Source organism: Phoenix dactylifera, unplaced genomic scaffold, assembly GCF_009389715.1.
Source record: "Phoenix dactylifera cultivar Barhee BC4 unplaced genomic scaffold, palm_55x_up_171113_PBpolish2nd_filt_p 000117F, whole genome shotgun sequence".
NCBI lineage: Eukaryota > Viridiplantae > Streptophyta > Magnoliopsida > Arecales > Arecaceae > Phoenix > Phoenix dactylifera.
Window position 1 is genome coordinate 798,841 of NW_024067686.1, and position 144,179 is coordinate 943,019.

The 144,179-nt window shown below is 43.4% G+C and overlaps 5 protein-coding genes across 7 annotated transcripts; 2 read left to right on the forward strand and 3 right to left on the reverse strand.

The window, feature by feature from the left end:
• Nucleotides 1–13,347: 13,347 nt before the first annotated feature.
• On the forward strand, nucleotides 13,348–14,208 carry LOC120104817. The gene has a single exon (XM_039116621.1). It carries the CDS (start codon nucleotides 13,348–13,350, stop codon nucleotides 14,206–14,208), a length of 861 nt encoding a protein of 286 aa, XP_038972549.1.
• A 3,149-nt stretch (nucleotides 14,209–17,357) lies between these two features.
• On the reverse strand, nucleotides 17,358–27,467 carry LOC120104821 (WD repeat-containing protein LWD1-like). Of its 3 annotated transcripts, none has more exons than XM_039116650.1 (2): nucleotides 26,038–27,467; nucleotides 17,358–17,735 (listed from the first exon to the last, which is right to left on the reverse strand). In XM_039116650.1, the coding sequence occupies exon 1, from the start codon at nucleotides 27,210–27,212 to the stop codon at nucleotides 26,067–26,069; it is 1,146 nt and encodes a 381-aa protein (XP_038972578.1). In that variant the 5' UTR covers nucleotides 27,213–27,467; the 3' UTR covers nucleotides 17,358–17,735; nucleotides 26,038–26,066. The 3 variants fall into 3 exon arrangements, with proteins under 3 accessions (XP_038972578.1, XP_038972576.1, XP_038972577.1); XM_039116648.1 differs by having other exon boundaries at nucleotides 17,720–17,743; XM_039116649.1 differs by lacking the exon at nucleotides 17,358–17,735 and adding an exon at nucleotides 17,816–18,609.
• Nucleotides 27,468–50,488: 23,021 nt separating this feature from the next.
• LOC103697415 (rust resistance kinase Lr10-like) lies at nucleotides 50,489–53,311 on the reverse strand. Its single transcript, XM_026801236.2, has 3 exons — nucleotides 52,235–53,311; nucleotides 52,011–52,040; nucleotides 50,489–51,892 (listed from the first exon to the last, which is right to left on the reverse strand). The coding sequence occupies exons 1-3, from the start codon at nucleotides 52,995–52,997 to the stop codon at nucleotides 50,742–50,744; spliced, it is 1,944 nt and encodes a 647-aa protein (XP_026657037.2). The 5' UTR covers nucleotides 52,998–53,311; the 3' UTR covers nucleotides 50,489–50,741.
• A 12-nt stretch (nucleotides 53,312–53,323) lies between these two features.
• LOC103697545 (rust resistance kinase Lr10-like) lies at nucleotides 53,324–91,825 on the forward strand. The gene is made up of 6 exons (XM_039116651.1): nucleotides 53,324–54,362; nucleotides 54,445–54,537; nucleotides 85,624–85,656; nucleotides 85,773–85,790; nucleotides 85,876–86,196; nucleotides 90,764–91,825. The coding sequence occupies exons 1-6, from the start codon at nucleotides 53,702–53,704 to the stop codon at nucleotides 91,618–91,620; spliced, it is 1,983 nt and encodes a 660-aa protein (XP_038972579.1). The 5' UTR covers nucleotides 53,324–53,701; the 3' UTR covers nucleotides 91,621–91,825.
• Nucleotides 91,826–134,495: 42,670 nt separating this feature from the next.
• On the reverse strand, nucleotides 134,496–136,347 carry LOC120104822 (WD repeat-containing protein LWD1-like). Its single transcript, XM_039116652.1, has 2 exons — nucleotides 134,932–136,347; nucleotides 134,496–134,843 (listed from the first exon to the last, which is right to left on the reverse strand). The coding sequence occupies exon 1, from the start codon at nucleotides 136,104–136,106 to the stop codon at nucleotides 134,961–134,963; it is 1,146 nt and encodes a 381-aa protein (XP_038972580.1). The 5' UTR covers nucleotides 136,107–136,347; the 3' UTR covers nucleotides 134,496–134,843; nucleotides 134,932–134,960.
• Between the last annotated feature and the right edge of the window lie 7,832 nt (nucleotides 136,348–144,179).

Genomic DNA, 144,179 nt, shown 5'->3' on the forward strand with positions numbered 1-144,179 from the left:
GCGTCGACCTTTCGATATTTGGGCTTGGCCGAGCCCTCACTCGGAGGGGTCTGTATAGGTTAAAATGGAGATCATTAACGGGGAGAGCGCACACGGGGTCGATGGGCCCCTGGCCCATGGTCGACTCGGGAGAGCATCCCGACCTTGGTCGAGGGGAATTCCGAGCTTGATCGAGGTCTTGTCGGTGATATAAGTAAATAGATGTACTGGAGCATGTGCCAAGCGGGGTGTACCTCTTGTCTCGTTGGGGTTGGGTGCCTTATGTTGAAGCAAGCCACTTCGTTTCTTGGCCAGCTTTCGGAGGCGTTCTTTGGCCTGGGGTCCGCTTTGGGAACACCGGCAAACCGGGAGATGTTGTCGTCGTTGGAGATTTGCGTAGGTGTTGTTTCGTTGTCGTTGTCGAGTATCCCGGAGGGCCGCAAAGGCACTACCCCCGACTTTCCGAGGTCAAGGGAGCTCGGGCTTACTGTTGACCTGGTGATGCTTTCCGAGGTCGAGGGAGCTTGGGACTCTACGGTCGACACACGGGGCATCCCGATCTTGATCGAGGTATCGAGCACGAGGTCGAGGGAGCTTGGGCTCGCTGTCGACCTGGTGACGCTTCCCGAGGTCAAGAAAGTTTGGGACTCTACGGTCGACACACGGGGCATTCCAACCTTAGTCAAGGGATCGTGCGCAAGGTCGACGGGTCTGGGAACGCACTGTCGACCTGCGATGCTTTCCGAGGTCGAGGGAGTTTGGGACTCTACGGTCGACACACGGGGCATCCCGACCTTAGTCGAGGGATCGTGCGCAAGGTCGACGGGTCTGGGAACGCATGGTCGACCTGCAATGCTTTTCGAGGTCGAGGGAGTTTGGGACTCTACGGTCAACACACGGGGCATCCCGACCTTAGTCGAGGGATCGTGCGCAAGGTCGAGGGGTCTGGGAACGCACTATCGACCTGCGACGCTTTCCGAGATCGAGAAAGTTTGGGACTCTATAGTCGACATATGGGGCATCCCGACTTTAGTCGAGGGATCGTGCGTAAGGTCGAGGGGTCTGGGAACGCACTGTCGACCTGCGACGCTTACCGAGGTCGAGGGAGTTTGGGACTCTACGGTCGACATACGGGGCATCCCGACCTTAGTCGAGGGATCGTGCGCAAGGTCGAGGGGTCTGGAAACGCACTGTCGACCTGCGACGCTTCCCGAGGTCGAGGAAGTTTGGGACTCTACGGTCGACACACGGGGCATCCTGACCTTAGTCGAGGAATCGTGCGCAAGGTCGAGGAGTTTGGGAACGCACTGTCGACCTGCGACGCTTCCCGAGGTCGAGGGAGTTTGGGACTCTACGGTCGACATACGGGGCATCCCGACCTTAGTCGAGGGATCGTGCGCAAGGTCGAGGGGTCTAGGAACGCACTGTTGACCTGCAACGCTTCCCGAGGTCGAGGAAGTTTGGGACTCTACGGTCGACACATGGGGCATCCTGACCTTAGTCGAGGGATCGTGCGCAAGGTCGAGGGGTTTGGGAACGCATTGTCGACCTGCGACGCTTTTCGAGGTCAAGGGAGTTTGGGACTCTGCGGTCGACACTCGGGGTATCCCGACCTTGGTCGAGGTTTTTGAGGGAGATCAGGACCGAGCTCGGGACCGGCGTGGCGAAGCATTTCAGGCTTGGCCGAGGCATCCGAGTTTGGTCGAGCGTCCTGGGATTCATGAGCATCCAAATATCAAGAAGAGTATGAAATAATTAATGGAGAACCGTAAACGATTTATCATAAGTGGAGGGTGAGAGTTGTATTTCCATTTGCCGGACGACCCCGAGCACCCACTCATGCTAACAAAGAAGACCCCGGGGCAGCCATGGGTCCTACATATGGACGGCTCCTCGACCTCGGGGGGTAGCGGAGCCGGTCTTATCCTTACAAGCCCATATGGGGTGGTGGCAGAGCAGGCCCTACGCCTTGAGTTCCCGGCTTCGAACAATGAGGCGGAGTATGAGGCGCTCATTGCCGGGCTCAAATTGGCGAAGGAGCTAAAAGCCGGGAACCTGAAGGTCTTCTGTGACTTCCAATTGGTCGTGAGCCAGGTTTTGGGAGATTTTGAAGCAAAGAAGCCGTCAATGCAGAAATATCTCCAAAAGGTGCGAGACCTCACATCCGCCCTAGGCTCCTTCAATATTCACCATATCCCCAGAACAGAAAACCTCAGAGCCGATCAAGTGTCGAAGCTGGCGACCTCCCGCATGAGCGAGCTCCCCAAGGCGACGGCGCTTGAATATCTCCAAACACCCAGCACAGAAGAGCCTGAGCCGGCCATGTGCATAAACACCGAGCCGAGTTGGATGGACGAGCTCGTCAATTATCTACAAAGTGAAGTCCTCCCCAATGATGAGCTCGAGGCTCGCCGAATCAGGCGTCTTGCCTCCCGTTTATATTGTATGAAGGCAAACTCTACTGAAAATCCTTCACCTCTCCTCTCCTCAGATGCCTCGAATACGGAATCGAGGCGCCGTCCCGTCGGATCTCGGAGCCCCATCATGAGCCCACTACACGAAGCGACCTCGAAGGACGAAAGGGCGTCGCCCCCTCTCCCCTCATTAAAAGCACCCCGAAGCGCGCGGAGCGCCAGCATAATTTAAGTCTCCCTAGCCCCCACCACTGCAATAAAAGCAATTACTTCCCACGTCCCAGCTCGCGAGCAGCTCGAACTCGGAAGTCGGGGGGTAGTGTTGAGGAAAATACAAGTCCCCCCAAAACACGTGATTGGAAGCACCCGACCTCGGACGACCGACCTGGCGCCCGACCCCGGACGACCGACCTGGCGCCCGACCCCGGACGACCGACCTGGCGCCCGACCCCGGATGACCAACCTGATGCCCGACCAGGCGTCCAACCCAGGAGCTCTTGACCTTGGAACGTCCGACCTATAAAGCGCCCGATCTTAGAAGGCATCCGATCCCGAAAGTCGGACCTCACCGACTGCCCGCTGTGGTCACATCCTCCTACGGCCCGATTTGGGACCACGCCTTGAGCGGCTTACTCAATAATTAATGCGCATGGTCTCTGCAGACCTCCGGCTTACTCAATAATTAATGTGCATGGTCTCTGCAGACCTCCGGCTTACTCAACAATCAATGCGCATGGACTCTGCAGACCCCCGGCTTACTCAACAATTAATGCGCATGGCTCCTGCTGTCTACGGATCTTCAGTCCTCCACGGCAAGTCAGCTCGGCTGCGTCCAGTCAGTCGTGACAACTCCCTGATTCCGACCTCATCCTCTACGGCAAGGCATTAATTTACATGATCGTGCACCAATTCATGCGACGTGCTCAGTCGTACGGCAATCTGGTCCCGTCGCATCATAGGTAACCCAACGCCCCTCTATAAAAGGAGAACCCCTCTACCTTGAAGGGGGCTGGACGCTGAGACTCTGGACATATTTCTCCTACTTATATCTCTCCCCTCTGACTTAGCCATCGGAGGGCCGGCGTCGGAAACCCCGGCCACCGGCTTCTTGCAGGCCCCACGAGGACGCTGCCCGCCGACGGAACGCCACTCACCGACCCTCGCCGGAGCTCCACCTTCTCAACCGACGGCCACCCCCGGGTCCAATTTTCAGCAACGGCCACCGACTTCTTGCAGGCCCCACGGAGGATGCCGCCCGCCGACGGAACGCCACTCACCGACGCTTGCCGGAGCTCCACCTTCTCAACCGACGGCCACTCTCGGGTCCAATTTCCAGCAACACTTTGAAATGCATCAAATCAAATATTGCAGAGGCGTAATAAATGTGGAGCAAGATAGAACGGCTTCTGCTTACTTCTCTTCATATGCTAGTTCGAATTACATTTAAAATAAATAGAAGAAGAGACTCCCAACATCCCAACCTCTCACAGTATGCGCTTTGCAGTCTAGCTGCATTGCCTAGAATGATCTTTAGTTGTTTGGTTAGCTAAGCTCATGCTTCGCCTAGGAATATATCGAGGGAAAAGGGGTTGAAACATGATCAGAACCTGATAAATACTAGATCTAGATTACTATTCCATGCTTTGAAACCTATTTAGTCCAGATTGGTTATGGTTGGTTCACGACTAACTTACCAACTATTGCAAGATCGGACAAGGATAGAGATGCAGGTGGCCAAGGGTTAGATGCCTGCAATTAGTCCAATGGTAGATGTAGTCAAAAAAGGCTGTAAACCAGTTGTCTTTGCAGTCTGGGAGGAGTAATTATCATAATACTATACAGTAATATAATAATATTATATATGATTATAATATAATATAATAATTGTGATATAAAGTTATCAAATATAATTATTTTAATAAAACTAATATAATAATAGTTCTTCTAATATAGTTATTATCAATATTATTTAATTATTAAAATTAAAAAGTATCACAGTTGTAATTATTGAATAAAAAAGTATCCCATATTATTGTTTTATATTTGATATTATATAACATTATACTATACGATATTGTATTATACTATATGATATACTATATTATGCTACATTATATTCTATTATATTGTTTTGCATTGTATTGTATTATATTATGCTATAGTCATATCATTAATAATTTATTGGAGGTAATCTTACAATGTCAATTGCAGGACGATCATACCCTTTGTTGCTGCCCTTTCTGTCTCGACTGGGCATGCCAAGAAGCTCGTTGGCCGAGTCTCGTTCAGGTGTACCAAGGAAAGAGTGATAATAAGTCAAATGACAGGATAAATAGACTTTCTGCCCATCCAAATAATAAATTATAATACAATCGATATAAATTCTCAGAATTGTTATGTGAGCCTAGAAGCAATACAAACAAAAGATTAAATGATGATATAATCTCTTGCCCATCCAAATAATAAAGGGATGTTGCTGATGTCCACGCTAGACCTTTGATCTCACTTTGTTGCCCAGCTCTACTAGAAATTGAAATGTTATTTGTGAAATTAGTTTTACATAGCTTAATTCATGAAACAAGCTTGCATTCATGTTTAAATTTCATTTTTTGTCACACAAGTCATCATGTAAATCCGATCTTATATTTTTTTCTTTTGGTAAGACTATCTTTTTGTATGCATTCTCCTTTTTAGACTTGAAGCGGTCCTAGAGGGATGTTTTAGAATGTATACACCAAAGCATAGAACTAATATGACGGATGTCGTGCTAGCAAATAGCTCCCAAGGCTTAAATAACAAGACCCAATCGCTGGATGTTTTTGAAGTTGGACGGCTTCTTAAATCCATTGTAGAAAAAAAAGCTCAGTCTTGTTGGCTATGCTTTCAAAAGCTCTAATATCAAATCAACCAACGTGATCGGCAGCAATGATAAGTTCCTTGGCTCGGGGACAAGGTGGAACAGGATAGATTAGATGCCATCTATCCCATATTACTGCACTTTATTCCACTAAAAAATATATTTTTTTGTGCTCCAAAATAAAAGAAGTTAGCAAAGGGGCAAAGGGAGGACCTCCGAAAGAAATTCTATGCCAAGTTTCATACAGCCTCAAAGTGGATCTTAAAAGAAGGTAGATTTAGAATGATCTTAGGGTGGTAATTATCTTCTAGTTGGTTGTTGTTGACTCTACCAATTTCCGAAGAGTCAGAGAATAAATATAGAATTCATCCATTGTCATGTTTTACTTATACAAAACAAGGAGGCACAAGGACGGAGATAAGCTTTATAGCCCACCTTGCTATGTTATAGGATCTGCCTAGTCATCCACTTCCATTTTGCCCTCTGCTTATTCATCTCTTCATAACATTGTTTCAGACCTTTTTTTCTATAGGAATCTAAATCAGTTTTGTGTTTGTTGCTTTATGTTTTCTTTTCTTTTCAATTCATTCTTCGTACTCTACATTATTATTTTTGCTTTAATGTTAGTAAAGTGGGCAGCTAGACCTCCCTTACCATCAAACTGAAAAAGTGTCAACCAACTGCACGAACAGTTACTAGCCAGATTCTACAATCATTAAGTTCTTTCTATTCTGCTATTAGAAGCTAGCCCATCGCCAAAATATCTCAATTCCAGTAGGAGGATTCATTCATTAGGTTGTAGAACCAAGAAGGCATAAGGAAACTATTCAAAATTAAATCACTCTTCTTGTGAAACATCCTATTAAATAACTCATTATTTTTTAGCTTCTCTTATTTTTTTCTGCTATTTAATATAAAAAACAATGACAAGTATGTTCAGGCATGAATACTTTGTGCAAATTATAAAGAGTCTTCACTTGGGAATGTTTCTATGCGGAAAGAAATAGTCTTGATGTAAGAGATCCAATGCAAAATATTTAAGTACATCACAAAGAATATTTTTTCTCTACCAAACAACGAAATAAGAAATTTTTACATGGTTAGATAATAGAGACTAATAGGTCCAAAAGCAAAATGTAAAACAAACTAATATACTATCTTTATATTTTTGGTAAATTTATTTTATATAGGGAACTATAATTCAAGCATCGATATGTCAAGAAGATGCTGCACAGTTCTATGGCTTCCTAATTGCAGGAAATATATATTTTCTTAAAAAATTCAATATTGCTTTGAACGAAAGAAGTTTCAGAGTTGTGATCCATCAATATATTATATACATTAATAGATAGACAATCATCCAACAAGTTGATAGTGGCACTAGCTCTATACCCTTTCAAAAATTCAATTTCATTGATTTCGATGACCTCCAACTTAGAAATTATAATGACCTTTCTTTGATAGGTATACATAAATTTTAGCCAACATTACTCATTAATATATATATAAACTACAATTTTGCTATATTGATGCATTTACTTTGTAGATGTGATTGGTCATATTGTGATTATTGGATCTTTTGATCAAATACATATCAGGCAATAGTTGGTTTGGAAAAGAAATTTGGAGATAGAAAATTTAAAGTAACATATATTGACTCAATTGCCTTTTCAGTTATCATTATACAAAGATGTCTTTATTCCCCTCTCTTTCCTTATATATATATATATATATATATATTTTTTTTTTTTTGTTTTTTTTTTGTTTTTGTTTTTGTTTTTTTTTTTGTTTTTTTTGTTTTTTTTGCTTTGCTTCCTTATGTTTGAATGGCATGATATTGTCAAATAACCATAACCATTTTATTTAATTTTTAACAATCAAAAAATATTTGTTACCTTCTGGGACAAATTTGCTGAAGAGTTTAATGAAAACGTTATTCATGAAAGGGAAAAAAAAGGCTTAGCTATTATTATTTTTACATGTATGACTGTGAGAATATATAGAAATAATTTTTTGTCTACAATATTTTTCATTGTGAAAATCAATATTGTAATCCTTAAAGTAGTTTCCATGTTCTATATCTATAAAAAAAATGCTTATCAACATCTTTGGCATCAACATATTACATGGATATGCAAATATCAGAAATATTAGAGTACCAAAACATGTTATGACATAGTTCTCTGAAATAATGTATTCAACAAAAAAATCGGATTTATCTACTATGATCTAAATATACCTATAAATTCATGTAGAGGATCAAAGAAACATTGCTCCTATTAGATTAATGGAGCCAAAGCAACAAATTATTATTAGCCCTCGGCAAAAAGTATCGCAAACAAAAAAATAATTGAAGAATTACTAAAATTGGATCCACATAACTTTCAGGTGCAGTGTAAAATATAATTATATCTGATAATTTGCTTACACAAGAATCTTGAATTATTTAATTATTTTTAGGGGATGAAATTTATGTGCAAGGCAACTTTAAAATTAATTGACACCTCGTATAGTTGGTGGTATAAAGCATGTTATAATTGCAGGGCTGCAAGAAAGATTTATGGTGACACTTTTTGGCGCAACCAATATGGTAAAAATGATCAGCCTCTGGTTCTATGGTAAAGTCACAATACATTTTTTTTCTATCTTATTTTGTTTGCTGAAAATAGATACATTATTTTTTTTATTAAACAAAAATAACTATTGTATATATATTGTTTGAAGGCATAAGTTAAACACTATCGTTGAAGATAAAACTGATGCAGCAATCTTTATAATATTTGGAAAATTAGCTCAATAACTACTTGGTGTCCCAGCACTTAACCTTGTGATGGATACAAAATGCGATAGATTTACTTTTCTAGCTGTTATTAAAAAAATCCTCAAATGGCTTCATCCAGATTATGTTTGGTTCACAAAGTTTTAATATCAAGGTCTATAATTTCAAGGTAACCAATATTTTTTCAGAAAGTGAATCTCAACTTGGTGATCTGCATGAAAGTTCTGGCCCGAATCCTCTTCATTTGAAATTCAAGAACAATTTGTAATTTAACTCTCGAATAACAGATTCATATGGAACTTTTTAAGAAAACTACTCCTTCCAAAAAAATTACCAAGTACAAGCTAGTAACATACTTTAGTTATTGCTCTTCTCCTTTTTTTTTCCAAGAAAAAAAAATATTGGATATAATTTCACATTACCATTGCAGAGAACTATTAGCAGCATTACCTGCAAAAAGTTTGCAATGGAGGTAATTTAACTTTAAGCATTCCCTTGCCATTCATTTGCTTCTTTTTCTTTGATCATTTCTAATCCTATTTCAGTGCTGCACCTTCACGATTGAATAATACCTTGATAGAATATTTTTTGCTCTTTTTTTCCAGCTTAAGTGAACAGCTGACAGATGATGAACATTAAAACTAATGCAAATTTATTAGTTAAAAAATATGATTTTTTTTATTATAAAAAAATATGTTGATAAGGTATTGAAAATTTTTTTCCTATTCAAGTTACATAGTAGTAATGCAATCAAATAGAGGTCCTGTTGTCAGAATATACTAAACCGGATGTCTATAATTTCAAGGTAACTAATATTTTTTCAGAAAGTGAATCTCAACTTGGTGATCTACATGAAACTTCTAGACCCCCGTTGTCAGAATATACTAAACCAGATTTCTATAATTTCAAGGTAACCAATATTTTTTCAGAATGTAAATCTCAACTTGGTGATCTACATGAAAGTTCTGGCCCCGAATCTTTTTCGTTTGAAATTCAAGAAGAATCTGTTATTTAAACTTCCGAATAACAAATTCATACTGAACTTGTTAAGAAAACGACTCCTTCTAAAAAAATTACCAAGTACAAACCAGTAGCATACTTTAATTATTGCTCTTCTCTTTTTTTTGTTTGTTTCTTCCAAGAAAACGATATTGGATATAATTCCACATTACCATTGTTGAGAACTATCAGCAGCATTACCTGCAAAAAGTTTGCGATGGAGATAATTTAACTTTAAGCATTCCTTTGCCATGCATTTGCTTCTTTTTCTCCGATAATTTTTAATCCTATTTCAACGCTGAACCTTCACGGTTGAGTAATATATACCTTGATAGAATCTTTTCTGCTCTTTTTTCCAGTTTAGGTGACAGATGATGAACATTAAAACTAATGCAAATTTATTAGTTAAAAAAATTATTTTTTTATTATAAAAAAATATATGTTGATAAGGTATTGAAATTTTTTTTCTTATTCAAGTTACATCCTAGTAATGCAATCAAATGGTGGTCCAGTTGTCGGAATATACTAAACTGGTGAAGACTGGGTTTGATCTGGATATCTTGTTGCAGGCGGCATTGGTGGACGTGTACGCCAAATGTGGTGAGATAGAGGGACACCGTGAGCTCGGCGGCAATGATCACAGCATATGAGCGCCCTCGCTGCAGCTTTTCCGTCAGATGAAAGCGCAGGGTGTTTGTAAACTGGAGATCGATACATTGCCATGGAATTCGCTCGTGGACATGCACGCAAGTGCGGGGATATGGACTCTGCGGTGCAGATGTTCCAAGATAACTGTGCGAGCACGAAAGATGCCAGCTCATGGAATGTGATGATCTCTGAATATGGCCTGCGTGGTCAAACTCTACCAACAGATGCATGCTGAATGAATTGAGCCGGATGATATTGCATTCACATCGCTTCTATCCGGCTGTAGCCATGCAGGTCTTGTGCAGGAAGGTAGGAAATTTTTCGACAGCATGAAGGACGGACTCTAGATCACGATGTACTAGCAGCTATTATTTGGCTATCAGTACACGCAAAGTGAGCCCAGATAATAATAAACCCGACTCTCTTATATAAAGGGACAGCCCAGGAGATCTCAAGTATACATGCCATATTATCTATAAAGAACAAACTCTGCTAAACTCTCTCGCTTCCATATTGTTGCCTCTCTATTCTGACTTAGGTATCGGAGGGTTCCTGTCAGAAATCTTTCGGCAAACGAACTTCTTGCAGGTCATCCCCAGAAGAGACCAGTGACCTCAATTTGGCCAGTCTGCTCAGCTCGACTCTAACCGACCCTATGGTCGCCCGAGCTGTGCTCCGACTTCGGTCCGGATCCTGTGGCAATAGGTATCATGTGCTGATGTCGAATGTATATGCTGCATCGACTAGATGGCATGAAGTGGGAGAGGTGAGAGAAGCCATGAAAAATACAGGGTTGAAGAAACCAGCAGCTTTTAGTGAGATTACGTGATGGGTTGCCCATCAGAATTACCAAGAACCTACGGATATGCAATGCCCGCCATGTCCATGTGATTTAAGTTTCTACAGTTTGGAACCTTATAGAAGAGGGCCTGTTCTTTACATTTATTCTGGCCACCAGCCGGCTTCCAGTGGTCATTAGGATCATAGTTCACCATCTTGTATACGATTACATTCATCAAGAGGACCTCACATTTTTTTTTATTGAACATTTTATGATCGATTTTAATTTTGTGCACAGGAGGGAGTCCCACCCGGGGGCCGGGGAAGTGCCCACCTCTCCTTGCCGCTTTCTTCTAATTATTTGGGGCGAAATATTTGGGTTACACTTCTTTAGACTTGAATCCATGGCCAATGATGGATGCATGTAATAAGATTTTCAAATCGTCAGTCTCCTCAGCAAATCATTTAGCACGCATCAAATGCTTTGGAGTAGTGCATTTTTTTCCCCCCCACACTCACAAGAAAATGTTCACCAAAACAGGGTGAGAAGCCGGCGAGGCCCCTAACGTCAGCTCGGTCGTGGGCGGATGTGGCGAAGGGCACGAAGGGGACGACGAGGCTGCCTCTTTGGACGAATCATCAAATCCCGGAAGAGGATCTGGAGGCCCTAAAACTGCGCTTCACGGATGTGGTGGAGATATCGCCGGAGGAGGGAGAGGTGGCTAGAGCGGCGTGGAGGGAGACCGCGGTGATCGTGCGGAGTGCGGGTCGCCGGGTGCCGGGGGAATGGATTCGCCGTGAGATGCGGACGGTGATGAAGCTCGACTATGATGTCGAGGAATTCCTGCTATCAAATGACACCTTCGCTTTCCGCTTCCGGACAAAGACCGACCGGGAAACCGCCATGGAGGCTGGACCGTGGTTAGTTGCTGGCCAACTTCTTGCGATGGAGAGGTGGCGACCGAACTTTGTTCTGGATAACAGGCAGCTCAGCCGGCTGATCGTCTGGCTTCGTCTTCCAAACTTGCCAATGGAGTATTGGACGAAAGGTATGATATGGAACATTGCTGCTAAGGCTGGCCGTCCCCTGGCACTGGACAAAATTACAGATCTCGGCCGGAAACTGGGCTTCGCACGAGTTAAGGTGGAACTGGATGCGCGGGAGCCGATCCGGCCAGGTTCATTCATCCGGGTTGGGTCGGATTTGCACTGGCAGATCTTTTGCTTTGAAAACCTCCTGGGGTTCTGCTACAAATGCGGCTGTCTTGGTCATGGAGAGGATGCCTGCTCTTTTTCCCCTGCTCCGGTGATGCCTGCAGCTGCGGACGACCATGGCGCTCAGCAGGCATCGTCATCGAAGTCGAAGGATGGGGAGGAGGCGGTGAAGATGGGTCTAGCAGAGGGGAATCGGCTCCCCTTTGGGCCGTGGCTGTCTACTTCCAGGATCTGGCAGCCTAGGGGGACCAAACCGATGAAGAAGACGACTGAGTCTAGGGGTGAAGCACCACCGGTTCACCGCTCTCCGGAGCCGGGGCCGAGTTCTCCATGCGTGGCAGTGGGTTCTCCCGAGTCGCCTGTTGACACAGAGGGGTGGCAAAAGCCGACCAAGCTGGCCAGACGGAGGTCGCCGGCGACGGGGGAGGCGAGCGGCTCGCAGGCCATGAACGGTGAGTTCGCCCAACTCGGTGTGCTGCCTGAGTTGACTGGGTTGGCCCGGAACCCAGCAGAGGAGATGGGCCAGAAGTCGGGCCCGGATGAGTCGGCCCAGCAGGTGGACCATGGGTTGGCCAGGGGTCAGAGCCCAAGCCCAATGAAGCGGGCTAGGAGCCCGCACAAGCCCAGTCCAGCGCTGGGGGCGGGGCCGGCCCAGGGCCTATCCCGAACTGCTTCATCTTCGTCCTTCGATGGTCGGGAGGGTCGCTGGAGGGAGATTGGGAGGAGACACTTCCGGAGTGCCTCCCTGCCTCCGGCGAGGGCTCCTGCTCGACTGAAGCCGAAGCTGACCGGAGGTCCCGGCAGGGGGGTCGTGGAGTCTCCATCGGCGCTGCAGCCGAGTGCCTCTCCGGTTGAGGGTGGTGCTGCGTCGGGCGGAATGGAGCCGATGCGTGAGGGGAAGTCGACGGCGGAGCCGGTGGCGGGGCCTGAAGTTGATGGGCTGTGCTCTGCTAGGGCGGTGCTCCCCCCCCCCTCCCCGGATGCCGGAGGCTCCACGTCGAGCCGGTCGGTTCGGTTGACTCGGGGCGCGCTGATGATGCCGGTGGCGGCGGCTGATGTTGGTGGACCGGCTCGTGTCGAAGGAGGAGAGGGTGGTGAAGCTTTCATGGTGGAGCTGGGCAACGAGAAGGGAGTTTCTTGCCTCTCTGCAGAGACTGTGGCGAGTGCTTCCCATGCTCTGTCGACCACTGTTCAAGCCGGGAGAACTGGTTCGGAGGAGCTGGGCAGTCCGACCACAGAGAGCAGCTTCAATTTGCCAGTTGGGGCGGTGGTGACAAGGGGTGTGTCCGGGGGCTCGAGATAGGGGTCTCCGATTTTGGATCATGGGAGGGTTGTTGACCTGCTGAGAGCCTCAATCCAGGAAGGCAAGCTGGCTCCTGGTGCGGAGGGAGGTAATTAGTCTTATGAAGGTGCTAGCTTGGAATTGTAGGGGGGCCGCCAAACCTTCCTTTTCCTCCTCTTTCAAGAGGTTAGTACAGCTTCATAATCCTGGAATTTGTTTCCTTTGCGAAACACGGGTATCCGGTGATGGATTACGTCGAGTTCAGCGGCGATTGGCACGTGATTGGGATTCCTTTGCAGTGGAGTCCCGGGGGTTATCCGGAGGCATTCTGATGTTGTGGAAGCGGGGTCTAGGTTCTGTGGATGTATTTTGTCATTGCTCTCAGCAAGTGGTAATGGTCATTTCAGAACCGAATGAACTCCCGTGGGTGTTGTGCGGGGTTTATGCTAGTACCGATTATAGGGTAAGGAGAACTCTTTGGGGAGAACTGACTAGTCTGCTGACCCAGGGAGTACCAACAATGGTAGTAGGGGACTTTAACTGCATCTTAAGCTCAGAGGAGAAGAGAGGAGGGAGACAATACTCTGATTCGGTGGATAGAAGGGAGTTTCATGAGTTTGTGGGGAGGAATGGATTGGTGGACCTCGGCTTTTCTGGACCTCGTTTCACCTGGTGCAATAATCAATCTGGGCAGGCTAGAGTGTGGGAGCGGATCGACAGGGCCATTGCATCCCCAGACTGGATCCAGCGTTTTCCTGCCTACCAGGTTAGTCATCTAGCTCGGATTGCTTCTGACCACTGCCCTCTCTTGATATCGACAGAGGCAAGATCGGTGCATCATAGCCCCTTCCGCTTTGAGAAGTTGTGGTTGTCATATCCCCAGTCATGGGATGTAGTCAGGGAGGCGTGGAGTGTGCCAGTACGAGGGGATGCCATGCAGAGGGTGTCACGCAGGTTGGAGCTCACCAAACGCCGTCTTCGGCGTTGGAACCGGGAGACTGTCGGCAATATCTTTAGGAGGTTGGAGGAGGTGGAGGCAGTGATTTTGGACGCCCAGGGGAGGGAGGATCGAGGAGAGGACCTTACGGAGGCCGATATGGTGGATCTGCGGCGATCATTAGCTTCCCACCATTCCTTGTTGCGCCAGCAGGAGATCTTTTGGAGACAGAAGTCCAGAATTCAGTGGGTTAAGGATGGTGACCGGAATACTTATTTTTTTACCGATCGACAGTTATTAGAAGGCAAAGAAATATGATCCGGTCCTTGAGGGTTGAGGCGGGCCACCGGGTGGAGGAGGATTCGGCAGTTAGACAGGTATTAGTCGACTTTTTCAGGTCCAGATGGACTGAGGATGGGGGGATACTTGAGACGGGTCTACTTCCCCGGTCGGAGATCAGAGTGGATGAGTCAGAGAATACAGCCTTGATTCGGCCAGTGTCAGAGATGGAGGTGCAGGAGGCGGTTTGGGGTCTGGCAGAGGATAAGGCCCCTGGACCGGATGGCTTCCCACCATTCTTCTTCCGTAGATATTGGTGTATTATTCGAAGGGCAGTGGTGGAGGCAGTACAGTTTTACTTTACCCATGTAAGGATGGCAGATGATTGGAAGGCCACCTTTATCACATTGATACCGAAGCGTGTGGACGCTTCGGAACCGAGTCATTATAGACCCATCAGCTTGTGTACCACCTTGTACAAGGTGGTGGCGAGGATCATGGTGGGGAGGATGAAGAGCCTGATGCCACGGATCATTAGCCGGGAGCAGGGAGCCTTTGTGGGGGGGAGGAGTATCTCAGACAACATTTTACTGGCTCAGGAGATGATGGGGGATCTGCAGCGAGCCTCTAGGAGGCGATGTTTGATGGCAGTGATATTAGACATGGAGCGAGCCTATGACCGGATCCGGTGGGACTTCCTGCGGAGGGCACTAGAGAGTCTTGGTTTCCACCAGGTTTGGATTGATTGGATTCTTGGATGTGTGCAGGGGCCTAGCTTCTCTATTCTGGTCAACGGCACGCCATCGCCCTTCTTCCGTGCTACTATGGGACTTCGCCAGGGATGTTCTCTGTCCCCATTTCTGTTTATTATTTGCTCGGATGTTCTTTCCCGGGCTATGCATGCTGCTTGTGGGAACCGGGAGCTGGCACCCTATTGCCCAGCCCCGGGTGCCCAACCTCTCTCACACTTATTATTTGCAGATGACTGCCTCCTACTCGCCAGGGCGCGGGTGTCGGATGCCAGAGCCCTCCAGGGCGTACTGACAGAGTATTGTGTGATGTCTGGGCAGAGGGTTAATCTACAAAAGTCCACTATCTTTTTCAGCCCTAGCACTGAGGGGAGGGTGCGCCGGGAGATCAGGGCGACTATGGGGATACAGGAGCAGACGGGGGCCCTGGTGTATCTTGGGGTTCCTATCACAGGGAGGAGGTTACGGGTGGCAGAGTGCGCCACCTTATTGGAGAGGGTGCGGAGCAGACTAGAGGGATGGAGGGCATCGTCTCTCTCTATGATGGAGAGATTGACGTTGATCAGGTCAGTTCTGTCTTCCATGCCTATTTACTTGATGGCTCACACAGTGGTGCCAAAGACTGTGCTGGTGGGGATTGAGCGGCTTATGCGGAGCTTTCTTTGGGGCTCCTACCGGGGGGGCCATGGGATACATTTGGTGGCTTGGGAGAGAGTGTGTTTACCACTGAGGGAGGGTGGGCTGGGGGTGCAGTCACTCTTGGTGCGACGCGAGGCTCTTTTGGCACGGAGGGCAGCACAGCTTGTCCTGGAGCCGCTCGGTCACTGGAGCCAGGTTATGATAGCCAGGTATGGCCGAGCGGGTCTCGAGGGCCAGGCGATAGGACGGCGGAGGAGATCCTTTATGTGGCGAGAGATTGGGAGGTATGTGCCTATGGCCCTGGCGCATTCGAGGTGGCTGATCGGCGACGGGCGGAGTGTTGATGTGATGGAGGATCCATGGGTGGATGCAGTTCCTTTGAGACTATGGCCGACGACTATTAGCATTGAGGTGGGGGAGGGACTCCGAGTTTCTGATCTTCTCCGGCCGGGAGAGGCAGAGTGGGATGGTGACAGGCTGGGCCAGCTATTTGGAGAGCACCTAGTTGAGCGGGTTCGGTCGATTCCCCTTCCGGGATCAGCAGGTCCAGATGTCAGGGTCTGGAGCACTACCTCTCGAGCGAGTGTTGGGATCGGAGAGGTTGCCAGGCTCCTTCAGTCAGGCTCACAGTTGGGCATAGATTGTGGCTGGGTGTGGAGGTTTGGGCTACACCAGCGGGTTGCTCTCTTCCTGTGGAAGGTGGCCTGGGAGCGGTTGCCGACATGCTCAGTGTTGTGCAGACGAGGTTTGAGCCTTTCCCCCTCTTGTCCAGACTGCGAGGTGGAGGAGTCGGTGGATCATGTTTTATTCCACTGCGTATGGGCGAGAGGGGTTTGGAGCTTGACTGGGATTCTGGGGGCCACCTGGAGTGGGAGAGATCTCTTCCTGGAGGAGGTTCGGCTGTGGGCTAGTGCACCTCAGACACGGGGATTGGCTATCAGGGCGTCTTGTACAGCGTACCAGATATGGCTGGCCAGGAACGCCCGAGTGTTTGGTGAGCGTCGGCTATCCCTACGTTTTGTGATGGAGCGGGCCAGAGCTCAGGCTGTAGAGATTGTTCAGGTAGAGCCAGCTCATCGACCTTTGATAGCTCGGGACATCTGGGGTTCCTATATTGCTTCGGCAGCTCCTCACAGGGTATTCTTTACCTGGGAGCCCCCACCCCCGAGCTTCCTCAAGGTCAATTTTGATGGCTCTGTCATGGATGGCGGCAGGAGGGGAGGGGCCGGATTTGTTGTTAGGGGCCCGAGTTTTGATGTGGTGGCAGCAGGGGGCCATCAGATTTTTGATATCTCTGTTCCAGGGGCAGAGCTGCGAGCGGCATGGATGGGCCTGTCTTATGCGTGGCGGGTACTCCGAGCGAGCTCGGTTTTTCTGGAGGGTGATTCGGCCACGGTGATTAGCTGGATCCGTAGGGGCCCGGGTAGTCATGCATGTGTTCATCCTTTGCTTCGCGACATTTGGATAATGGTGGGAGAGGGGGTTACATTTCAGGCCAGGCATGTATATCGTGAGGCCAATGGGGCAGCCGACTGGGTGGCTGCGTATGTAGCGAGCCACTCAGGAGGCACCCTTTGGGCTGGGGTGAGAGAGATGCCCGGTGCCCTTCGGGACATTTTGTATTCTGACTCCTTAGGGTGTATTCGTACCCGTGTTGTATGAAATGACCGCTTTAGCAAAAAAAAAAAAAAAAAAAAGAAAAAGAAAAGAAAACTTTATTCATTCGGTTTGATTGGCTGCAAAGGCTCAGAATAATTGAGCAATAGATGCACAAACATGAAAGCACCGATTCCATAAAAGAAATTGCCATCTCTCCGACCTGTTCACGTAATTTCAACGTGCAGGCTGGCCACATCTTGCACAGACTTTTATTCAGATGCCATCTAATCGCAGCGGCACTTCCATTTGGTGTGCAGTCTCCCCGTATCTTCCATGGATTTTATTCAAATTCCATCCTGGGGGACCACCAGGTCTGGTTAGGTTAATTGCACCATTGATAAATCCACTTCTTGTAGGGATGGAAGCTCTTTTGGATCATTTGAGGTATTTAGTAAAAATTATGAAACAAATTTCTAGCTCGTACAGAAGCTGGAAAAGGTTTACTAGAAAAATGCCCCAACTTGGAAGTTTTAGACAAAGCTCTACTTGAGTTATGCTCCAACCACCATTTCCCAGATCCTGCCAATCTCAAACAATCCAAAAAAATCAACAATTTAAGCATGAGTTTGCTTTGAAGTTCAGATTTTTTGAACAGACAACCAACGATAGCAAGAACAAATGACTTGAATCCCTGAGTACAAAGATCCACAACAAATTACACTATGTTGATAACATATTTTACTGAGAACGAACATAGTGAAAACACTTAATATTTCGAGCTAAAACAGTTTACTTATAATGGAATAATCTCATTATGTTTAAGTAGCTGCGATCCTAGTTGGCCAAAGAAACAATATGCAGCTACAGTTCATAGTCTATAGTTTTCTTCCCTCCTAAAATTTAATTTGCCAAATCAAAGAAAGAAAGGGTCCAAGAAGGGCAGAGTCTTTAAGTTCTATAATGTTGGATAAAATGAATAGCTTCCCCATTTGCTCCATCACCAACCCATCTTTAATAACTGTAGACATAACTTCGCTAACCTCCTCAGGAAAGCTGATAACGAAATAAAATTGCTAGTATCCCTTTTTGACTTTAGGCAGTGTATTTAAATGGACTTTGTAGGGCATAAATGCACAACTAGACCCTTATAATCCATTACTATTCATAACCATATGAGATTTGCCATAATTTTTTGATAGCTAATTGATGTTGTTAAGGGAATGAAATAACCACCACAAACACCAGAAGACTGACAAAAACAAGCATTCAACTTCTCCTTTCCTCATCCTTATAGGTAAAGGAATTTGTTAAGCAGCGCCAATACGAGTTTGAAGGAAATACAATCTTCCCTCGCAAAAAATTGCAAGTTACTCTCAAAAATAGAATTATCATGGTAACACGAAGTTTTCCACTGGATTCCTAAACCTTGCTGGATGCCCTCCCACCTGTTGGCCTACAGATCACCAAAAGATCAGTTCAAGGTTCAAACGCTCACTTCTGGTCAAGCCAAGCAAGTTTCAGTTTTGGCAGTTTTTGACACAAGTTCTGATGTTGCAGTCAAAAGTTAGAAGAAAACATCAAAAATCAGGAAAAATGGGAGGAAAATAAAATAAGACATATAAAAACACGTATCACATAAATTTGAGCATATTGTATTGTTTAAAATTGCTAACAATCTGGTTCTGTGTTTTCAAATTGATAGGTCAAAACTATGTGAAATTACAAGATCTTCTAAAAAACAATGAAAGTATTAAAGAATTATATTGCATTAAATTGGTAGATGACAACCAAATTATTACGCACTAAAAATGTAAATATCTATATAAATAGAATATACTAACATAAAACAACATATGGACATGAACTTGATATATTATTCACCATCATATTAAGTATCAAATATTAGCACAGGATGTTTAAATAAGGCCCTATTTGAGATTATTGCATTGTTTGGTTATCAGTTTAAAAAACTAAAATATGAAACCAAGACAAAAAAACTGGTTTTGTCGAGAAGTTTTAATGGTTTGCTTTTAAAAAACTCCAGTCTGGTTTTTGAAAAAAGAGAGCTATCAAAGTGACTCGCTATGTTCGAAATAAGAAACAAGTTTTGTTCTACCCAGCCGCTTCCACTACCACCACAGCGATCGTTGCTAGCACCACCACCATCACCACCACTTCTAAAAGTTTATATTTTTAAAACAATCAAGCATACCAAATATGTTAACATCTTTAAAAATTTAGGAAAAGATGGAAACAAAGTTTCAGTTTTTAGGTTCAAAAAAACAGAAAATAGGCAGCCATGCCAAAGGCAACTGAAGTTATGAGAAAAGGACTTCAATAATATTTGCCCCATTTAGATGCTTGTTCGATTTAAGATCTAGCAAAACCAAGCTTGAATCTTATAAATTTACCATCACGGAGCTTGTTCACCACAAAAGCCACTTGTCGCCTATCTTAAATTTTCTTAAAAAGCCCCAACAAAGCCTCCTGCATCTAGGGGACATTTTCTCCTGGATATCTTAGAATCGAACTCCTAAATGCTTCCAATGTTCTAAAAATTACAAAAATTCATGTTTCTTTACAAAGAAATTGCTTCCCACATGTTAGATTTCGTCATCCCTAAGTAACTGAAACTTGAATCAAGGAATGAAAAATAAAAAAACCAAGACCATTTAGCCAAACATACTTGAAGAATTGAAGAAACAGTCCAAGTTGAAACTATATACCAATCTAATAGGTAAACATACATCTGCAACAAGTTTGGCCAGAACTGGTCAAACATGAACAAAATTGCGTTGAAACCAGCCATTAGCTGGTAGTGCATTGAGTTTTAAGGGTCAGTTTTGGCTTGGTTCATCAGAATTGATGGCCAAAACCTCAAACCTGGATTACGGCATTATGATCCCCACATTATTTTGTCGATGCCAGATAGCTATCATTTCAATGAGCTATAAAATTTTATAAAATTAACCTTAAGATGTCATACTTTAGGATATTCAATTTTACTACAGAAAAAGACCCACAACAGTCTATGGAACCTAACCTCCCTGCATGATGTTGCGAACCGAAGAGTTCTGCATAACACTTGCTTGACGCTTGGAAAAAGATCTAGAAAAACCTTCTCTACTTTTCTTCCAACTTTTACAGCCGTCCAACATCTAAAACTCCAACTTAATGACATCCAAATGCATATTCTTTGAAATGGTATTCAAAACCATCCGATATGCATTTATTACTCAGTAACTATGGCAAACTATATATTGACCTGATAACCCAAAGGAGGCTAGCAATTCTATGTCCTCTTTTCATATGATACAAATACACAGACAAATGTCACTTTGGAGGATGTTCTTTTCATAACAATCACAAGCCAAAATCTCATCCAAGGTTGTTTCCCAACCAAAAACTTTCTCTAGAAATAATCTCTTTAAGGGTCTTGGTGGACAGGACAAGACTGAAAATGGGACTCCTAGGTCCAGACTCCACCATCAGGAATGAAAGACAACATCCATTACATTGTTGGGAAGAATAAAACAAATACTTTTTTCAATTAACCCTTCATCTGAAGTTCTGTCTGAAGATAATAATCTAATTAATCCTCTCATATAAGTCTAATAGACTGCAACCACCGAACTTCTAGTCAACAGACTCCAAAGATTTACTCTAAGGAGAACCTTCACTCATTTCCCCCTTTGAACATTATATCCTCAGGTCTGAGCAATAATAACATTTCCTCCAAGAAAATTTGCATTAGTCTACAATTCCACTCCATAGATCGACTGATCAATGCTGTCTAGCACCTTAACAACCACATCATTGTTATTCAACACCATCTTTAAGATAAACTAATTTTTCCTTAATGTTCATGCTCAAAATCATATCTTTACAGCACTGGTCCAAGTAAAAGCATATCCTTTTTAAACATATATTGCCAGTCCATTTCCATTCTTGGTTTACATATAACGTGCCACCATATATGCCTGCTGAGAATCCTCATCAGCCCTACAAAAAATAAGTTATATATTTTCCATGAAGCAACTTTCTCTCCCTTTTTTTCCAATATCTCAAATGAGACCCTAAAAGACGAAGATTCAGGTTTAGATTCAAAATGAAATGTCAACCTCGAGTATTAGCAAAAGTGCAATCTCTACAGTTAACAAGGCCAACCAAAAGATTCTCTGGTTTTGCTCAGATATTCTCACCCATAAACGAACTTACCTCAAGAATGAATAGAGGATAAGAGTCAATAGAAAACAGCATATAACGAACACTCAGTTGGAAAAGATTCTCTGGTTTTGGTCATATATTCTCCCCCCTCCCCCAAAAAAAAAAAGAAAAAAAGAATCCTATTTGCTGAGGCCTTAAGTGAAGAAAAATAATGAAACAAACTATGCCTCTTTGAATTGCCAAGCTTGTGAGAGCAATTGAAGTATAGATTCAACCATACTGACAGTCTAAGCCCATCATCACCAAACAAGGTTTAATCCCTCAAGCATACTAGCTTATATAACCTTGTATATGAGTCACTAAATGGGCCAACCCAGATTATCCATAGAGAACCAAGGAAGACTCGAATTTAGAGGATGCTCATGATTTAATAGGTTTCACATATCATCAATTGAACTTAATTCTTAATCAGCTACTTTTGATCTCAGAAATTTAAAGCCAGATTTACAAAATCTTTTTTGACACATACCCCTATTCTAGAGGCCCCTCTTCCTTTGGATAATCATCCATCATGAATGATGAACACCAATACAGGATATGTATACATCCTGATACAAATTAGCCAATAAGATAAACATCAAAAAAAGGATATTATTACAAGATAATAATATAAATATATATTTTTTTACATGTGAAAGCTATCTATAAAACATAATAGATTATCACAATAATATAGTCCAGACTCCATATCTTAGCATCAACATCCATGAGCTCCATCACCCGGTCATCACTCAAACCACAGACCACAAGTTATACTCTATATATAGCATCCACATCTTTGACTCTGAAATTGACTATCTACAGTGAGAAAAATTGACATCCACAAGCAGAAAGAGAGAGACTCCTCTTATCCCTCAAGTATCCAGCATCATTTTACTATTTTTCAAGAAACATGACATTTAAACCCAATGTTTGCCATGTATTCTAGCGATACAAGTGATCCGAGACGATCTCCAACACTTGAGAGAGAGTCTCGGATAGTTAGAGAATGTCGTGTCCGAGTCCCAGGCACGAAGAAGAACGCTATGCCCGCTGTGCCTACATCCCACGCTCGACGAGGAGGAAACTCGTCGTGTCCGAATCCCATGCACGACGAGGAGGAAGCTCGACGTGCCCGAGTCCCATGCACGACGAGCCTTGGCATTTTCGAGTTCCACGCACGACGAGGAGGAAGCTCGACGTGACCGAGTCCTATGCATGACGAGCCCTTGCATTTCCGAGTTCCACGCACGACGAGCGAGACACATGCATGACGAGCTCGGCGTTCTCTTCAAGCTTCCCCAAGCCATGCATGGGTTTGGTTGCGAAAACATGGGATGCGGGGAGCAACGTTACGTGGAGGAAGAAACCTTCTCCTGAGCCATCTTGAATCAGCACGGCTTCCGTTGCGAGGACATGGGATATGGGATGTGGGAGAGCCACGTTAAGCGGAGGAAGAAACCTTCACCCGAGCTATTTCGAATCAGGCACGGCTTCTGTTGCAATGACGTGGGACGTAGAGGAGCCAGTGAGAAGTAGTAGCCCGAGCCCCACGTTAATCAGTTGGAGGGGAAGAGAAATAAAAGCTGAGGTCTGGAGAAAAAAGAGCAAGAAGAGTTATGGAGTTTTAAAATGGGATTGTAAGCCTCTGTGGTAAAGGTACAGTGTCTGTAACAGAGAATGCACCAGATTTTAAAAGGTTCTTCCAATTAATTCCCATTGTCCTTCAACTCTTCTCTCTTGTTTCGCGATCAGGACGAAGGCTACGTGTCCCAACTTTCCTCGTTCGGATCAACAAGTCCCCACTTTCCTCTTCTCTCTTGTTTTGGTACCAGACTCCGTACCATTGCCATACTAGCACAGTATTGGTACGGTATGGTACAGAATATTTTTGGCGTACCAAATGTCGGTACGCCATCCGTATCGGATATAGAGCCGGAATGGTACGATATGCCTTATATTGTTCGATTCGGGCTGGTATGGAATACCTTGAGTACTACTTTCTAATATGTATCGGATATGTTCAAGGCATGCAATATGTAGCACTAATGTATCTTAGAACATCATGTCACATGCATCAACGACTAACAAACATCTATAATATGATACGCTGAATCAGATTTGCAATAATGGAACTCCTTGTTAAATTGAAGTACTTTATAAACTTGCAAAGCTAAGACCTCCTCTTAGGATGTGATTGATATCATTATCAAAGAGATACTTCATAATCATGCAGATTCAAATATTTGGTGATGCACCACCCAAGACTCGAACCCAAAGACCCAAGACTCAAATCCAAAATATCTGGTTGCTAAGTAGAGGGGTGTAATCATTGGGACAAGCCCCAATTGACTATAAAAATGTAGACTTGAGATTCCCAAAACAATAAATTACAGGTCATCAATGACAAATTCGCCTCCCTCCCAATATGGGAGTGCATACTAAAAAAAACAAATTACCGTTGCAACCAACCCATGGTTTGAGGAACAGGTTAGTACTAGTCCGTACAAAGCATCTTAGATAAGTCCAGTGATCGATCATATATTTTGACCCTAACTGCCTCAAAACTGGTGAATCACGGTTTGTATTGCTTGGTACCGGTTGGTATCAAGTTCGACAAAGACTGGACAAATTAGTTGTGAGCAATACTAGCTATCTGATAAAACCCCTTGGCATATTTTTTTGTTGTCGCTTTTGAACGCAAAGGAAAGAGGAAGAAACAAAAGAAGAAGAGGAAGAGGACTCATATCTAGCCTCCTCAAAGCCGAAATCCTCTATATATCTCAACAATCTCCTTTCTCACTTTTTTCTTTTGCCATTGAAAATGGCCAAACCTCAAAAAAAAAGGGAATACCATGCCAAAAACCTCACCAAATCCTAAACAAAAAACTTAAGCAACACCAAATAGCATCAAAACACAAAAAAAGAAAAAAGAAAGAAAAGAAGTCTTGATACAATAATGTTGGGACACCACATTGTATCATATGTTAGAACCTCAGTGTTTCGATATTGTATTGACTCGGTTCCTAACCAATACTCACACCAGGTCCAAGTCAAACCGCAAACCAACTTTTGCCTATGCAACTCATCAAGCACTAGCTTCATGTCAGTTACATACAATAAAATCTACTATACTACAAACACAGCATTATTTAGCTCCAAGAATAGATGAATACATATTAAGCACCACATCATTAAAAGTACCCTATATATGATAAAAGGTTAACCAAAGGATGCATCATCTGCTGGAAGCAATCTTAGCATCAAAACTGTGGAGAACAACTTAAGTATATGAACCATCTCTTAGCCAGCAAGGACTCTGTTAATCCTATAGACATAATGCCACTACTTGATCGAAATAGTTGACTTTACACTAATGGATCTTCTCTATTCATGAGGTCAAGTCCTTTGAGATGAGGGAATTATGAGATGTTCCCTGTTGGAGTACTAGTTCAATGCCCCACTCCTAGGTGACCAACCACTTTCAATAAGCAAGTACACCAACAACTTCTTATTATGATCATCCCTCCTTCAATTAAACCCACAACACATGAGTGGCAATCTGGCCCCTACAAGTAATACTAGGCTGAAGGAAGAACAATGTTGACTATCAAAGCACTCTAAACTTCATAACAACACTCTTGGAAGTAAAGTTTGAAGGCAAAAGACAACCTCCACATTACCAACTGGTCTCATATCCCAACACCTTTAAATAGGAAAACTTTTTGTCTAATCCCTCACTTCTTGCTTAGGGGCAAATGAATGCATGTATGCAATCTTTAGTCCAGTCATCCTGACCACCACATGAAAAGTACCAGATATTGGAAGAAGGAATTATCACCATGACAAGTCGTTTTCCATTTCTAACCTTAGTAAAGAAATCCCTAGGCACTAGCAAGCTATAAGAATTTACATCAACCTGATAGGCTGAGAATCAAGGTTCGCTGTACCATACCGAGCGTACCGTACCCGTACCGATGGGTACCGGTATCGGTACACCAATGTCGGTACGCCTGGCGTACCGCATACCGTACCATACCGACACTCGGTACGCCTATACTAGTGCGGCACCGGTACGGGGTTCGGTACCGGTACGGCGAACCTTGCTGAGAATATTTGAGTGTACTAAAGACAATAGACAACATGCAAAATCACAGATAAAAGAAAAAGCACTTGGAAAAACATATAAAATATAAACCAAAGGGGGAGTCCTTGGCATGAATCTCAGCATGAAAAATGAGAAAGAGATAATAAGATTGATGTCCTTACTAAGTCAGCTTACAGAAGGTGCATTCCATCCCTAACCATCTTTAGGAAAATGCAGTATTCTTAATACATAAGTTTTTTTTTTTGCATGGAATCTTAACTTATAATCTACTGATTTTTCTGGGATAATAAATGATAACTTTAGATGTACTTCTAAGAGCAAGCAATGTCACAAGCTAAACAAACTACACATTACACCACCAGCAGGCAACATCACAAGATCAGATCTTCACAACAGAGAAGCAAGTAAGAAACCAAGCTGGCTTATGGCCCATCGCTAATCTAAATCAAGTAAGAAACCATCGTTCTATTTTATCCCATCTGCAGCGGGTGAGTAATGAAGGTGAGAAATCCCTGATATCAGTAAACAGATGATGAGATGATAACAGGGGTCAATAGATAGATGAACCTTTCTTTGTTCCTCTGTATGTCTGACTCTCAAACCCTGAGTATCTGGAGCTTGGTGGAGAAGGCGATGGCAACCCAGTCGGGCTGAGTGGAGGACCACTGTAGCTGCTCGATTTCGGCCCCGGCGGTGTAGGCGAGTATGGGGTCAAGGCCGCCGTCGGCAGCGGCAGCAGCCTGCTGGCCGCCTCCGCCCGAGGCGCTGCCTCCGGCGGTGCCCATGGAGGAGAGGTCCCAGATGAGGGCCTGGGAGTCGTCCCCGGCAGTGCAGATGTGGCAGGAGCTGTGAGGGGCCCAGGCGATGGCGTTGACGCTGGCCTGGTGGCGGTGGAGCTCGACGACGGGCAGACTGGGGAAGCGGATGTCGAGGACGACAACCTTGGCGGAGTCCATGATGATGGTGGCCATGTAGCGGGGGTCCTGCTTGTTCCAGCCGAGGCGGACGAGTGGGGTCTCCGGGGGGTCAGCCGACTCATAGATGATGGTGGAGTGCTCCTTGTCGCGGAGGTCAAAGACGCGGACGGAGCCGTCGGCGGAGACGGAGGCGAAGACGCCGACGCCGCCCCAGGCGATGTCGTAGACCTCCTTGTCGTGGGCGATGAGCTGGGTGTCCACGGCCTCGCGCTCGATATCCCAGATGGTGCAGGTGGTGTCGATGGAGGAAGTGCCCACGCGGCGCGGCTCCGCCTCGTTCCAGTCGAAGGAGGTCAGGGGGGCGCAGAACTCGGAGTTGCGGTTGCCGTTGAGGAGGGACCGGAGCTCCACGCGCGACGACGACTTGGAGGAGGAGTTGCTCTTCTTGTTGTTCTCGTCGTCGCCTTCGTCATCCGACGATATGCGCCAGATGCGGAGGAAGTCGGCGGAGGTCGCGAGGAGGTCCGGGCGGAGGCAGTCGCGCTCGGGGCCGAACATGGTCTTGGTGGGGGGGTAGGGGTGCTCGAAAGAGAGGGCCGGGTCGGAGCGGATCTCGCCGGTGGAGTCGTCCAGCTGGACGATCTCCACGCGGTTCGGGAACTGCTCCAGGAGGCTCGCGATGGCCAGCCGGTACTTCTTGTCCCGCCGCACGCTCCAGTTCATCGCGTAGATGTGCCACGGCGCCTCGTACGTGTATATCTCCGACCGCTTCTGCTGCTCCTCCGAACCCTCCGGCGTCCTTTCTCCGCCGCCGCTACCGCCCATTTCAACCACTATTTTTCCACCCCTCTTATTTCTCTTTAGATTGCTGCTCGGAGAGACGGGATTGATTAGGATTCAGATGGTCGGAGAGGCGACCATCGGCTAAACGGTATTGGATCGGAAGAAAGCCCTTCTTCGCCTCTGCCCCTCGAAACATCAGGCCAAACAAGTCCAGGCGATCTACCCCTGCGATTTTATTCAGCCTCCTGCGGACGGGAGTCCGCGTGAGGGACGATAGAACTATTGAGTGCAGCGATAGAGACGGTGGCATCTTAGGGTCCACTTAGATGGGCCGACCGTTCTCTTGTAAACAAAGCCCAACTCCTTGCCCGCCGAGCTTTGTGGCGCTTCCTCGGTAAATCTCGAGCTTGATCGGACAGCATGCACCACTAAAACGCACACGCAAATTCTTTCACAATTTATAGGACTAACAAATCAGGGAACAAGTCAAGCCCTCCGTATCTCAACAAGATTCCTGCATACAAAACAATTCTCGTACCATGCAGCAATAAAAGATTGGTGCAATATGTGAGTGTGTTACCAAACATGGTGGATCGATTGATTATGAAGTCTCCGGATCAGCAGTTGAGGGCTTGATGAAATTCTTGGATAGGCATAGTAGGTTCCTTGAAGCTTTTCCCTGATTCAAGAACATCACAAGCAAATCATATCTGGCCATCCTTGTAACCGTTAAGCCTGTTTAATCATAATGAGGAGCAAACACTTATGACAAATACTCTGTTAGTTGTTTTCTGATTGTATCCAGCACCATCTCAGACCACATGGTCAACTCTCTTGATTGACAAGTTGAAGAGCTTAGAAGCAATTTTTGTTCTTAAACCATATATATTGCATCCTTGGACCCTACAAGTCATAACATACAAATGCCTTCAACATGAATCCACAAATTACATCCTTTCGATGGAAATCCAAAAACCAAAAACAATCTCTCTATCCTTGCAAGTCCATGTTGAGATTCACTGCCAAGTCCTAATCCTATTAGGATTCTTGTTTAGTTAATCATTTATTTTAATGATTTTACAATTCTATTTCTATTTTTATTTTACTTAGTTATTCCTTCTAGAATAGTTATCTAGTCTTATTTTTTAGTGGGTGTTGGTTTTTGAAATTGAGTAGGAATCAAACATCTCGCCTATATGATGCTCTATTTAAAGAGACCTTTGGTGTCGAGAGAATGAGAGTTGTTCTTCTTCATGAGAGAGAACCTTTTTGTGGGACTCAATTTTTTTAATAAAATATTTTTTTCTCTTCTAATTATTTTTCTTCTAGTGTCTCTTTTTTGTTTTTTATTGGTATTTATTTTAGATTTTGTGCTAGCACGGTCGATCTACTCCACATAGCATGCCGTTCTATATGGTATCAGAGCCATAGGCTTGGACATCGATTATTTGTGTGTTCGTAGATCGCGTAGTAAAGAGCTTTCAGTAATTTGCTGTGCAGCGGTGCACGCATGTGGACTCTTGTTTGGTGATTCAAGAGGTGAATTGTCATGGCTGAAGCTACTACCATCTCTAGCATTGAGATCAAAAAATTGAACAACACCAATTATGCATATTGGAAGGCATACATCAAATCTTATTTGATTAAGTAAAAATTATAGAAGCTTGTGAATAGGACAGATACGGTAAATCCACCAAAAACTCCTGACAATGTAGAAGTGAGAAAAAAGTGAGAGATCAATGCTGGAAACGCTATATATATTCTTAGGACTAATATGGATGAAGAAAATTATCAGCATATTTAAGGTATAGAGGGGCCAAAAATAGCATAGGATATTCTTGCTCCTCTCCACTCGAAGTCTAATGAGGCTTGGTTTTAATTTTTAGAGAATAAGATTGGTGTTCTCAAGTAAGGTAATCTTACAATCTTCCAATATTTTCTCAAAGAAAAGAAATTGTTTGATGAGCTTGATATGCTTGATCTAAATTCTCGTTATGATGAAAATAAATGGGGTAGATTGTTTGTTCATAGTTTAAATAAGGAGTATAGTGCTTATATGCTTGCTATTTCTGGATGGACTCAACAACCTACATTAGCAGAGTTAGAAAATATACTTGTTAATTAAGAAGCACTTGATACTCATATATGTGATTTGACTATATCCCCTTAAAAAGAAGAGATCTTATTTTTTGGGAGTAAAAATAAAAATAAGAAATGGAATAACAAATTTAAAATTTTAAAAAATACTAGTTGGAGAATTTGAGAAAGATAAGAATCCTAATCAGAAAAAAAAATTACAAATTCAAGAAGAATTATCATAGGTGTAGAAAAATTGGCCACAAAATTCAAGATTGCACGGTGAAGCTCCGACAATCTAATGTTGCGTCCTTTACTTCAGAGCATGGGGGAGAGAAGATAACTAGTAGATTGGTTTATGTAAGTCGAAACAGACTTCAAGATTTGAATCAGGGAAAGCTTGATCAATTAAAGACTAGTTCAAGCTTGGAAGATTCAGAATATGGCAACGTTGATCAGCCTGAGGATCAATCAAGTCCAGAAGAAAATCTAGAGCAGAAGGAGCTTGATCACATGGATGCTATATTAAGTTCAAAAAAGATCGTGACTGAAGTTGCTCAAAAAGAATCAAAAGATGCTACAGTTGATCCGTCTATAGAGATCGGTGTCGAGGAATCAAATAATGTAGAAGAGTCATGTGTTGAAGCTATCTGAGATATAGATATTTCTTATGAAGATTTAATCAACCATGATGTTGAAAATATAACAAATTTTGAAGTAGTTTCAGAGATCAAGTCAGAAGAATACATGCTTGGTGGAGATAATTTATGTTATGACTTGATACTCGACAAGGTTTTTAGTATACTAATTGTTTTGAAGCTACTCCAAAGTTTGAACTATTAGAAGACTCCATGCATGAAGATTAGATTTCATATGTAGATACTTGAAGCATTTCATAAAATTGACAAGTTCAATGTTGTTGGCACAGACTTCGCAATGAGGGAGAGTATTGAGATTCATTGCCAAGTCTTAATCCTATTAGAATTCTTGTTTAGTTGATAATTAGTTTTAATGATTTTAGGATTCTATTTCTAGTTTTATTCTACTTAGTTATTCCTTTTAAAATAGGTCTCTAGTCTTATCTTTTAGTAGGTGTTGGTTTTTGAATTTGAATAGGAATCAAACCTTCTGCCCATAAGATGCTCTATTTAAAGAGGCTTTTGGTGTCTCCTTTAGTGTGGCATGAGAAAAGAGAGATGAGAGAGTGAGAGTCGTCCTTCTTCGTAAGAGAGAGCTTTTTTGTGTGGTTCAATTTTTTAATAAAATATTTGTTCTCTCACCTAATTATTTTTCTTTTAGTGTGTCTTTTTTATTTTTTGTTTAATGTTTGTCTCAGATTTTGGGCCAACATGGTCGATCTACTCTGCATAGTATGTCATTCTACAGTCTAGTCTTGAGACAAGATAAAACTTGCCCTCTCTCTCTCTCTTTTCCAAGCTAATCTGGGAATTGTAATACATAGAAGCATCAACAAGGAACATTCCATGGTTACTTTGAATCTAGGTAGTGGATATAGTTATAAGAAATCTTTTATCTTTTGGAGAGGTGGAGTCTGGATAGTCTAGACAACAAGAGTAACAAGCCCTTGGTATTCCATTTTCTCGTCGTTTGTTTGTGTGCAGCCTTGTTGAAGCCCAACAAGAGTAACATTTAGCTAAGTAATAGAAAGTACATATATATATATATATATATATATATATATATATATATATATATATATATATATATATATATATATATATATATATATATATATATATATATAAAGCCATCACTTGCAGGGCTTAATATAATTGGGGTTCAAAGAGAGAGTGTACTTCTTTCATATTGAATTTAATCTCTGTCGGATTACCTCCGCACGCATCGCGACGATTGCAGCGGAAAGACGCGCGAGATCGTTCATCTCATGAACGTTCTAGGAAACGTCGATTTCAAAAATTTTCTAGAGTTCTCTAACTCAAATTTATGAAATCTAAAGGGAAGATTAAAATTAAAAGACTAGATTAATTTCAAATCTATTATAATTTCTAATTGTATAGAGTTTATAAAGATTTAATCTTTACATTTAAGCGGGCAGAGCTTCACCGCTATCTGATGATCATAGGATCAGATCGCTCTACAGGTATTCATACGAGGATTAGATCGCTCCAAAATCTTACCGGGGTGCTAGCTTCCTTGCAGAGATCACCTTTGATGGCTGAATTTCTCTCCTTTTAATCAACTCCTTGATTACTTTGAGAGGAAGAAGGAGGAGGAAGAAGATGAGTAAGACGCCTCTTCTTCTTTCTTTGCTCACGCCAGGGAGGAGAAGGGAGGAAGGGTGGCCGGCTGCAAGGGGACTTCAATCCTCCTATGCTTCACGCCAGGGCCCTTTAAATATACATCTCATGCCCATACAAACAAGGAATAATTTCAAGAGTCAATCACTCTTTGATTCATCCCTCTAAAATCAGCTACACTCCTTACTTAATTCTATCACAATCCTTACTTAAAAGTGATTGGAAAGAATCCAAGGGACGTCGTTCATCGTATGAACGCGCCTCGGATTGTAGAATTCAAAAAATTTTCTGGATCCAAATTCAGAAGATCTTTGAACTCATTAGGGAGGAAAGATTAGGATCTGATGAGAGTTGATTAAGATTTATAAAATTGAAATAAAAATCAAAAGTTATAAATTTGAAGATCTCATCTTCAAAAATCTGCAGGTATAGAACACCGCAGCCCGATGATCTTTCTAGGTTCCTGATTAAGCTGCACTTGTGTCCGGCCTCTACAGGTATCCACATGAGGATCTAATCATCTAAGATAGGGTCTTACCGGAGTACTAGCTCCTTGCAAAGACCTCTCATGACTATCAAATAGATTAGAAGAAATCTGCAACATACCTCCTTGAAGAAGAACTCTTTCTTCTTTGATCTTACTCGCAATGGAGGAAGAGGAAGGAGGAACCTTTGCGCATGGATCTTCCTTGCCTTGATGCCGTGGAAGAAGAGGATGCAGAGGACCCCCTTGCTGCCATGGAGAAGGAGGAAGAATGGGCTTGGGCATGGAGGAAAGAACTCCTTCTTTTCTTGGGCGAATTGATCTCTTCCTAGGTTCTTCTTCTTTCTTTCTTTCCAACACTTGGAAGAAGATGAACTTAATCTCCCTTGCTGCGTGGGAAGAAGAGGGGAAGCCTCTTGCTTCCGTGGGAAGGGAGAAGAAAAGAGAAAGGGTGGCGTGGAAAGAAAGAGGAGAGAATTGATTCATAATGTCTCCCTTGCTACCCTTTTATAGATTGGGTTTAGGGCTTCTCCTAATCTTATTAGGAGTATGGGACTATAACCCACCCTTAGATTAATGCCAAGTGTCCAATTCTTGTGCTCATAGATGCATGATATGTGTCCACTTAATCAATTGATTAATTTTCTAATCACATTAGGATTCCTAATTTCATTAGGAGAATTAATTGATTTGGGAGCATGCATCCTACAACGCCATGTGGACTTTAAAGTCTGCATAGTGTGAACATGACTTAAGTTATATTCATCCTACGACGACATGTGGTCTTTAAAATCCGCACAATCCTTGGTTTAATCAAATTGACCCAATCATGAACCCAAATCAATTTGGGTCGAACCCAATTTGATTTGGCTCCGCCCAAATAAGCTTTGCAGGCAACAAGAATATCATGTGACCTACGAATAAAATGCTCCTCCACAAGTGCCTCAAAATGCTGCAGTGAGTGTAAACAAACAAGTCAGTTGGGATCTAGGAGCTGCTGAAGCTTACAAAGTAGTTTAATGGACACTGGAAGAAGCCATCGTATCTTCTAACAGATTCATTTCACTATAAAATACTACACATCAGAGATGAGAGGCTACCTTAGGTGGGTTCTGCAAGAGGTATAACATCGACTTGCATGACAGTATAAAAGCATTCTCATTATATGTGATGGAGTTCTTCTCACCCTCAGCTCTACCAATCTGTTTGTCATATCCAGCCTCATTGAAATATGGTTTCTCATTGAGAACAAGGGCTTGAATAGATAGCAGTAGTTGAAGAATGGTGGAGCTTTCAGGATTCCAGACTTCAGTGCCAGTGCCCGTCCATGTCTTGAGAAGGCTTAGACAGACCTTCTATCATGGATCCCGATGTGACGGAGGTTATGGATATCTCGTCAAACTCCATCGTCCGTCATATGTCAAATTTATATGACTTCCAGTTCGAGATATGGAAAACTCTTTTTCCAAAATACCTGGCCAGAAATTTATCGAACTCAGTCTCATAAATCACATAGGATCACTCCTAATCTATCAAGGTCAATAGATCCCATCTAGATGCAACCCTATTCCAAAATGAACCTACTGTAGCCAATCCGCACTACAAGGACCCGAATGGCTAGGGCCCAAGTTCACATGCTCGTCAAACTACAGCAACCTCACAGTGAATAGCTGAGGCATTGCAGGTCAAAGGACCAGTCATACAACTGCAGCATAAGTAGTCACTGACGAGTGGATAGACATCCATGTGACTACTATTTTTGGTCACGCTCAGTACCTTGTTCTCTAACAAGTACTCGCATAATCACTCCAGTGTCTCTACACCGTGGATTCAAGACTCGTCCATCTGACTAAGTGATCTCTGCACTAATCTCAGTGGATCGATCACCATCCCTCATGATGGATCCATCGATTAGGAGCATTTAGAAATTAATTCCTAATGACATATGCCTCAAATTCTCAACTTCTTGAGAATATGTGTCATCATCTATTAATTTCTTGGACGATTTACGGACAGATACAAACATGAATAAAAACAAATTGCCCAATCTTATTTATTAATAAGTATCAAATTACAAATTTCTTCAAGATATTTGTGAGATATGGGGCTGAAGTCGGCAGCCCCAGCCGACTTCAGCCCCGTCCCCATTCTAGGAAGGCCGGAACAGAGGATCGCGATTGCGATCCTCTCCGGTTCTTCCGGAGACAAACCAGGCGAGGGCGCCGCGGGGATCCCACGGCGCCCTCCCTCCGACCGATCCGCGGCCAATCCCGGCCACGGAATCCTCTCGGCCGCCGCGATTCACGCGGCGGAGAGTCGCCCCGAGGGTTGATAAAAAAACCCCCAAGCCCTCCTCTCCTCCGCATCCTCATCCTCCTCCTCCTCCTCCTCCTTTTCCCCCCTTCGCTCCTCCTCCTCTCCTTGGTGACCGGCGTCCTCTTCCCGACCGAGCGCCGCCCGGACTCCCTCGCGGCCACCACCTGTTTCAAGATTCATCCTCTAGATTTTGAGCGCCGCCACCGCCGCTTGACCACCGAATCGAGCACCGGCGGCCGAGATCTTCCTCCCACTACCTCTGCCACCGCCGGTAAGCCTCCCTCCTCCTTGCTTTCATGGGTTTTGGTCTCCTCTGTTTCAACCCAAGCAACCGAGATGATCTCGGTTGCTTCTCCTTCCCTTCGGCCACGGCGACAGTCGCCGGCCGCCATGGCGGCCGGCTAGCCATCGACCGAGGGGTGGCCTCTGGCCACCCAGGCCGGCCACCCCGCCGGCCCTCTCCCTCTCTTCCGTCTCTCCTACTCCCCCTGTCCGTGGGGGGGGGGGTTTGGGGAAGGAAGAGGCCCATCACGGGCCAAGTTGGGCCCGTTGGGCCCTATCCATTGCAGGCCCAACTTGGGCCCAGTCCAGTCCGGATGGGCCCAGTTGGGCTGAACCTCTATAGGCCCAACTTGGGCCCAGTTCACGGTGGGCTCGACTTGAGCCTAGTTCACGGCAGGCCCAATTTGGGCCCAGTTTAAAAAAAAAAAAAGAGAGAGAAGAAGAAAACCCGAAATCCAACTTGGGCCCTATTCAGATCCGAGCCCGGAACCCGAACCCGGATCCGAAACCCGGAACCCGAAACTCGAACCCATTTGGCCAATAAATAAAATTTTACAGATAAGCCCTTAACATTATGTTATTTCAGGACCTTCTGTAATTTGTATCTGATCCTATAGAAAAGATTTATTACATAAAGATCCCCAACTATATTTTATTTAGCCCACTCGAGCTTTATAAAATAGTACCCTGTAAATTAAGTATTAGTCCCTGCAATAAATTTTATTGTATAAATGAACTAATTAGAAGCCAACCTTGGGGGCCCTACTTAGCTGGGTCTATGCGGGCCCATTGGGCCGTGCCCAATAAGGGCCTATCGGGCCATGCCCATTATGAGCCAACTCTGGGCCCTGTTGAGCCGTATCCAATAGTATTATTTTTGGATTTTTGCTTAATTCTGATATTAACAAAGAATTAATTAAATTTAAACAGGTGAACCTGATCTGCCTATCTGAAGTAGGAATTAAGCGAGAAGAGGTAAGTAACTTAATGCTTCAAAGTGCATTTTCGAAATTATTTGGTAAAATAATTATTAGTGGATGAATTTCGAAATATATTTTGTATTTAGTAAAATGGGTCTGGCATGTTAAATTTCATTTGAAAATTTTGTTATATGCTCTGAAATCCGCAAAATATGACTGGATAATTTATGAAATCTATTTTTCTATATATATGCATTCTCAGCATGGCTATGATCTGTTCTGCTCTGTTCTGGCCCTGCCAATGGGGATTATACGTTGGACCTGTCGACTTGTAATCTGTGAGGAACCGGTTTCGACACCGCACCACCGGTGATTAGAATAGTGGTTTCTGGACACCGGCTGCCATCGATGGGTAAATATAGTGGATTTGGCACCTTGTGCGATCCATGCCACTGGGTTACGTGGCCGTAGCTTATTATGTTGAGATTTTGGTATCAGAATTTTTGAAAAAATGATAATAAGTTTTGAAAATAGTAAAACGATGTTATTTATGATTTATTCCAGTCATTATCCTATATTTTGACCTGATATGCTCCAACCCCACTTTGGGGTATTTTGTTGCTTACTGGGCTAGTGTAGCTCATTATTTTATTTTCTCTGTTTTTCAGATCCAGAGGCTTGATCGCACGGGAATGGGAAGTGCGTTAGATGTTCCGATGATTCCATCAGTTATTGGTCCTTTAGTTAGATTGATTAGAGTATTTGACTTACGTCAGCATATGTTATTTGAAATTTTGTAAGACTGCTTTTGAATAAATTTAAATAATTATGTCAGTTTTGAACATCTGTATTTGCTTTGATATGATCCGATGCCTTGCACGCCTGTGCGGCCCGCCGTGCGGGCGTGCGGCGTTTGCCGCGCCTCAGGCTCGAGGCGTGACAGATTTGGTGGTATCAGAGCTCAGGTTTAAGATCACTAGGGATTGTAACTGAAACAATTATATTGAGCCTAAGTTTTAGGATTCGTAGGATCCGTCAGAAAGGTTGAGAGATGGGTAGGAACCAGATAAGGAGATAATGTTCATTTATTATATTAACTATTTCGTATTATTCTGTTTGGATGATTTTATAACATCTATATATTTTTACTGAATCAGAATGCCGCCTTGTCGTGTCCGTAGCCTGAATCGGATGGTCAGGGGCTCTTGGGGAAGAGCCCCTACCAACCAAGCTGGCGAGGCATCGCATAGCTCAGGACCCCAGGGTCAATCAACTCCAGAAACTGCCGCCGGAAATCAAACCCGGGTGCTCGAACTGATTGAGGAGGTCGTTGGGTTAGTACGCCAACAGAGGCAACAACCTCAGCAACCAATCCAGCAAGTCGTTGATCCTCCGGAGCAAAGAAGGAGTATAGCTGAATTCAAGAGAATGGCTCCTTTAGTTTTTAAAGGCACCACTAGTCCTCAAGAGGCCGAAGCCTGGATAGAGGAAATGGAGAAAGTCTTCAGAGCAATGGAGTGCACCGATGAAGAGAAGGTCAGATTTGCCACCTATATGCTTCAGGACCGAGCTCATCATTGGTGGATGTCTGTGGAGCGCACATTGGCACCCGAGCAGGAGGCACTTACCTGGCAGAGGTTTCGCATAGCCTTCTACTCCAAGTATTTCCCTTCAAGTCGCCTTAGGGAGCTAGAGAGAGAATTTCTAAATCTGTCTCAAGGAACTATGACCGTGGATGAGTATGAGGCAGAGTTTGACAGGTTAGCTCGGTTTGCTCTCACCCTCGTCATAGATGCAGAGTCCCGGATGAGGAGATTTGAAGAAGGATTGAAGCCTCAATTACGTCGGGGTTTGGCCGTAGTGCACTCAACCAACTATGATGACCTGGTAGATAGAGCCAAGAATATGGAAATTGTCTGGAAGGAAACACAAGATTCAAAAGATAGAATACAAAAGAAGAGGAGCAGAGATGATGATACTCATAGTGGACAAAATTCTAGTAGGACAGCAAAATCTCGTAATAGGTCTGGGCAATCAGAAAAGCAAGGATCTTATGGAGAGACTATTCAACAAGACCAGTCTAAATGTGAAGTATGTGGTGGTGCCCATAAGACAGAACTCTGTAGACGATTATCTGGCGCATGTTTCAGATGTGGCCAACAGGGTCATAAGATAGCAGAGTGCCCTCGCAATCGGCAAGTATCACAATCAAATTAGAGGCCTCAAGCTACAAGGACCCAGCAAGTGCAAGGTTCTCCTGCTCCGGTTCAGGTTGTTCAGCCTTCTTCTCCTAAGCAGCAGATAGGAGGGAGACCGCACACACAGGGTCGTATTTATGCACTGACTCAGCAGGATGCTCAGGCATCCAATACTGTGGTGTCAGGTACACTATCGGTTGCTTCTGTTTATGCTTATATACTATTCGATTCTAGTGCTACACATTCATTGTGTCATGGATATTTGTGCGAAAACATGACCTACCTTGCGTGGTTAGAGTATGATTTGCATGTTAACACCCCTGCCGAAAGTGGGAGGATTTGTAATCAGGTCTGCAAGACTTGTCCAGTTCAGATAGTAGGTAGAGACTTGCCTGCTAATTTGATAGATATAGATATGTATGACTTTGACATAATTCTCGGTATGGACTGGTTAGCGTCACACTTTGCTACCATTAACTGTCATGAAAAGCGGGTAAAATTTTAGATCCCTAGAGACACCGAATTTAGTTTCATAGGTAGTTGTGCTTATACTTTCCCTTGAGTTCTCTGCTATGCAAATTAAGCAGCTTGTACGTGTGGTTGATAGAAAAGAACAAGTGTTGAGAAGGCGCACGATTCCTTATGTTAAGATTCAGTGGAGCAGTCACTCTGAACGTGAGGCTACGTGGGAACTGAAGGACGAGATGAAGGAGAAATATCTGAACCTTTTTGCAAGCTAAGGTATGTTAAATTTCGAGGACGAAATTTTTCTAAGGAGGAGAGAATGTGAGATATGGGGCTGAAGTCGGCAGCCCCAGCCGACTTCAGCCCCGTCCCCATTCTAGGAAGGCCGGAACAGAGGATTGCGATTGCGATCCTCTCCGGTTCTTTTGGAGACAAACTAGGCGAGGGCGCCGCGGGATCCCCGCGGTGCCCTCCCTCCGACCGATCCGCGGCCAATCCCGGCCGCGGAATCCTCTCGGCCGCCGCGATTCACGCGGCGGAGAGTCGCCGCGAGGTTGATAAAAAAACCCCCAAGCCCTCCTCTCCTCCGCATCCTCCTCCTCCTCCTCCTTTTCCCCCCTTCGCTCCTCCTCCTCTCCTTGGTGACCGGCGTCCTCTTCCCGACCGAGCGCCGCCCGGACTCCCTCGCGGCCACCACTTGTTCCGAGATTCATCCTCTAGATTTCGAGCGCCGCCACCGCCGCTTGACCACCGAATCGAGCACCGGCGGCCGAGATCTTCCTCCCACTACCTCTGCCACCGCCAGTAAGCCTCCCTCCTCCTTGCTTTCATTGGTTTTGGTCTCCTCTGTTTCAACCCAAGCAACCGAGATGATCTTGGTTGCTTCTCCTTCCCGTCGGCCACGGCGACAGTCGCCGGCCGCCATGGCGGCCGGCTAGCCATCGACCGAGGGGTGGCCTCCGGCCACCCAGGCCGGCCACCCCGCCGACCCTCTCCCTCTCTTCCGTCTCTCCTACTCCCCCTGTCCGTGGGGGGGGGGGTTTGGGGAAGGAAGAGGCCCATCACGGGCCAAGCTGGGCCTGTTGGGCCCTATCCATTGCAGGCCCAACTTGGGCCCAGTCTAGTCCGGATGGGCCCAGTTGGGATTTCCCAAAAAAATAAGGGTAAGTCAGTGAAGCCTATCATGGACCTGACCATATCCAATAGGGTCTGATTTCTCCTCTCTGACACTCCGTTGAGCTGAGGTATACCAGGAGGGGTCCATTGTGAAACTATACCATTTTTTTTAAGATAATCACGAAATTCTCCACTAAGGTATTCGCCTCCTCGATCTGATCGAAGAACCTTAATGAGTTTTTCTGTTTGTTTTTCTACTTCATATCTGAACTCTTTGAACTTTTCAAGAGCTTCAGACTTGTATCTCATAAGATACATATATCCATATCGAGAGCAATCATCGGTAAATGTTATGAAGTAAGAATAACCTCCCCCAGCTTGCACATCGAATAAGCCGCACACATCAGTGTGTACTAGGGTAAATATTTCAGTGGACCTCTCCCCGTGTCCTACAAAAGATAATTTGGTCATTTTTTCTTGAAGGCAGAATTCATAAATCGGATATGACTTGGAAGTCAATGAGCCTAGAAGCCTATGTTTCTCCAATTTGTTTATTCTGTCTTCTCCTATATGACCAAACCTGAGGTGCCATAAATACTTTTGATTTATCTTATCTCTAGATCTTTTTGATCCTATGGTACTCACTGTTTGCTCAGATACATTCGTAGACACATTCAAATGTAAGTGATAGAGACTGTCAATCATAAAACCATGCGCAACCATTTTATTTCTCAAATAAACGGAATAGTAGTCTTTATTGAAATTGAAATCAAAATCTTTCTATGCTAGACAAGATACAGAAATCAAATTTCTGCTAGCAGTAGGTACATAATAATAGTTCCTAAGTATCAAACTAAATCCAGATAGTAATCGCAGAGGATAGGTGCCCACAGTAATAGCAGCAACTCTTGCTCCATTGCCAGCACTTGTGGCTCGAGTTATCAGTGTGGAGTCCAGTTTTGAGCACTGTCAGGATCAAGCGCTACCATTACACCAAAACCGACCGGTGTTAGTGAAGGCGCAACTCTATTTCCTTAAACCCCACCAAAGGCAGCGCCACGAATCGACTCCGACCAAGGCCTCGCCCAACCCCGGACTCCGACCTGGCCTCGCCATGGGTTCAGGGACCCTCGGTATGACCCACCTACTAACCAGGCCATCGCCGTTGGCAGGCGGCAGGACATGCTGACAGTGACCCTCCCTGTGCTGCTCAGGGACCCCGCGGGTATGGCCCGCACAGCGGCCGAGTATGTCCAACATTCCCCCCCCAACGCGATGCCTGGGTTTCGAACTCGAGACCTCTGGCTCTGATACCAATTGTCAGGATCAAGCGCTACCATTACACCAAAACCGACCGGTGTTAGTGAAGGCGCAACTCTATTTCCTTAAACCCCACCAAAGGCAGCGCCACGAATCGACTCCGACTAAGGCCTCGCCCAACCCCGGACTCCGACCTGGCCTCGCCATGGGTTCAGGGACCCTCGGTATGACCCACCTACTAACCAGGCCATCGCCGTTGGCAGGCGGCAGGACATGCTGACAGTGACCCTCCCTGTGCTGCTCAGGGACCCCGCGGGTATGGCCCGCACAGCGGCCGAGTATGTCCAACAAGCACCCTGCCGCCGTGGCTCCTATTCTGGAGGAGTTTCACTCTGTCTTTCCTGATAATCTTTCGGATATACTTTCTCTGATGCTTGATATCCATCACGCAATTGATTTAGTTCCGGGAGCATCTATGCCCAACCTTCCACATCATAGGCTCAACCCAAATAAACATACTGAGTTAAAATGTCAAGTGGATGAACTCCTCGCAATAGGATATGTTCATGAGAGCCTAAGCCCCTATGTTGTATCTGCACTCCTCACCTCCAAGAAAGATAGTTCTTGGAGGATGTGCATTGATAGCCGTGCCATCAATAAAATCATGGTTAAATATCGTTTTTTCATTCCTAGGTTGGACGACCTCTTGGATTCTATATCTGGTGCTACAGTCTTTTCTAAGATTGATATGAAGAGTGGGTACCACCAGATTCGGATTCATCCTGAGAATAAATGGAAGACTGCCTTCAAAACAAAAGATGGACTCTACGATGGTTAGTCATGTCATTTGGGTTAACAAATGCTCTCAGTACTTTTATGAGGGTGATGACTCAGATCTTTAGATCTTTTCTGAACAAATTTGTCATTGTATACTTTGATGATATCCTCATATATAGTCGAACTCAAGAGCTCCATCTCATACACTCAAGGCAAGTTTGCGATGTCCTTAGAAGAGAAAGCTTCTTTACAAACCCCAAGAAGTGTGCCTTTCTGATCGATCATGTCACTTTCTTAGGATTTATAGTGTCTTCTGAGGGTGTCTCTGCTGATCTTGAGAAGGTAAGCGTGATAGTAGATTGGCCCGAGCCCAAGTCTCTAGCGGAAGTACGTAGTTTTCATGGCTTGGCCATTTTCTACCGCCGCTTCATTAGGAGTTTTAATTTGATAATGTCTCCCATTATGGATTGCATAAAGAAAGGAGACTTTATCTGGACAAAATCGACATCCTAAGTATTTCACAAAATTAAGAAAAGGATGACCGAAGCTCTTGTTTTGCGCCTCCCTGATTTCACGAAAATATTTGAGTTCGCATGTGATGCCTCTTGAGTTGGCATAAGTGGAGTGTTAAGTCAAGAAGGTCATCCTGTCATATTTTTCAGTAAAAAATTAAAGAACAACAGGTTACGCTACTCCACTTATGATAAAGAATTCTATGTAGTAGTGCAAGTCTTGTGCCATTGGCGATACTATTTGCTACTGCGAGAGTTTGTTTTATATTCAAACCATGAGGCCTTAAAATATCTCAACTCCTAAAAGAAACTGAACCATAGACACGGCCGATGGGTCCAGTTTATCCAAGCTTATACCTTTGTCTTGAAGCACAAGGTTGGGGTTAAGATCAAAGCTGCTGACACACTCAGTCAACAGGTCTTCCTCCTATCTGTGATAAGCACTAAAGTAATTGGCTTTGAAATGATCAGGGAACAATATACCACTTGTCTTGACTTTAGTGAAATATACCTTACCTTGCAAGATGGAGTAGAAAGAGAATAAAACGATTTCTTTTTGCAAAATGATTATCTCTTTTGTTCCGACCGATTGTGTATCCCTCGAACCTCATTAAGAGATTTCTTAGTATGGAAAATACACGCTGGAGGACTTTTTGGATATTTTGAGAGGGACTAAACCATTGAAATGGAGGAGAGGCGTTTCTTCTGGCTAAGTCTCAAAAGAGACGCCAAAATTGTCAGCCAGTGTGGCACCTGTTATGTAGCTAAATAACGTAAACAGAATACTAGTCTGTACACTCCAATACCTATTCTCGAGTGTCCACGGCAAGATGTCAGTATGGATTTCGTGTTAGGGCTACCACGTACTTCTACCAAGCATGATTCCATTTTTGTGGTTGTGAACCAATTTTCAAAGATGGCTCATTTTTTCTCCTATTCTAAAATTTCTTATGCCTCTAGAATTGCCAAACTCTATTTTGACGAAGTTGTTAGACTCCATGGCCTACCCAAATATATTGTGTCTAATAGGGATATTAAATTCATGAGCTATTTTTGAAAAATCATTTGGCACATGATGGGCACCAAACTGAAATTTTCTTCTGCCTGTTATCCTTAAATTAATGGCTAGACTGAAGTTGTCAATTGTAGTCTTGAAAATCTATTGAGATGTTTGGTAGGTGAACATGCTAGGACATGAGATTTAGTATTACCGATAGCTGAGTTTGCATATAATAGTTCGGTCAATAAGTTCATAGGCCTGAGTCCATTCGAAGTGGTGCATGGTTACAAACCTAGGTAGCTCATAGATCTGATCTCCATGTCTCATCAACATAGAGTGTCTGAGTCTGCACAGTCATTTGGATCGCACCTGTATTCATTGCATCAAGAAATCAGCAAACACATTCACTCTAATAACTTAAAATATAAATTTCTTACTGATTTGCACATACGTTATCAAGAGCTAAGTGTAGGAGATTATGTCATGGTAAGAATTAGGCCTAAACGATTTTCTTCGAAAATGTTCAAGAAATTGCAAACTCGTAGTGCAGGACCGTTCAAAGTCCTAAAGAAAATCAGTTCGAATACTTATATTGTGGATCTTCCTAAAAACTATGGGATTAGTGCGACATTTAATATTGAGAATTTAGTCCCCTACAAAAAGATAGCAATTATTTCTTCTGACTCCTTTGTTGACACATCTGCCCCTGTTGATCACCTTAACCCATTACCTGTTGTTGAGTCGCCACCTCCAAAATTTTATGCACGCAGAGAACAAATAGAATATATGTTAGATGAGCAAATTATATCAACCAGAAAAGACGGTTACTAATGTTACCTTATTCGATGGAAAGGCCGACCAGAGTCTGACGTGGTGTAGATTTTTATAGCCGAGTTGTAGAGCCTTGACCTCGATCTCCTGGAGCAGTACGACAGCCGGCCAGACCTGCACTCGACGGGGTCGAGTTTTTCTCACCTAGGAGAAGTTGATGGAGATATTAGAGCCGTTCAATTAGACGATCGAGCCATCAGAGCTGCTCGCTCGCGTTCGCACCAGAGATTGACATCATTATGGCTCGAAGATGATCTTGAGCTACCGATTTGAGTCAGGCCCAGATTGGATCCATTTGAGTCTGCTTCATTTTTATTTTTGCTACATTTTGCTTTTGTTTGATCAAGTCAATTTGGTCATTTGCTTTTATTTTAGTCAAGTCAATTTGGTCAGTTATTTTATTATTAGACAAGTCAATTGGGTTAGCTTTTAAGTCATGTAATTGGATCGAGTGATTGGATCGATTTTGATATGTAATCAATTAATTGATTTAATCAATTAATTTAATTGATGTAAGGGTCCAAGTTTGGTATGTAGTTACTTGATTGACCAGATGTAAGGCCGATATAAAGGTCATCCCTCCCATGAATTAGGTATTGAATGATTGAATAAAAAAATCTAGCCTCCTTTCTGCTTCTTCTTCTTCTTCTTCTTCCTCCTCCTTTCTTTCTCTTTTTCCTCCTCCTTCCCTCTTCTCCCTGTAGTGGTCCTCCATCATATATTCACATGACCCTCATTGAACTGGAAAGAGTTCAACTATAAAAAAAAAAATCGCCAAGTATGGAGGTATATAGATTGAAGTAGAGTTTGGTTAAGAACAGCCCAAAAAAGCCTAGAATATTGCCATGATCAATTGCAATATTTGTAAGTAGATCGAGGTGACTAAAATGGTCTTAGGGATATTCTCAAATATAGAATTGTGACTTAGGTGGAACATATATGATTGTTGACCTGACAATTGCAGAGCGACTGCACTGACGTATGTGCATAGTGGAGGATAACCTATACCAATTCTCAAAATTGTCAAGAATAGATGCCAGATGCGAGAACAACTATTGAAGTATACAGTTATTATCTATTAGTATAAATAAGTGAAAAGTGTACTTTGTAGAAGATACTTCAATAATTAATTTAATGAATCTTTATCTTTTATCTTAGTTTAATCTACCTCTTATCTTAGAAGTAAGCGTAACTTAGCTTTCTACAATATTCCAGGCTAGACTCTTATTGTAGCCAAGCACTACACCCCTATCGTAATCAGTGCTATATTCTTCCACTATAGTCTAGTGCTACACCTGTTGTTCACCTTCAAATGATAGTATGACAGTAGCAAATATCCTTGAAGGTCAACACACCTTTGAAGGTCAACACACCTGAAGCCATGCTACTCTCTATCCTCTCTTCGATCTCCATAATTATCTTTCTGACTGGTCAAACACTAGTAGCATGCTCGTATATACCAACCTCATTGCTATTTAAGACTCCTAGCCTTTTTAATAATTGGTTGTTGCTCTTCCTACATAAAGATCTCCTAGGCTTTACAACAATCTGGACTAGGATCAATGGGGTCCTAGAAGGCAAAAGGATCAGGATAAGCTTCATAGCTCACCTTGCCATGTTATAGGATCCGCTTCTATTCTGTCCTCTGTATATTCATCTCTTCTCAAGATTGCATCAGATCTTTTTATATAGAATTCTAATTCAATTTCATGTTTGTTGCTTTATTTTTGCTTTTCTTTTCAAATCCTTTATACTCTATATTATAATTTTTGCTTTAATCTTAGTAAAGTGAGAGGCTAGACCTCTCTTACCATCAAAATGAAAAAGTGTCAACCAACTGCACTAACAGTTGCTAGCTAGATTCTATAATCATTAAGTTCTTTCTATTTGGCTTTTAGAAGTTAGCCTATCACCAAAATATCTCAATTCCAATAGGAGGATCCATTCATTAGGCTGTAGAACCAAAAAGGTATAAGGAAACTACTCAAAATTAAATCACACTTCTTGTAAAACATCCCATTAAATAACTCATTAGCTTTTTACTTCTCTCAATTTTTTCCTCTTTAATATAAAAAACAATGACAAGCATGTGCAGGCATGAACACTTTATGCAAATTATAAAGAGTTTTCACTTGAAAATGTTTGTATGCAGGAAGAAATAGTTTTGATGTAAGAGATGTAATGCAAAATATTTAAGTACGTCATAAAGAATATTTTTCCTCTACTAAACAATGAAAGAAGCAATCTTTACATGGTTATATAATAGACACTAACAGCTCAAAAAGCAAAATGTTAAACAAACTAACTACATGAATAATTAAATTTACCAACAACGAAATGAATCAATGAAAATAGGATATTTAATTTATCAATAATAAGTTGCTAGATATAAAGTGATAAACCTTCCTCCACAAATGACGCTATCAAGCTTTTAAGACTAGTCTAAAAGATCTCACTTTTGTGTTAGCAAGTTATACCGAGAGTACTCACAAAAGTTTTTTAAATAAAAGAGAGGGAAACAAGTTGATGTGATTGAGAATGGCAATACAAAGGATGCATGGAAATCCTATTACTATCAAAAGATAACAGGTCAATAAACAATAAACTTGAATTAGTTGAGTCAACAAGCGCGTTTTCTGATTAGGTCATGGTCACAGACTCGACTTTCTCTCCTTTGAAATATCCAATGTTAGACAAGTTTCTCCACAATATTTAGAAGTATTATGGGAAAAGACGATGAATTTCTCTATTGATGCTGATAGATCAATCACACAACCACTCCTTTTATAAGGTAGCTATCAAGCTAAGATTCTTCAAATGACCAGTGGTTCTTATCCTTTGTCTACTCAAATAGATGATAAGGTTTAATATTGCCAAAAAAAGAAAGGGTTAAGGGAGGAAGTGTCTTCCAAATTGCCAACACATTTGATGGTTGATCGTTGTCCGATGGCTCTTTAAAAGAAACAATCTAAATTATAAATGTAAAACATACCATTGTTGCTAAAATCTTATGACTCACATTATTAGTTGGAATTAATCTTTTTGTGTTATACTTAGAGGAGCGCTTCATAACACTCCTAGACATTTCTCATCATCAAATTATAATGCTAGCATCATGATAGTGTCTACTTTTAGAATTTCATTTGAAAGTTCTACAATCTAACATAACCATTAGGGAACCATTATATCCAATATTATGAACTCAAGGAGCTTAATCTAACTTACTATTCATTATATGTATATATTAATATATATTTATATAAAAACAAACACATATATATGGATGTAGATAAAGATATAGATTTAGATATAGATATAAATATAAATAAAGATACAAATACATATAAATATATAGATAAGTCTCCATGCTCTATTTTTAAAAGATTTTTATGTCGGATTCTTTTGGCCACTTAGACAATTGACACTTGTGTTATGTCCCAAAGTAACATCGACAATTCATGAACCATATTGTAAAAATAGCCTTGAACAATCTGGATCACATCCTTAGTTCCATTATGATCACATTGGTCGATATCATGGACTATACAATCTCATAAATATGGAAAAACTTGGAATAACACTCGAGGTAGCTTTAATTAGAAATAGTTGATGTATGATAATGCTTAAAGCCAACCCTGAATAGTTGGAAAAAAACTAGATAGTTATGATCATATTTATAATGCAACATGATCATGTTATCTACATATTAAATCAGGTGGATATTCATTTTCTATATTTTTTTTGTCTATATGGCTTTTAAAATAACTTATAACTAATAAATATCTAGTAGTAAAATTAGCAATGTCATTGGAGTTCATGGAGTTAAAAGTAATAGGCAAATTTCACATTTTTACAACCATATCTTAATACTTGATTCTTAGTTTTGTAAAATATTCTATGTAAAAGGATATTTGACTTGATAGGTGTCATATAGATATCTTGAATAACTAGACACATTGTTTATTTCATTAGACAATGCTCTATATAGGCTTATGATGGTGGAAACTAGACTCTTATATATGTATATTGATTTTTATTCTCCAATCATCTATTTTATAGTAGGTTCACATTTCAATATCATATTTCTTTTATATCATAAAAATCTTATTATGTGTGATCCAATCCATGACTCGATATAATCTAACCCCCTCTATGATTACGACTCGATCCCAATCTTGATAAAATTATGCAAACTTTCCTATATTTCGGTTATACTACTACATCAAGTTTACCAATCTTTGGTCAGCACAAAGAAGTTTACTTAGAGGTTCCTTTCTCAGAAGTTATTAGCTTTAGTGACTTTTTATCTTAAACATAGCTAATAATTGATCCAAATGGTTCACATTTGATTTTCTTAAAACAAAGAACTCCATAATGTTTTTTTCCTTGAAAAGATCTATTATGACTTCCCAAACTATACACACATAGTCCACTAGTTTCAGTTCTTCATTTCCATGTCTGAGTGATGCAAGTCTTGGTATCTTACAGGGATGCCATCCAAATGGCCCCTCTAGAATAATCTAATAAGAAATTTTGTTCTGGTTGCTTGTATGATGGGGCGTAGCAGAATAAAGCATAATTATTAGAACAAGCGATATGTCTGGGAACAATGCTATAACAACCCAGGATCAACAGCCAACTATGCTCAGCTATACTCATAACTACATTAGATCTCTAAGGTGCACATACTACGTATGACCTGTATAGACTTTGGGACATTACAACATGGGCTATTTGAATTGACCATAGGTTTATCATAGACTTATGATTGGATTTGTTGTATTTGCGATTAAATTTGAATAGATTTGGACCGTTGTCTGGTGAGAATACCAGGCTTACATTGGAAAGTATAGGAGGACCCATACGGGCATGCATTTAATTCCAATTGGCTACGCACTGAGTAGATCTTCAGTATTTATACAGGGCCAGGCAACCTAAATAATATCTTTAAGCCAGATTTTTTGGGTGAGGCTGTGGATTATTACAAATATGAATCCACAAAAGTGAGTAATATTTCATAAAAAATAAAATTGGTGGCTCTAAGGTCTATGGGAATCGGAAGTAGGACAATAATTAAGTCAAAAGATGATGCTTTTTGATGATATTTTTATGCAAAACAGCTGCCAAATCTATGGTACAAGAGAAGAATGGAACTTCACTGTCTGGATACACCGATGACATTGTTAATGAGTCTCAAAGACTTGGTGTCATAAAATTGTGCACCTATTTATAAATTAATTTGGGGTCATAAAATTTAGAAAATCCAATTTATCCCCCTCTTGGGTTGTCACCTTGGGCGACAGAGAGCTCGGTGCCTCTCAGGAGGGTGAAGAGGAGAACTCCTCTTCGAGGCAGATAAGCTTGCAGGCAGTTGCGCCGCTTGCGAGGATCATGGTAACGATGCCACTGAACGGCCGACGACCGTTCTAACTCCCCGGCGCGGCAGTTTGACTCTGAGGAAGATGGAGTAGGAACCCCCTGCTCCATGTTTTTGGGCCTGGGCTGAAGTCGGCTAGGCGTGCTGGTCCAGCCCAATTACTCTATTCTCACACGTAGATCATAAAGAATATTTTTTCTCTAGTAAACAATGAAATAAGAAATCTTTACATGGTCAGATAATAGAAACTAGTAGCTCAAAAAGAAAAATGTTAAACAAGCAAACTACATGAATAATTAAATTTACCAATAATGAAATGAATCGATGAAAATAGGATATTTAATTTATCAATAATAAGTAGCTAGATATAAAGTGATATACCTCCCTCCACAAATGACTCTATCAAACTTTTAAGACTAGTCTAAAAGATCTCATTTCTGCCCTAGCAAGTTATACTGAGAGTGCTCACAAAAGTCTTTTGATTATAAGAGAGGGAAACAAGTTGATGTGATTGAGAATGGCAATACAAAGGATGCATAGAAATCCTTTTTCTAGTGTCACTATTATTATGAAAAGATAGCAAGTCAATATACAATAAACTTGAATTAGTTGAGCCAACAAGCGCGTTTCCGATTAGGTCATGGTACAGACCGGGCTTTCTTTCCTTTGAAAATTTCAGTGCTAGAGAAGCTAATGAGTCTTAGAGACTTGGTTTACTTGTCAGGCCTCTAGGCGTTTACTTTGCAGAGAATCTTAGACATAATTTGACTCAGACTCAAGTCCGGTGGAGGGAAAAGGAACAGGTGGATTGAAAGTAAAGTTGCGTACTTTTAGCAAAAAAAAAGTAAAGTTGCGTACCAAAACAAAAGATTGGAATTTGAAAAGTCCACATTGATAAGCTGGCGTATTGGAAACGTTTGAATCCGAAATACACTGTCATGGGCCAAGTAATGGTCAAGCTTGGGACCGACCACTTGACGGTATCCAGGAAATTTCGCTACCAGTACTCTTAATAGTTTTGCTCACGACGGTCCTAAAACTCCAGGTTTTTTCCGGGAGTATTTTAGCTCGAACTGTTAACTGATATATTCTATTGAAAATAAGTTGATTTATGTTTAAATAACTAGCAATGGAATAATTAGTTTAGCTCATAAGTTGATTTATGTTTATAAAAGCTAGCAATGGTGCAAAGGACATACCAGCAAGAGTTCCTGAACAAACAGACGTCTCATTAGGATAATTTTCCTAGAAGAAAATCACCTGCTTACCCATAAAGTTGGGCAACCTTTGGTTTCACCAACATGAGCTGTTGAACATCAAACTATGCATTCTTCCCGTGCAAAAATGTTGTGATAAATTAATTTTGATTATTGGAGTTCTAGAGTGAAATTACTTTGCAATGACCCTTGATCAAGTCCAGGTATATATCCTAACCACTGTTAAAAAATAAGCATATCAATCATGTAACCTCATAAGAGCATTGGTACTAAACTATCACCACAATAATAACAGAAATAATCTATGCCAGTATTACAGACCTCAAACCTTCAATTACAGCATCAACCCACAATTGAATACTTATTAATCATCACAGTGATACGTAAACATAAGCAAGCATGGTTTTGACGATTACACTTGCATCACTCCTCGACCGAAGTAACGGAAACACTAACAAACATCAAACTTCTTCTTGCTCAGAGTTTGGTTCGGGGATAGTTGTCAAATTTGTGCCAAGACGCCTATCAGACAAAGCTACGTGAGTATTTGGTGGACCAGCAGAAGTGAAAGGATTGGGAGGCATTACCAAGTTCTCCATGCTTCCCTCTAACATCTGCACCACACTTTTCATTGAAGGGCGATCCACTGGATACCACTGTATGCACCAAAGTGCCGCAATAGTCAGCTTTCTTGCAATAATTGCATCGTTCTCTTCAATAATGTGGAGCCCAATCTCCTCCTCCTGATACAAACGATTGTAGATCCACTCTGGGAAGTACACTTGGCTGGTGTTTTCCACTGTTGCATCCATGTTCTTCCTCCCACCCACCATTTCCAGCAATAGCATTCCAAAACTATAAACATCGGATTTGTATGAAACATTTCCAGAGTTCCTATAGCACACTTCTGGTGCAATGTAACCTGCAGTCCCTCTGGCAGCTGTCATTGACACTATGCTTTGCTCTTTTGAACACAACTTTGCAAGCCCAAAATCTGAAATCTTTGGACAAAAATTATCGTCTAACAAGACATTATGGGGCTTAATATCAAAATGGAGGATACGTTGGTCACATCCCTGATGAAGATATTCAATTCCTCTAGCTATGCCAATGGCAACGTTATGAAGCCTGTCCCAGCCTAGCCATGTACTTCTACCATCAACTGAGAAAATGAACTTCGCCAGTGATTCATTCGGCATGAATTCATAGATAAGAGCTCGTTTGAATCCGTCAGCACAGAATCCTAGAAGACGCACGACATGGACATGGTGAATCCTACCAATGGTGCCTACTTCATTTACAAAATCTTCACCGTTGCCGCCTATAGATCTTAGGAGTATCTTCACGGCAACAGGTACTCCATTAGGAAGAAATCCTTTGAATACACTGCCATAACCACCCTCACCTAATTTAGTTTTGAATTGATTGGTGATCTTCTTGATATCAGCATAAGAATATCTCATGGGTTTAAGAGCTTTATAGTCTTCCAGGAACTTTTCAACCTTTAGTTGACTCTCCTTTTCCTTCTCTCTTTTTAGCAACCAAGAGTGGCATACCTTAATTGCGATTGCCGTCGTCGCTAAAAGAACCAAGATGCCCAGGACTACTGCACCTGCACATATGTAAAAGAGCATCAGAATGCATTGTGAGCTCTGGTGCGGTATCCATATATAATTTCAGTAATAGAGGGGGAAGATATCTGGTCCTTGTGATAAATTAGATGCCCTCACCTATAATCAAACGCTTCTTGCATATTCTACCTGCATAGAGATGATGGGAGAATATCAGCAACATTGCTATGAAGTGCAAAGCAGACTGGTCAAAAATAAGTTGAGAATTGAAGTTCAGAAAATTTTGAAGTGCGGGAACTTTGCAGGGACACTATACCTAGAATGATGAAAACTAAAGAAGGCAAATTGGGAAAACTAAGATGACCAATAAGTAAAATACAGACCTTTATGATGATCCAGAAGAAGATTGCGTTGAGGTTGGTATAAACAGATAGTTTCATGACTTTTAGAATTATTGGGTCGACAAATCCCTCGTCTAGTTTCGCAGGGAGCGCAATCAGGACTCTCCCACTTTAGAGTAGGAACATATTCATCATATCTGGATGAATAACCATATAGATAATAAATATACGGCCATATCACTTGAATGGTCTTTATGGGTGTGCAAGATTTTGGTATCTCAACCAAGCTCAAAGATGATGGCACGGCGAAGATGTGATTATCGGATTCACTTAGGCAGTCGATTTCATCATAACGATAATCGACGTAAACGTAACGGCTGTTGAACGGTTGAATAATCGTTTTTGTAATTGAATCGGCTGTTGAACAGTTGAGGAATGTCCAATTGTCAGGCTCGTCTTCCAGGCTGTAACTGTAGAAGCGGAAAGGCGAGTTGGAAACATCAAGTTTCAAGAGGATGGATGCAGGGCAGAATTTTGATTCAAGACGGAGCATCTGTCCAGCATAATCGATGTGTGCTATAGGAAAAACTCCGGATGATGGAAGCTTGATCGCAGTGTCGTTACCCTGGCAAGCCAGCTCGAATCCTGGATAGCCACAGTACTCTGGGTGGTCACTTCTCCGAAACGGGAATCTGATTTCGGGGCCGTTCGGACTGCATCTTGAAGTCGGACAATCATCTTTGCTAGCTCCAATATCCAAAAAGACGAAGAAGAGAATAGTACAGAGGGCACCTAACCTACCCATCCTCCTTCACACATACAAAGATTGCAATGGTAGCAAGTTGTGGTCTCCTTACAATCATAAATAACTCCCAATCAGGCCTTTTGCGGTGAACAGGGCATAATATGCACTCTTTCTGCCTCCAAGGCTTTTCCATGCATGGGTACAGAGCGATCAATTCAATCAATTCCTTGCTGCTGAATAGTCACAGGTAAGAAGACAACGCAGGAAGAAACTGATCTAAGCTATGAGGTCAAGCTCGTCCTAATCATGGAAAGGATTGCTCACGCGCAAGGAGCTCGAACAAAATACTGACCATACGATTTTTCCACACGAAATTTCCAGCTGAGTTTCCGCCTTTGCTTTCTGCCAAACAAAATCAATCCATCCAGTCGGCTAATAATACATCCAAACAGAAATACAAGAAGGGAGGAAAAAAATGCAAGACTGCCTCAGTGACTTCAACATCACCTTGGAATCAAATCAGCCGGGAGGAAGCTTCCTGAGTCAAACATGCATTAATTTCTTGTGGAACATTAGGCAGCACTTCAGTGTAGGAATCAGATAAGCCGAGAGGATACTTGATGAATTTTCTTGTGGAAAATTAGGCAGCACTTCCTTGATGAACTTTTGGGGGGACGAACTTGCAATCGGCATTTCCTGTCCCAAGTCACGAGTACAATATTTACCCAAATCCACCGCTCTTTGAAGCCTCATCTCCTCCATCCATGGACCCGAGACGGCTGGCCTCCATTATAGCCATCTTGCTGTTAACGCAAACCATCGCCTCCGGAGAAGACTGCCGGCCTTCTTCTTGCGGAGATCTCCGGAACATAAGCTACCCCTTTCGCCTGACCACCGATCCTTCCACCTGCGGCGATCCCCAGTACCAACTCACCTGTGATCAGAACCGAGCCGTCTTGGAGCTGTATTCGACCAAGTACTACGTGGAGGAGATCTCCTACGAGGACCAGGTGGCCCGCGTCGTCCTCGCCGACCTCTCCCGGCAGTCTCTACCCTTCTTGCGTCCGAGCAAATTCAAGTATGGAGATCCCTTCGACATGAACCAAAGCAGCAACAGCGTCGCGTTCGTAACTTGCCCCGCATCATCGGTGGACGATCCTTCGTTATATGTCCTCGTCGCTTCTTGTGTCGATAACTCTTCCTCCTCCAAAGAGTACTTGTATGCGCTGGCGGGGGATGCGACGGTGGCAGATCTTCGGAAGAGCTGCGCTACCGCAGGGACGGTGCCAGTGGCGGGCATGCTTCGGAATCGTACGCAGGCTGCGGTTCAAGACGTTTTGCTGAGAGGGTTTTACATATCGTGGAAGGTCCCCATGCTGTGTCGTGACTGCGTGGTTAAAGGGCAGCAATGTTCGTATTATGGAGGTGGTCTTCTTTCATCAACTTCTTCTTCTTCTTCTTCAATCCCCCTCAGAATTTTACCTGACAGAAGTGTCGTACTATACAGGTCCCTACCTTCACGATTACGGCTGGGGACTGATGAGGTCGCACCGGCACTGTTACGATAAATGCGCAAAACATCCGTTCGGATCCGCTTTCTGTGAGTTCCTAATAACCTTCCACCAAAGTTATCACAATAACTCCTTGATCCAATTTAAATTTTATAGATTTTGCATTAAAATTTTGCATTAAAAAAATATTTAGTTGTTGATTGTGAAAGAAAGAATAGATTTTTTTTTATTTTAAAGGATCTTTGATGATTTCAATCTTACAATTACATATGGAAGCAGAGAAAATCTAAATGCCTCTCGAACTATTTTTTCCATTTTTATCTTAATTCAAAAAGGTTATCAGACTTAATGTCCATCACTTTAGCCATTATAAGTAGGATTTGGTGTAAATCACTTTGGCCACTATGGATAGGGCTGAACAGAGCCTAAGATCAAAATCCGCCACATTAGAAAGTTAAATCGTGCGCCAAACTTTCAGAGCTCATAATTTGGTCATATGACATCCGATTAAGATGATCTTTTTTAAAAAAAATTGGGTAACTTTTCGAAATCTACAATTTTGTGCCAATACTCTAGTAAACCAGATTAAATTCTATCGTTTGGGCTCGAAATAGGCTGGTCAAATTGAAAGTTTTTTTTTTCAAAAAAAACTTTGATCAGGTGTTTAACCAAAAAAAAAAAATAGGCGAAGCGACAAAAGGTAAAGTTGATGTAGGAGTTGAGATCTACATTCTGTAAAATTTATTTTTAATGATTATTTCTATTAGTCATATTTATTTTTAAAATTTAGTCCTATTCGATCTAGGAAAGGAATATGATATGTATTGTGCAAAAGCGGATCTCACTACTATTATAGATAGGGGACATATACCTCATCTTTTTCTAATTTTCTTTTAAGAGATTTGAGTTGGGCAAGTTGAGGAAATTCTTTCTTCTCTTTGATCGGATAAAGTTGGTATCAAAGTAAGATAAGGTAGTAGAAGTCTAAGTTACTCCTACTCCTAAGATAGAAACTATGGTCAACTAAAATATGATAAAATGCATTGATTTGATTGTCGAATGATCCATAAATTATAATTTTCATTTATTTATACTAATAAATATTAAATGCATACTTTGACTGTTGCCACCATGTCTAGCCTCCCCTTCTGGCAGTTTTGATAGCTGACGCCGGTTATCCTCCACTATGCACAATTGTCGGCATAGTTTTTTTGCAACTGTCTTGCCATTATTTATCTCTTTTTGGTCTGGACTTATTTGGACGCTTACATTAGTTATGTTTCTTCACTCCATCCTACAATATGATCTTCTGCACTTTGCGAATGTCTTGGAGACCGATTCAATCACTTTGGCCTACTCCCACTAGCCATTTTCCTTGCATTATGATTTATTATGGCCAAGTCTTGAGCTTTTGGCCTACTTATCAATACCATGGTTGAACTCATCCTCTTCAGTCTATGCCATAGGTAAAATTTCTTATGGTCGGACTCTTTCCAACCCAACAAGGGTCATGTGATTTTCATTTATCTTTACTTCATCTTATCCTATCCATGTGGTGCTTACTCACGGCTTTTCTAGCTTAGTTGTCGAGATATGGTGTAAACACCACCTCTCACATCATAGGTAGTGTGAAGTTGGGTATCATTGCTCATAATAGATACTTGTGCTTGTTATTGTAGGCCACATGGGCCACTATTCCCATGCATGGTGATAGTTTGACCACTCCTCTTATGCATGGGTAGTTGTAGCTGTTGGCCAACCATCATCCCTAGACTCCACTCCCATACAGATTCATCATAGATCATCATAGATCGATAATTCTCGCTCCCTTGGATGCACACCATATTCACTCAGTTTGCACTGAACGGACTTAAACATAAATGTTGCCACTGGAGTATCGGCCTCTTGATTGCAACTGGTCTAGATGTGGTGTAAGAAATAGCATCCTTCCAATGAGATCTGAATGTATCAACTGTAGTGGCCAAGAAGATCTTGTTCTGGTCTCTTAAAGGATAGCTTGTGCATCTTTCCTTGGATGTACACCATTTTCACTCAGTCTGCACTGACTGGACTTAACATAAATGTTGCCACTGGAGTATCAGCCTCTTGATTGCAGTTGGTCTAGATGTGGTGTAAGAAATAGCATCCTTCCAATGAGATCTGAATGTATCAACTATAGTAGCCAAGAAGATCTTGTTCTGGTCTCTTAAAGGATAGCTTGTGCATCTTTCCTTATTAGCATTCAGTGCAAGTTAATGCTAGTATTCACTTTGATTCTAGGAAGTCTATCAACTAGTCCTTTACTATGCATGTCTTGAAGTCTGTCATAATTTGCATAAGTACATCTAACATACCGCAAATCAGTTGTGCTATGTCTTACTTAAGAGTTTGAACTACATAAGAATTACCAGTAGATATAATATAAATTTTGTTAATTTTTTTTATCCTGAGTAATAAGCTTTTCAGAAGCTAACATTAACATAAATCTCAATAGTAATAGGCCCAAATAAAATGGATACCTTTAATCCACGATTTATGAGACAAAAATCAAATTTTTATTCATACCAGGCATGTAATATATATTATTTATAAAAATAGAAGAACCGGTAGATGGTATGAGAGATAAGTCACTAATATTTTTAACAAGATAAAGTGAATCATCAGTCGTAGCAATAGCATTAGAACTAGTATAATCATGTAGCAAATCCAATATCTCTCTACGGCTAGCAAAGTAATTAGAACGTTTAGAATCAATAATCCAATCATGAGAAGAATTAATGTTTGACTTAGTTATTAAGGCAATTGGCATCAACGATGGATGTAGTGAGAGCCTAGTTATCAGTACCCTTCTCTCCCTGATACCTTGAAGTATAAAGTGCCATTTTAGACTGTTAGAGTGTCACCTTGCAATCTTCTATTTTATGACCAAATTTTTAACATCTATTATAATTTTCCTTGAATTTATTATTTTTCTTCTAATTAAATTTTTTGGCCTTCTTAGATTCTTCAACTAACCTTTTTTTTTTGAATTTTTAAATTTATTATTCCATTTCTTAATTTTAACCTTACTATCAAAAAATAAGATTTTCTTGTTAGGGGATATAGTCAAATCACATATTTAAGTATTAAGCACTTCTTGATTATGTCACGACCCCCGCCCCGTTCCCGGCGGGCCGCCGCGACGGTCCTAGGGTGCGGGTAGGCATAAGGCCACCAGCCACCACGTAGAACCCTACTACCTATCAATCATCAATAAATTCTGAAAAATTTTGGCATGATGCATGCACAAAATGATCACCTTTCCTATGGTGACCTGTCAGGATTATCTCATTACATACAACAACCCTACCTGTCAGAGCAGCAATCACATAACCTGTCACATAATGAACCTGGACAATATATATCAATACATCATCACAGGCATATAACTCATCTGTATAAAAATCTGGTTCCCATTCCATCCATGGTCAAACCCATATCCACAACAGGATCTATGACTGTAACTAACTAACTATACACTATATATAACAGAAGGTTTATAATGCACCAAAAGGGTATAAACCTCTATCTACATTATACTATACTATGGAGCGACACAGCTAGCAGGCAATCTCTAACCCTGCTCTTCTCTATACAATACCTGCCCTGCAATCAAAAACACCAAAACTGGGGAGTGAGTATATAAATACTCAGTGAGTGGAGTAGAGAGTACTATGCACATGAGACAGAATATAATCATGGCTCGAGATGAAATCTCAAGATCAATAACAACATGAACATGAACTCAACATAGAGAATATGGAGTAAATCATCAATATCACCACAATCAATATCAACTCATCTGAAGCATATATAGAATAATCAAGTAAACATATATGCTACTCATGAATATGCTCAACAGATCATAATGCTGGAACATACAAATCAGGTGTCAATATGCTGAAATCATCACTAGACAGCTGTCGGGAGGTGGGTTTTACGCCCCAGGCAAACCAGCAACAACTCCCTACTGTCACATGCATATGCAGGATAAGACACCATATCGATAATGTAAATGCTAGACAGCTGTCGGAAGGTGGGTTTTACGCCCCAGGCGAACCAGCAACAACTCCCTACTGTCACATGCATATGCAGGATAAGACACCACACTAATCATGTAAATGCCGGCCATTATCCAGAACAGAAATCCATCTCACATCTACATACTAAACGGCACCTCGCGGGAATTCTACATCCGCGGAAAGCCATACTGCACCTCGCGGGGTCTTACTATGTCCGGCGGCAAGCAGAATATAAGTCGTAGGACCGGCCGATCCTACGCCTAGGGCCGTGTCCCCTCCTAGGAAGGGACTGGGCTCCACCCACCCAGAAGGCTACTATGTGCACAAAGGCCGATGTTCAACCCCATCGACTATAGGTGTCCTACAGATACTGCCAAGCCATGCATAAATGCATAATGCACCCTCCCAATACTCTACTAAAAAGGAGTATAATCAAGACTACCACTCATTCGATCATGACCCAATCATAAACTAACATCAGGGTTAGGAGTGAGGGTCAAGGAAGTGCAATACAACTCAATATACCACTAAAAAGGCTCTACAAATCTTTGAAATGGAGAAAATGAAATCAATTTACAAAAGAAGTCATTTCACAATTTGGAACCAATTTAATTACTCATAAAAGAGTATAATCAAGCTACGACTCACAAGTCTTTAAAATAGAGGAAATGAAATCAATTTACAAAAGAAATCGTTTCACAATTCAGAATCAATTTGATTACTCATCAACCCCTCATAATTCCTCTCAATGTTCCCTCAAATGCATGTACAGAATAGTCAAGCATGGAGAATCAAGATTATAGAGGAATCTACTACAATATCAATCAATATGCTCAAGTGGAATCAATTCACACTTGGCGACATTCATGAAAATGAATTAAGGATGCTCATGGTGCAAAGTACATGACTCCCACTCACCTGTCAATCCGGCACAGCCCTGATATGCCTCCAAAAATCTACAGCAGGCAGTGGAAAACTTCTTCCTCTTGTTTCCTAGCTTCTTGCCCAACTGTGACATGCATTTACAATACATTTAGTCTTGTATCAAAGGTCATAATCTACGTGCCAATTATAATATAGGGAACTTTAATTGATTCAACTCTCCCGTTCCCTAAATCTTTTCTTTTCTTTATTTTTTTCTTTTTCTATTAATTAACTCATCATTTATGTATACCAGGGATTCCCTTGCATGAGTACAAGGTCCCTTTTAGCTTGATCTAGGCTTAATACTCTATTATAGCATGAAATCCCTTATTTTCCACCCGGATGAACAGTAATTCGGACCGACAGCCGGTTACTTCATCCCGAATTTGATCCACTTTCCAGACTCCAAATTTGATAAAATTTTTATCTAACATTCTACACTCATAGGGAATTCCAAAGAGGAAACATGCATTGCTATCGGAGGTCGTTTGACCCCCTAAATAATTCGCCGAAGTTGGAACTTCGACACAGTTTTTCCGTAGTGCCGGAAAAATTTGTCAAAATCCGATTCTTCCTCTTTTAACCGCCTCTACAACCCTTATCCGACCCCTCTAGACTATATCCACCCTTTGTATAGCCTAATGTCATCAAAAGACTAGATAGGGACGGATATTTACCTTTTTCTTTTTGAAAATCGAGGTCCTTGCGTAGAGGGAAAGGAGATCTACGTTTTTCCCTTCAGCTGGCAACGCAACCGGGATCTCCTTCCTCTTCCTTTCTTCCTTTTCTTTCCTCTTCCTTTCTTCCTTTCCTTTCCTCTCCTTCTTTTTCTTCCTCTCTGTCCGTCTGAGACTCCCTCTGTGACTCTCTCTCGGTTTCCATCCAAAAGCCACAGCAAACCCCCTAATTAAATCACATCAAAACACTATTCACCCTTTGTTTAATATTATTAAATTCTCATTTTGCCCCTAACACTTCAACATATCTACCATTATGCCATTAACTTTTGATTCCTTCCAATTTTACCCCTACCACTTCAACGTATCTACAACTATGCCATTATCTTTTGATTCCTTCCAATTTTACCCTTATATCAATTTTAAAGGACTATTCTATCCCTTTTTTATATAAAAAAAAATATTTTGGGGTTATTACATCCTCCCCCCCTTATATAAAATTCGTCCTCGAATTTAAAAGAGTAAATTACCTGATTACTCAAAGGGATGAGTATATCTACTCTTCATATTCTGCTCGGTGTGGTATTGGGAATCAAATAAATTGGAAGTGTTTTACCTTCTATTTCTACCACACAGGTAGGATACACATACTTCGCTTTTATACTATCCCCTACAGGTGTACTAATAGCTAAAAGAATATGCATTAATATCTTATCCTTAGCTAACTTTTTAGCAAAATAAGGGGATACAAATGAATGGGTAGCTCCAGAATCAAATAACACTCTAGCTTTAATCTTATCAATGAGGAGTATACCTGTCATAGCTGCATTCGATGCCTGTGCTTCCTGTGGATTTACCGTGAACACCCTTCCTTGCCCTCTGCCTACTGGAGCTGACAGTTGAGATGGTCCAGCACTCTGCTGTGATGTTTGTGCTTGACCTCTACCTCTGCCTACAGGCTCCCTACTACTAGGCCTGTCCATCTGCACAGAAGGATAGGATGCCAAAGGCACAAACTGCTGGGTGGCACCCTGCGGGCATTCTCTAACAAAATGACCCGGCTGTCCACATCTGTAGCACACTCCCTGACCCATTCTGCATCTGCCAGGGTGCTGCTTCCCACATATGCCACACACTGGCCATGATTGGAACTTGGATTCAGTTTTGGCCATAGTGACCGGAGGACGAGGTACTGATGGTAGAAAAGTATCTTGTGATTGACCTCTTTCCCTCCATTTCCTCTTACGTGGGGCAGGTGGAGCTGAGCGTACAGACTGCTCCGTCGGGCCCTCCGAGAGATCTACTCCCTCAGATCTATTTCTACTGCTTTGCCCTTTTCCCATACTCATTTTCCTCTTTTCTCTTTCAGCTCTTTCCTCTTTGTTTCTGGTCTCCCACTGTTTTGCTTTATCAATTAGCCTAGACAAGGTGGGGACCTCTACTGCCAGTACTGCATTATAAAGCGGGGAAATCAGACCCCGCCTGAATCTTTCTATCCTGGCAGCTTCAGTGGGGATGATGTAAGGAGCATACTTCTCCAATCTAGTGAACTCACGAGCGTACTCAGATACGCTCATTTCGGGCATCTGCTTCAGCCTCTCAAACTGAAGAGCCCGATTTTGCCTCTCAGCCGGAGACAAAAACTCATCCATCACTGCTTGCCTGAACTCTTCCCAGGTTGGAGGATTCCTACTGTACAATCTGTCCTCCACGTGCCTCTGGTACCAGCCCCAGGCATCTTCTTTCATTGTGAGCCCTACAAGTTCTATTGCCCTTGCATCAGAACAGGGCAGTCTCCGTATCATCTTTTCAGTCTCCTCCAGGAATCTCTAAGGATCTTCACCTTCTTCCCCCTTAAACTCTGGGGTTCTGAGCCTCAGAAATTCCTGTACAGTAATCCCCTCATCCTCTAGAGCCCGCCTGGCCAAACTTCTTGGCACAGGTACAGGAGGTAAGATGGATACTACTGACGGGGCAGGAGGTTTCCCCCGAGCAATCTGCTCTCTCAGAGCCTGATTCTCCGCCAGTAACTGTTCCATCAATGCATCTCTACTTCCTACCTCTCCTTGATCATTAACCCTCCGTCTATCAGCAGGAGGAGATTTTTCTCTTTGGGGCTCGACATGTGCAGAACCCGCATCCAATGCTATATCTGGCTCCATCCTCCTTCCAGGACGAGCAAGTCCTCTCCTTGGAGGTATTCTTTATATGTCTCTAAAAGAGTCAAAAAGAAAGGGCGGTCGTTACACACTGAGTCATAATATATTTTACTGAATTGTAAATGACTCATAAATTAATATACAGAAAAACCTTATGCTCCATAGTATAATCCTATACTTAATCCTGACTCACCCTATTGCTCTGACAGGACTCTTCTTAACCTTTGCTCTGATACCAAGCTTTGTCACGACCCCCGCCCCGTTCCCGGCGGGCCGCCGCGACGGTCCTAGGGTGCGGGTAGGTATAAGGCCACCAGCCACCACGTAAAACCCTACTACCTATCAATCAACAATAAATTCTGAAAAATTTTGGCATGATGCATGCACAAAATGATCACCTTTCCTATGGTGACCTGTCAGGATTATCTCATTACATACAACAACCCTACCTGTCAGAGCAGCAATCACATAACCTGTCACATAATGAACCTGGACAATATATATCAATACATCATCACAGGCATATAACTCATCTGTATAAAAATCTGGTTCCCATTCCATCCATGGTCAAACCCATATCCACAACAGGATCTATGACTGTAACTATACACTATATATAACAGAAGGTTTATAATACACCAAAAGGGTATAAACCTCTATCTACATTATACTATACTATGGAGCGACACAGCTAGCAGGCAATCTCTAACCCTGCTCTTCTCTATACAATACCTGCCCTGCAATCAAACACACCAAACTGGGGAGTGAGTATATAAATACTCAGTGAGTGGAGTAGAGAGTACTATGCACATGAGACAGAATATAATCATGGCTCGAGATGAAATCTCAAGATCAATAACCACATGAACATGAACTCAACATAGAGAATATGGAGTAAATCATCAATATCACCACAATCAATATCAACTCATCTGAAGCATATATGGAATAATCAAGTAAACATATATGCTACTCATGAATATGCTCAACAGATCATAATGCTGGAACATACAAATCAGGTGTCAATATGCTGAAATCATCACTAGACAGCTGTCGGGAGGTGGGTTTTACGCCCCAGGCGAACCAGCAACAACTCCCTACTGTCACATGCATATGCAGGATAAGACACCATATCGATAATGTAAATGCTAGACAGCTGTCGGAAGGTGGGTTTTACGCCCCAGGCGAACCAGCAACAACTCCCTACTGTCACATGCATATGCAGGATAAGACACCACACTAATCATGTAAATGCCGGCCAGTATCCAGAATAGAAATCTATCTCACATCTACATACTAAACGGCACCTCGCGGGAATTCTACATCCGCGGAAAGCCATACTGCACCTCGCGGGGTCTTACTATGCCCGGCGGCAAGCAGAATATAAGTCGTAGGACCGGCCGATCCTACGCCTAGGGCCGTGTCCCCCTAGGAAGGGACTGGGCTCCGCCCACCCAGAAGGCTACTATGTGCACAAAGGCCGATGTTCAACCCCATCGACTATAGGTGTCCTACAGATACTGCCAAGCCATGCATAAATGCCATAATGCACCCTCCCAATACTCTACTAAAAAGGAGTATAATCAAGACTACCACTCATTCGATCATGACCCAATCATAAACTAACATCAGGGTTAGGAGTGAGGGTCAAGGAAGTGCAATACAACTCAATATACCACTAAAAAGGCTCTACAAATCTTTGAAATGGAGAAAATGAAATCAATTTACAAAAGAAGTCATTTCACAATTTGGAACCAATTTAATTACTCATAAAAGAGTATAATCAAGCTACGACTCACAAGTCTTTAAAATAGAGGAAATGAAATCAATTTACAAAAGAAATCGTTTCACAATTTAGAATCAATTTGATTACTCATCAACCCCTCATAATTCCTCTCAATGTTCCCTCAAATGCATGTACAGAATAATCAAGCATGGAGAATCAAGATTATAGAGGAATCTACTACAATATCAATCAATATGCTCAAGTGGAATCAATTCACACTTGGCGACATTCATGAAAATGAATTAAGGATGCTCATGGTGCAAAGTACATGACTCCCACTCACCTGTCAATCCGGCACAGCCCTGATATGCCTCCAAAAATCTACAGCAGGCAGTGGAAAACTTCTTCCTCTTGTTCCCTAGCTTTTTGCCCAACTGTGACATGCATTTACAATACATTTAGTCTTGTATCAAGGGTCATAATCTACGTGCCAATTATAATATAGGGAACTTTAATTGATTCAACTCTCCCGTTCCCTAAATCTTTTCTTTTCTTTTTTTTTCTTTTTCTATTAATTAACTCATCATTTATGTATACCAGGGATTTCCTTGCATGAGTACAAGGTCCCTTTTAGCTTGATCTAGGCTTAATACTCTATTATAGCATGAAATCCCTTATTTTCCACCCGGATGAACAGTAATCCGGACCGACAGCCGGTTACTTCATCCCGGATTTGATCCACTTTCCAGACTCCAAATTTGATGAAATTTTTACCTAACATTCTACACTCATAGAGAATTCCAAAGAGGTAACATGCATTGCTATCGGAGGTCGTTTGACCCCCTAAATAATTCGCCGAAATTGGAACTTCGACACAGTTTTTCCGTAGTGCCGGAAAAATTTGTCAAAATCCGATTCTTCCTCTTTTAACCGCCTCTACAACCCTTATCCGACCCCTCTAGACTATATCCACCCTTTGTATAGCCTAATGTCATCAAAAGACTAGATAGGGACGGATATTTACCTTTTTCTTTTTGAAAATCTAGGTCCTTGCGTAGAGGGGAAGGAGATCTACGTTTTTTCCTTCAGCTGACAACGCAACCGGGATCTCCTTCCTCTTCCTTTCTTCCTTTCCTTTCCTCTTCCTTTCTTCCTTTCCTTTCCTCTCCTTCTTTTTCTTCCTCTCTGTCCGTCTGAGACTCCCTCTGTGACTCTCTCTCGGTTTCCATCCAAAAGCCACAGCAAACCCCCTAATTAAATCACATCAAAACACTATTCACCCTTTGTTTAATATTATTAAATTCCCATTTTGCCCCTAACACTTCAACATATCTACCATTATGCCATTAACTTTTGATTCCTTTCAATTTTATCCCTACCACTTCAACGTATCTACAACTATGCCATTATCTTTTGATTCCTTCCAATTTTACCCTTATATCAATTTTAAATGACTATTCTATCCCTTTTTTATATAAAAAAAAATATTTTGGGGTTATTACAGATTAATAGGTAGATTTTCCAATTCTGCTAGTTTATCCAGAAATAGAAAGTATATAAGCACCATACTCTTTATTCATACCATGAATCAACAGTATATGCCATTTATTTCCACCATAGTAAGAAATTTCATCAAGTATGCCAAACTCATCAAATAATTTTTTTATTTAAGAAAATATTGGGAGATTTTAAGATTATCTTGTTTGAGAGCACCAATCTTATTCTCCAAAAATTAAAGTCGAGCATCATTAGACTTTAAGTGGATGGCTCCGAGAATATCTCATGCTCTCTTCAGATCCTCTATGTCTTGAATATGCTGATGATTATTTTCATCCATGTTGATTTGAAGAATATGCCTAACCTTATTACCTTTATCATCAACACTTTCCTTACTTCTTCATTATCCAGAGTTTCTAGCGGCATCACTATATCTGTCCTGTCAATGATCTTTCATAAGTCTTATTTGATCAAGTAAGACTTGATGCAGAACATCCAATAGCCATAGTTAATATTGTTCAGTTTTCTTATCCAATTAAGAGAGATGGTGTTTACACCACATATAGATTGTTTATACCCTATTTCAACAATCTAGCCGGTGATCATGAGCACATGCTATGTGGATCAAGTTAAATAGAACAAGAATGCATAAAGGTTACATGACCCTTACTAAATTAGATAGAGTTCAGCTATAAATCACCCTAAATATGGAGGAGTAGGCCGAAGAGGTAGAATTTGGCCATGATGGGGATAGGTAGGCCGAAAGATTGGAACCTGGCCATGATTAACCACGATGCACCAATACAAGTCACAAGCCGAAGGACATTAAATAGTGATGTGATTCGTGGTTATACTTCACATGAGATCATGGGAGCGAACCTTCGAAACTGTTGAGGATTGTTGCAATCTAGGTAGTTATAGGAATCAATGATTGTGTTCGGTTATTCTATTTCTTAGTATAAAGAAATGTAATTATACTCTATTAAGAACTTTTCAACAAGCCAACTTATCAATGCATCTTATTTTGTTTTAGCTTATTTTACTAATAGATTTTTATCTTAAGAGTAGTGTTAACTTAGAATTTTACTATCGTAGCCTAGACTCCGCCTCTATGCAAATCCAAATGCATCTTCTTCGAACAGTGGTGTGATGGTAGCAAAGTTCTTGAAGGTCAAGACATCTAGACCAACGCTACTCGTATTCTCTTTTTGATCACCATCTTTTTGATAACTCTAATGCTGGTGGCATGCCTATACACATATCTATCCAGCCATTAGACTTGTCCTACAACTCCTCTGGCAAGTTAGCTGGGAAACAAGTTTATTTGACACACTCGGAGGATAGAAAATAAATAAATGATAGTAGCATCAGCCATGATGATTTACCTATTGAATCATAAGAATAAGAGTCCACATTCTTGCACTGGCACACTCACATTGAATTGAGGGATGTACTTCAACTATGGTGAGCTACACTCATAAATCACCGATCTCAAAGTTTATGGCTCTGATACTATGTAGAATAGGATATTTTTTGATGCAGATCAAATTCAAAGAAGCCACCCAAAAGCAAAAAATTATTCAAAAAGTTTGAAAGCTGACGACCAGACTTGGTTCTCTCTTACACAAAAAAAGCCATCCAAAAGCAAAAGCCACCACACTCTAAGATCCCTCGCTATCATTAAGTAAAACACACATCCTCATATGTTCCACTCTCACTAAAAGATGGAAATACTACTATCTCCCACTAAAAGATAAACTAAAAGACAAACTCAGTGTAATTAGCATAGACCAATACTGAAAGACAAAAAAATATTTTATTTTATTTTATTAATGAGTTGGAGTTTGTGATGATTCCAACAAGAAGCCCCTCTTCTCTACTCTCTTCGTATAAAAAAAAGAAACAAAAATTATAAATACATAATAATTTGAAGGTGATTTTGTCAAATTCATTATAAAGAAAATTATACTCCTAGTTTCTCTATTTCCTCCTCCTTCTCCCTTTTGTTCCAAACTTTTAGGGTTTTGATCTTGAACCTAGAATTGATGAAAGGCAATGGTGAGAGGATTGCGGCTAGTACTTATCTATCTTTCTCACTCTTTTTGTCTCTCTTTATCTGTATATAAAAATGAGTAGCCTTGCTCTTGTGGTCTCTCTTTTTTCTACAACTATTTTCCTTTTTTCTTTAAATCCTAAACATAATTTTGTATGTGCTCATACACTAATTGGAAAAAGGAGGAGAACCAAAATATAGCATGTTCTACAATGCAAGTGCTTTAATCATAATAAGTAATTATCTATTTGTGCATGTGATTTCATCTGCCAACCATAATGCAATTACTTACTAAAGAAAAATTTGTTAAACTATATATTTGTACAATATTAAAAAGATCAAACTTTTCAATAAAAAGAGAAAAAAATAATAAGGCAAACTAAAATTGGATTTATCAATTTTCTATCAGTTTTTGGTGTGCACTAACTTCAACTTATTCATAAAGTTTTAATACCCCCATTCTTAAAAAATTCACACACCATCTCATAAATGTCAATCGCATCTGAAAAAAGCTTTTTGAATGATACATTTTAAAAAAGTTTTCACGCAATCCATGATAAAATAAAATGTAAGCATACAAATTAACTATTCTCTCTGCATGTTTATGTTTTGGTCACGAAACTCTCTAGTTGCATCTTTGTTTCTTTGCATCATTTTAAACTAGAGATATGTATATGATGTGTATGAGTCAAAATAGTGAGATGGAGCAAAAGAAAAGGAAAGAAAAATGAGAAGAGTAGCATTGGCTGAGGTTCGATACTGCTGTGGTTGAAATCTGGCCTGAGGGTGACCACGCCGGAGGAGCCGCCGGGCGGGCTGAAGAAAGAACACCACATCCCGTGCACCGGCATACCTGCACAAAGCCTCACCGGTGGATTCCAGTGAGGGCCCTCCGATGCTTAAGTTAGAGTGGATCTTAGTTGGTCCAAAAAAGGTCCCAAGCATTACCTGATGTGGGCTATTTATAGTCCTCCCAGAGATGCCTAGGTGGCGGAGGTATGGCCCATCCTCATCATGGGAGGAGATGGCTTTAGCTAGGTGAAGTGCAGCCAGAGCTTGCTTGAGGCACACGGTGTAGGCCGTTCTTGTGAACGGCATGGCGTTAACAGATGTGGCAGAGTATGACTCTTAATAGGCATGGCCCTTGACGGGCATGTCATGACGTGCCCAGGTACGGTGGCGGGGCCGAGGTCGGCTCTGGCCTCTAGTGGAGGTTGGCCTGGCTCTTGGCGGGGTGAGGTCAGCTTGGCTCTTGGCGGGGCCGAGATTTGCCTAGCTCTTAGCGGGGCCGAGGTCAGCCTGGCTCTTGGCTAGGCCGAGGTCTGGCCTGCTTGGTGCTGAGGTCTGTTTGGCTGAAATTGGGTTGTCCCATGCTAAGGTAGCATGATCCATTTTGCCTTCCATCATTTGCCCCCTGACTTCCGAGTCTGAGTCGTCTTTTGGCTCGGACGAAGTAAGTAGCCGAGCTGTCGATCATCCTGTACTGTAGCCCAATGCTCATGGAGATGTATGCGCCAAGTAAGGTACACTTCTTGTATTTTTGGGGCTGATGGCTTCAGGCCGAGCTTCCTGAGCCAAGCTTGGGTGGTTCAAATTGCCACGTCATTCCAAGCGGAAACGACTGCAGGAGTTCTTCAATGCATTGCGTGCGTGCTCCCTTTCGAGCCATTGCTTGGTGGAACGCGAGGGGCCAATCATTAATGGCTCGTTGGTGTGCCTCTGGAGAGCGAAGGGTCAATCATCAAGGCTCTGTCCTCCGAGGCGGCCAATCATCAATGCCTCGTCATCCGAGGCGGCCATCATGATCACTTTGCCTTTAATATCGTAATCTAGGAGGATTCATTGGGGGAGCATCTGAGTTTGCCACGCGGCAAGATCTAGCTACTCGGCCGCTCAGGTTAGCCGATCTGAGCCATTGGGGTAGGCTATATAAAGCCTTGGAGAGGCTCTAGGGCCCTCATTTGATTTTTCTTGCTTCCACCCTTCTTTCCAGCCGCCATCATTACTCTTGAGCTTTCTTGGAGCTTTCCGGAGTATTTCGCGGGGGATTCCCTCCCTTCTCTGGTTGTCTTCTCTGGTGAAGTCTCGGGTAGGTGTTCTTTTCCTTCTCGGTCGCTCGAAGAGCTGTCCTCCTTTTCCTCTTTTCTTTGATATTCTGTGAGCAAGGCAATAGGGCCGCCCACAAGTGTCCTTGTGCTTCGCGCAGGTTCATCCCGAGCCTGGGCTTCTTCGAATGTGGAGGAGGCCGAGCTCGAGGTAAATCACGGTCTGTACGGGACCGGCTCGAGCATTAGTGAAGAGGAGCTGGGCCTGGTTCGGGCTCGGTTCTTCTTCCCCTGTGAGTTCATCCTTGAGCTCCCAGAGCCTGGGGCTCGAGTCGCTGACCCTCCTAGAGGTCGGATCGGGATATATGTAGAAACACTCCGAGCAGGGCTGAAGTTTCCTTTGCATGGGTTTGTGAACGAGCTATTGGTGACTTATCGCCTCGTCTCCGCGCAGCTCGCTCCGAACTCGTGGAGGATGATCATTGGCTTTCTCGCCCTCTGCGTTGCCCATGGTCTTCGCACCTCGATAAACATTTTTCAGGGTGCCTAGTATTGAAAGCAACTCGGACTCGGACTTGAAAGTCGGGGGGCAAATGATGGGAGGCAAAATAGATCGTCCTACCTCAACGTGGGACCACCCAATTTCAGCCAAACAGATCTCAGTGCCGAGTAGGCCAGACCTCGGCCCCGCCAAGAGCCGGCTGACAACAGCCCTACCAAGAGCCAGGCCAACCTCCACCAAAGGCCAGAGCCGACCTCGGCCCCCTCGACTAGAGGCTAGGCCGACCTCAGAGCCTGCCGAGCCGATATCACCAAACATATGTTGCAGCCCCCAAGTCGGCCCGACCTCAGCGCCCACGCCCGCACTCGCGGCCGTGCATTACATGTTGGCTACCCTTGTGGTCACATGCATATATTTTTAAAAATTTTACAGCAGAAGCATTAATTAAACTATTTAATTCCTATGCATGCTAGAGATTATATATCTACAATAAAAATAGATCCAGAACTTTAAACAATTATCCTAAACAAGTAGGCATGATTCTATGTCTAACATGTAGTCATGCAGAATTTCAGCAACCTAGTTGATTTCTAATTTTAATTTTTAATGAGATCAGATCTCATACCTTTTTGCTTTGAGAACTTTGATGATGCCTTGATCACCTTGTATAGCCGCACATGTGTCCGGCCTCTACGGATAGTCCACGCGAAGCTCTAGGAAGATCCACAACTGCAGGAGTGCTAGCTCGTGCAGAGGTGCTGCAGTGGCTGAACTTTTCTCCCTCGAAGCACTCAACTTTTGATTCTTCTTCGAGAGGATGAAAGATGAAGATGAAGGAGAAGAAGGAGGAGAGAAGGTGTCTGGCTCTCAGAATTTTTTCAGAATTTAGAACCCTTTCTAAAGACCATCTCTACAAACCCTAAGTGTGAGGGTCCTTTTATAGCCAAAAGACCCCCCACGCCTCACACCTCTTTTGGCCAACGAATTTGGCTGATAAAATTCCCAAAAAATTCTGGTGAATCGGAAGCTAAGAGATAAACAAATTCTCTTGTATTCTTGTGCCAAGAATCCCTAAAAATCAGGGGGTTATTGCGCCCCAAACTTCAGCTGCACGCCACCCTGCATGATGCGTTATGCAGTCCCTACAAATTAGGGATTTGATTCCTATCTTTTTAGGAAGATTTGAGGTGCCATATTTTTTTGAAAAATAGCCCCACGCCTCCTCTTTCCTCATGCCAAAAATTGGCCAAAAATAAAGAGGATAGGCACCACTGCTTTTAGGGACAAGGATGAGGTATCTTTCTTCTCCAAGAAAGAAAGCTAGGGTCCTAAATTTTAGAATTTTTTTTCATAATAAATTCTGATTATTTGGACTCTTAATCCTCATCAAATAAGAACTCTTAATTGACTTGAGTCAATCCCAATCTAATTGGGTTAAGTCCGATCAATTAGGTTATGCCCAATCGACTCGGATCGAACCCGATCGAATTAGGTCAAACCCTAATTTAGCCCAAATTGAATCTAATTCAATTTGGCTTAATTAAAGTCCAATAATTCAATCAAATTGAATTTATTAGTAATCCAATTACTAATTAACCCTCCAATAATTCAATAATTATTTTAATGTAACTTTTGCTTAGGATAATTTGTCAATCGAATTGACCAAATTACCCCTGAATGATTCTTAATCATCAATCAGCCATTTGATCAACCTAGAAACTTCTATGCATGTGACCCCATAGGTTCGAACCTAAGCCGGTAGCACAAGAATAACTTCTTGTACTAATCGAAATGACCATCTAGTAATGGTATCCGACGTTCGGATAGATCGAATGATTGCAAAGCAACATGCAAGAACCCTTGGACTATGGTTACCGTATAATTTATCCCTATGACTCCTAAATGCCAGGATGACTTCAGAGTTCTATCAACTCTGTAATAAGCGCATCCATGATGTGATTCAACTTTAGAAATCCTGTGACTCCTCACAAGGATTACCCTGGCCAAGGTTTTGCTAAATTGAACACAAGACATTATCTCCTATTTTCAGGAGGGGTCAATTCCATCTTGACTCACAACTGACTACGCAAGTACTTGACTGTACCCAGTGACCTTCCATCACTGAATTAGAAATTCAGGTAGTCCGGTACCAAAGCACAGTGAGTTGCTTGCTAGTCACAGGTTGCGGTCTTAGGTCAGAGGGCCAAACTTATACCCATATCCATTCGGAACATCTCTTGACAGTAGAGCGTTCCGAAATTGATCACGTTCAGTGAAATATACTCCTACACTTCACCTGTGTGACATATCAGTGTCTCCACACTCCTTGGTTAAGAGGACAACCAACGTATATGTCACACAACGACCTAATCTCGATAATATTGTCGTCTTAGTAACAGCATATCATTTGATCGCGAACAGTTTTAAGGACTTGAAGATAAATCCTCCTTTATCATAAAACAAGTCCTAAGGACTTCATCATATAAAAGTTCATTTGAAGATGTCCAATGAAATGAATAATGCCAAATAACACTTTATTAATTTGTCAATTTATTTACAAAATTCAATCATCAACATGCTGACGATTGACATTTAGGATATAATTTCCAACATTACAACCTCACCGCACTATGTTTTGCTTGCTGGCCATGCCATGATGCGTCAACCAAGGACGACGCCATACTGCTCTAGCCATACTCGCTGTCAAGGGCCATACCCTGCCACATCTGCTAACGCTATGCCGTTCACAAGAACGGCCTACACTGTGTGCCTCAAGCAAGCCCTAGCTGCACGTCACCTAGTTAAAGCCATTTTCTCTCACGATAAGGACGGGTCATACCTCCGCCACCTGGGCACCTCTGCGAGGACTATAAATAGCCCACATCAGGTAACGCCTAAGAACTTTTGGATCTACTCAAGATCCACTCTAACTTAAGCATCGAAGGGTCCTCACCAGAATCCACCGATGAGGCTTTGTACAGGTACGCCGGCGCACGGAAGGTAGTGTCCTTTCTGCAGCTCGCCCGGTGGCTCCTCCGACTCCTCTGGCGTGGTCACCCTCAGGCCAGATTTCAACCACAATAGATACCATGGTGGAAATTCGGAAATTTATGAAAACATTAGAGTTGCTTTACCATACTTTGTATCATAGACATATAATGCACATGGTTGTGAAGAAATAAAAAGCAAAGATATTAGTATATCAAGTATCATGTTATATCTTGAGAAATTATGAAAAGTTGTGTAGCACTTTGATTATTATTTTAAATTTAGAGTCAGAAAGGGATAGAGTCCAACACCACAACATGTGTAATGTATGTGGTTGTTAAGAGGAAAAACATGGAAAATATTAAAATTTGTATAACACCTGGATAATTATTTAAAAGGTAGATGTATAAAGGGGTGGAGTCCTTCCCTGGATATGTGCAATGCATGCGGCCATGAAAGGGAAAAAGTGAAAATATTATATACTCACTATATAAAAAGAGGAATTTAGCAACAGTTAGAGTTGCTGGCAGTTTTTCTAACTGCTAATTAGTTGTAGCTAAATATGCCATCGTTGTTTCGACTTAACATATGACATAATCGCTGGAAAAAGTAAAATTTCAATAGCAGTTTTTATTTGAATTTAGCAGCATTTTCTTATCGCTACAAAAACTTTATCCAACGGTCTTGACTGCCGCAAAAACATTGTAGTAGTCATCCCTATTCAAAATTTTTGATATTTTCCGCTGCAGTTTCTGGCCACTATCTCAACTTTCAGTAGCAGTTTCAACTGTCGCTAAAAATTATGGTGTTGTAGCTGTTGTGGTGTTGTAACCTTTTAGCAACAACTTTGACTGCTGATAATTTTTTTAATAACTAGACAACCTAGTAATGCTTTTATTTTTTTAATAACTAGATAATCTGGCAATATTTTTATATTTTTAAGAACTAGACATCTTGATAACTTTGTTATAGGCATACACATAGTAAGCCCATTTCTATTTGCATCTTGAAACCACCCAATATATCAATTTTCACCATATGTTGTCTAGTTGATATGCATAAGTAACAGAGAATTGCCAAATACACAAAAGAAATTCTCAAATTAGCATCTACATGATTGCAATCCTTCAGAGAAATAAGACTAGAGAAACAAATCAACTCCTGTTGCCCAAGGTGACAAGCCAAGAGGGGGTGGGGGTGAATTGGTTTCTCTAAATTTTTACTATCTTAATTTAGTCAATTGATGAGTGAGTGAAGTTAAAACAATACACAATGCAAACACACAAGAAGTATAGTGGTTCGGTGCTCTCCTAAGCACCTACGTCCACTCCCCAAGCGACCCCTTGGGAATTCACTATAATTCCGCGGATTACAGTTGGATTGTTTTCTGGGCTCACAATCCAAAAACCTTTACACTTTGGTTTTCCGGGATCACCAAGAACCTATGTTGGTTTTACGGGGCTCACCAACGAACCTTCACAATTGGTTTTACGGGCTCACCAACAAACCTATACAATTGGTTTTACGGGCTCACCAACAAACCTACACCGTTGGTTTTACGGGCTCACCAACAAATCTTTACAAGGTGATTAAAAGGAGAAGAAAGTTGAAACTCCTAGATGAGCAAATATAACAATTATAAGCTACAAAGAAGAGTTTAGAATATAGTTATCGCTTGATGAGATTTCTCTCTTCTTTGTCAAGAATGCTTCACTCTTCAAGGGTGGATGGAGCTCTTAATGTCTCTTGGAATCTGCTCAACCATTTTCTTTTGACTCTTTGAATGAAGCACTTGGATGAAGAAAATTAGGGCTCTTGTCTTTCTTGTGTAAGCTTTGATTTTTTGCAAAAGAATGTTTTCTCTGATGAATAGTATCCCTTTAAATAGTTTTCCTCATCCATTGGACACCCCTCATTGATTAGATTTCAAAAACTAGCCGTTACTTGCTGTTGGGAGGACAAAAAGTACTTCTGCAGAACTAGCCGTTATGCTTCTGCCCGTGCTTGGGTCGACCCAAACTTTCCTGGAGTCGACTCAAACCACTGTTCATCAGACTTGGGGTCGATTCAACTTTCACTGGGGTCGACCCAACTTTCACTGGGGTCGACTCATGCTACATTGGGGTCGACCCTCTCAGGAAACACAGAACCTTATATTTGAGCCGTTTTTCACTTGGGTCGACTCAACTCTTTTTGGGTCGACTCAAGGTTCAGTTGGGTCGACTCAAATTTCATTGGGGTCGACCCTCTCAGGGATTCCAGAGACTTGTTTTCTTGAGGCTAGAAGATGGGGTCGACTCAACTTTCACTTGGGTCGACCCAAGTACTGTTCATCCGTGCCATTTTTGCAGAAGTGTGCCCGATGGTTCCTTGATGTGCCGGGATCGACTCCACCAAGCTTGGGGTCGACTCATTCCACACTTTGCTGCAACTTAAGGTTAGATTCATCCATATAATCAATGAAATATACTTCAAGCAATTTTGAATATATGTCATGGTGGTGCTACATACTCTAAATAATGAAAATTACTATTGTCCACTTAAGAGTACGTTTCACTTGAAACTTTGCCGAATTGGAATTTAGAATTCACTATCCCTTTTTTTATCGCAAATTTTATTTCATTGGTAATCATTGAAGTACATCTTGATCTCATTCTTCTAATGTACCGTGGGTGACGAACTTAGTAATGATGTATCATATTACCTTATAATATTCAATTAGATATTCCCTTAATGGTTGTGATAATCATCAAAATACCACTATCATCCTCAATCTCCCCCTTTTTGATGATTACAAAATATTGAGTATGAGCAGATTGTTACTTAACTTAAAATCAGTTTTAGAAGAGTTCAAGTTGCTGAATTTCAGCTTTTCAAATTTGAGAGAGAATTCTTCCCCTTTTTTATCCAAATATTGCCAATTTGAACTTTTTGATATACTCCCCCTTTCTTTTATATTTGGTTAAAGATGAAACTTCAAAAATTTGAGATAAAGCAAGAGTTTCAGATTATGTATCGAGGTGTAAAAGGTATGTGCCAAAATCTGAAATGTGATTAAAAGTTTAGACTTTAATATTTTCATTGTTACATATTGGCTCCCCTTAAGTGTATATTATCCCTTTTTATTAATTTTCAACCTTGTTTGATAACTTATTGCAGCTTCTTTCTTTCCTTACTTCTTCTTCTTTTTGTTATCATCAAATAGGTGCATGGCAATAGATAAGTAGACGCAGTAAATAATAAACATTCAGATTTTACTGATCAAATATGGAACATTGTAGTACATTTACACCAAAAATACAATGTTCTTCAATCAAAGTGCAAAATCCATGATCAACACAAAATACATATGAGAACTAGATAAAACCTAGGCACTAATCATAGTGCTAACATCAGCCTAGGGGGTATCTAATGGCTGTGATCTAGTCCTCATCCTCCTAGCATAAGTGGCGAGGGGAGGTCGAGCCTGATGGGACTGAGTCTGGCGTGGACCTCGCTGAGCTGGATGACTCTGTGCCGATACCTCTGACTCAGCTGCTCGGGGCACAGATGGACCATGGGCCTCTCTCTCTCCGTAATGCTCCTACCTGCTCTCTGAGATCGCTAATCTCAGCAGTCATGCTATCCATCCTGCTCCACATCCCATCAGAGAGAGTCCTCACTTGAGCTGATACAAGCTCAATCATCCTACTCCAAAACTCCTCTGTACATCCCGTAGGTGTGGATGACGAAGGTCCAGCCTCTGAAGGTGCTGTAGGATGATCCGCAGGCACCTCAGCCTCAGGGATGGGGGTCTCCAATCTCTGGTGCATCACCCTCTGGTGGCATCACCCTCTGGTGCATGTATCCCTGCTCCCTACACGTACCCACTGCCCGTTCACCTTCTCATAACCCATGCGAATTAGGGATCGTGCAGTGTAAGTGTCAGTAAATAATAGATGCCTGGAGATCTCTCCCTCTACTGATATGTCATGCTGTCGAAAGACCAGGGTGAGTATCATACCATAGGGCAAGGAGACTCTTGAATTGCATATAGCCTTTCTCATCTGTCTGATCATCATAGCTGGGAGATTCAGGGGAATGCCCTGAATAACGTGCTCCATAACAACCAAATCTCTCTCAGATATGAGATCAAATCTTCCACTCTTCGGAAACAGTATCCGACCTATGAAGTTATGCAACAACCTCATCTCAGTTGATAGAGAGCTAGCTACTAAATTTTCTGAATAATCAAAATTCTCTCTCTCAAAAATCAGCTGTAGAGCTCTCAACTTACTTTCTGGTCTTTTCGGTGTAGCTCCTTCGCAGGGGAGATGAAGCAAACTCACTCAAACTTTCTTCTGAAACCCTAAACTCTTACCTCCTCGGACTTCAGATATAAGCCCTCCCATTCCAACTTTCAGGAAGGCATAGAACTCACGAGCCAACCCTGGGTAGATCACCACATCTAGGGAGCAAGATACTCCATCCTTGCCTTCGGATCCAATCACCCAACCGGAACCCTTCTTGATCAAAAATTTGGAGTGGGATCCTTCTCCCCGTGGTCACCGGTCTTCCCGATATTTTGCAAGTTGTACGGAGGGGGAGGGAGGAGGAGGAGGCTCTACACGTGTCTCACCTTGTGGAGGCACTGTAGAAGACTCTCCAGGATGTCTATCAACACGGGTTGTCTGTGAAACTCTCTCGGATCTCTTAGCAACGGCTCGCTTGGGTCCCATTCTTCCAAGATCTTGATCTAACGGCTTGGGGAAGCTTCCTTCTACTGTTTGGAGATGATTGGAAGAGATTGGAGAGTGGAAAATAGGGTTTTAGGAAGAGGACAAGATAAAACAGTGTCCTAAACATTGCTCACGGGGTTCCTCTTTTAAAAACAGGGTTCCCGCCGTTGGGTCGACTCCAGATTTTTCTTGGGTCGACTCAACGTGGGGTCGACCCATTCTGGCTCGGGTCGGCCCCAGTTCAGAAAATTTTCCTTCTCTTCCTTTTCTTTTAATAATTCTTCCTTTCCTCCAATCCTTACAAATTCTTTATGGGACAATGATACATGAGTAAGGAATCTATAGATGACTAGTTTGATTAATGTTTCATGGGTTTTTTTGAAATGGGAGGAGAGTATCATGAGACAACTGTTCCTTCTTATGTCTACCTATCAAAAGGATCACATATACCTAATTCCCTCCTAAGCATGCAAAATCTATCTTCACTTAAAGATTTGTGAATATGTCAGCCAATTGTTTCTCGGTACACACATGCTCAATACATATATTCATTTTGAACATGATCTCTAATGAAATGATACCTTATTTCAATATGTTTGGCTTTAGAGTGCTGAACTAGATTCTTGTAAGGTTAATGGCACTAGTGTTATCACACTTTATAGGAATGTTATCTAGTTTAATTCCATAGTCCTCTAGTTGTTGCTTGAGCCAAAATACTTGAGCACAGCAACTTCCAGCAGCTATATAATTCGGCCTCAGCCGTTGACAATGCTACTTGAATTCTGCTTTTTGCTAAACCATGATACTAAGTTATTCCCTAAAAATTGATATGTTCCACTAGTACTCTTCCTATCTAATTTGCAACCAGGCAACAATCTGCATCAGAATATGCAAGTAAATCTAAATAGGAATCTCTAGAGTACCATAAACCTATGTTTGTGGTTGCTCTCAAATATCTAAGGATTCTTTTGACAGCACTTAGATGTGACTCCTTAGGATTTGATTGGTATCTAGCACATATTCCCACACTAAACACTATGTCTGGCCTACTAGCAGTAAGGTAAAAGCAAGGATCCAATAAACCCTATAAAGCTTTATATCTATACTTTTCCCTTTTTCATCTTTGTCTAGCTTACTAGTGGGATTCATTGGGGTGCCCATTCTCTTGTGATTTTCATTCCCAAACTTCTTTAATATTTCCTTTGTGTATTTAGTTTGATGAATTGAAGATACCTTTTTTAGTTTGCTTGATTTGTAGTCCGAGAAAGAAATTTAGTTCTCCCATCATATCATCTCGAATTCTTCTTGCATTAATTTAGCAAAACTCTTTGCAAAGATTATCATTAGTGGCACCAAAAATTATGTTATCTACATATATTTGAATTTACTAGCAGATTTTTATCTTTTCTTTTTAGAAAAAGTATTTTATCTACATTTTTCCTACTGAATTCATTATTCAGTAGAAATTTGCTTAGTCGATCATACCAAGCCCTAGGTGCTTGTTTCAATCCATATAATGCCTTATGTAATCTAAACACATGATTTGGCAATTCATGATTCTCAAAGCCAGGAGGTTGCTCTACATATACTTCTTCCTCTATAAAACCGTTTAGAAGGCACTTTTTACATCCATTTGATACAATTTGAAATCCATGAAGCATGCAAAAGCTAGAAGTAATCTAATAGCTTCTAATCTGGCCACGGGAGCAAATGTTTTCTCAAAATCTATCCCTTCTTCTTGATTGTATCCCTTAGCTACAAGTCTAGCTTTATTTCTTATGACTATCCCATTTTCATCTAATTTATTTCTAAAGATCCATTTTGTTCCAATTACAGAGTTATGCTTTGGTCTCTCAGTTAATGTCCATACATTACTTCTTTTGAATTGATTTAATTCTTCTTGCATAGCATTTATCCAATTTATGTCTTTTTCAGCTTCTTCATAAGTCTTAGGTTCTAATTGTGAAACAAAAGTAAGATAATCATTTAAATTTCTAAGAGAGGATCGAGTTCTTACCCCTTAAGATGGATCACCAATGATTAAGTCTTTAGGGTGTCCATGTGCATACCTCCATTCCTTTGGCAAGTCTTGAGATTTTGTGGCACGCGATCATTTTCCATTTCTTGATTTGGCACGTCATCAAGATTTAATTTTTCAAAAGTCAATAATTCCTGCATCATCATCAAGAGTATTTTCTCTCTAGGAGACCTCACTATCAGACTCATCAAAAATAATATTAACTGACTCTTCAACCACAAGAGTTCTTTTGTTGAATACTCTGTATGCCCCTGCTAATGTAGAGTATCCTAAGAAGATACCTTCATCTGACTTGGTATCAAATTTACTTAGATCCTCCTTGCCATTGTTTAAAATGAAACATCTACATCCAAATACTTTAAGATATTTTAGCAGTTGGTTTCTTATTCTTTCAAAGTTCATAAGGGAGTTTTCTTGTTATAGGTCGTATTAGAACAACGATTTAGTACTATGGCAAGCAGTACTTATAGCTTCAACCCAAAAGTACTTTGGAAGATTTGACTCGCACAACATTGTGCGTGCCATTTCTGCCAAAGGTCCTATTTTTTCTTTCAACAATCCATTTTGTTGAGGTGTTCTAGGTGCTGAAAAATGATGTGAGATACCATTTTCATTACAAAATTCTTCAAAGTGTTGATTTTCAAATTCAGTTCCATGATCACTTCGAATTGCTATTAAGTAAGCTTCTTTTCAGTTATTATATTTTTATAATATTTCACGAATGCTAAAATGCTTCATTCTTTGTGCAAGAAATGAAACCCCATGTATATCTTGAAAAATCATCTACCATAACTAGTCCATACTTCTTCCCTCCTAGACTTGCGGTTCTAGTGGGTCCAAATAGATCCATGTGTATGAGTTCAAAAGGCCTAGTGGTTGATACTAATTTCTTTGATTTGAAGGATGATTTAGTTTGCTTTCCTAATGAGCATGGACACAGATTTTGTCCTTTTCAAAGATCAAATTTGGCACATCTTTTTATCAAGTCCTTCTTGAACTAGTTTGATATCAAGTCCATATTAGCATGTCCTAGTCTACGATGCCAAAGCCAACTTGTTTCACTTTTTCTTTCTTCATTATGTAATAAACATAATCCCTTTTTTCTTGCCTAATTCATGAAGATCTACCATGTAAATATTTCTTTGCCTTTGTTCTACAAGTACAATGCTATTATCTTTAGGATTTGTGATTATGCATACTGAGGCTTCAAATGTGACTTTAAAACCTTTATCACAAAATTGACTTATGCTAAGTAGGTTATGTTTCAGACCATTAACTAATAAGACATTTCTATAAAGGTAGATGGAGTAATAAAAATTTTACCCTTTCCAATGATAATCCTTTTTCATTGTCTCCATAGGTTACTACTCCACCCTTCTTAGATTCCAGGTGACAAATTGTTCTACGTCACCTGTCATGTGTCTTGAACAGCCGCTATCTAGATACCATCGTTTATCCACCTTATTAGCTGCAAGACACTCCTCATCGTCATTGGCCATATGACAGATTTGGGCCGTCTCTTGTTGATCTTCCTCTTCCGAACTTGACCTCTTCACTTTCACTCCATTCAGCCATGAAGTTCTTCTTCTTAAGTTTTCTTGCCATCCACTTTAATTCTGGACAATCTATTTTGAAAATGCCCGGGCTTGTTACACTCATAGCAAATTGGCGTTTCCTTTTCCTTTTCTTTGTTCTTACCCTTTTCTTTGCTTGAGCTACCTTTGAAGAAGGGCTTCCTTTTATGAAATTTCTTCTTTCCTCTCATGAATTTTCTGAATTTTCTTCCAAGCATAGCCATTCCTTCTTCATCATATTCCTCCTCATCATCAGATTCTTCTGATTCAGTTTTCTGTTTTGGAGTAGTAGACTTCAAGGGCAATGGTCTTTCTTTTCTTGACCTCATCTTCTGAATTTTGCCTCATGGTCAACTCATGGGTCATGAGTGATCTAGAAGTTCTTCCAATTGCAATGTATTGAGGTCCTTTGCTTCCTTGAATTGCTGTTACTTGGCCTCCCAAACTCTTGGTAGAGACCTGAGAATTTTTCGCACTAAATCAGAGTTAGTATAAGACTTTCCTAAATTTTTTAGCCCATTTATGATTTCTGTGAATCGAGTAAACATTTCAGTTATGGACTCAGTGAACTCCATTTTAAACAACTCATACTTATGAACTAATATATTTATTTTGACTCCTTGACTTGATTATTCCTTCATGTGTGACCTCCAGTTTATCCCAAATTTCTTTTGCAGAGATGCATGTAGATATTTTATTGAAATTCACTTACATCTAGTGAACAGTAAAGTACATTTATTGCTTTTGCATTTAGTTGAGCTAGTCGAGCTAGTCTTCTATCACTCTCATTCCAATCCATTTCTGGTTTGGAAATGATTGTGCCCTCTATACTAATTGTGGGTGTGTGTGGTTCTCTAGTTATGATATTCCACAATTCATAGTCTAGAGCTTGAATGAATATCCTCATTCCTAGCTTTCCAGTATGTGTAATTTTGAGCATTAAACAGAGGAGGTCTATTTGTGGATTGCCCCTCACTCATAGAACATCCTACTTGGGTTGTCATGATCTTTGTCTCTTGATTGTGAGATCAACAAATACTATGTAAGCACCTTACTCTGATACCCACTTGTTGCCCAAGGTGACAAGCCAAGAGGGGGGTGAATTGGTTTCTCTAAATTTTTACTATCTTAATTTAGTCAATCGATGAAGTGAGTGAAGTTAAAATAATACACAATGCAAACACACAAGAAGTATAGTGGTTCGGTGCTCTCCTAAGCACCTACGTCCACTCCCAAGCGATCCCTTAGGAATTTCACTATAATTCCGCGGATTACAGTTGGATTGTTTCCGGGCTCACAATCCAAAAACCTTTACACTTTGGTTTTCCGGAATCACCAAGAACCTATGTTGGTTTTACGGGCTCACCAAACGAACCTTCACAATTAATTTTACGGGGCTCACCAACAAACCTACACAATTGATTCTACGGGCTCACCAACAAACCTACACCGTTGGTTTTACGGGCTCACCAACAAACCTTTTACAAGGTGATTAAAAGGAGAAGAAAGTTGAAACTCCTTAAATGAGCAAATATAACAATTATAAGCTACAAAGAAGAGTTTAAGAATATAGTTATCGCTTGATGAGACTTCTCTCTTCTTTATCAAGAATGCTTTACTCTTCAAGGGTGGATGGAGGTCTTAATGTCTCTTGGAATCTGCTCAACCACTTCCTTTTGACTCTTTGAATGAAGCTACCTTGGATGAAGAAAATTAGGGGCTCTTGTCTTTCTTGTGTAAGCTGTTGATTCTTTGCAAAAGGATGTTTTTTTCTGATGAATAGTGTCACTTTAAATAGTTTTCCTCATCCATTGGATACCCCCCATTGGTTAGATTTCAAAAACTAGCCGTTTACTTACTGTTGGGAAGACAAAAAAGGTACTTCTGCAGAACTAGCCGTTATGCTTCTGTCCGTGCTGTGGTCGATCCAAACTTTTCTGGGGTCGACTCAAACCACTGTTCATCAGACTTGGGGGTCGACTCAACTTTCACTGGGTCGACCCAACTTTCACTGGGGTCGACTCATGCTACATTGGGGTCGGCCCTCTCAGGAAACACAGAACCTTATATTTCAGCCATTTTTCACTTGGTCGACTCAACTCTTTTTGGGTCGACTCAAGGTTTAGTTGGGTCGACTCAAATTCCATTAGGGTCGACCCTCTCAGGGATTCCAGAGACTTGTTTCTGAGGCTAGAAGATGGGGTCGACTCAACTTTCACTTGGGTCGACCTAAGTACTGTTCATCCATGCCATTTTTGCAGAAGTGTGCCCGATGGTTCCTTGATGTGCCGGGATCAACTCCACCAAGCTTGGGGTCGACTCATTCCACACTTTGCTGCAACTTAAGGTTAGATTCATCCATATAATCAATGAAATATACTTCAAGCAATTTTGAATATATGTCATGGTGGTGCTACATACTCTAAACAATGAAAATTACTATTGTCCACTTAAGAGTACGTTTCACTTGAAACTTTGCCGAATTGGAATTTAGAATTCGCTATCTCTTTTTTTATCGCAAATTTTATCTCATTGGTAATCATTGAAGTACATCTTGATCTCATTCTTCTAATGTACCGTGGGTGACGAACTTAGTAATGATGTATCATATTACCTTGTAATATTCAATTAGATATTCCCTTAATGGTTGTGATAATCATCAAAATACCACTATCATCCTCAACTCCTTCACAACTCAACAACCACGGAACTTGGATCAAGTGTTTTAGAGCGGTTTTAAATATCTACTGGCAAAAGTGTGCTGCCAATCCTCTAATTTATTATAATGACTGCGGAAAAGGAAATGAAATCCTATCCATGCGTGTTCCCGTTATAATAGGAGAGATAAGAATAGTGTGTATTTAATTTTAGTTCATTTATTGGCATATCATAGCTTGATGAAATATAAAATATAATTAATAAATATAATCTTTTTTTTTAGCATATTTTGTTGGGATATTGAAATGAGTACAAGATAGCCCGAGGCAGATTAGGGACTAGAATATGACAAGTGCTATAAATGCAAGTGTTTCAATCTAAATAAGTATTTATCTATTTGTGCATGTAATTTTTGCCAACCACACCCCCCCCCACACACACGCGCGCGCACGCACTATAATAAAAGAGCATTTTTTTCATAGGAAGAAAAAAAAAGCAAATTAAAACTATCTATCTATCTAACTCTCTTTCAAATATCATTCAATATAATTGTACTAACATCAACTTATCCATATAGTCCTAAATTTCAACATTTGTACCTCCATTCTTAAAAAAAATATCACATATTATCTCATAAATGTAAGTTGCATCTAAAAAAAAGCTTTTCAAAGGATATGCATAAAAGAAGTTTTCATGCATCTCGTCATAAAATCTAAACTGACAAATTAGTTACTCTTTTCATGTTTATATTTAGACTGCAGAACTCTGTAATTATATCTCTATTTCTTTGCCTCATTTTGCACTAGCGATTTGCATATACAATGCATGTGAATCAAAATAGAGAGATAGAGTAAAAGAAAAGAATTAAAAATGAGAAGAAAAGTAGCATTAGCGGAGGTCCAAGAGTATGGAGAAATTTCAGAAACTTTTGAAATAATTAGTATCAGGTAGGTGCAAAGCACATGTTTGTGAAGGAAAAAAGGGCAAAAATATCATTATATCAAGTCCCACGGTCTACCTGAAGAAGTTATTGAAAGTTGTGTAGCATTTTATTAATTATTTTAAAGGTGGAGTTAAAAAAGGACAAAGTCCTATACCAAAATGTGCAATACACATGGTCTTAAAGAGGGAACTAAAAGAAAAAAAAAGTAAAAGAAAAAAGTGAAAATATTATAGACTATGATATGGATATGGTGTGAAGAGTTGCAGAGTACTTTAGTAATTATCATTAAAGAGGAGTCCTATTTGTAAAAGTTTCTAGTGTAATGGTAAAGATAAGGATTGCATATATTTAATTTTAGTGCTTTCATCCAGAAATCATTAGCTTGATGAGCAATAAAATATTGTTAATTAATATAAACTATTATTTTTGAGCGAAAAGACTCACCCAACATTTTATTGAGGTATGAATGAGTAAAAGAAGGTCCAAAGACCGAAGAGGGATAAGCAGGCCTAGCCCTTCAAGGTTCATTGGAATCAAACATTTGCGAAGGAACATATATGGTTCAAAATGTTGAAAACATTTATTGAAATATTTGTTTTGGTCTCATTGCAGGTTTCTTCGAACTATTAACGTTCATTATACGAGGTAAGACCTTTGTAAATCATTTTTACTGGATGACAATATTTTTTATTTCTCAACAAGACTGACGTTCTTCAACTGCTTGGGTTATTTTTTTGATATATTGGCGGATGCTGTAAAAGAGATCCTTGTCGTGGAAGGTACAGTTGGTTGTTTATCTTGCAACTACTAGTGACCTTGTTGCTATGTTCATCTGAAAATCTCTTAATGTCTCTCTTTGCATAGGAGTTGTTATCATACCAGGACGAACAATCATTGGGATATCATGCTTGATGGTCTACCTTGTGTACAAATTACGAAGGAAGCATAGCTCAATGGACAGCAGAATCGAAGATTTCTTGAATAACTACAGGAATTCCATGCCCATCCGGTACTCTTATCGGCATATCAAGAAGATGACCAATCAATTTAAAGAAAAATTGGGCCAAGGAGGTTATGGTTCTGTGTTCAAGGGAAAGCTTACGACGAGCCGTCCGGTGGCAATTAAGATTTTAGAGAAGGCCAAAGGAAATGGGCAGGATTTTATCAATGAAGTGTCTGTTAAAAGTTAATGAGATTGAAAATTAAAGCATCGTGACTGTTCAGGAAGTAGTGTACCAGTTTATGAAGCATTGCAACTCTACATGAAGGGATGCACCTATGATTGAAGCATTGCAACTCTACATGAAGAGATGCACCTATTCATGTCTACATATTTCTATAAATACTCACATTTGTAATCGTTTTTAGCAGAGGAATTAATTATCCATTTCTCAAGTTTCTGTTTTCATAGGAGTGGAACTCTTAAGAAAGTTTCATATTCATTCCAACAAAGTGGTATCAGAGCCCGGATTTTCATCTACAATGGAGAAGCTGTCGACATCAAACTCATTAAATACTCTCTATCCAATTTTCAATGGAGAAAACTATGAGTTCTGGCGTATTAAGATGAGAACTCTTTTGTTGGCAGAGGGTGTGTGGAATGCCGTGGAGGTTAAATTCCAAGAACCAGAACAAGGAGTGCAACTCACAGAAGAAGCAAAGAAGCAAATAGACAAGAGTAGAATGGTAGATGCTCGGGCATTGGCTCGTATTCAAGCAGGAATTTCTCCCACAATTTTTCCACGAATTATGTATGCATCTACAGCAAAGGAAGCCTGGGATCGTCTTTGCCTTGAATACCAAGGAGATGAGAGACAATCTGCACTTAGATTACAAAATTTGCGCAGAGAGTTTGAAATGCTACAGATGAAAGAAACAGAATCTATGTCCGAATTCTTTTTCTCGGGCATTTGAGCTCATAAATCAAATTAAGGCCGCAGGAGATAATATTACTGAACAACGTATTGTGGAGAAGATCCTAGTAAGTCTTCCTCCAAATTATGATGATTCAGTAATCTTGATCGAAGAGACTAAAGACCTGTCAACTCTCACAGTTCAACAACTCATGTATTCTTTGCATATGCATGAGCAAAGAAAACTTAGAAGAGAAAGCAGATCAGTAGAAAGTGTGTTCTCGTCAAGAATACAAAACAAAGGGAAGAAGCCAGAATCTTCATGGAAAAAGACCTCCGCAAAACAAGATAGAAGTGCTCCGGCATCAGAAGGCAAGCAGATGACTTGTAAAATTTGTAGAAGAAGCAATCATAAAACTGAGGATTGTTGGTACAAGGGTAAACCCCAGTGTCGGTTTTGCCAAAAATTTGGTCACATAGAACGTGACTGCAGAAAAAAGAGAGGAGAAGGACAACAGGCCAAGATGACAGAAGCAGAGGAAGAAAACTTTCTCTTTGTTGCCGCCATGACAGCCAAAGTAGAAACTACAGGACAATGGCAATTAGACAGTGCCTGTAGTAATCATATGAGTGGTAAAAGAAGTCTGTTTGTGGAGCTCGACGAATCCATCAAGCCAAAATACAAATTGAAGATGGGACTTTCTTAACAGCAAATGGGAAAGGCACAATCAAAATTCAAACCAAGCAAGGAAGCAGGCATATCAGAGAAGTCTTATATGTTCCTAATTTGGCAGGAGACTTGCTTAGTGTGGGACAACTCATGCAAAATGGATATTCTCTTTCTTTTGCCCAAGATAAGTGCTTGATATATGACAAGCATCAAAGATTGCTGGTTTCTGTTCAAATGACAGAAAAGAGATGTTTTCCTTTCCAAGTAACAAACAACTCTGGATTAGTAGCAACTGAAAATGAATCCGAGCTATGGCATAGAAGATTTGGCCATCTAAATTACAAATCTTTAAAGCTTTTGAAGGAGAAAAATTTTGTGCAAGGACTTCCTTATATTGATGACCTGAAGGAAGTTTGTGAGAGCTGTGTTATGGGCAAGCATTCAAGAGCATCTTTTCCTGACAAAGCAAAATGGCGTGCAAAAGCTCCTCTTCAATTAGTTCATGCTGACATTTGTGGCAAGATGTCAGTCCCTTCCCTTGGAGGTCATTTCTATTTCTTAACCTTTATTGACGATTTTTCTCGAAAATGCTGGGTTTATTTACTTAAGGAGAAGTCAAAAGCTTTCCAAAAGTTTATGATCTTTAAAGCAGCAGTTGAAGCAGAAAGTGGATATAAAATTCAGACTCTAAGATCGGATCGAGGAGGCGAGTTTACATCAACAGAATTTAATGAATTCTGTCAAAAAGAAGGCATAAGGCGGCAACTGACAACTGCTTATTCACCACAGCAGAACGGTATAGCAGAGAGAAGAAATAGAACCATTGTTGAAATGGCTTCCTCCATGCTTAATCAAGCTAAATTACCAAAGCTTTACTGGGGGGAGGCGGTCAACACTGCAGTTTACATTCTAAATCGATGTCCAACGAAGGCTATATATGACAGAACACCTTTGGAGGCTTGGAGCAAACAGAAACCAAGTGTGGAGCACTTAAAGGTATTCGGATGTGTTGCTTTTGTGCAGGTTCCAAAAGAGAAGAGAACCAAGTTAGATCCAAAAAGTAAGAAGATGATGTTTGTTGGTTATTCAGTTGAGTCTAAGGCCTATCGTCTGATTGATCCTGAAAACAAAAAGGTTGTGGTAAGCCGAGATGTGATCTTTGATGAAGATCACTTCTGGAGTAATAACACAGCAAGGCCATCAACAGAGTATATGCCACAAATTTTTGAAGAGCAGGAGGGCGATGATATTTATACAAGGTCACCTACTGAAACTCCTGCAGGAACCCCTGTTAGAGCAGACTTATCAGCGGGTTCTCCTAGCTCATCTACAAGGGACTCAAGCTCAAAATCTCCTCCTAGAAAGTTCAAATCACTACATGAAATTTATGAGCAATGTCAAATGATGTTGATTGAACCTGCCACATTTGAAGAAGCCGTGAAGGAGCAAGTTTGGCAGCATGCCATGGAAGAAGAGATCAATATGATCAACAAAAATCAAACTTGGATTTTGGTTGATAAACCAAAAGATCGAGCAGTGATCCGTGTCAAATGGATTTATAAGCTTAAATTAAATCCAGATGGCACTATTCAGAGACATAAAGCCAGATTGGTTGCTCAGGGTTTTACACAAAAGGCTGGAGTTGATTACACTGACACTTTTGCTCCAGTTGTTCGTTTGGAAACAGTGAGACTTATATTGGCTTCAGCAGTTCAAAGAAATTGGCAAGTTCACCAAATGGATGTGAAATCAGCCTTTTTGAATGGAGAGATAAAAGAAGAGGTCTACATACAACAACCCCCCGGATTTGAAGTTCCTGGAGAAGAAAAGAAAGTCTGTAAATTAAGTAAGGCATTGTACGGTCTAAAACAGGCTCCACGAGCCTGGTATTCTGAGTTGGACAGTTACTTCCTCAAGAACAAGTTCAGAAGAAGTGAGAATGAACCAACTTTATATTTGAAAGAGGAAGGTAATTCTATCATATTGGTTGCTGTTTATGTTGATGACCTTATTATTACAGGCAACAATGAACAGAAAATTGGAAGATTCAAGGAAGAGATGAACACAAAATATGAGATGACTGATCTTGGACATCTCAAATATTTTCTTGGCATGGAGATAGATCAGACAGCCACAGGAATTTTTCTGTCACAAACCAGTTATGCAAGAAAACTTCTCAATAAGTTTCACATGCATGATTGTAAACCAGTGGACATTCCTTTACCAGTTGGAAAGAAACTGAGTAAATCAGATGGATCTCTACTTGTAGATGCCACACAGTATAGAAGACTTATTGGGAGCCTTCTCTACTTGACTGCAACAAGACCAGACTTGATGTTTGTTACTAGCTTACTTTCTCGATATATGCAGAATCCAAGGAATATGCATTATGGAGCAGCTAAACAAGTTCTGCGTTACTTAAAAGGGACCCTCGAGTTTGGAATTTTCTACAACAACAAGGAGCAGTCTTCTCTCTTCGGTTTCACAGATAGTGATTGGGGGGGAAGCATTGATGATTCAAAAAGCACATCAGGACACTTATTCATGCTAAGTTCGGGAGCCTGTTCATGGCTTTCAAAGAAGCAGAGTGTTGTTGCTCAATCCTCTGCAGAAGCTGAATATATAGCAGCAGCAAAAGCTGCATCACAAGCTATATGGATGAGGAGAATGCTTTCTGATATTGGGTTACCACAAACTGAAGCTACTGTTCTTCATTGTGATAATCGATCAGCAATAGCCATTACTGAGAATCCAGTTCATCATGAGCGCACCAAGCATATCAAACTAAAATATCATTTTATTCGTGACGCTGTACAGAAAGATGAAGTGAAGCTAAAGTACTGCAAGTCAGCAGAACAACTTGCAGATATCTTTACAAAAGCACTACCTCGGGACAGATTTTTTCAGATAAGAGAGAAGCTCGGAATTATATCCGGCAATCTCATTATGGGGGGAGTGTTAAAAGTTAATGAGATTGAAAATTAAAGCATCGTGACTGTTCAGGAAGTAGTGTACCAGTTTATGAAGCATTGCAACTCTACATGAAGGGATGCACCTATGATTGAAGCATTGCAACTCTACATGAAGAGATGCACCTATTCATGTCTACATATTTCTATAAATACTCACATTTGTAATCGTTTTTAGCAGAGGAATTAATTATCCATTTCTCAAGTTTCTGTTTTCATAGGAGTGGAACTCTTAAGAAAGTTCATATTCATTCCAACAGTGTCTACCATTGGAAGGATTCATCACACCAATGTGGTGCAACTCATTGGTTTTTGCTTTGAGGGTTCCAACAGAGCTCTAGTTTATGAATTCATGTCCAATGGATCACTAGATAAGTATATATATTCTCAAGAAGGAAAGGCTAAGACTTTGAGTTGGGAGAAGATGCAGGATATAGCACTTGGAATAGCTCGAGGGATGGAATATCTTCATCGAGGTTGTGACATGCAAATTTTACATTTTGATATCAAGCCTCACAACATCCTTTTGGATGACAAGTTCAACCCCAAGGTATCTGACTTTGGATTAGCCAAACTCCATCCTATGGAAGAGAGTAAGGTTTCGGTGACTGCTGCAAGAGGAACCTTAGGATACATGGCCCCTGAACTATTCTATAAAAAAGTAGGTGAAGTCTCTTACAAGTCCGATGTTTATAGTTTTGGGATGTTGTTGATGGAAATGGCAGGCAGAAGGAAGAATCTAAACCCACATGCTCCACGAAGCAGCCAAATCTACTTCCCCTCATGGATTTATGACCAGCTTGATCAAGGAAGAGACATGGAAATGGAGGATGCCACTGATGATGGAAAGGAAATTGCAAAGAAACTTCTAATAGTAGCACTACGGTGTATACAAATGAATCCGGCAGAGAGGCCATCTATGAGCCAAGTTGTAGAGATGTTAGAAAAGAAAATGGAGGATTTTCAAATGCCATCAAAGCCTTTTCTATCATCTCTAGACAAGGTGTTCAAGGAAGATCATGCAATCGACATGGAATCCTCAGAATCGTTATGTGAGCCTGGAAGCAATACAAACAATATATCAAATGATGAGATAATCTCTTGCTCTTCCAAGTAATAAAGTAAGGGAAGTTGTCTCATAAGGATATCTCAGTGTTCCTGTGGTCGTCTAATAGAACAGTTGAATTGGATGTGTCTTAGGAGGGGCTTCCTGTCATCTGTGTACTCTAAATAAGGTGGATATTATGAACTTGTATGTTGCTAGCACTGTGAACTTTATCTGTGTACTCTAAATAATGATATTATGAACTTGTATGTTGTTATCCCTGCGGACTTTGTTTACTAAAGTTGAATAAAATGTTGACAAAATGAAATGAAAGGAGTAGCAGTGGCTGTTGCAACTCCAAGCATCCTCATGTGCTATGGAGATCAGTTTCTTGGAGTTAATTGTTTATAAATTAATGTTCAAGCCAATTATCTGCAAGTACGATCAGCATATATACGTGATTGAAGTAATCCCAAAATGTCCTAATCTGACCTTATTTTTCCAGCCATGTATAACCAGCTGCTGGGAACCAGGCTAGACCATGGTCGTCTAATAAGAAAAGACAAAACATTGGGTAATTAACCGTGGTGCTAGTGTGAAAAATAAGCAGACAAACTAATTTTTTGTTGAAGAAACATCTCAAAGACAGTTACAAAACAGAGGTTACATCGGCATTTGAAGTCCAAAATCTTCTGAATTTGCTTGTAAAGTGGAAATTTCTGAAGCTGAAAATGGTAACAGTTTGCTCAAGATCTTACGAGTGTAATCTAGGGTCCGAGCCTAGGTGGAAGCATATGTTTTTCTTCACCAATCGGCTTCGGAATCAACCCAGAGCAGACAGAGCCGGTGCAAAGGCCAGGGGCGGATACTGGCTGAGAACTGGACAGAGTGAGCTCATAAAGGAGATCGACGGCACGTGCATCGGATCCAAGGAGTAGTTTGTCTTTAACGAGGGGATGTACATTAAATACAGCAAGAGAACCAACTGGTACTTGAATGAATACCTGATATTTGAAAAGCAGCCGCATAACGTAATGATCTTATAAATGATGACAATAAGAAGGTACGCTACAAAGATCCCAGGCACCAAATTCTCTTTTGCTAAGCATTTGTTTGTAGCGATGTTTATGTACCTGATTAAATCCATCACTTGCAGATGGAGACTTGGATTCTGTGTGAATTGTTCCAAAAGCATGGTGCAGAGGATAAAGAAGGTGGTAAGTATAATTCTGAGTATCCTGATCGAGCTGGGTTTCTCCCCGAAAGTCTGCGAGTTCCCTCCTCCAAGAAGACGCCACACTTGGCACCGAGGCCGGAAGCATTCCCTGTTTTCAACCCAACACTGGCCGGTCACCAGCCCCTCGGAAGCCGTATCAGGCGTCGAGGAGCTCAACCAGACACCAAGTGGGAGCTATGATGGTCAAGTTGAGGCGCAATCTTCGACTCGGTCTGGTGGATGGAAGGGCTGTGCAAGAGTCTAGATTTCTTAGAAAAAATCAACTCATCGTTGATCACAGGAGATTTTTTTACTGATGACATCTAAAAGCCATGAAGACGCCCCTGATACTTTTAAATTCATCAAATCAAATATTGCAGAGGCCTAATAATTGTGGAGCAAGATAGAATGGCTTCTGCTTCTCTTCATATGCTATTCCAGTTACATTTAAAATAAATAGAAGAAGAGACCCCCGACATCCCAACCTCTCAGAGTATGCACTTTGCAATCTAGCTGCATTGGTTAGCTAAGCTCATGCTTCGCCTGGGAATAGCGAGGGAAAAGGGGTTGAAACATGATCAGAACCTGATAAATGCTAGATCTAGATTACCATTCCATGCTTTGAAACCCATTTAGTCCAGATTGCTTATGGTTGGTTCGCGACTATCTTGACCAACTATTGCAAGATCGGACAAGGATAGAGATGCAGGTGGCCAAGGGTTAGATGCCTGCAATTAGTCCAATGGTAGATGTAGTCAAAAAAGGCTGTAAACCAGTTGTCTTTGCAGTCTGGGAGGAGTAATTATCATAATACTATACAGTAATATAATAATATTATATATGATTATAATATAATATAATAATTGTGATATAAAGTTATCAAATATAATTATTTTAATAAAACTAATATAATAATAGTTCTTCTAATATAGTTATTATCAATATTATTTAATTATTAAAATTAAAAAGTATCACAGTTGTAATTATTGAATAAAAAAGTATCCCATATTATTGTTTTATATTTGATATTATATAACATTATACTATACGATATTGTATTATACTATATGATATACTATATTATGCTACATTATATTCTATTATATTGTTTTGCATTGTATTGTATTATATTATGCTATAGTCATATCATTAATAATTTATTGGAGGTAATCTTACAATGTCAATTGCAGGACGATCATACCCTTTGTTGCTGCCCTTTCTGTCTCGACTGGGCATGCCAAGAAGCTCGTTGGCCGAGTCTCGTTCAGGTGTACCAAGGAAAGAGTGATAATAAGTCAAATGACAGGATAAATAGACTTTCTGCCCATCCAAATAATAAATTATAATACAATCGATATAAATTCTCAGAATTGTTATGTGAGCCTAGAAGCAATACAAACAAAAGATTAAATGATGATATAATCTCTTGCCCATCCAAATAATAAAGGGATGTTGCTGATGTCCACGCTAGACCTTTGATCTCACTTTGTTGCCCAGCTCTACTAGAAATTGAAATGTTATTTGTGAAATTAGTTTTACATAGCTTAATTCATGAAACAAGCTTGCATTCATGTTTAAATTTCATTTTTTGTCACACAAGTCATCATGTAAATCCGATCTTATATTTTTTTCTTTTGGTAAGACTATCTTTTTGTATGCATTCTCCTTTTTAGACTTGAAGCGGTCCTAGAGGGATGTTTTAGAATGTATACACCAAAGCATAGAACTAATATGACGGATGTCGTGCTAGCAAATAGCTCCCAAGGCTTAAATAACAAGACCCAATCGCTGGATGTTTTTGAAGTTGGACGGCTTCTTAAATCCATTGTAGAAAAAAAAGCTCAGTCTTGTTGGCTATGCTTTCAAAAGCTCTAATATCAAATCAACCAACGTGATCGGCAGCAATGATAAGTTCCTTGGCTCGGGGACAAGGTGGAACAGGATAGATTAGATGCCATCTATCCCATATTACTGCACTTTATTCCACTAAAAAATATATTTTTTTGTGCTCCAAAATAAAAGAAGTTAGCAAAGGGGCAAAGGGAGGACCTCCGAAAGAAATTCTATGCCAAGTTTCATACAGCCTCAAAGTGGATCTTAAAAGAAGGTAGATTTAGAATGATCTTAGGGTGGTAATTATCTTCTAGTTGGTTGTTGTTGACTCTACCAATTTCCGAAGAGTCAGAGAATAAATATAGAATTCATCCATTGTCATGTTTTACTTATACAAAACAAGGAGGCACAAGGACGGAGATAAGCTTTATAGCCCACCTTGCTATGTTATAGGATCTGCCTAGTCATCCACTTCCATTTTGCCCTCTGCTTATTCATCTCTTCATAACATTGTTTCAGACTGTCACGCCCCGAACCCAGCACCCGGGTCCGGTACGCGACCGGCCGCATGAGCCCTAGAGCAGTGCCCTAAAGATCATGCAAGGCCTATGATTAACAAAAATTCTAATAAATCCACAATTAATCTAGTAATTCAAATAGAGCAGTCCGACATGTCCAAAATAAACAAATTAGTTCATTTACAAGCTCTTCAAATGTTCATCGACATCAAAGAAGGATAAACAACTAACTAACTAATGACTCTGGTGCTCGCACTCTGCGCCCATCCCATCCAAAACTATGCATCCTGCAACTCTGGTAAAGAAAAAGAAGAAAAGGGGGTGAGCTTTACAGCCCAGTAAGAATCCCTACACATCCATACCAACACAATAATAATATGAATTTGAAAGCCACGACAAATCGATGCACATTTCATGAAATCATAAACCGGCTATCAAAAGGCTCGAATAATCAATATAAGTATGTACGTCAGATATCAATGAAAGTCCAACTACGCAAGAATGATATAGCATACGATAGCTCATAAATCTTCATTAATGTTTTCAATGCTTTTTCTTTCCATTCTATATTAACTTGATTCGGATCAATTATCTTTCCGACTTTGGGCCAAATCCCGGTCACGTTTCCAGCCCGTGACAGGGCAAACCAATAGTATCACACTTAGAGCCTGTGACGGGCAAACCAACATTGTCACACTTAGAGCCTGTGACGGGCAAACCAACATTGTCACACTTAGAGCCTGTGACGGGCAAACCAATAGTGTCACACTTAGAGCCTGTGACGGGCAAACCCATAATAACGAGACGGCCCAAAGTCAATGTTCATTTAATCAATTTCACATCCACACATCAATCCCTTTTATTTACTTTATTTCCGGCCTAGACTAACCATGGTCACGTTTCCGGCCCGTGACAGGGCAATCACTATAACATGGTTAGTCCATACCACCACATCCATAAATTCAATTATGCAGGTATAAGTCATACACATACAAGCATCCATCACACTACCAACCACAAGCCAACACGATCAAAATATAATTAAATATAAAACTATTTTGCTTTGTCTGGATCATAGCATATCAAACATATATAGTGCAAAAATATGTATATCATGTAGGATTGGCGTACAAGGATTCTTACCCTCTATTGAAAACTCAGACAACTAATCACCCGCCCTCACGGTGATCTATGAACTGGAATGCACAGGACTCTGCTCAGCGTCCTCTCGTCCAATAAATTGTTTCCCTACAGAACCAAGTCATTATTAAAATTTACTCAAGATATATGATAATCCAGGACCCCTGTTTAATCCTCTAAAGGGTCCTCTAAAATCTAGCACTCCAAGACTATGTAGAGTCCTCAAAGCAATGAACTCCCCGGAACCCAACTAGAGAGAGAAAAATATAATAAGAGAAAGGGAATGGGAAGCCCCTTTCTCTTTCTCTCTTCTTCCTTCTTCCCGACGGAAAGGGAAGAAGGGGGTTCGGCAGCAAGTGGCCCACGGCCGGCGACGCCCCCTGGTCGTCGGCCTATGGCGGTGCCGGTGGTGCCACGCCCGGCGATGGCCGGCCGGAACGGAAGAAGGAACCAAGCCGCCGAGGGCAGGTTCGGTTCTTCTCAATCCCGCAACTTCCCGGCCATATCCCAAGGAAATAACGGCCCAAAGATAAAGAAGGAGGAGGAGAGGGTGCTCACCTTACCTCCGGCGAGTTCCTCCGGCAAGATCGGCGGCGAACAACCCAAGTTTCTCCCGGATCCCCTTTTTTTTTCTTTCCTTTTTCTTTTGAACGGCACTCGGTTGATGCCCTAGGATGAGGAGAAAGGGATCTTTTATAGATAGAGATTGATGCAAATTAGGTAGGATTTGATCTCTCTTTTTCTTTGTTTTTTTTTTTCCTTTCTCTTCCGATGGATTCGGGAAGCAATTGAAACAGGGGAGGGAAGACTCTGTTCGGGAGTCTCCCTCCCGTTTCATGCGTTTTGGGCCAGCACAGGCCCTAAAAAAAGATATGGGCCCTTACACAGACCTTTTTTTCTATAGGAATCTAAATCAGTTTTGTGTTTGTTGCTTTATGTTTTCTTTTCTTTTCAATTCATTCTTCGTACTCTACATTATTATTTTTGCTTTAATGTTAGTAAAGTGGGCAGCTAGACCTCCCTTACCATCAAACTGAAAAAGTGTCAACCAACTGCACGAACAGTTACTGGCCAGATTCTACAATCATTAAGTTCTTTCTATTCTGCTATTAGAAGCTAGCCCATCGCCAAAATATCTCAATTCCAGTAGGAGGATTCATTCATTAGGTTGTAGAACCAAGAAGGCATAAGGAAACTATTCAAAATTAAATCACTCTTCTTGTGAAACATCCTATTAAATAACTCATTATTTTTTAGCTTCTCTTATTTTTTTCTGCTATTTAATATAAAAAACAATGACAAGCATGTTCAGGCATGAATACTTTGTGCAAATTATAAAGAGTCTTCACTTGGGAATGTTTCTATGCGGAAAGAAATAGTCTTGATGTAAGAGATCCAATGCAAAATATTTAAGTACATCACAAAGAATATTTTTTCTCTACCAAACAACGAAATAAGAAATTTTTACATGGTTAGATAATAGAGACTAATAGGTCCAAAAGCAAAATGTAAAACAAACTAATATACTATCTTTATATTTTTGGTAAATTTATTTTATATAGGGAACTATAATTCAAGCATCGATATGTCAAGAAGATGCTGCACAGTTCTATGGCTTCCTAATTGCAGGGAATATATATTTTCTTAAAAAATTCAATATTGCTTTGAACGAAAGAAGTTTCAGAGTTGTGATCCATCAATATATTATATACATTAATAGATAGACAATCGTCCAACAAGTTGATAGTGGCACTAGCTCTATACCCTTTCAAAAATTCAATTTCATTGATTTCGATGACCTCCAGCTTAGAAATTATAATGACCTTTCTTTGACAGGTATACGTAAATTTTAGCCAACATTACTCATTAATATATATATATATATAATACAATTTTGCTATATTGATGCATTTACTTTGTAGATGTGATTGGTCATATCATGATTATTGGATCTTTTGATCAAATACATATCAAGCAATAGTTGGTTTGTAAAAGAAATTTGGAGATAGAAAATTTAAAGTAACATATATTGACTCAATTGCCTTTTTCGTTATCATTATACAAAGATGTCTTTATTCCCCTCTCTTTCCTTATGTTTTTTTTTTCTTTTGTTTTCTTTTGTTTTGTTTTTGTTTTTGTTTTTTTTCTTTTTTTTTTCTTTTTTTTCTCTTTTTTGCTTTGGTTCATTATGTTTGAATGGTATGATATTGTCAAATGGAAAAAAAACAAAGGAAAGGGAAAAAATATTATTATTTTTATTTAATTTCTAACAATCAAAAAATATTCGTTACCTTCTGGGACAAATTTACTGAAGAGTTTAATGAAAACGTTATTCGTGAAAGGGAAAAAAAAGGCTTAGCTATTATTATTTTTACAGGTATGACTGTGAGAATATATAGAAATAATTTTTTGTCTACAATATTTTTCATTGTGAAAATCAATATTGTAATCTTTAAAGTAGTTTCCATGTTCTATATCTATAAAAAAAAATGCTTATCAACATCTTTGGCATCAACATATTACATGGATGTGCAAATATCAGAAATATTAGAGTACCAAAATATGTTATGACATAGTTCTCTGAAATAATGTATTCAACAGAAAAGTCGGATTTATCTACTGTTACGGGGGAAATAAGCCGCCATGCCCCACGTGACCGGCACGCGCGCCCAGGAAGACTACGGCTGCCCTTTGATCCAGCAATCCGACCCCGAGTCGGACATCCTCGGCTCCGCAGCCCGACCCCGAGTCGGCTGCCCTTTGATCCAGCAATCCGACCCCGAGTCGGACATCCTCGGCTCCGCAGCCCGACCCCGAGTCGGCTGCCCCTTGATCCAGCGCTCCGACCCCGAGTCGGAGATCTCTTGATAACGACAGGCTATTCCCCAGAGGCACGCCGCGGCCTCCTGCTCCACTACTCCCTGCAACGGCTGTATCCGATGCTGCTCCACGATCTCCTGCATCAGCCGTACAAAGCGGAGCCCCACTATGCCCTGACGTGGCCGTACCCGGTGCTGCTCCACGACGCCCTGTAACGGCCATGTCAGTGGCCACACCATCGTGCCCCACGATAACGAACCCCCCTGAGAGACCCCCCAGCCAGGTATATATGCGGCTGGGGGGAGAAAGGGGGGAGGTGAGCAATATCTCCCAGAGCACTCTCTTACTTGCGATTATCACCTCTCCTCCTCCTCCAATCTCCTCTGACTTGACCGTCGGAGGGCCATCACCACCCTGGTGGTGGTGCAAGGCTTGTTTGCAGGTTTCTTGGCGGAAGGTGGAGCGCAACCAACACCAACCAAGACAACTCAGACGGAATCCCGTTCACACCGCAGTGCCAATCGTTCTCGGTTTGGACCACCAGCAACAGTTGGCGCTAGAGGAGGGGCCCGAATCTTAGAACGATCGTAATGGCACGGCGAGGTGGTCGTGGAGCTTCCAATGCTTCCGGTCGCGGAGCCTCTCGCGCCTCCGGCCGAGAGGCTGCTGCGTCCCCAACGCACTCTCAGCAGCACTCCACCGCCCCTTCTCCCATTCAGACGGTCGAAGCTGCTCAGTTCGACCAGCTAGCCCAGCAGGTTCGCACCCTCGCGGAGGCAGTGCAGAATCTGCAGGGTGTGATCTCTCGGGTGCCGCAACGGGCTCAGGAGCCGCTGCCCCCCGAGCACTCGCCTCTTCCTCACAACCCGCGCTCCTTCCTCTCCCATGGAGAGGAGCGCCGGCGCGAGGAGGATTCTCGAGTGCGGTCCATTCTGCCAGGACCTTCTCATCGGAGCTGTGCGGGGTACGAGAGGCGGACCCGGGCGCGTTCTCAGACACCCCAGTCCTCGAGGGGCCCGCGCTCCAGTCGGCCCCCCTCGCGCCGCTCCTTGTCCCCCACCCACCGGTCGCGCTCCCTGGACCGGCGGGTGGACGATCTCCACAGACAACTCCAGGTCCTGAAGGGCCACTCCAAAGATCCCTTCGCTGACTTGGAGATCTCCTCCCAGCCGGCGCTTGCCTCGAGGATCCTGCGGACCCCGAACCCGCCGGGGTTCAAAATGCCGGCGATCGAACCCTACGACGGGGCGGCGGACCCGCGGGACCACGTGGAGAGTTTCAGGACTCTTATGCTCCTCCATGGAGCATCGGATCCGCTCCTCTGCAAGGCCTTCCCGGCGACCCTCCGTGGCCCGGCAAGGGCATGGTTCGCCGGCCTGGAGGCTAACTCCATCCAGTCCTTCGACCAGTTCACCCGCTTCTTCATCAGCCATTTCGCCGTCAGTAGCAGGCGGCGACTGGTCTCCGACTCCCTCTTTGATGTCCGGCAAAACGAGGGAGAAAGCCTGCGGGATTATCTCACCCGCTTCAACAAGGCTACACTGGAGGTCCGGAACCTGAGCCAGGAAGTGGCTCTCTCAGCCCTGAAGCGTGGCTTCCGGAAGGGCAGACTCACCTTCTCCCTGGACAAACGCCTGCCGCGGAGCTTCCCGGAGCTGTTATCTCGGGCAAACCAGTATGCAGACGCCGAGGAGGCAGCATCCCACCGGAACAAGGAGGCCGCCGAGGCCCCTCTAAAGCCCGGGAAGAAAAGGCGAAAAGAGGCACCCCAGAGGAGGAGCCCGACGCCTCAACGCCGGCGCAGAAGCCCGTCACCAGCAAGGAACCACGGCGCCACACGCCCTCGTTCTCCGCACCGACGCTTCAACCGGTACACCCCACTCCTGGCCCCCCGGGCCCAGATCCTCATGGAGGTCAAGGGGCGGGAGGACCTCCCGGTCCCGAGGCAGATGAAGAAGATCCCTAGGAGGAGGCCTTCTCGGGCGTACTGTGAGTACCACCGAGACCACGGCCACGATACCGAAGACTGCTTCCAGCTTCGGGACGAGATCGAGGCTCTCATTCGCCGAGGGCGTCTCGGTCGATATGTAAACGACCGACGTCCCCCGGCAGACCCGCGTCCGGCCGACCCGGCCCCTCAGGAGCCTCGGGAGCAGAATCGACCCGTTGCGGGAGTGATCCACACCATCACTGGGGGCTGCTCTCGGCCCGTGAGGAACGCAGGGGGCTCGGCGGAAGCATCAGGAGTGGCCGTCGCGAAGAGGCAGCGGGTCGGAAATGTAATCACTTTTTGTGATGAAGATGTAAAGGGGGTTCAGACTCCCCACGATGACGCCATGGTGATCTCTCTCACTATGGCGAACTATGATGTAAGGCGTGTTCTTGTGGATAGTGGAAGCTCAGCTGATATTTTGTATTATGAGGCCTTCCAAAAGATGAGCTTGTCCCGACAATTGTTGCACAAAACATCCACCCCCCTCATAGGATTCACTGGAGACGCTATCTCGGCCGAAGGTGTCATTGAGCTGCCTGTGACTGCGGGCGTTGCACCCGCAGAAGCCACGGTGCGACTCGGGTTCTTGGTCGTCCGTGTCCCCTCGGCCTACAACGCTATCCTCGGACGACCCGGACTGAACGCCCTTCGCGCGGTGGTTTCTACCTACCATTTGCTCATGCGGTTCCCCACGGCGGCCGGGATTGGAGAGGTCCGAGGTGACCAACCAACCGCACGGCAGTGTTTCCTAGCAACTCTCAAAGGGAAGAAGCCCATGGAGGCCCTAAGCGTCGAGTCCCTTGACGCCAGAGACGAAGTGGCCTTGCGGCACGGGGAGCCGGCCGAGGGCGTAATCGAAGTTCCCCTCGAAGAAGGCCGCCCGGACCGCACGGTCCGGGTCGGAGCCAACCTCGACTTGGAAGCTCGGCTCCGGTTAGTGGAATTCCTCCGAGCCAATGCTGATGTGTTTGCCTGGTCGGCGGCCGATGTACCTGGGATCGACCCGGAGGTCATTTCTCACGCCCTCAACGTCGACCCGACCCACCGACCAGTAAAGCAAAAGAAGAGACACTGTGCCCCGGATCGGATCCGGGTGGTCGACCAGGAGGTAGACAAACTCTTGGAGGCAGGTTTCATAAGGGAAGTGAGCTACCCCGAGTGGCTGGCAAACGTCGTACTTGTCCGGAAGGCGAGCGGGAAGTGGAGGATGTGCGTCGACTACACCGACCTGAACAAGGCGTGCCCCAAGGATAGCTTTCCGCTCCCGCGAATAGACCAACTGGTCGACGCGACTTCCGGATATCAGCTGCTGTCTTTCATGGACGCCTTCTCCGGCTACAACCAAATAATGATGGCTCCACAGGACGAGGAGAAAACGGCCTTCATAACAGACAGGGGGCTGTACTGTTACAAGGTAATGCCCTTCGGTCTGAAGAACGCTGGCGCTACTTACCAGCGCCTCGTCAATAAAATCTTCAAGGAGCAGATCGGCCGGAACATGGAGGTGTACGTGGACGATATGCTGGTAAAGAGCCGCCATGCGGATCAGCACATTGCGGATCTGGAGGAGACCTTCGCCACCTTGCGGAAGTTTCGTATGAAGCTAAACCCAGCGAAGTGCGCCTTTGGTGCTTCGGCCGGGAGGTTCCTCCGCTTCATTGTCAACCAGCGGGGGATCGAGGTCAACCCGGACAAAATCAAGGCCATCCAAGATATGTCCCCTCCGACCAAAGTGAAGGAGGTTCAGGAGCTCGCTGGGAGGGTCGCCGCGCTCGGACGATTTGTGGCAAAATCGGCCGAACGCTGCCAACCGTTCTTCAAGGTGTTGAAGCGCCCGAAAGACTTCCTCTGGACGGCTGAATGTCAAGTGGCGTTCGACCAGCTCAAGGAGTACATGGCGTCTCCTCCCCTGCTGTCCAAGCCGCGAGAGGGGGAGATGCTCTACCTTTACCTGGCGGTCTCCCCAACCGCAGTCAGCGCAGTACTGGTTCGGGAAGAGGCAAAACTTCAGAAGCCCGTGTACTACACCAGCCGAGTCCTCCGGAATGCCGAGACGCGGTACACGAAGGCTGAAAAGATCGCCTTCGCGCTGCTGACTGCGGCCAGGAGGCTTCGCCCCTATTTCCAGGCTCATTCTGTCACCCTTTTGACCGATCAACCACTGCGGCAGATCCTCAGCAATCCTGAGAATGCGGGACGGCTGGTGAAGTGGGCAGTAGAACTTGGTGAGTTCGACATCCGCTACCAGCCCCGGCCCGCCATCAAGGCCCAGGTGCTCGCGGACTTTCTCGCTGAGTGCACTGTGCAGGAGGCGGAACCTAGGCCGCCGGAAACACCCAGCCTCGACCTCCCGATCTGGACGCTCCACATTGACGGGTCGTCGAACCCTGAAGGTGGAGGGGCTGGGCTGGTCCTTACCAATCCCGATGGAGTGATAGCCGAGTATGCCTTGAGGTTCGGATTTCCAGTGACCAACAATGAGGCGGAGTACGAGGCCCTAGTCACGGGACTCAAACTCGCCAAGGAGCTCGGCATCCGGCGTCTGAAGGTCTTCACCGACTCCCAGCTGGTGGTCGGACAGGTTCGAGGAGAGTTCGAGGCACGGAGCCCGACCATGCAGAGCTACGTCCGGAAGGTGCAAGCACTCATTCCCGACCTCGGCAGTATTGACATTCAGCAGGTCCCAAGGAGCGAAAATGCTAGGGCCGACAGGTTGTCCCGCTTGGTAGGCGCTGAGGCACACAACTTGTCAAGGGCGATATACCTGGAGACCCTAGATGCCCCGAGCATCGGCGAGGCTGAAGCGGTAATGGCAATTGATCCGGAACCATCTTGGATGGACCCGCTTGTAGCTTACCTCGCCGAAGGGATCCTCCCCGAAGATGAAGATCAAGCTCGGCGACTTGTTATGAAGTCCGCCCACTACGTACTCTACGAAGGGAGGCTGTATCGGACCTCGTTCACCGCCCCCCTCTTAAGGTGCCTCCGCCCTTCGGAAGCGGCTTACGCCCTCAGCGAAGTCCACGAAGGCATCTGCGGATCGCACCTGGGGGCTAGGTCCCTGGCACATAAGATCATGAGGCAAGGCTACTATTGGCCGACCTTATTGGAAGACTCAAAGGATCACGTACGGAAATGCGATGCCTGCCAGCGCCACGCCAACATCCAGAGAGTCCCCTCTGTTCCCTTGGCGCCAATCACCGCCCCCTGGCCCTTTGCACAGTGGGGAATGGATATCCTCGGACCATTCCCCATCGCTTCGGCCCAGAGGAAATTTTTGATTGTCGCCATCGACTACTTCACCAAGTGGGTGGAGGCAGAGCCACTGGCCACCATCACGGAGGCGCAAGTCCGGAAGTTCGTAAAGAAGAACATCATTGTCCGATTTGGGGTACCTCGGGTCCTCATCTCGGATAACGGTCGACAGTTTGATAACAAGCATTTCCGAGACTTCTGCGAGGAGTTCGGGATCGAACATCGGTTCACGTCCGTGTCGCATCCCCAAACCAACGGCGAGGCCGAGGTCACAAATCGGACAATCCTCCAAGGTATCAAAGTGCGGATCGGACGGACGGGGCGAGCTTGGGTCGAGGAACTCGAGAATGTCCTTTGGGCGTATCGGACCACGCATCGGACTCCAACCGGGGAGACGCCTTTCAGCCTAACCTATGGCACGGAAGCCGTTGTCCCCGTAGAGCTCGGACTTCCCTCACCTCGGGTAGCCGCACACCGACCCGAGGCCAACTCGGAGCAACTCCGAGGGAACCTGGATCTCTTGGAAGAAGCAAGGGAAATGGCGCAGGTTCGGATGGCAATGTATCAGCGGAGGGTGGCCCGATATTACAACTCCAAAGTCCGACCGAAGCTTTTCAGAATTGGAGATCTGGTGCTGAGGCGAGCTAAGGCATCTCAACCTACGGAAGGTGGGAAGCTAGCGCCGAATTGGGAAGGCCCGTATAAAGTTCGTTGGGTAAACCGACCTGGCTCCTACCAGTTGGAAGCCCTAGATGGCCGAGAAATTCCAAGGGGCTGGAATTCCGCTAACCTGCGGATGTATTACCAGTAGAACAACAAGGCCAGAAAGACAATTTGAAAAGGTGCAACACTTTTCATTTCAATAATTTCTGGTTACAATGGCGTGCTCGTGTGATTACAAGGAATTCCCAGAGGGGAATTAGGGAGTAAAGAAAGCAAAGAAGAGGTGGAGAATCCGTGGAGCTGAGGACCGAGGATCCCAAACCCTCAACCCAAAGCAGCTGCAATCCCACCGGAAGTGGGTGCTTCTAACCGGAGGCGCCATCCAGCACCTCACCAAAAAGACAAGGAGCCGCCGCAGAAGAAGCTCCCGCTGCCCCCAGGGGAACGCCGCCTCCAAAGGATATTCCCATCCTCCCCAGTGGTAGGAAAGAGAAGGAATACGAGGGGGAAGAGCATATGGAGGCGCGGTCCCGGACTGAGCGTCTGGTGCAGAGCTCAATCGGGAGGCTGAACTTCAAGGAGGGGAGATGTGATCCCGGATGAAACGCCTAGAGCGGAGCTCCGCCGGGAAGACCCTCCTTGTTGATCCCAGATGAAACGGCTAGTTGGCTGAAGTCGCGAGGGGAGCGTCTCCCCTTTCCTTCAACAGGAGTCTCTCAGTCATATGCCAAGGAGGAGGTCCGCGATCCATGGCAACCTGAATAGCTCCGGCTTGGCAAACTCCATCATACCTGCACCTGTATTTATAGCCAAACTGCGGCCCCCTGGTCGTTCCGATGCGGGTGGCTCCAATAAATGCAGGCGCATTGAAACCGGAGCCGTTCCGGCTCCCGAGGCGTATCTCCCCGCGATTTCCTAAGCGTCATTCTCCTTAAACCGCATTCTTTGTGCAGGACAATCCGGGTGTCATGTACCCCTAGGTCCACATATCTCCGCTCGCGCCCAGGCCGTATCCTCCTCGAAGAACCCGCGTATCGCGGCCGCTCAACTAACACTCCTCGCAAGCAGCAGCTGGCGATCCGATTCCCCAGGTAACGCATTAATTAGCGTTTAATGCCCTTCTCGTGTTCCCCCAGGCAACGCTTAGAGAAAAGGAGAAACATGATCGCGGCTGGCCACGGAGAAACCCCGTCGGGCAGCGAGCGACAAGCGCACGACCAGCGAGCGGAATTTCCCGAGGCTCGGCCCTCGGATGCCTGGCTAGCCCGATGATCATCCCGGGAGCAGACTAGCCGGAAGCCCCGACCGGTCGCCTCGGCTTGCGCCAGCCTTGGCCGACCAACGAGTGGAATTCCCCGAGGCTCGGCCCTCGGATGCCTGGCTAGCCCGATGATCATCCCGGGAGCAGACTAGCCAGAAGCCCCGACCGGTCGCCTCGGCTTGCGCCAGCCTTGGCCGACCAACGAGCGGAATTTCCCGAGGCTCGGTCCTCGGATGCCTGGCTAGCCCGATGATCATCCCGGGAGCAGACTAGCCGGAAGCCCCGACCGGTCGCCTCGGCTTGCGCCAGCCTTGGCCGACCAACGAGTGGAATGTCCCGAGGCTCGGCCCTCGGATGCCTGGCTAGCCCGATGATCATCCCGGGAGCAGACTAGCCGGAAGCCCCGACCGGTCGCCTCGGCTTGCGCCAGCCTTGGCCGACCAACGAGCGGAATTTCCTGAGGCTTGACGGCCCTCGGATGCCAGGCTAACCCGACGATCATCCCGGGAGCAGACTAGCCTGAAGCCCCGACCGGTCGCCTCGGCTTGCGCCAGCCTTGGCCGACCAACGAGCGGAATTTCCCGAGGCTCGGCCCTCGGATGCCTGGCTAGCCCGATGATCATCCCGGGAGCAGACTAGCCGGAAGCCCCGACCGGTCGCCTCGGCTTGCGCCAGCCTTGGCCGACCAACGAGTGGAATGTCCCGAGGCTCGGCCCTCGGATGCCTGGCTAGCCCGATGATCATCCCGGGAGCAGACTAGCCGGAAGCCCCGACCGGTCGCCTCGGCTTGCGCCAGCCTTGGCCGACCAACGAGCGGAATTTCCTGAGGCTTGACGGCCCTCGGATGCCAGGCTAACCCGACGATCATCCCGGGAGCAGACTAGCCTGAAGCCCCGACCGGTCGCCTCGGCTTGCGCCAGCCTTGGCCGACCAACGAGCGGAATTTCCCGAGGCTCGGCCCTCGGATGCCTGGCTAGCCCGATGATCATCCCGGGAGCAGACTAGCCGGAAGCCCCGACCGGTCGCCTCGGCTTGCGCCAGCCTTGGCCGACCAACGAGTGGAATGTCCCGAGGCTCGGCCCTCGGATGCCTGGCTAGCCCGATGATCATCCCGGGAGCAGACTAGCCGGAAGCCCCGACCGGTCGCCTCGGCTTGCGCCAGCCTTGGCCGACCAACGAGCGGAATGTCCTGAGGCTTGACAACCCTCGGATGCCAGGCTAACCCGACGATCATCCCGGGAGCAGACTAGCCTGAAGCCCCGACCGGTCGCCTCGGCTTGCGCCAGCCTTGGCCGACCAACGAGCGGAATTTCCTGAGGCTTGACAACCCTCGGATGCCAGGCTAACCCGACGATCATCCCGGGAGCAGACTAGCCTGAAGCCCCGACCGGTCGCCTCGGCTTGCGCCAGCCTTGGCCGACCAACGAGCGGAATTTCCTGAGGCTTGACGGCCCTCGGATGCCTGGCTAGCCCGATGATCATCCCGGGAGCAGACTAGCCGGAAGCCCCGACCGGTCGCCTCGGCTTGCGCCAGCCTTGGCCGACCAACGAGTGGAAGGTCCCGAGGCTCGGCCCTCGGATGCCAGGCTAACCCGATGACCATCCCGGGAGCAGACTAGCCTGAAGCCCCGACCGGTCGCCTCGGCTTGCGCCAGCCTTGGCCGACCAACGAGTGGAAGGTCCCGAGGCTCGGCCCTCGGATGCCAGGCTAACCCGATGACCACCCGGGAGCAGACTAGCCTGAAGCCCCGACCAGTTGCCTCGGCATGCGCCAGCCTTGGTCGACCAACGAGTGGAATTTCCTGAGGCCTAACCCTCGGATGCCCGGCTTGGCGCCGGAAGAATTTCCTGAGGCCTAACCCTCGGATGCCTGGCTTAGCGCCGGAAGAATTTTCTGAGGCCTAACCCTCGGATGCCTGGCTTAGCGCCGGAAGAGTTTCCTGGGGCCTAACCCTCGGATGCCTGGCTTAGCGCCGGAAGAATTTCCTGAGGCCTAATCCTCGGATGCCTGGCTTGGCGCCGGAAGAATTTTCTGAGGCCTAACCCTCGGATGCCTGGCTTAGCGCCGGAAGAATTTCCTGAGGCCTAACCCTCGGATGCCTGGCTTGGCGCCGGAAGAATTTCCTGAGGCCTAACCCTCGGATGCCTGGCTTAGCGCCGGAAGAATTTCCCGAGGCCTAACCCTCGGATGCCTGGCTTAGCGCCGGAAGAATTTCCCGAGGCCCAACCCTCGGATGCCTGGCTTAGCGCCGGAAGAGTTTCCTGAGGCCTAACCCTCGGATGCCTGGCCTAGCGCCGGAAGAATTTCGGGAGCCAGGAGTCAGCAAGACGCTACCGAGAGTTAAAAGAAAAAGAAGGACGAAGGCGAGATGAAGAAACATTCAACTTGCATTAATTTTCATTGTTTCAGGGCCGAGGCCCATACAATTTGGCAAAACCCCGGTATACAAAAAAAAAGAGAGAAGACAACGAAAGGTACAAGAGGTCAGCTTGGAGGAACTCCCGGGTCGGGAACGTCGGGCTCGTCCGCAGGAGGTAGGGAAGCAGCAGGAGAACCAGCAGGCAATGGCGCCGGAGAGGAGTCGAGAAGGGAAATCTCGCTCAGGTCAACTTCGGGGTACTTAGCCGACACCCTTGCCAGGCCCTCCTCGAAGCCTAAGATAAAGGCTTCGGCCCCCGCGTCCGACGCGTCACGGACAAACTCGTCGGACTGACGATAGGTCTGTACTGCCTCCGACATATCATGAGCGAACTCGGCGGACTGGCGATAAGCCTCTACCGCCTGACGCCCGATTTCCGCACTCCTCTCGGCCAGCGCCGCCTCTGCCCGCTCCATAATCTGGGCTTTCGCCTCCAAGACCTTCGCCACAATCCGGCCTTCCGCCTCGGTGGAGACCCTCAGCAGCTCAGCCCGAGCCTCCTTGTGCTTCGCTTCGGCAGCAATGCGAGCAGCCTCAGCCTCCGTCAGGCGCGAATGAAGCTCCTGATCGCTCGCACGGGACTTCTCCAAGGCCGACTCCAATTCGCCCAGCTTAGCTTCAAGAGACCGGATTCGGTTGCGGGCGTTGTCGGCTGACCGCTGGGCCTTCTCCCACCTCTTCCGGTAGTCGGCAGCCTTCCGGGACTGCTTCTCGGCCCGCTCATCCGCCTTCTTGACCTCGCCCTCGAGACCCGAGGCAACCTTGAGCTGCTCCTGAGCCTCCAACAGTTGCTTCTCGAGGGCAGCAAAGCCGAGTGCCCGCTCTTCGGCCTCCCGGAGCCTCGCCTCGAAGTCCCCGGTCGTCCTGCCTGCCACAGCCTGGCCTCCCTTTTCCACTGCTTTCAGCCGGTCCTCGGCCTTCGCCAGAAGCCCCGCCTGTTCCTTGTAGCACTCCTCCAGACGGATCATGTACTGGGCGAGCTAAGAAATAGGAAAAATAAGGGAGTCAGGCGGAGAACAACAGAGCCAATAAATGGTGAAAAGCGGCCAGAAAAACACTCACCGACATGAGACAGACACAGCTGGCAGCCCCAACGTCAGAGACCTCCAACTCCCGGACCCGCCGACGGTCCTTCTCCAGCAGCACTGTTTCGATGAGATTTCGGGCGCCATCGGTAGTGAAGGCAGACCCCGATTTCTCCCCAGAGCCGGACGGTGGTTCTGCAGCCTTACCCCTATCCATCGCCTGGGGAAGAGTCCGGCCGATCGCGCTCGGGGCGGGGGTCACCCCAGGAATTGATAAGGTCCCGCTCGGTCGGGGCCTCGGCGCGTCCCTCCTCGAGTCATCAGGAGCCGACCGAGTCGAAGGCCGGGTCGGGGACCGATCACGTCCGACCCGTCCGTCTCGGGCAGGCTCGGATGATACCTCCGGAGTAGCGGCAATCTTACCACCGGAGGGCTGATACAGCGTCAGCTGCCGGTCCGTGCCCACGACGTCTCCCTGATCGGTAGGCCCGGACTCGTCGGTCGGCGTCGGAGGCACCTCCTTACGGGACCTCTTCGCCGGTGGGGCCCCGCTCGGAAGAGCTCGTTTCCTCCTCTGGGCTGCTTCCAGCAGGGACGCCCTACCAACAGCCTTTGTCTTCACCGACCGCATGACGTCGTCGATCTCTGCAAAAAGGACGGGATAGTCGGAGACGGAGAAACCAAAGGAAAGAACGGGACGAAAGAAGGGAAAAAGTCAAGAAAGAATCGGTGGCGGACTCACGGTCGGTGGGGACCGAGCTCAGACCGACATTTACCAAAGTATCCTCGGAAATAAGGCGGGCCACCGGGGGGAGCTGGCCCTCGGCAACCAACCCCTTCAAGGCGGCCAAGCCATCGGACTCCTCCCTTGACAGTCTCGATAGGCCGATCGGAGACTTCATCGGGGTCTCCCAGGTCGCCCTGATTTCCCAAGAGGGATCTGCATCAACAAAAAAGAAGCGCTCCTTCCATTTGTGAATGGAGGTAGGAGCCTCCTTGACAAGGCCGCATCCTCGCCGCGCTGCGAAGCACCACCACCCTTTGTCCTGGGGGTGGCCGCTCAGGCTGTAGAACTCCCAAAAAACATTCAGGGTGGCGAGGATCTCGTGCATACGGCAGAGAACCTGGAAGACCGTCAGGGCCCGCCACGAGTTCGGCACCAGTTGCGTCGGTGCCACTCTTAAACCCCGTAACACCTGCATGACCAAGTCCGAAGGGGGAAAGCGGAACCCGGCCTGGAGAATGCCCTCATTGATGGCGATCTTCCCTGGAGGAGGATGGGACATCCTCTCCTCAGGCCCCGGGAGCGTGGCGTTGCAGGCCTCGGGAAGGTGGTACCGAGCCACGAGTCTGTCTAAGTCTGTGGCGACCAGCTCCGACTTAATTTGGTCTGCTCTCACTTCGCCCATTCCTAATGGCCAATAAACCTACGGTCAGGACGGGGACAGGAAGGGGGGAAAGACCGGAGCGACTGGAGTACACTAGTATAAGAGGGGAAAGTATGGAGAGCCCTAAGTAGAAGAATGGGGAAAACTCACCGGAAAAGAGGTAAGAACGGCTCCGAGAGCGCCAAAGGAGAAACAAGTGAACAGTCCGACGGCAGCAACAGCAGCGCAAAGGGGAAACTTGAAAATATCTGTAAAGAAGAAGACGGACGGGGAAAGGCCCCCGATTAAATAGGCGGAAAGGCAAGTGACGCCTCGATGACGCCAGAGGACGCCTGGCTGCCGAAGGGTCGCTCGCGCCCCAAAGGCGAATCGACACCATTAAGGAAGGATGTCCGCCGAAATCCTCAGACTGCCGGGTCAGCAATAACCGCCATACGCCATAAAAAGGGCGGGGAGCTCGAAGCGCGCGCGCCTCTCCGAGGAACGGCGGCAATCCCGAAACATCACTCCCTTCACCTGTTCCCCTTCTGGTTCCAGGCTCGGAAGTGGGGGGCTACTGTTACGGGAGAAATAAGCCGCCATGCCCCACGTGACCGGCACGCGCGCCCAGGAAGACTACGGCTGCCCTTTGATCCAGCAATCCGACCCCGAGTCGGACATCCTCGGCTCCGCAGCCCGACCCCGAGTCGGCTGCCCTTTGATCCAGCAATCCGACCCCGAGTCGGACATCCTCGGCTCCGCAGCCCGACCCCGAGTCGGCTGCCCTTTGATCCAGCAATCCGACCCCGAGTCGGATATCCTCGGCTCCGCAGCCCGACCCCGAGTCGGCTGCCCCTTGATCCAGCGCTCCGACCCCGAGTCGGAGATCTCTTGATAACGACAGGCTATTCCCCAGAGGCACGCCGCGGCCTCCTGCTCCACTACTCCCTGCAACGGCTGTATCCGATGCTGCTCCACGATCTCCTGCATCAGCCGTACAAAGCGGAGCCCCACTATGCCCTGACGTGGCCGTACCCGGTGCTGCTCCACGACGCCCTGTAACGGCCATGTCAGTGGCCACACCATCGTGCCCCACGATAACGAACCCCCCTGAGAGACCCCCCAGCCAGGTATATATGCGGCTGGGGGGAGAAAGGGGGGAGGTGAGCAATATCTCCCAGAGCACTCTCTTACTTGCGATTATCACCTCTCCTCCTCCTCCAATCTCCTCTGACTTGACCGTCGGAGGGCCATCACCACCCTGGTGGTGGTGCAAGGCTTGTTTGCAGGTTTCTTGGCGGAAGGTGGAGCGCAACCAACACCAACCAAGACAACTCAGACGGAACCCCGTTCACACCGCAGTGCCAATCATTCTCGGTTTGGACCACCAGCAACATCTACTATAATCTAAATATACCTATAAATTCATATATTGGATCAAAGCAACATTGCTCCTATTAGATTCATGGAGCAAAAGCAACAAATTATTATTAGCCCTCGGCAAAAAAGTATTGCAAATAAAAAAATAATTGAAGAATTCCTAAAATTGGATCCACATAACTTTCAGGTGCAGTGTAAAATATGATTATATTTGATAATTTGCTTACACAAGAATCTTGAATTATTTAATTATTTTTAGGGGATGAAATTTATGTGCAAGGCAACTTTAAAATTAATTGACACCTCCTATATAGTTAGTAGTATAAAGCATGTTATAATTGCAGGGCTGCAAGAAAGATTTATGGTGACACTTTTTGGTGCAACCAATACGGTAAAAATGATCAGCCTCTGGTTCTATGGTAAAGTCACAATACATATTTTACTATCATATTTTGTTTGCTGAAAATAGATACATTATTTTTTTATTAAACAAAAAATAACTATTGTATATATATCGTTTGAAGGTATAAATTAAATACTATCGTTGAAGATAAAACTGGGGCAGCAATCTTTATAATATTTGAAAAATTAGCTCAACAACTACTTCGTGTCCTTGCACTTAACCTTGCGATGGATACAAAGTGCGATAGATTTACTTTTCTAGCTGTTACTAAAAAAATCCTCAAATGGCTTCATCCAGATTATATTTGGTTCACAAAGTTTTAATATCAAGATCTATAATTTCAAGGTAACCAATATTTTTTCAGAAAGTGAATCTCAACTTGGTGATCTACATAAAAGTTCTGGACCGAATCCTCCTCATTTGAAATTCAAGAACAATTTGTTATTTAACTCTCGAATAACAGATTCATATTGAACATTTTAAGAAAATGACTCCTTCCAAAAAAATTACCAAGTACAAGCCGGTAACATACTTTAGTTATTGCTCTTCTCCTTTTCTTTTCTTCCAAGAAAAAAAAATATTGGATATAATTTCACATTACCATTGTAGAGAACTATTAGCAGCATTACCTGCCAAAAGTTTGCGATGGAGGTGATTTAACTTTAAGCATTCCCTTGCCATTCATTTGCTTCTTTTTCTTCGATCATTTCTAATCCTATTTCAGTGCTGCACCTTCACGATTGAATAATTCCTTGATAGAATATTTTTTGCTCTTTTTTTCCAGTTTAAGTGAACAGCTGACAGATGATGAACATTAAAACTAATGCAAATTTATTAGTTAAAAAATATGATCTTTTTTATTATAAAAAAATATATGTTGATAAGGTATTGAAAAAAATTTTCCTATTCAACTTACATACTAGTAATGCAATCAAATAGAGGTCTTGTTGTCAGAATATACTAAACCGGATGTCTATAATTTCAAGGTAACCAATATTTTTTCAGAAAGTGAATCTCAACTTGGTGATCTACATGAAAGTTCAGGACCCCGTTGTCAGAATATACTAAACCAGATTTCTATAATTTCAAGGTAACCAATATTTTTTCAGAAAGTAAATCTCAACTTGGTGATCTGCATGAAAGTTCTGGACCCGAATCTTCTTGGTTTGAAATTCAAGAAGAATTTGTTATTTAGACTCCTGAATAACAAATTCATATTGAACTTTTTAAGAAAACAATTCCTTCTAAAAAAATTACCAAGTACAAGCCGGTAGCATACTTTAATTATTGCTCTCTTTTTTTTTTTCTTCCAAGAAAAAGATATTTGATATAATTCCACATTACCATTGTAGAGAACTATTAGCAGCATTACCTGCAAAAAGTTTGTGATAGAGGTAATTTAACTTTAAGCATTCCTTTGCCATACATTTGCTTCTTTTTCTCCGATCATTTTTAATCCTATTTCAATGCTGGACCTTCACGGTTGAATAATATATACCTTGATAGAATCTTTTCTGTTCTTTTTTCCAGTTTAAGTGACAGATGATGAACAGTAAAACTAATGCAAATTTATTAGTTAAAAAATTATTTTTTTATTATAAAAAAATATATGTTGATAAGGTATTGAAAAAAATTTTCTTATTCAAGTTACATACTAGTAATGCATTCAAATGGTGGTCCAGTTGTCGGAATATACTAAACCGGTGTAGACTGGGTTTGATCTGGACATCTTCGTTGCCGGCGGCATTGGTGGACGCGTACGCCAAATGTGGTGAGATAGAGGGACAACGTGAGCTGGGCGGCAATGATCACAGCATATGAGCGCAGGGTGTTTGTAAACTGGAGATCGATACATTGCCGTGGAATTCGCTCGTGGACATGTATGCCAAGTGTAACAACCCAGAATCTCACTCAAAATGGCTAGCCGGAAGTTATTATTTGGGTTCCTTAATCCTGTATAAGTACCCAAGATCTACCCAGCGAATAACCGATGTGGGACTAAACACACGCCCGCACGGGTCCTCACATACTCCCCCCGTTCAAGCCCTGACGTCCTCGTCAGGCTAAGGGTTCATATCTATTCAAATCTAATCACAAACACCACGATTGGCCCGTAGTCAGCCCCAATAGATCCGTGCTGCAGTGTCTCCTAGTCCACATAGGTTATGGGCCGGGTCCGCTCTGATACCATTTGTAACAACCCAGAATCTCACCCAAAATGGCTAGCTGGAAGTTATTATTTGGGTTCCTTGATCCTGTATAAGTACCCAAGATCTACCCAGCGAATAACCGATGTGGGACTAAACACACGCCCGCACGGGTCCTCACACCAAGTGCGGGGATATGGACCGTGCCGTGCAGATGTTCCAAGATAACTGTGCGAGGACGAAAGATGCCAGCTCATGGAATGTGATAATCTCTGCATATGGCCTGCGTGGTCATGGAAGGGAAGCACTCAAACTCTACCATCATGCTGAATGAATTAAGCCGGATGATATTACATTCACATCGCTTCCATCCGGCTGTAGCCATGCAGGTCTTGTGCAGGAAGGCAGGAAATTTTTCGACAGCATGAAGGACGGACTCTACATCATGATGTACTAGCAGCTATTATTTAGCTATCAGTACACGCGACGTCAGCCCAGATAATAATAAATCCGACTCTCCTATATAAAAGGACAGCCCAGGAGGCCTCAAGTATACATGCCATATTATCTATAAAGAACAAAACTCTACTGAACTCTCTCGCTTCCATATTGTTACCTGTCTCTTCTGATTTAGGCATCGGAAGGTCCCCGCCGGAAACCTTCCAGCAAACGGACTTCTTGCAGGTCGTCCCTAGAGGAGACGAGTGACCTCAATTTGGCCAGTCTGCTCAGCTCGACTCTAGTCGACCCTATGGTCGCCCGAGCTACGCTCCGACCTCAGTCCGAATCCTGTGGCAATAGGTACCATGTTCTGATGTCGAATGTATATGCTGCATCAACTAGATGGCATGAAGTGGGAGAGGTGAGAGAAGCCATGAAAAATAGAGGGTTGAAGAAACCAGCAGCTTTTAGTGTGATCTAGTTTGGCAAAGAAGTTCATGGATTCCATACGGCTGATCGGTTCCATCCGGAGCATGTAGAGATCTATGGAAAGATTAAAATTTTGATTGCCGAGGTGCAGATGAAAAGGTTTGTGCCCGATGGGTCGTGTTTTGCATGATGTGGAGGAGGGAGAGAAGGAGCACATTCTCAAATTCCACGGCGAAAAGCTGGCGCTTGCCTATGGTATTATGAGATTACGTGATGGGTTACCCAGCAGAATTACCAAAACCCACGGATATGCAATGACTGCCATGTCCATGTGATTTAAGTTTCTACAGCTTGGACCTTACAGAAGAGGGCCTGTTCTTTACATTTATTCCGGCCACCAGCTGGCTTCCAGTGGTTATTAGGATCATAGTTCACCATCTTGTATATGATCACATTCATCAAGAGGACCTCACATTTTTTTTTTATTGAACCTTTTATGATCGATTTTAATTTTGTGTACAGGAGGGAGTCCCACCCGGGGAGGTGCCCACCTCTCCTTGCCGCTTTCTTCTTATCATTTGGGGCGAAATATTTGGGTTACACTTCTTTAGCCTTGAATCCATGGCCAATGATGGATGCATGCAATAAGATTTTCAAATCGTCAGTCTCCTCAGCAGATCATTTAGCACGCATCAAATGCTTTGGAGTAGTGCAATTTTTTTTTCCCACACTCACAAGAAAATGTTCACCAAGTAAACTTTCTTCATTCGGTTTCATTGGCTGCAAAGGCTCAGAATAATTGAGCAATAGATGCACAAACACGAAAGCACCGATTCCATAAAAGAGATTGCCATCTCTCCGACCTGTTCACGTAATTTAAACGTGCAGGCTGGCCACATCTTCCACAGACTTTTATTCAGATGCCATCCAATCGCAGCGACACTTCCATTGGGTGTGCAGGCTCCCCGTATCTTCCATAGATTTTATTCAAATGCCATCCTGGGGGACCACCAGTTCTGGTCAGGTTGATTGCACCATTGATAAATCCACTTCTTGTGGGATGGAAACTCTTTTGGATCATTTGAGGTATTTAGTAAAAATTATGAAACAAATTTCTAGCTCTTACAGAAGCTGGAAAAGGTTTACTAGAAAAATGCCCCAACTTGGAACTTTTAGACAAAGCTCTACTTGAGTTATGCTCCCAATCACCATTTCCCACATCCTGCCAATCTCAAACAATCCAAAAAATCAACAATTTAAGCATGAGTTTGCTTTGAACTTCAGATTTTTTGAACAGACAACCAACAATAGCAAGAACAAATGACTTGAATCCCTGAGTACCAAGATCCACAACAAATTACACTATGTTGAAAACATATTTTACTGAGAACGAACATCAGTGAGAACACTTAGTATTTCGAACTAAAACAGTTTCCTTATAATGGAACAATCTCATCATGTTTAAGTAGCTGTGATATCTTGTTGGCCAAAGAAACAATATGTAGCTACAGTTCATAGTCTATAGTTTTCTTCCCTCCTAAAATTTAATTTACCAAATCAAAGAAAGAAAGGGTGCAAGAAGGGCAGAGTCTTTAAGTTCTATAATGTTGGATAAAATGAATAGCTTCCCTATTTGCTCCATCACCAACATATCTTTAATTACCGTAGACATAACTTCGCTAACCTCTTCAGGAAAGCTGACATCAGTGCTAAGGAGAGAGAGATGGGGGAGGGTGGGAGATCCAGCACTACAAAAGAAGGAATAACTCCCGGCGCTTTTTTTTGTCTCTACCGACGCTTATAAGCGTCGGCGAATTCCCAGCCCACGCTTCGCAAAGCGTGGGTCAGACGTCGGGCAGGTGGGCGTGGGTCGGGTTTAACCCGACGCGTCAAAAAAGCATCGTTGGTCTATGCCGACGCTTTTAAGCGTCGTTCCTTTTATCAGACTCCGACGCTCATAAGCGTCGGCGAGAAGGGTTGGTTGCTATGGTTTTAGGCCGACGCTTAAAAACGTCGTTAAAGGCGTGCCAGTTTACGTTCCTGTTGCTTTTCCCGACGCTTTTAAGCGTCGTTTCTTTTATCCGACTCCGACGCATATAAGCGTCGGCGAGAAGGGTTAGTTACTACGGTTTTAGGCCGACGCTTAAAAGCGTCGTTAAAGGCATGCCATTAGGTTTACGTTCCTGTTGCTTTTCCCGATGCTTATAAGCGTCGGCATTAAATTTTTTTTTAAAAAAATTTTTGTAAAAGTAATTTTTAAATACTCTGTGTACATTAAATTCTTACAAAACAATAGAAACAAATACACTGAATCACATATATAACAAAATACGAGTCACAAACAAGAACTTTGATTACATTCATATTATCATATTTGATTACATTGTACTTCAAAAACATTCTAAAAACATACAAGTCAAATTCCTAGGTACACAATCTACAATATGTATCAAGGGTCGGCATCATCATCTCTACGAGTAGATGAAGTATCATCAACCTACAAGGAAAAAAAAATATTTTAGAAACTAAAAATACGAAAGTCATCACGTTCATACAAGAATACATTATAATTACATAAAATATTCAAATAGATTTAGTTATGTATCGGAGGAGCAAATCTCTGCAAAAAGGATGAAATATGGTCAAGCTGGTCCTGCAAAGATTGTATCTTCAACTCTTGGCTTTGCTTCAACTCCGCCATATCAGTCATATGACTCTGCCTCATCTCCTCTATCCTTGTCTCATATGACTGCTTTATCTGTGCCATCTCTGTCTTCAAACTACAAACCTCTGCAGTGCTAGTACCTTGTCTGGCATCTTGGGTATATCGGCTCACTGCAGACAGCTGAGTGGGGGTAACTCCGATACCGTAACCCCTCACGCGACCATAACGTTCTGGGCCCATCAATTCGGCATAGACCTGAGCCTCGACGCGACTGGCCGCGTCGGATGATGATGACTCCCCGATGCGCTCTGAAATAAGATTTGTAGCTCTTTCCTATATCTCTCTCAAAAAAACAAACAGTCACATTAATAATTTAAAAGAAGTAAAATTAATTAAAAAATTATGATAAAATAAAAAATGAATACATAATACATACAACTATATCTCTCGACTCGTCCCAGACAAAGCTGCCATCTCGGTGAGACAAGTGGAATGAGGGTCCAAGTAAATCATCTCCATGGTTGATTCCATCAGACAGAGAGCACTGAGATCAAAATGCTTTTCTGGCTTTTGAGCTGTTTCATATGGTGGAGGTGTTACTTGAGAGGCAGCCTTTGGTTTCATGGCTTAGCACGTTTCGATGGTCGAAATGGGGGGCATTATCACTGCCTCCGATCAGTTCCTGGTCTATCCCAATAGTTTGATTTGAAATGACTCTGTAACGATCAAGTATCGTAGTAGAAATGGCCACTGGAATTGAGTGGTGCAATACCTAACTGCCACTTCAGTTATCATCTGAAGGATGGGTAGTTTAGGTGCTAATTTATGTGATTTATAATTTAGACCATCCATTTTAATCTGGCCATCATCACCTAACCTTTTTAGTGTGTGTGAGTGTTCAGCATAGGGAGTAGGAAAGAACAGGAAGACTGTTCAGCATCGGATTCAAATGAAGCCATAAACCACCTTCCAAAGCAGCAATAGATGAATCATCATTTAAACAAGATAATTGCATAATTGGCGCTTGAAACCAATGTTAACTCTCAACTGATTCAAGGAACAGATGCCTACCAATTAGCTAAAGATATTGATTCACTAAAGATATTGCCAACCCAGATCGTCCAGCAGGTGCAGTTCTGCCCACACGATGGATATAATCCTGTTTTGCAACAGGACACAAGAGGCAATGAGTAAGTGATTACAAGAAAAAGAAAAGCCAACGTTCAGAAATCATCTTTAGAACAATTGACAGAGATGAGAGGTGCACAAAAGTAGGCCTTCTGTTTTATTTGGGAAATTTTTTCATTCGAGAGTCCAAGAAGCATAAAAAATGATATCAGGATCAGGAAAATATGATACAAGTAATCACTAGATTTTTAATCAGTATAAACTAACATTTAATGCACTATGAACTACAACAAAGAAAGCTGATTTTTTAAGCATAAAAATACAGACATGTAACACATTGCTTGACAACAATATGGTCTATGATTAATTAGTTAAAAGTAGAAATGACAAAGTCAAAAGAAACTGTCATCGTTATCACAATATTCACTCAAATGTAACTAAAATTAGCAATTACAGAAGACTGTAGAAATTACAACTGTGCATCACCCAAGCTGAAAATGTGTCAACCCAGTCTACACAAACATAATCCGACTAAATCTATACTTCATAACTACTGAAGAATGTTACATCCGTGCATATAAGAATGTTACATTCTCCAGCCTTGAACTTGTTCAAAGCTCCCAATCTCTTGGCCTATCAGAAACAGCAATTGAAAAGAGTGTCAATGATGATTCATCTTACAGTTGCTCCCAAATGCAATGTAAGGTGGCATCTACATCAACTTCACATTCCATATCAGGATCCTATCCTTCATTGCTACCGTCCTTTCTTGGCAACAAATCACTAGCAGTTGGAACATACAACAAATTATTCATTTTAACCAAGCTTTTCCTCGTTACAACAAGTTCAAATGGTACACTGCTAGAAAAATCTTGAAATTCTATACAAGCTTCAAACAATTTACTTAGCCTAGCTACTGGCTTGCCGCTGAACCTTTAATTCATAACAAATTTCTAAGGTAGGTAGCTCTTGGCTGAAACTATCTACCACAAAACCTAAATTGACAGAGAGAGCACGGAAGGAGACCTAATCATATTTTGTAAATTGTCCCGCAGTTTATGCCCATGGCGAATAAAGATCTGATCCTAAACAATAGGAAGAAGACTAAATGAACGTGACCACAGTTTAAACCCATGCTTCAAATCCTCAGACTTTAATATATTACATACCAGAGAGGAAAATCGCAAGGCTTAAAATAAATACATGGTTGAGGATACTAGGATCACTTACCTCAGACGACGGCGAGGTCGACGGTGGCCGAGTAGCTAGGGCTCGGGATGGAGGATTGATGTCGGCGCGCAGCTAGGGCATCGACCGAGAGAGGATGGGCAGCAGGAGGAGGAGGAGGAGGAGGACGAGCAGCAGCAGGAGGAGGAGGAGGAGGAGGAGGCTTACCTCAGAGGAGAAGGAGGAAGACGGCAGCGGGGAAGCACCGGCTCGCGATGGAGGTGGGAAGTCGGCGCGCGCACAAGTAGGGCATCGACCGATAGAAAATGGAGGAGAGGGGGCTGGGCGAACGGAAGGAGGAAGACGGCAGCGGGGAAGCACCGGCTCTCGATGGAGGTGGGAAGTCGGCGCGCGCACAGGTGGGCATCGACCGATAGAAAATGGAGGAGAGGGGGCTGGGCGAACGGTTGGAGGGTTTGATGTTTTCTAACGACGCTTTTATGCGTCATCGTCTCTAAATCTTTTACCGACGCTTTTAAGCGTCGTTGTATCTAAACCTTTACCGATGCTAGGAGAAAGCGTCGGCAAAGGTTGGCGCTGAGCCAAACTTTCCCGACGCTTTCCCCTAGCATCGGGAAAAAAGAGTCGGCAAAACTCATATTTGTTGTAGTGCAGGCGGTTGGGGCGCCAGTCCCTCCGAGCCAATTCGAAGGGTGTGTCATGGGCGGCGGTGGCTAAGGGTTCGGCGAATCAGGGTCGATGGATACGCCACCAGATCTCGGACCGGGAGTTGGGAGCCCTTAAAAGTCGCTTCACAGAAGTCCTGAAGGTCCTTGAGGAGAGGTTGGAGATGACCAAGAAGGAGTGGCGGAGCACCTCTGTGTTTATGCAGAGTGTGGGGCGGAAGGTTCCGGCGGAGTGGGTTGGGCGGGAGCTGAGAAGGATGGGGAATCTGGACTATAATGTCGAGGTCGTTACCATGGCTGATGATGTTCTGGTGGTCCGCTTCGCCTGCGAGAAGGATCGGGAGGCAATGCTGGTGAGAGGGCCATGTTTAGTGGCCGGCCAACTCTTCACAATGGAACATTGGAAGCCAAATTTCATCACCGGCTCCGGTGGTGCGGGACGGGTGGTAGCTTAGCTCCGCCTCCCAAGGTTGCCGCTGGATTTCTGGGCTAAGGAGACACTGCTCCAGATTGCAACGACGGCCGGGAGACCTTTGGCATTGGACGCAGCCACTGATCAAGGGAGGAAGAGGGGGTTTGCACGGGTGAAAGTGGAGCTCGATATAAGAGCTCATTTAAAACCGGGGATCTTCATGAAGGGGGCTAAGGAGGGACTGGAGAGAAAAATCTGGCAGGAGTTTGTATACGAAAACTTATCTGACTACTGCTACAGATGCGGCCGAATCGGTCATGGGGAGGAGGCTTGTGGGTTTTCTTCCCCGACGACGGTGGGAATGGAGGCGGAAGCTGGCAGTAGTGTCCGGTGTCTAGACACTGGGAAGGAGTCAAGGGAAGTGAAGGATCCTTTGATCTACGGCCCTTGGCTCTCCATGAGTTGGACTGAGGGCACCGGAGCTCCGAAAGGGGGAAAAAGGAAGATGAAGCAGACAGGGGTGAGCACCAGTGCGGGCTCGGTTCCGGCGACGTTTGCGGCAGGGCCGAGCGTGGGAGATGGGGGTTCGCGGCTGCCCGTTTCACCGCAGGACTTGGAAGGTTGGCAAAAGCCAACCAAGGTGGCCAGGCGGAGGTCACCAGAGAAGCAGGCTCCGGGGGTTTCAACTGAGGAGATGGATGGAGGCCTGAGTCAACCAGGTGAGCAGCCCGAGCCCAGCAATGAATCGGTGAGGGGACCCGGTGGGGGGACTCGGTCGCCTTCACTGGGCCAGGTGGATCTGGGTAGGGCTGGGCTAGGCCCAAGTCCACTTAAAAGGGCCCGGAGTCCGTCTAAGGCCCAGCGGGCTTTGCCAGCGGTTGGGCCGAATTGGGGAGCCGGGTCGCCATCTGTGGCCGGCTCGACTGTGACACCTAGACGGGATTCCCCCCCCCCCCCCCGGGGGAGATGGGTTCCGTTCGGTCGGAGGCGGTCGCCGGCGCAGCAAGAGTTTGCTGCCACCCCTTGCGGCGGCGAACACGACCACGATGAGGTATGCGGAGGAAGGAGGTGGCCGGCGGCCAGGGGAGATCACCCCTTCCTGGCGGGGGCTGGCACGAGCGGCGTCGGTAGCGACAGAGCTGCTGGCGGCAGTGACCGGTGCGGCGGGAGCTGAAGCTGGACCGTCGGTGCGGATGGGAGCTGGGGAGTCGGCGATCAGGTGGAGCTCACTCATTCCAGTGAGGTAGGATCCATGGCCAAGGGGGTTTCAGTGGAAAGGGAGAAAGACAAGGCGTGCCGCTTGGCACGCCAATGTGGTGACAAGAACGGTGCTGGGAGCTCCCTCTCCTCCGATGCTCTGGTGGGAAGCAGGGTCTGCGGCCCAAGTAGGAAGGAGAAGGCACGCTGCGGTGATGGTAATGGGGATGGCTCAAAGCTTAATTTGGCTGTGAATTCAATGGAAACGGTGTGCCAAATGGCACAGGTGCACAGTGGATCACATCATCAAGCTGTGCAGCAGCTGCTGGCCACTGCTAAGGGGGTGATGCAAAATGCCTTGGAGAAGGAAGGAGTAATGGTGTGTGGTGAGGAATTGGAGGTGGAACCAAGATGTGGTAGCGGCCCAGGGGAGGTGGGTTGTGCCGACGCACCATGTGCACCATGAGAGCCCTTCTTTGGAATTGTCGGGGTGCAGGTAAGCCCTCTTTTGCTCCGGCTTTTCGTAGGTTGGTGCAACAGCACAAACCTGAAATTTATGTTTTGTTTGAGACCCGACTCTCCGGGCGAAGCTTGCAGAAGGCTCGAGCGGCAGTTCCGAGGTCTTGGGGATTTTATGCAGTGGAATCTCAAGGACTGTCGGGAGGTATTATTGTGACTTGGGCACAGGGTGACTACCAAATTGATGTCTTCAATGTCTGTAAACAGGAGGTCATATTAGTGATATCGGAGGATAAACAAAGCCTGTGGGTTCTAGCAGCTATGTATGCCAGTACAGATTATAGAGTGCGGAGGCGGTTGTGGGCGGAGGCGTCTCAGCTTATCACTCAGGGTTATCCCATGATGGTGGCAGGTGACTTCAACTGTATTATGGATCCCCAGGAGAAGATGGGGGGGAGGGCCTTTACTTATAAGAGGGAAATCCGGGAGTTCCAAAAATTCATAATGTCAAATGGTCTGATAGACTTGGGCTTTTCGGGACCAAAATTCACATGGTGCAATAATCAGTAGGGGCAGGCACGGGTGTGGGAGAGATTGGACAGAGTCTATGCTACAGCTGGGTGGGCACAGTGTTTTTCTGACTATCATGTCCGTCACTTGCCGAGGATTGCGTCCGACCACTGTCCCTTACTGGTTAGTACTGATGCAGTAGTTTCTTTTCATTCCCCCTTTAGATTTGAGAAGTTCTGGATATGCTACCCACGGTCTTGAGAGATTGTGAGGGAAGCATGGGGTGTACCGGTGAGAGGGGATGCTATGTATCGTGTGTCTCGTCGGTTGGAGCTGACAAAAAGAAGGTTGAGAAGGTGGAATCGTGAGGAGGTGGGGAATATCTTCAGGAGGATTGAGGAGTCTGAGAAGGCCATTGCCAGGTTACAGGCTCAGGAGGCCATGGGGGAGTTTGGTAGAGGAGGAGATGGGGGAGCTTAGATCTCTCCTAACCTTGCATGATTCCCTCTTAAGACAACAGGAGATCTTTTGGAGATAGAAATCAAGGGTATAGTGGATCCAGAAGGGGGATTGGAACACTAGTTTTTTCCACCAGGCGGCAGTGATCAGGAGGCATCGTAACAGGATCAGGGCGATCAGGGACGAGGATGGGCAGTTAGTGGAGGATCCAGATACGATTCGGAGGGTGCTGGAGGGTTTTTTCAGGGCCAGATGGTCTGAGCAGATGGGTACTGGGATCTCACAGGGTATCATACCGCCAGTGGCACGGGTGGCAGAGGAGGATACGGTCGCACTGATTAGGCCGGTATCGGAGAGGGAGATTAAAGAGGTGATGTGGTCCCTTGAGGGGGACAAGGCGCCGGATCCGGACGGTTTTCCACCGCTATTTTTCTGGAAGTATTGGATGATTGTTGGTCAGGGTGTGACGGCGGCCATACAGCAGTTTTTCAGCACAGCCGTGATGTCTACAGATTGGCAGAGGACCCTAGTCACTCTGATACCGAAGAGACAGGATGCTTCGGAGCCTAGTCACTTCCGCCCGATCAGCCTTTGCACTACCTTGTACAAGGCGACGACGAAGTTACTAGCTGTCAGATTGAGGGATATACTGTCGAGATTGATCAGCCCGGAGTAGGGAGCTTTTGTGGGAGGGTGGAGTATCACAGATAATGTTCTTATTGCCCAGGAGTTCATGTTCGATCTTGGTAAGGCGTCGAGTAGGAGGAGTTTGATGGGGATCAAGCTCGACATGGAGAGGGCATATGATAGGATGAGATGGGATTTTGTGCAGCAGTCCCTGCAGGGGTTTGGATTTCCCGAGGCATGGATCATATGGGTTATGGGATGTATCAAAGGTCCTTCCTTTGCCATCTTGGTAAATGGAATGCCATCTCGGTATTTTGTTTCCTCTGGTGGGCTGCGTCAGGGTTGTCCCCTCTCTCCATTACTGTTTATTATATGTGCAGATGCACTTTCTAGGACCTTGCGGCATGCAGTGATCACCCAGGAGCTGGAGGTTTATAGGCCTGTGCCGGGTGCTTCACCGATTTCTCATCTACTTTTTGCCGATGATTGTCTTCTGTTAGCCCGGGCGACTAGACAAGCAGCAGTGATTATTTGGACGATTTTTCAGGATTATTGTTCTATGTCTGGTCAACGGGTCAACTCATCAAAGTCAGCAATCTGTTTTAGCCCGAAGACCAATTCGGAAGTGAAGACCGCTATACTGGAGATTTTGGGGGTGGGAGAGCAGGAGGGCACGTTGAGATATTTGGGAGTTCCGATCTCTGGTCAGCGTCTACGCAGCAGCGATTGCTCCTCTCTTGAGATCAGTATCCGGCATAGGTTGGAGGGGTGGCAGATACATTCACTCTCCATGATGGGCAGGATTATACTAGTGCGGTCAGTTCTTTCCTCGATCCCGATTTACCTATTATCTAACTCTCTTATACCAGCAGCGACAGTGAAGAATATGGAGAAGATCTTCAGGAACTTTATTTGGGGGAGGACCGGAGGAAGAGGGGGTATCCATTTTATGGCATGGGAGGTTGTATGTCAACCGACGAGATATGGTGGTTTGGGGGTGCAGTCTTTGGTGGTGAGGCGGGAGGTTCTAGCGGCACGACATGCCGCTAGAGTGGTGTTGGAGCCTGATGGCATGTGGTCCTCACTGATAAGGGCCAAGTATGGCGGTCTAGTGCCGGGGGCCTGAACTGGGCGTCGCCACTACCGATCTGGAGGGAGATTTGTGCTAGAGCAGGGTTGGTGCTTCCTGCGATTAGATGGGCTATTGGTGATGGTCGGTCCATTGATGTGTTGGAGGATCGCTGGGTGACGGAGCAGCCTATGAGTAGACTTCCGATTACAGTGGACACATCGAGGTTAGTCGGTCTTAGGGTCAGAGATTTGATGGAACCCGGGGGGGACCGGTGGAGGGAGGAGCTGATTAGGGAGGCTTTTGGGGAGCAGTTGGCGGAGAGGATCTTGGCCCTACCTGTTGTTGCCCGGGAGGGGGCGGATAGATTAGTCTGGATGCCGACAGGGCGATCACAGGTGCGAGCTAGGGACATTCACATGTTGTTGAGCCGAGAGCCAGCCCGGCAGATAGAGGGAGGATGGATTTGGAGGATGCGGATTCACCCGCGTGTGGCGCTCTTCATCTGGAAGGTGGCGTGGGGCTGCCTACCGACTAGGAGCTTACTAGCACGGCGAGGGGTGAGGATCACTCAGTTTTGTGATGTGTGTGCGGAGACGGAGGAGACGATTGATCATGTTCTTCTGCAGTGTCCCAGAGCTAGGGGCATTTGGAGCCGATCGCCCACAGTGCTGCCCCATTCAGTCGAGTCGACGCAGGATTTGATTCATTGGTTGAGAGTGGCCATGCGGCGGCCCAGCACTGTTGAGGCCGGGATCCGGTGGGCATATTTGGCTCATTCTATCTGGCTGGACAGGAATGCAGGTATTTTTGAGGGTAGGTAGTTACCCCCGCGGATGGTGGTGGATAGAGCCATGCGTCTTGCCAGGGAGGTTTCGACTACTACCATTACTTTCTCTTCTGAGATGGCCAGAAACACCTGGGGTACTCTTTCTGCTGTCACAGCGCCCAGGTTCGCCCTAGTCTCTTGGGTACCCCCACCCCTTGGTTATCTCAAAGTGAACTTCGATAGTAGTATGTTGGTGGATGGGGTGTCAGGAGGAGTTGGCTTTGTTATCAGGGACCATCTCGGCAGGTTGATAGTAGCTGGCGGTCGCCGCGCACCGGAACTTACTGTAGTCGGTGCGGAGTTGCGGGCTGCGTGGGAGGGGATATCCTATGCGAGGCGGGTACACCGTGCTGAGCATATATGCCTTGAGGGAGACTCCTCTGTGGTGATAGAGTGGATTAGGGGAGTGGACAGATATGGAGATGGTCATCCTCTCATCCGTGAGATTCAGAGATTGGCTCAGGAGCTGAGCGTTTTTCAGGCTTTACATGTTTTTCGGAAGGCGAACAGTGCAGCAGACTGGGTTGCCTCATTTGCTGCTCGGCACTCCGGGGAGGTCATTTGGACATGTGGGGAAGATATCCCCCCACTTTGCACTCTTTTCTTTATTTTGATATAGCAAGATGTACTCAAGTTAGAGCTATATGAATTGCCGTTTTCACCAAAAAAAAAAAAAGAAAGCTGATAACGAAATAAAATTACTAGTATCCCCTTTTGACTTTAGGCAGTGTATTTAAACGGACTTTGTAGGGCATAAATGCACAACCAGACCCTTATAATCCATTACTATTCATAACCATATGAGATTTGCCATAATTTTTTGATAGCTAATTGATGTTGTTGAGGGAATGAAATAACCACCACAAACACCAGAAGACTGACAAAAACAAGCATTCAACTTCTCCCTTCCTCATCCTTATAGGCAATGGAATTTGTTAAGTAGCACCATTATGAGTTCGAAGGAAATGCAATCTTCCCTCGCAAAAAATTGCAAGCTACTCTCAAAAATAGAATTATCATGGTAACACAAAGTTTTCCACTGTATTCCTAAACCTTGTTGGATAACCTCCCACCTGTTGGCCTACAGATCACACAAAAGATCGGTTCAAGGTTCAAACGCCCACTTCTGGTCAAGCCAAGCAAGTTTCAGTTTTGGCGGTTTTTGACACAAGTTGATGTTGCAGTCAAAAGTTAGAAGAAAACATCAAAAATCAGGAAAAATGGGAGGAAAATAAAATAAGACATACAAAAACATGTATCACATAAATTTGAGCATATTGTATTATTTAAAATTGCTAGCAATCTGGTTCTCTGTTTTCAAATTGATAGGTCAAAACTATGTGACATTACAAGATCTTCTAAAAAACAATGAAAGTATTAAAGAGTTATATTGCATTAAATTGGTAGATGACAATCAAATTATTAACCATTAAAAATGTAAATATCTATATAAATAGAACATACTAACATAAAACAACATATGGACATGAACTTGATATAATATTCACCATCATATTAAGTATCAAATATTAGCACAGGATGTATAAATAAGGCCCTATCTGAGATTATTGCATTGTTTCGTTATTGGTTTAAAAAACTAAAATATGAAACCAAGACAAAAAAACTAGGTTTGTAGAGAAGTTTTAATGGTTTGCTTTTAAAAAACTCCAGTCTGGTTTTTAAAAAAAGAGAGAGCCACTAAAGTGACTCGCTTTGTTCAAAATGAGAAACAAGTTTTGTTCTACTTTGCCGCTTCCACCACCACCACAGCAATCGTTGCTGCCAGCACCACCACCATCACCACCACTTCTAGAAGTTTATATTCTAAAACAATCAAGCATACCAAATATGTTAACATTTTTAAAAATTTAGGAAAAGATGGAAACAAAGTTTCAGTTTTTAGGTTAAAAAAACAGAAAATAGGCAGCCATGCCAAAGGCAACCGAAGTTATGAGAAAAGGACTTCAATAATATTTGCCCCATTTAGATGCTTGTTCGATTTAAGATCTAGCAAAACCAAGCTCGAATCTTGTAAATTCACCATCACGGATCTTGTTCGCCACAAAAGCCACTTGTTGCCTACCTTAAATTTTCTTAAAAAGCCCCAACAAAGCCTCCTACATCTAGGGGACATTTTCTCCTGGATATCTTAGAATTGAACTCCTAAATGCTTCCAATGTTCAAAAAGTTACGAAAATTCATGTTCTTTTACAAAGAAATTGCTTCCCACATGTTAGATTTCATCATCCATAAGTAACGGAAACTTGAATCAAGCAATGAAAAATAAAAAAAACAAGACCATTTAGCCAAACATACTTGAAGAATTGAAGAAACAGTCTAAGTTGAAACTATATACCAATTTAATAGGTAAACATACATTTGCAACCAGTTTGGCCGGAACTGGTCAAACATGCAAGAAATTGCGCTGAAACCAGCCATTAGCTGGAAGTGCATTGAGTTTTAAGGGTCAGTTTTGGCTTGGTTCATCAGAATTGATGGCCAAAACCTCAACCTGTATTACAGCATTATGATCCCCTCATTATTCTGTCAATATCAGATGGCTCTCATTTCAATGAGCTATAAAATTTTATAAAATTAACGTTAAGATGTCATATTTTAGGATATTCAATTTTTCTACAGAAAAAGACCCACAACAGTATATGAAACTTAACCTCCCTGCATGATGTTGGGAACCGAAGAGTTCTGCATAACACTTGCTTGACATTTGGAAAAAGATCTAGAGAAAGCTTCTCTCCTTTTCTTCCAACTTTTACAGCCGTCCACAATCTAAAACTCCAACTTAATGGCAACCAAATGCATATTCTTTGAAATGGTATTCAAAACCATCCAATATGCATTTATTACTCAGTAACTGTGGCAAACTATATATTGACCTGATAACTCAAAGGAGGCTAGCAATTCTATGTCCGCTTTTCAGATGATACAAATACAGAGACAAATGTCACTTTGGAGGATGTACTTTTCGTAACAATCACAAGCCAAAAACTCATCCAAGGTTGTTTCCCAACCAAAAGCTTTCTCTAGAAGTAATCTCTTTAAGGGTCTTGGTGGACAGGACAAGACTGAAAATGGGACTCCTAGGTCCAGACTCCTCCCTCAGGAATGAAAGACAACATCCATTACATTGTTGGGAAGAATAAAACAAATACTTTTTTTCAATTAACCCTTTCATCTGAAGTTCTGTCTGAAGACAATAATCTAATTAACCCTAACCATCTTTAAGATAAACTAATTTTTCCTTAATGTTCATGCTCAAAATCATATCTTTACAGCACTGGTCCAAGTAAAAGCATATCCTTTTTAAACATATATTGCCAGTCCATTTCCATTCTTTGGTTTACATATAACGTGCCACCATATATGCCAGAAGAGAATCCTCATCAGCCCTACAAAAAATAAGTTATATATTTTCCATGAAGCAACTTTCTCTCCCTTTTTTTCCAATATCTCAAATGAGACCCTAAAAGACGAAGATTCAGGTTTAGATTCAAAATGAAATGTCAACCTCAACTATTAGCAAAAGTGCAATCTCTAGAGTTAACAAGGCCAACCAAAAGATTCTCTGGTTTTGCTCAGATATTCTCACCCATAAACGAACTTACCTCAAGAATGAATAGAGGATAAGAGCCAATACAAAACAGCATATAACGAACACTCAGTTGGAGAAGATTCTCTGGTTTTGGTCATATATTCCCCCCCTCCCCAAAGAAAAAAAATATTCTATTTGCTGAGGCCTTAACTGAAGGAAAATATTGAATTGCCAAGCTTGTGAGAGCAACTGAAGTATAGACAGTCTAAACCCATCATCACCAAACAAGGTTTAATCCCTCAAGCATACTAGCTTATGTAACCTTGTATATGAGTCACTAAATGGGCCAACCCATATTATCCAAAGAGAACCAAGGAAGATTCGAATTTAGGGGATGCTCATGATCTAATAGGTTTCACATATCATCAATTGAACTTAAGTCTTAATCAGCTACTTTTGATCTCAGAAATTTAAAGCCAGATTTACAAAATCTTTTTTGCCACGTACTCCTATTCTAGAGGCCCCTCTTCCTTTGGATAATTATCCATCATGAATGATGAACACCAATACAGGATATGTATACATCCTGATACAAATTAGCCAATAAGATAAACATCAAAAAAAGGATATTATTACAAGATAATAATATAAATATATATTTTTTACATGTGAAAGCTATCTATAAAACATAATAGATTATCACAATAATATAATCCAGACTCCATATCTTAGCATCAACATCCATGAGCTCCATCACCCGGTCATCACTCAAACCACAGACCACAAGTTATACTCTATATATAGCATCCACATCTTTGACTCTGAAATTGACTATCTACAGTGAGAAAAATTGACATCCACAAGCAGAAAGAGAGAGACTCCTCTTATCCCTCAAGTATCCAGCATCATTTTACTATTTTTCAAGAAACATGACATTTAAACCCAATGTTTGCCATGTATTCTAGCTATACAAGTGATCCGAGACGATCTCCAACACTCGAGAGAGAGTCTCGGATAGTTAGAGAATGTCGTGTCCGAGTCCCAGGCACGAGGAAGAACGCTGTGCCCGCTGTGCCTACATCCCACGCTCGACAAAGAGGAAACTCGTCGTGTCTGAGTCCCATGCACGACGAGGAGGAAGCTCGACGTGCCCGAGTCCCATGCACGACGAGCCTTGGCATTTTTGAGTTCCACGCACGATGAAGAGGAAGCTCGACGTGACCGAGTCCTATGCACGATGAGCCCTTGCATTTTTGAGTTCCACGCACGACGAGCGAGACACATGCATGACGAGCTCGGCGTTCTCTTCGAGCTTCCCCGAGCCATGCATGGGTTTGGTTACGAAAACATGGGACGCGGGGAGCGACGTTAAGCGGAGGAAGAAACCTTCTCCCGAGCCATCTTGAATCAGCACGGCTCCCGCTGCGAGGACGTGGGAGAGCCACGTTAAGCGGAGGAAGAAACCTTCACCCAAGCCATCTCGAATCAGGCACGGCTCCTGTTGCAACGACGTGGGACGTGGAGGAGCCAGTGAGAAGTAGTAGCCCGAGCCCCACGTCAATCAGTTGGAGGGGAAGAGAAATAAAAGCTGAGGTCTGGAGGAAAAAGAGCAAGGAGAGTTATGGAGTTTTAAAATGGGATTATAAGCCTCTATGGTAAAGGTACAGTGTCTGTAACAGAGAACGCACCAGATTTTAAAAGGTTCTTCCTATTAAATCCCATTGTCCTTCAAACTCTTCTCTCTTGTTCCGCGATCAGGACGAAGGCTACATGTCCCCACTTCCCTCGTTCGGATCAACAAGTACTACCAAGGTCCATTATTTTGGTACCAGATTCCGTATCATTGCCATACTAGCACGGTATTGGTATGGTATGGTACATAATATTTTTGGCGTACCAAGTGTCGATATGCCACCCGTATCGGGTATAGAGCTGGTATGGTACGATATGCCTTGTATTGTTTGATTCGGGCCGGTATGGCATACCTTGAGTACTACTTTCTAATATGTATCGGATATGTTCAAGGCATGCAATATGTAGCACTAATGTATCTTAGAACATCATGTCACATGCATCAACGACTAACAAGCATCTATAATATGATACGCTGAATCGGATTTGCAATAATGGAACTCCTTATTAAATTGAAGTACTTTATAAACTTGCAAAGCTAAGACCTCCTCTTAGGACGTGATTGATATCATTATCAAAGAGATACTTCATAATCATGCAGATTCAAATATTTGGTGATGCACCACCCAAGACTCGAACCCAAACACCCAAGACTCAAATCCAAAATATCTGGTTGCTAAGTAGAGGGGTGTGATCATTGGGATAAGCCCCAATTGACAATAAAAATGTAGACTTGAGATTCTTGAAACAATAAATTACAGGTCATCAATGACAAATTTGCCTACCTCCCAATATGGGAGTGCATACTAAAAAAAACAAATTACCATTGCAACCAACCCATGGTTTGAGGAACAGGTTAGTACTAGTCCGTACAAGGCATCCTAGATAAGTCCAACGATCGATCAGATATTTTGACCCTAACTGCCTCAAAACTGGTGAATCACGGTTTGTATTGCTTGGTACCGGTTGGTATCAAGTTCGACAAAGACTGGACAAATTAGTTGTGAGCAATACTAGCTATCTGATAAAACCCCTTGGCATATTTTTTTGTTGTCATTTTTGAACGCAAAGGAAAGAGGAAGAGGACTCATATCTAGCCTCCTCAAAGCCGAAATCCTCTATATATCTCAACAATCTCTTTTCTCACCTTTTTCTTTTGCCATTGAAAATAGCCAAACCTCAAAAAAAAAGGGAATACCATGCCAAAAACCTCACCAAATCCTAAACAAAAAACTTAAGCAACACCAAATAGCATCAAAACACAAAAAAAGAAAAAAGAAAAAAGAAAGAAAAGAAGTCTTGATACAATAATATTGGGACACCACATTGTATCATACGTTAGAACCTCAGTGTTTCGATATTGTATTGACGATCGGTTCCTAACCAATACTCACACCAGGTCCAAGTCAAACCTCAAACCAACTTTTGCCTATACAACTTATCAAGCACTAGCTTCATGTCAGTTACATACAATAAAATCTACTATACTACAAACACAGCATTATTTAGCTACTCTGTTAATCCTATAGACATAATGCCACTACTTGATCCAAATAGTTGACTTTACACTAATGGATCTTCTCGATTCGTGAGGTCAAGTCCTTTGAGATGAGGGAATTATGAGATGTTCCCTGTTGGAGTACTAGTTCAATGCCCCACTCCTAGGTGACCAACCACTTTCAATAAGCAAGTACACCAACAACTTCTTATTATGATCATCTCTCCTTCAATTAAACCCACAACACATGAGTGGCAATCTGGCCCCTACAAGTAATAGTAGGCTGAAGGAAGAACAATGTTGACTATCAAAGCACTCTAAACTTCATAACAACACTCTTGGAAGTAAAGTTTGAAGGCAAAAGACAACCTCTACATTACCAACTGGTCTCATATCCCAACACCTTTAAATAGGAAAACTTTTTGTCTAATACCTCACTTCTTGCTTAGGGGCAAATGAATGCATGTATGCAATCTTTAGTCCAGTCATCCTAACCACCACATGAAAAGTACCAGATATTGGAAGAAGGAATTATCACCATGACAAGTCGTTTTCCATTTCTAACCTCAGTAAATAAATCCCTAGGCACTAGCAAGCTATAAGAATTTACATCAACCTGATAGGCTGAGAATATTTGAGTGTACTAAAGGCAATAGACAACATGCAAAATCACAGATAAAAGAAAAAGCACTTGGAAAAACATATAAAATATAAACCAAAGGGGGAATCCTTGACATGAATCCCAGCATGAAAAATGAGAAAGAGATAATAAGATTGATGTCCTTACTAAGTCAGCTTACAGAAGGTGCATTCCATCCCTAACCATCTTTAGGAAAATGCAGTATTCTTAATACATAAGTTTTTTTTTTGCATGGAATCTTAACTTATAATCTACTGATTTTTCTGGGATAATAAATGATAACTTTAGATGTACTTCTAAGAGCAAGCAATGTCACAAGCTAAACAAACTACACATTACACCACCAGCAGGCAAGATCACAAGATCAGATCTTCACAGCAGAGAAGCAACCAAGCTGACCTATGGCCCATCGCTAATCTAAATCAAGTAAGAAACCATCGTTCTATTTTATCCCATCTGCAGCGGATGAGTAATGAAGGTGAGAAATCCCTGATATCAGTAAACAGATGATGAGATGATAACAGGGGCCAATAGATAGATGAACCTTTCTTTGTTCCTCTGTATGTCTGACTCTCAAACCCTGAGTATCTGGAGCTTGGTGGAGAAGGCGATGGCAACCCAGTCGGGCTGAGTGGAGGACCACTGTAGCTGCTCGATTTCGGCCCCGGCGGTGTAGGCGAGTATGGGGTCAAGGCCGCCGTCGGCAGCGGCAGCAGCCTGCTGGCCGCCTCCGGCCGAGGCGCTGCCTCCGGCGGTGCCCATGGAGGAGAGGTCCCAGATGAGGGCCTGGGAGTCGTCCCCGGCTGTGCAGATGTGGCAGGAGCTGTGAGGGGCCCAGGCGATGGCGTTGACGCTGGCCTGGTGGCGGTGGAGCTCGACGACGGGGAGAGTGGGGAAGCGGATGTCGAGGACGACGACCTTGGCGGAGTCCATGATGATGGTGGCCATGTAGCGGGGGTCCTGCTTGTTCCAGCCAAGGCGGACGAGCGGGGTCTCCGGGGGGTCGGCCGACTCATAGATGATGGTGGAGTGCTCCTTGTCGCGGATGTCGAAGACGCGGACGGAGCCGTCGTCGGAGACGGAGGCGAAGACGCCGACGCCGCCCCAGGCGATGTCGTAGACCTCCTTGTCGTGGGCGATGAGCTGGATGTCCACGGCCTCGCGCTCGATATCCCAGATGGTGCAGGTGGTGTCGATGGAGGAGGTGCCCACGCGACGCGGCTCCGCCTCGTTCCAGTCGAAGGAGGTCAGGGGGGCGCAGAACTCGGAGTTGCGGTTGCCGTTGAGGAGGGACCGGAGCTCCACGCGCGACGACGACTTGGAGGAGGAGTTGCTCTTCTTGTTGTTCTCGTCGTCGCCTTCGTCATCCGACGATATGCGCCAGATGCGGAGGAAGTCGGCGGAGGTGGCGAGGAGGTCCGGGCGGAGGCAGTCGCGCTCGGGGACGAACATGGTCTTGGTGGGGGGGTAGGGGTGCTCGAAAGAGAGGGCCGGGTCGGAGCGGATCTCGCCGGTGGAGTCGTCCAGCTGGACGATCTCCACGCGGTTCGGGAACTGCTCCAGGAGGCTCGCGATGGCCAGCCGGTACTTCTTGTCCCGCCGCACGCTCCAGTTCATCGCGTAGATGTGCCACGGCGCCTCGTACGTGTATATCTCCGACCGCTTCTGCTGCTCCTCCGAACCCTCCGGCGTCCTTTCTCCGCCGCCGCTACCGCCCATTTCAACCACTATTTTTCCACCCCTCTTATTTCTCTTTAGATTGCTGCTCGGAGAGACGGGATTGATTAGGATTCAGCTGGTCGGAGAGGCGACCATCGGCTAAACGGTATTGGATCGGAAGAAAGCCCTTCTTCGCCTCTGCCCCTCGAAACATCAGGCCAAACAAGTCCAGGCGATCTACCCCTGCGATTTTATTCAGCCTCCTGCGGACGGGAGCCCGCGTGAGGGACGATAGAACTATTGAGTGCAGCGATGGAGACGGTGGTATCTTAGGATCCACTTAGATGGGCCGACCGTTCTCTTATAAACAAAGCCCAACTCCTTGCCCGCCGAGCTTTGTGGCGCTTCCTCAGTAAATCTCGATCTTGATTGGACAGCATGCAAAACAATTCTCGTACCATGCAGCAATAATAGGTTCCTTGAAGCTTTCCCCTGATTCAAGAACATCACAAGCAAATCATATCTGGCCATCCTTGTAACCGTTAAGCCTGTTTAATCATAATGAGGAGCAAACACTTATGACAAATGCTTTGTTACTTGTTTTCTGATTGCATCCAGCACCATCTCAGACCACATGGTCAACTCTCTTGATTGACAAGCTGAAGAGCTTAGAAGTAATTTTTGTTCTTAAGCCACATATATTGCATCCTTGGACCCTACAGGTCATAATATACAAATACCTTCAACATGAATCCACAAATTACATTCTTTCGATGGAATCCCAAAAACCAAAAACAATCTCTATCCTTGCAAGTCCATATTGAGATTCACTGCCAAGTCCTAATCCTATTAGGATTCTTGTTTAGTTAATCATTTATTTTAATGATTTTACAATTCTATTTCTAGTTTTATTTTACTTAGTTATTCCTTCTAAAATAGTTATCTAGTCTTATTTTTTAGTGGGTGTTGGTTTTTGAAATTGAATAGGAATCAAACATCTCGCCTATATGATGCTCTATTTAAAGAGACGTTTGATGTCTCCTTTAGTATGATGTGAGACAAGAGTGAGAAACAGAGAATGAGAGTTGTTCTTCTTCATGAGAGAGAGCCTTTTTGTGTGACTCAATTTTTTAATAAAATATTTTTTTCTCTCCTAATTATTTTTCTTTCAGTATCTCTTTTTTGTTTTTTGTTGGTATTTCTTTTAGATCTTGTGCTAGCACGGTCGATCTACTCCACATAGCATGCCGTTCTATATGGTATCAGAGCCATAGGCTTGGACATCGATTATTTGTGTGTTCGTAGATCGCGTAGTAAAGAGCTTTGAGTAATTTGCTGTGCAGCGGTGCACGCGTGTAGACTCTTGTTTGGTGATTCCAGAGGTGAATCGTCATGGCTGAAGCTACTACCATCTCTAGCATTGAGATCAAAAAATTGAACAACACCAATTATGCATATTGGAAGGCATACATCAAATCTTATTTGATTAAGTAAAAATTATAGAAGATTGTGAATAGGACAGATACGGCAAATCCACCAAAAACTCCTGACAATGTAGAAGTGAGAAAAAAGTGAGAGATCAATGCTGGAAATGCTATATATATTCTTAGGACTAATATGGATGAAGAAAATTATCAGCATATTCAAAGTATAGAGGAGCCAAAAATAGCATAGGATATTCTTGCTGCTCTCCACTCGAAGTCTAATGAGGCTCGGTTTTAATTTTTAGATAATGAGATTGGTGTTCTCAAGTAAGGTAATCTTACAATCTCCCAATATTTTCTCTAAGAAAAGAAATTGTTTGATGAGCTTGATATGCTTGATCTAAATTCTCGTTATGATGAAAATAAATGGGGTAGATTGTTTGTTCGTAGTTTAAATAAGGAGTATAGTGCTTATATGCTTCCTATTTCTAGATGGACTCAACAACCTACATTAGCAGAGTTAGAAAATATACTTATTAATTAAGAAGTACTTGATACTCATATATGTGATTTGACTATATCCCCTTAAAAAGAAGAGATCTTATTTTTTGGGAGTAAAAATAAAAATAAGAAATGGAATAACAAATTTAAAATTTTAAAAAATACTAGTTGAAGAATTTGAGAAAGATAAAAATCTTAATCAGAAAAAAAAAATTACAAATTCAAAAAGAATTATCATAGGTGTAGAAAAATTGACAAAATTCAAGATTGCACAGTGACGCTCTAACAATCTAATGTTGCGTCCTTTACTTCAGAGCATGGGGGAGAGAAGATAACTAGTAGATTGGTTTATGTAAGTCGAAACAGACTTCAAGATTTGAATCAGGGGAAGCTTGATCAATTAAAGACTAGTTCAAGCTTGGAAGATTCAGAATATGGCAACGTTGATCAGCCTGAGGATCAATCAAGTCTAGAAGAAAATCTAGAGCAGAAGGAGCTTGATCACATGGATGCTATATTAAGTTCAGAAAAGATCGTGACTGAAGTTGCTCAAAAAGAATCAAAGGATGCTACAGTTGATCCGTCTATAGAGATCGGTGTCGAGGAATCAAATAATGTAGAAGAGTCTTGTGTTGAAGCTATCTGAGATATAGATATTTCTTATGAAGATTTAGTCAACCATGATGTTGAAAATATGACTAATTTTGAATAGTTTCAGAGATCAAGTAGGAAGAAGATACATGCTTTGTGGAGATAATTTATGTTATGACTTGATACTCGACAAGATTTTTAGTATACTAATTGATTTTGAAGCTACTCTAAAGTTTGAACTATTAGAAGTGTGGAGTGATTGATTATACCCCTATTTGATTTTGATGAGCTCAAAGCATTTGAGTATATTTCATGTTGTACTAATGAATTCAATCTAGTGTTTCAGGCGAATATATGTGAATTTATCTTTAAGAGCATCGAGCCTTGGTTCAAAGTAATTTGGCTAAGTGTTGAACTCAATTGAGCCAAAGTCTGAAGCTCGAGTCGACTCCGGAAGATTGCGAGTCGACTCTAAGTGTTTCAGAGGGTCTGGCACAAGCTCGAGTCGACTCCGGTACACTACGAGTCGACTCCGACTGAGAACAGACAGAAGGACAGAAAGATGAATTTCAGACCCTGTCACCGAGTCGACTCCGAAGATTTCGAGTCGACTCCGATGCTTGCCGAGTCGACTCCCGACGGTTCCGAGTCGACTCCAAAGGGTAACAGACAGAAAGACAGAACGATGGTTTTTAGACCCTGTTACCTAGTCGAATCCAGAAGGCTTCGAGTCGACTCCGATGCTTGACGAGTCGACTCTCTATAGATCTGAGTCGACTTCAAGGAGTAACAGACAGAAAGACAGAGAGGTGTTTTCTAGACCCTGTTACCGAGTCGACTCCAACGTTTGGCGAGTCGACTCCTAATCATGTAAGAGTCGACTCTCAGAGGAAAACGGACTGAAAGGCAGAAAACCAAACTCAGTGACCCTGTGAACGAGTCGACTCCGAGAATTCGAGAGTCGACCCCAAGTCAGCCAAGCCGACCTCAACAAAGTCCGAGTCGACTCCGAAGCAACTCAGATCAACAGACAGAGGATCGATTTTTCAGGCTCTGAGAGCCGAGTCGACTCCAAGAGGATCCGAGTCGACTCGAGAGAGAAATGCAGAAAAATAGATCTCTGGAATCCTGAGAACGAGCCATCTCCAAAATGCCGAGTCATCTCCAGATCTTGACAAGTCGACTCCAGGGTTCGACCGAGTCGACTCCAGGTTGGGACGACACTTTAATTCAAATCCTGAACAGTGGACGAGTCGTCTCCAGTAAAGCATGAGTCGACTCCAGCAACAGCCGAGTCGACTCCAGATCGAGCGAGTCGACTCCAACCCCAACGAATACATTGTCAGGAGGTGCAGACTGTGCAGAACGGCTACAAATCAGTGTCTAACGGCTATTTTTCAAAAGGGACTATTTAAATAGCCAGAGTAAACAGTAGTAGACAACAAGAGAGTTACTCCATCTGTGCATTAAGGTTTTTCCAACTACCAAGAGTCCATTGAGAGAAAAGACAAGGAAAAGAAGGAAGAAACGCATTCAATTCATTCCTAGAAGTTTTTTCTTCGCATTCAAGGCTCTTCTTCTGACATCAAATCTTCAGTACTCTCAAAGAGGAGACTCAAAGTTCGAGAAGCCCTTTCTTCCTCTTCCGAAATCTGTTTGAGGGCTTCTAATTTTACTCTATTCATATTGATTCATATTTGCTTTTTAAGAAGCTTTCCTTGTATCTTTTTCCAAACTATTTTTCTTACTTGATTCAATCAGAGGATTGAATCAAGGGTTGCAAGGTTTGTTGGTGAGCCAAAGTTAAAACCAACGGTGTAAGGGTTTGATTGTGATCCCGGGAAAACAATCGGGTGGTTCTAGTCGGTGAACCTGTGAAAACTAACTGAGTTCGTTGTGATCTCGCGAAAACAACAAGTTGGGTTGTGAACTTGTAAAACAACCGGCTGTAATCCACGGGATTATAGTGAACTCCCAAGTGAAGCTTGGGGAGTGGACGTAGGAGCAAGGGTTGGCTCCGAACCACTATAAATTTTTTTTGTGTTTGCATTGGTTATTTGTCTCTTCCAATCTCCTCATCAAGTAGCTTAGTTAACCTGCTTGTATTAGATTTAATTATTTACTAATCAAGTTTTAATTTATCAATAATTAATCCAAACCCAATTCACCCCCCTCCCTCTTGGGTTGTCTCCTTGGGCAACAAGAAGACTCCATTAATGAAGATTAGATTTCATATGTAGATACTTGAAGCATTTCATAAAATTGACAAGTTCAATGTTGTTGGCACAGACTTCGCAATGAGGGAGAGTATTGAGATTCATTGCTAAGTCCTAATCCTATTAGAATTCTTGTTTAATTGATAATTAGTTTTAATGATTTTGGGATTCTATTTCTAGTTTTATTCTACTTAGTTATTCCTTTTAAAATAGGTCTCTAGTCTTATCTTTTAGTAGGTGTTGGTTTTTGAATTTGAGTAGGAATCAAGCCTTCTGCCCATAAGATGCTCTATTTAAAGAGGCTTTTGGTGTCTCCTTTAGTGTGGCATGAGAAAAGAGAGATGAGAGAGTGAGAGTCGTCCTTCTTCGTAAGAGAGCTTTTTTGTGTGGTTCAATTTTTTAATAAAATATTTGTTCTCTCACCTAATTATTTTTCTTCTAGTGTGTCTTTTTTATTTTTTATTTAATGTTCGTTTCAGATCTTGGCCGGCCGACATGGTCGATCTACTCTGCATAGTATGTCATTCTACAGTCTAGTCTTGAGACGAGATAAAACTTGCCCTCTCTCTCTTTTGAAAGCTAATCTGGGAATTATAATACATAGAAGCATCAACAAGGAACACTCCATGGTTACTTTGAATCTAGGTAGTGGATATAGTTACAAGAAATCTTTTATCTTTTGGAGAGGTAGAGTCTGGATAGTCTAGACAACAAGAGTAACAAGCCCTTGGTATTCCATTTTCTTGTCGTTTGTTTGTGTGCAGCCTTATTGAAGCCCAACAAGAGTAACATTTAGCTAAGTAATAGAAAGTACATATATATATATATATATATATATATATATATATATATATATATATATATATATATATATATATATATATATTTATATATATATATATATCAAGCCATCACTTGCAGGGCTTAATATAATTGGGGTTCAAAGAGAGAGTGTACTTCTTTCATATTGAATTTAATCTCTGTCGGATTACCCCCCCCCATACATCGCGACGATCGCAGCGGAAAGACACGCGTGGGATCGTTCATCTCATGAACGTTCTAGGAAATGTAGATTTCAAAACTTTCTAGAGTTCTCTAACTCAAATTTATGAAATATAAAGAAAAGATTAAAATTAAAAGACTAGATTAATTTCAGATCTATTACAATTTCTAATTGTATAGAATTTATAAAGATTTAATCTTTACATTCAAGCGGGTAGAGCTTCACCGCTATCTGATGATCATAGGATCAGATCGCTCTACAGGTATCCACACGAGGATCAGATCGCTCCAAGATCTTACCGGGGTGCTAGCTCCCTTGCAAAGATCACCTTTGATGGCTGAATTCCTCTTCCTTTAATCAACTCCTTGATTACTTTGAGAGGAAGAAGAAGGAGGGAGAAGATGAGGAAGACGCCTCTTCTTCTTTCTTTGTCATGCCAGGGAGGAGAAGGGAGGAAGGGTGGCCAGCTGCAAGGGGACTTCAATCCTCCTATGCTTCACGCCAGGGCCCTTTAAATAGATATCTCATGCCCATACAAACAAGGAATAATTTAAAGAGTCAGTCACTCTTTGATTCATCCCTCTAAAATCAGCTACACTCCTTACTTAATTCTATCACAATCCTTACTTAAAAGTGATTGGAAAGAATGCAAGGAACGTGCTCATGCCATGTGGCAATCCACGTGAACAAGGAGGAGGAGGAGGAACATCCGCCCCTCCTCTTGGCATATGGACCATGAAAGGAAAGGAGGGGTGGACGCCCCTCCTTTCTTTGTGCGTGTGAGAAGGAGGAGGGGCGGACGCCCCTCCCTCTTTCCTTCTTTGCTCCACACGCATGGAGGAAGGGATCTTTCCCTTCATTCCATACATGGGTCTCCTAATCCAATTAGAAATTACATAGTCCCACTTGATCAATGTCAGTCATAAAATCTAAATCTGTGTATCCTTCTATCTTTAATTCTGATCCTCCTCCAAAGACCAAAAACATATCCTTAGTTCTTCTCAAGTACTTAAGAATGTTTTTCATAGTTGTCCAATGCTCTTTGCTTGGATTCGACTGATATCTACTCGTGACACTCACAGCATGTGCTAGATCAGGTCGTGTACACAGTATGGCATACATGAGGCTCCCTATAGCCGAAGCATAAGGGATCTTGCTCATGCGTTGAATCTCTATAGATCTGTTGGGGCACATCTTCTCGGAGAAATGAATCCCATGCCTAAGGGGTAGCAATCTTCTTTTAGAGTTTTCCATGCTGAACCTTTTCAGCACTTTCTCTATGTACATTTTCTGCGATAGGCCAAGCATCCTTTTAAATCTATCTCTATAGACCTTAATTTCCAAAATGTAGGATGCTTCCCCAAGGTCTTTCATGAAGAATTTCTTAGACAACCATACCTTGACCGAAGTAAGCATGGGAATATCATTCCCAATTAGGAGGATATCATCCACGTACAATACGAGGAATACAATAGCCCTCCCACTAACCTTCTTATAAACACACGGTTCCTCTTCGTTCTTGATGAAATCAAACGATTTGATAACATCATTGAAACGAGTGTTCCAACTCCGAGATGCTTGCTTTAGTCCATAGATAGACCTTTGCCGTTTGCAGATCTTGTGATCACCATCGCTGGAAGTGAAACCCAAAGGCTGCTCCATATAGATATCTTCTTCAAGATATCCATTTAGAAAAGCAGTTTTCACATCTATTTGCCATATCTCATAATCATGATATGCTGCAATGGCAAGCAATGTTCGAATGGACTTCAGCATGGCTATAGGTGAAAAGGTTTTCTGATAGTCAATGCCTTCGCGCTGACTATAACCTTTCGCTACTAACCTTATCTTATAAGTCTCTACCTTGCCATTCGAACTTAATTTTCTCTTGTAGATTTATTTACATCCAATAGGTACTATACCTTCTGGTGGATCTACTAAGGTCCAGACTTGGTTGGTATGCATGGAGTTCATCTCTAACTTCATCGCTTCCAACCATTTCTCGGAATCGATGTCTAACATCACCTCGTTGTAGGTATTGGGATCCTTAGAATGATCCCTATTTCCCATGAGGAACACTTTCCCTACTTCCTCTGTAAGTATACCTAAGTACCTTTTAGGAGGATGAGAAATTCTTTATCTCTAGATCTTTTTGATCCTATGATACTTACTGTTTGCTCACATACATTCATAGACACATCCAAATGTAAGTGATAGAGACTGTCAATCATAAAACCATGCGCAACCATTTTATTTTTCAAATAAACGGAATAGTAGTCTTTATTGAAATTGAAATCAAAATCTTTCTGTGCTAGACAAGATACAGAAATCAAATTTCTGCTAGCAGCAGGTACATAATAATAGTTCCTAAGTATCAAACTAAATTCAGACGGTAATC

Excerpts from the sequence above, each read along its gene's own strand:
- LOC120104817 (XM_039116621.1), top strand. The coding sequence starts at position 13,348 with ATGGTCATTTCAGAACCGAATGAACTCCCGTGGGTGTTGTGCGGGGTT.
- LOC120104821 (XM_039116650.1), bottom strand. The coding sequence starts at position 27,212 with ATGGGCGGTAGCGGCGGCGGAGAAAGGACGCCGGAGGGTTCGGAGGAG.
- LOC103697415 (XM_026801236.2), bottom strand. The coding sequence starts at position 52,997 with ATGGGTAGGTTAGGTGCCCTCTGTACTATTCTCTTCTTCGTCTTTTTG. Across the intron at positions 52,041-52,234 it reads TCTTCTGGATCATCATAAAG|GTAGAATATGCAAGAAGCGT; the intron begins GTCTGTATTTTA and ends ATCTCTATGCAG. Across the intron at positions 51,893-52,010 it reads CAAGAAGCGTTTGATTATAG|GTGCAGTAGTCCTGGGCATC; the intron begins GTGAGGGCATCT and ends ACATATGTGCAG.
- LOC103697545 (XM_039116651.1), top strand. The coding sequence starts at position 53,702 with ATGGACCCGAGACGGCTGGCCTCCATTATAGCCATCTTGCTGTTAACG. Across the intron at positions 54,538-85,623 it reads TCCGTTCGGATCCGCTTTCT|GTTTCTTCGAACTATTAACG; the intron begins GTGAGTTCCTAA and ends GTCTCATTGCAG. Across the intron at positions 86,197-90,763 it reads CAATGAAGTGTCTGTTAAAA|TGTCTACCATTGGAAGGATT; the intron begins GTTAATGAGATT and ends TCATTCCAACAG.
- LOC120104822 (XM_039116652.1), bottom strand. The coding sequence starts at position 136,106 with ATGGGCGGTAGCGGCGGCGGAGAAAGGACGCCGGAGGGTTCGGAGGAG.